The following is a 120,547-nucleotide window of genomic DNA, read 5'->3' as shown; positions in this document are numbered from 1 at the left end:
TCTCGATGAGTAACCTGACCCCCGAACCCGATCCGATTTTTCACAGACCACCTTTTCCAAAATAAGGAGTCACACTTAGGGTTTTTCTTTCTTATTTTGTTTAACCTTTAAAAATAAAACAAAATTAAGTGGCGACTCCAAGTCATTTTTCTTAATCAATAAAATAAATTTTCAAATAAAAATCGAGCTCGCCATCGAATGGGAAATGCATGAGCCGAAATGTGGGGTCCACAAATATTTTTTTTAAATATTAAATAATAATATTCTACTTAAAATATATTACAAAACAAATAAATTAATATAAATCTTTTTTGTTATATTTGGTTCTTAGAGAGTATTCGGAAAAAAAATAAAATAAAATAAGAAATTATTTTTTATATTTGCTTTTATTATAAAAAAAAAAGAGTAAAATATAAGCAAAATTATTAAGAAATTTGTATATATTTAATTTTTATATATATAAAAAAGGTTAATAAAGTCAAACAAAATGTTTGAAATAGTTTACAAAAATAATTTATTATTTTTCTTTATTTTTATTTATTTTTATTTTTTTAAGGTATGTTTGGTTTCTAGAAAATTGAAGGGAAAATGTAAAAAATAAAATAAAATAAAGAAGAAATGTAGAATATAAAAAAATGTAAGAAAATAAAAAATATGTTTAAATTTAACAAATTATTTTTATTATATTTATACGATAAAGTATTTTTAGGCCCGGCTCATTAATTTTTGTTATTAAATTGGTCAATTTTTTAACCATGGAGTGTTCCAACTTTTACTGTTATGTATAAAAGACAAACCATCAAAGTTCTCTTATTGGATTGTGGGATAGCAACTGGTGGGTCTACTCAAATCTTTCAGAATGGCTGCTGCTGCGAGAGTGATGGGGTAGCAGGAGCTCTCTACCATGCCAACACGCGAACTTCGTCGTTTCTCCTCAAACCATTCTCCATCACACACAAAGCTATTCGTCTGAATCGCAATCTCAATGCAGCGCCCAGGAGGCTTTTCGCTTGCAGAGCTCAGTACGAGCCAGAGTATCAGATCCAAGTGGAAGGCGAGCCTGGAACCGTCGATTCCAGGGTTTTTTTTCGTTGACCAATATGGGAGAAATGTTTTCATCGATTGCTATATTCTCATCCGCTAACATTTTAGTTTTAGTGTATGGGAGCCAGACAATTTGTATGCTGAATTATTTCAAATTCTGGATTTCTTTGAATGATTTTGTTCGTGGGTGTTTCTCCAAGTTAAAATCATATGCGAATATAACAAGTTCTGTTGATGATTTGGTTGTTGATGACTTGAACTCCAATGGGCATATCAAAATTATACAAGTTAACCCATTTGTGTTTGTAATTCATTAATCATCAGCAACTTAATTAGTAACTGTAAGATCCTTTTGGAACATCTATTTTATCGAGTTCCTAAAAGAACTCCCTACAATCTGATCGCTAAAACACCTATATCATTTTAAAGTAGAAGAGGGCCAGGGCTTAAATTATTGGTAGAAACAAGTGTTCGTTCTCTCACTTTTTGCAGGTTTCCCCTTGGCATGATGTCCCATTGAGCCTAGGTTATGAAACCTTCCATTTTATTGTTGAGATACCCAAAGAATCAAGTGCGAAAATGGAGGTCGCTACTGATGAGCCACACACTCCTATAAAGCAGGACACAAGGAGGAAAACTTCGTTTCTATCCGTAAGCTTACTATCCATAAGCTTTGCTCTCTTCTAAATTTTTGTGTCATGGGGTTTTTTCGACACATTTGCCACTGCACATAATTACTTATTACCATATATCTTGGCAAAGAAACCTAAGTTTGGGTTTAAGGAAGAATTGAGCTATGAACATTAATGGTTTATGTTCATATATGAACTTCTTGTACGCACTGGTCACTGGATCTTATATGCAGATCTTCTGGGTAAAATTCATCCAGACGAATGTATCCTAATGATTTTTTTTTTTTTTTGATAAGTAAAAGAGAAACTGTATTGAAAAAGCTGCCAAAACAGCAGCTCAAAGTATACAAAGAAGAAACACCCTCCCGCTCCCCAGCTGGAACAAATCAGCTGCCAAGAATGGAGGTGTAAAAAGAACCCCACCCTCAACAAGATCCCACTCAATCAATGAAATCAACTAAACTGTATTGAATGTATCCTAATGATATAGATTAGCATTGTCTTTTCTTCCATCCATATGTTATCAAATAAAAAACAAGGGCCTCCACACACCACTTTTGCCCCATGGTGTTATTGTAAAACACACATCTAGTTTCATCTAATATGTTCATCTTCCATTTTATTCATAAAAATAATTAAATTAGTGAACAAAATCCCAAATCATCTCTATTGAATGTCCAGATATGACATAAATTGGAATTATGGTCTGCTTGCTCAAACTTGGGAAGACCCATCATTTGCAAACTCTGAGGTTGGAGGGGCATTTGGAGATAATGATCCAGGTCTTTCAGTGATTCCTTTGGTTTATTCCTTTGAACTTTGACCCAGTCAATATAATTGTTCTTTCTTTCATCTCTTTAAATTTAGTCGATGTTGTGGAGATTGGTGAAAGACGGGGAAAGACTGGCGGCATCCTCAAGGTCAAGCCACTAGCAGCTTTAGCTATGATTGATGAGGGTGAGCTAGAATGGAAAATTGTTGCAATTTCACTGGATGACCCAAGAGCCTCACTCCTCAATGACGTTGATGATGTTGAAAAACACTTCCCGGTAGTTTTCTTATCTTGTGATGCATCTGCTGATTTCTCTGCATATTCTATATGCTATATTCTGCTGGAAAATGTTGTTAGCATAAAAAGTTGGTAAAGATCATGGCTTCAGAAGTTCTTGCATGGCATCGATGTTTAACTGTATGGAACATAACGCAGTTTTTCCGCATTAATTACTATTCTTATACCATCCATTCCAAAGACAATAAGGACAGCTTATTTAAGCTCATGAATAGAAGTTTTAGGACAGATGCACTTTTGTTGCGACTTAATGTCCTTATTCTTCTGTTTAGTTTTTTTTTCCCTTGCTGCTGTTGTTGTTATTATTTTTTTGATAAGCAAGAGAGTGTATTAATGAATGCAAAACATGCATAAAAGTACATGGATCATATACAAAGTGCACCAAAGAAAGAAGCAAAAAAAGGGGAGATGTAAAAATACTCCCTTCCTCAACAAAGACCCAACCAATCTATGAAGTCCACCAAAGGCTGCCTCCGCCTATGTATACCTTAACCCACATAGAGAAATTTTTAAGGCAGATGTTTTTATTTTTTATTTTTTTTTCACTTCTCAATCTGTTAAGAGAAAGCAATGGGAAGTTTGTCACCAATCAAGTTGCCTTGACTGTTTTATATGATTATTTACTAAACACATACAAATATGTCTAGTTATAATTTGAGTTTCTTACTGCCCCTCCTATTTTACTAGCTTGCTGACTTGAACTTCTAAGCTTATATTATTTAGATGAAGTCTGTGCTATTAGATGTAAGTAGCCGGGGTATATACCCCGTGCATATTAGCTCTTATATGGGAAGTGGGATTTAGAGCTTCATTCTATCACTTTAATTCCAAAGTTTAACTAGGAGTACCACCACCTTTTGAGACCATCAGACCAGTACCTGAGGCTACAGTTTCTGGGAATGAATCCTACCAACAAAGTTCTTCCTCCCATGGAATCAGGTTTAACAAGGCTGGATACTTTGTTGATATTTAGAGGATGGATGATTGATGGATTTTTGTCATTTATCTTATCAAAACAAAATTTATAACTTAATTTAACTATGTTGAGATAACTTTTGCCCAATCAAAAGGGGTTTTTAGCAACAGCTATAGTAGTATAGCAACTTTAGGTGTCATTCACTAGGATGGTGAAGATGTTTGGCAATCAAGAGGGATAAAATTGAAATGGTGATAAAAGAAAATGAAATGGTGGAAAAGTTTGAGATGGAAATTGAGAAAATCTGATTGTAATTGAAGGATTATAGAGAAAAAATCTATTAATGAAAAATTATTTCTCGGGTTCTAGAATCACTAGGAATCGATTTCTATGGTGAAAAGATTAACAAGATTTATTATTCATCTAGTTAGGATGAAGCCTTAAAAATCTCACCTAAACTGATATTTGATTTAGCTTTAAATCTAGATCCAATTTTTTTTTTTCTCAAATTAGGTGATTTAATCAATTAATCCAAAAGTGCAATTCGATTCATATGTATTTCATTTATCTTAAATCATCTTCCAATGATTCATACAATGCAACTATTCAATTTCATTAAATCTAGCTGTAAGAATTTAATGAATTTACTTAGTTTGCATTGTAATAGTTAATTAAGACAATTTGAAGAGAAAACAAATTTCAATTAATTTGAAATTTCAACCTATCAAAAAATTTGAAGAGAAATATTCTCAAATTTCAATTAATTAATCAATTGGATCAAAATATCTTTGCAAATTAAACTCCATTTCTTTAAATCATCATAGATATCGCCTGTAGATCCTCTTTCCTACAAGAAAAATGAGATTTAGCTACTCATACTTGGAGATTTGATCTCACAAGTCATGTTTGGCTAGTGAGAAAATGAGAGAAAATGAAAGAAAATGAAATTTTCTAGTAAGAGAGATGGAGAAAAAAATCTTTGAAATAGCTTTAAATCCAAAAGTGCAAAAAGTTCTTAATGAGAGTGTCAAATTCCTATAGGCCAAGGTCAAGTGGATACTTGGCAACATTTTATTAGTCTTCTAGAATCTTCCAAATTCAAGAATCTTGAATTTGACCCCAAAAATAACATTTTTGCACGAGATCTAGCCATTTCACACGAGCACCAGCAGTTTCACATGGTGGTGCAAGATTTCAAGTTGGTGGGCAGCAACAAGTTGGAATGCTTCTCTGGACCAATTCACAACTACATGCGAACTTTCACATGAGTATGTCAACTCATTCCTTAATCTACTGCATATTTTCTCCTCTGGCCCAATTCACATGGTCATGCCAAATTTTGCATGAACATCTTACATTGCCAAGTTTTGCTTTTTAGTTCTTCTTTGACGTTTCTTCAAACTTCTTCCTTTAATACCAAGTTAGCTACCTCCAATCAATTCAAATCCCAATCCAAACCAGTTTACATTGCTAGGAAGATGGATCAAATACTCTCAAATCTCACACTTTAGGAATTTCAGCTTCATTCACCTTTCGAAATTTCTATATTCCAACAAGTTAAACCACCATTTTCTGGTACATAAAGGTCAGCAGACTTGACTAGGGGAAGTGAGTCAATTGTGTTTTGAAGCTCCTCCGGGGATCAACTATTAGGACATAAACTTCTGATTTTAGTTGGAACCCAGAAATTCCAAATCCTCTGAAGAAATACTGCTATATAAGATTATGGGGTCTTAGTATGTTGCTATGTGCATGTGTAGAAATCTGATTGGCTTGACAATAAGTATGAAAATTCTCTTTTCTTGTGAAGAACTCTTATCTCAATGAAGTTCCTGTGAAGTAAAAGCCTGCCAGCTGAAAGTTGTTTATGCACAACTGACAGGAGTTAAATTTGGTAAATGCTCAACCTACATTCAGGGCATAATTTTAAATTGATTTGTATGCTCATTGAATCAGTTGTGTTGCTAAAATTAATTTTACATGTGGGTTTTTATTCATTCTTTTTCTGCTCAGATTAAATAAAAATTAAAAGAAAAATGCCCTTGAGATGGGTTGAAGTAGCAAGGGGTTGAGGTGGGGATGTGGGAGGTTCTAGGTTCAAGTCCCAATAATGATTAAAAGAAAGGTTACCTGTCAAAGAGAAAAAAAAAATAGTTGTCTTTTGTTCAATCCAAATAAGAGAACGACAAAACAACTCAAAAATGAATGAAAGGGTACAATGAGGTCCAGTTGAATTCAGCTTTCCTTGATACAGATTGTAAAATGATTCCAAACATGAAAGAAAAGGTATGCCTTTTAAGGTTGACCTTGCATTGGCACTGCATATTCTGATGGGTCAATTTGTTGTTGGCTAGCATCAAAATATAACCTAGTCGTTTGTTTTCTATCATTTTATTATATGGTCACACTTTATTCAACAAATTCATCAACTATATTACATTGGCTTCTCACATTATCACTAAAAATAGGAGGGCTTTTTTTGTGTCCTCAGAAAAAAAATTAGTGATAAAAGGTTGCCTTGATGAGGGCCATGCATATCTGCAGCCTGTGATTTAACATTTGGAAGTAGCTGGCAATTTTTCCAGGGAACTCTCACTGCAATCAGGGACTGGTTTAGAGATTACAAGATCCCTGATGGAAAACCTCCTAACAAGTTTGGCCTTGGGAACAAGGCAGCAAATAAGGTAGCTCTGACTTGCTCTTCATGGTTATTTATATCTAATTATTATTTTTAATCGATCCCTGTTTGAGTGGCATGCACGAGCTTCACCGTTCATTCTTTTAGACCCTGAAAGCGGCTTGCTATTGCAACTGGTTTTGTTTCATTTGCTTCCCCCGCCCTGCTGATGCTTGATTCTGTAGACAAATGTTTTTGCCATACTGCCATGAACCGTGCTGGCTTATTCAGGTTCTGTGTTCAAATGAAAAGGCAGAGTGGATTATTTCATGATTCCTGAAGAAATGATTAAAATAAAATCAATTGTTGAAATCCAAATGATACCGTTTTAAATGAACATGAAATAAGCAAATGGATTTTTTTTAGATTGAGTGCTGCTTTAAAGAAAACCACCAAAAGAAGGTCTCATACAGAAATCAAAAACAAATTTCCATACCATGGGCAGATTGTAAATGTCACATGTTGCCATCCTACTAATCACCTTTTATCTACAGTTGCATGAATAAATGGATTGGCACAACTGTGCTTATCTACACCATCCAATTTGTCAGCATGTAGATTAATAGCTTGAATCACCATTATTCTGTTTGCTCCATGTATAATATAAAATGTAATGATTTCTTTCCAGCATCATTATCTTTTACATCTGATTTTAAATGTTAAACTTTATGTTGTCACAAACAGGATTATGCTTTAAAAGAAGTACTCCAGCTGGAGATCTTTCGCTGGTGTAATTTACACAGTTGAACCAAGGTTGTTGCTGCTCAATATTCAATGCGGAAATGAGTTATTTTTTAACCTGCGGGAAAGAAGTACCATAAATTTGTATTAATTTGTGGTTATCTCTATAAAATTAAAATTCTCCTATTCTAGAAACTATATAAAACATATTGTACTGATAGGACTCTATTGAAGAACAGTGCATCTCTAGGTCTCGGATTAATCCTTATGGCTGGGTTTTGATTTGCATATCATGTGTTTGTGTGCTAGTACTGTTACAGAGTTTGGGGCTAGGTCCAGATGCCCCCTTGACAGTATTGCTTTCTTCTGAAAGTAATTCTTTGAGGTGATCAACCCTTTCTCAGTTTTATCTTTATCTGTTAACGGGTTTGACTTAAATCCAACCTTTGGAAGATTATGAAGTTGGTCCTTTGAATTCCCCACACTGCCTCTAGCTTTGATAAAATTCTTAATGTATGAAATGCCTGTACCATACCCCCAATGTTTTATCATCCATTTCTATTTTGGTGGCTAGTGAGCAATTGACAAGAAAAATATGCATTTATTTAGGACGTTACAAGAAAAGCAAGCTGGGATTTATTGCCCTCGAATCTCAACCGGTCCTAAGAAAGTGAAAAAAAAAAAAAAAAACCAACATGTACAAGAACAGCAGAATTGATAATGATAATTAGGAAGACCAGCAGCTCAGTTCAAGGGCTCTGTGAAATCTCCCTGCCAAGGGTTCTGAAGTTGGGGAACCATGTAGCTGAAGTTGTTTGAGGGCAGCTTCTGATCCTTGTAGCAAGCAGGTGCTGGAGATACAGTTCCCAGATACAATATTAGCATGGAAAACTGTCTTGGCGAAGGCTTGAGAAGCAGGATTTACTGATTTAGAGTGGCGTGGTAGTATGATCATTGCTGCTGTTGGCGCCATCTTTAGGTTCTATTGATCAGATAAGAGAAGATTTTCTTAGTGAGCAGGTGAAAGAAAACTCAGAGAGCACATATGGAATGACGGAGAGAGGATGATCCATAGATCATTTATGGACTATTGAAGAAAACCGTGGGAGGGAAGTCTGTGGGACTCTGGGTTTTACAATTCCCACAGGCTACAGCTGGGCAGTAGTTTTGCTGGGTTTGTTTCTGCAGTTTGGTTAGGCGTGGACTGCTCCACATCCCAATACCTCATGTGTGATGTGTTGGGTACCTCTGGTTTGACTCCTTTCCAGGGGAAAGAAAAATACTTAGCTTGCTTTGCTGATTTGCTTCATGGTGCAAACTTTCACACGAATCAAAAGAGTATCTCTGTTATTTTCTATATAACTTAATAAATAGTTTGTGCGATTTCAACTCTCCTAGGGGTTAAAGTAGGCCCCGGTAAAGATTAAAAACCACAACGGCTTTAATTTGAAAACGACTCTAGTTACTAGCTTCAATAATATTATCATATTTTGTTTCCATTATTTTATAGATTTTAATGAATCCCCAAGCTAATACAGTTGTTTACTGTAGACCATCTAAAGGGGTGATCATTGAGTTGGACTAATGATATGGGTTGAGTGAGTGCTCATATCCTCTCATGGTAGATTTTAGTGCTTCTTGTGGATAACCTCTAGAGGAGCAAAGCCGAAAAAGGCATGCCAAGTTGGCATGGCATCTTTAAAAAATGATTCACCAGTTAATTAAGCCAAACCAAAAATTGAAATGCTGACATGTTCATATAATCAAGAGGAGTTCATACATACAAAGTTGTTAAAAACATTTTTCTTGTATCTAACATGGCATATCACACTGGAACATGGATCTTATTCCACTGCTTAATAAAATCCAATTGGGTCTCCCTATGTGAAGGGAGATACAGTATAGCAGATGCTATTCAGCTAATTTATACAAAACCGGAAGTTCAAACCTGAACTGCTAAAAGAATCTGTGACAGTGTTTTAAGTTTCAGTCTCTCAATTTCACATCTTCCCTTTTTTTCTTGTCAGAGAGCTTCAACTGCAAATCCAAGAGAATGATCTGTTACCAAGAGGTTTCATCAGATCATCCCTTCCATTGGACTGATAAATGGGTTTGAAGGATCCTTCAGCATCATCAACCAATATATCTCCTAACCTTCCTGTCGTATTACTCCACCCAACAGCCCTCTGCAAGATCAATTGCTTGTCTTCTCCTGATACACACGGATATAGGCAGCAATTAACAACCACAAAAGAACTCGCACAATGTTTTATTCTTTTACTTCGATCTTGAAAAGAGGAGATGAAAGACGAAAAGGAATATGATGATGTATAATTTGCTGAGCATATAATTATGCTGGAATGCCATGGTCGGAGGGAGTGAGAAACTTATCCATCATGACTCCATGAGTGGATCAATTCAGCCGTGTGCAATAAACTTGCTACAGAAGAGCCATAGGCCCATGGCTCTTTGATTATTGGAACATTACATCAGCCAGATTCTTTGAAACCACACAATCTAACTCCACTAAACTAAAAAACGTGAGTCACAAAATCCACTAGCTAATTTAAGGTCCATTAAAATATTATCAATGTGCACATGATTGTGACCCGGATCCAGTGCCCCCAAGAGTCATTACTGCTGAGAATTAATCTTAAAAGTGGGCCATATTGAGTGAGAATCTAACACCTAAGTGGTAGATAGATTCACGGCAGTGATATCAAAATCATGCGGATGATGGATGAAAAATTACCACATCCAAGATATTGGCATTCCTGAATCAACTGGATGTTGGTGCTGAGTGGGAAGAAAAAGGGCACCTGCTCTTCTATCCTGTCTCTCGTCAATTGGATGTTGGTGCGGAGCAAAAAGAACAGATGAAAAAGGGTCCCTGCTCATCTACACTCTCATCAAGGATGTTGATGTGGAGTGGGGAAAAAGGAAAGGCCCTGACCACAATGCTTAAGAAGTGTGAGCTAATAATAGAATTTAACAAACACAGTTCATGGGTAAACCCCATCAACCAAGCCAGTTTTACTAATTAAAAAGGGCTAAAATTCACTTGTATGTCTGCACTCAAAGCATTAAATCATAGATATCTCTGGTGGGGTTTTCAGAGATGAAGTTCAACTAGAACAGATGATCGGAATTGTAAAAACATTGCTGGCATACCAGATTAACAATCATGTTAAATATCAGCTAAGTTTTTTGGATTCACCAAATTATGATCCAATATTGAACACAACATTGAGAATTTGCTTTGCCTGACAGAAAATGAAGTCAATAAATTAGAAAGAATGATGAGGAAAAGAAAAAGGACAAGCCTGCAGGCCAAGATCCCACCATGATGGTAACTCCAACTTGTCTTCTTGGGATCATATCCCGTTTCAATTTGCCATTGCATCTCATCTTTTGCAGGGTAGCTTATTGTTAAAGGTATTTCTCCCGACAGCACCTCCCAGCATGATTCAATGTGATCCATAACAGCCATTGATTGCTTGAGAGTTGCAAGAGAAGATAAAATAGGAACGCAGGTGCCTAAAGCAAACCATCCTTGCAGGACTGACATCTGTATAAAATCAAATACCCATTCTGGGATTGAATCAGGAATAAAATTAAAGCTTATTTACTGTGGTGTTAGAATCTGTTTTATACTGGTATATGCCATTTAGTTGCCGGAAGTCAAGCCAGAAGTAAGTTTGCATGTCACAATTCAAGGCATGCAAGTGCTTCACTTCCCTATAAATTCCTCTCCTTTTAGTCATGTTTGAGCAAAGCCAGACCACATCTCAATGCCATAAAGACAAGAGCTAGCATTTCTGTTGGATACCCAGAAATACCCTGAGAGATGAATTCATGCAATTACAAAATATGTAAGATTTAGTTTTCAGCTGTTACAAACTTACGACAAAGCATGACTCTAATCAATGGAAAAAAAAAAGAAGACAAAATAGATGACTAAAATTTTATACTTATTATTTAATAATTTAAGTTGATTTTAAGTTTAATTATATTTAAATTATTAATTTAAAATTTATTACTTAATTTTTATTTTAAATATTAAAATTATTTAACAATATTAACTTAAAATTTATATATTTATCTTGATAAATTATAATTAAGTAAAAATGTCCCAATAACAATGAAGGTTACGGAATAGTAAAAAGATTGTGTAGGTGATTATTACAAATAAGAATAAAAAAAAGATAAAATAAAATATGAATTTAAAAATAAATAAATTATTTTTATTTATTACTTAAAATTATTTTTAACTTCAAATTATATTATTAAATTATTATATCAAATATATTTAATCTATTTAATAACTTAAATTAAATTATAATTAATTTTAAGTTTTTAAATTAGTTAACTAAGGCTCGGAAGATGGTTGGAATGCCAAAATGGGATAATTGTGTTTTGCACCCGTTGGACCCACAAATTAATGTTTGGTACATATAAGTTTATCATTTAAGCATAAAACTCAGAGAAAATGTGAAAATTAAAAATAAGAATATAAATTTTTTATTTTTCCAGAAATAACATTTGCTTATTATGAAAAGTAGATAAAACATTAATTTAAATTTTATTCCTTTTATAAATCTTAATAAAATTTAATGTAATTCAAATATTTGGAAAAAAATACACTATTTTTCAAAAAAATAAAAATAAATTATTATTATTATTATTTAAAAATCAAACATCTTGAAAAATATATATATTTAAAATTACATATATAAAAAATATGTAATATTTATTTTTTTAAATAATATATTTTTAAAATATTTAAAAAAAATTAATTTTTTAAAAATAATACATTTTCAGAATAATTATTAAAAAAATATTTAACATCAATAGAAAATGCTTTAAAGGATATATTGATCTCTCGAATTTTATACCTCGGCTTATACGGACCACAGTTTAATTTTTGAGTCTAGGTGAATCCAAAAACACAATTGTCCCTGACATAATTCCGAAAGTACTCTGCATCGGCGGCGAAGAGAAGTGACATCAACGTTAAAATCCGGCAGTGGATTGTCGACGTGGATGGACATTTCATCATCCATTTGCTTCGGGTTCCTTCGCCTCTGTCAAAATGGCTACGCCTGGTCGTTCCCACTGCCAACTGGAAGAGTAATGATAGGTGTTATTTGTTGACAGGTCGTACGATCCAGGCCAGCCAGGAATCCAGCATCATGCAGATGCACCCAATAGCAAGTCTAGTTGTCTGGCTTGACTTGGTGGCAACTGGCAAGGTCAAAATCTAATTTAGAAGTAATGCACATAATCAAATTCTCCCAAATATTTTCTATTGAATTAAAACAGTTCCATTTATTCCCATTAAAAGGTTGCGAAAAAGCCTACCGTGGGGATTCACATGCGAATACAACAACTTGGTGAAATAAAATATAAATTATAGATATTTTGTGAAATTATTATTTAAAATAGTTATTTTATTTTTTTTAATCATATTTTAAAAATACAATTTTTTTATTATTTATAAAAACTTAGAATTTAATTTTTAAATATATATTAAAAATCATAGTTTCGACATTCAACTTTCAAGATATACTTTTTAAATTTGAAATAAATCATAATATGAATTCTAATAAATTTTTTGAAAAAAAAAAAAAACAAAAAAAGAAGGGAAAAACTACGGAGATCCGAGATCTGTACACTATCCACAACAGCCCACCGCGTGTCCCGTGTCTACCGGCGCACTCTAGTCACAACTCCTAACTCACAACTCACAAGACCCACAACCTGCTCTCCCAAACTCCGCCGCCCCTCTTATCTCTCGTAACTTTGCGGAGTCAATTCTTCTGCCTTTTCGATCTTCAGAGTAGATCGCCTGGATTTTGTTTAGGATCCACTAGAATTGGATTCTATCCAAGGGTTTTGTCTCAGTTTCTTCTACGTTGATTAATCTTGGGCGTCCATTTGATGGTTTCAGAAATTTGATGACAGTATGTAGTGGAATATACGGAGTTTCTCTATGATCTGTGATCAGGTTGATGGCGTCAATTAGAAGAACTCAATCGCCTGCCTATCATGACCGTCCGTATCAGAACGGTGGGACTTCGTTTTCGGTGTCATCTCCTTCACAGAAGCTTCTGTCCAACGGTAAATGCTCGTCGCCGTTGCCATTTTTCTCTTCATACGGTGTCGGCATCCGGAGATTCGTCGCCGGAGCTTTTCTTCAGAAGTACTCTCGCAAAGTTTGGCGGCGATCGGCTTATAGGTGTTTGGTGTTCTTTTTGCTCGGTTTCTTGTTAGGTATGTCGCCATTCGGCGAAGTAGAAGATATTAAAAGTCAGGATTTCTCGTTCGAGATCAAGCCGTCACCGGTGAATGTGAAATTGGATCCGGAGAGTGTTGTTAAGCGCGAGGATTTTGTCTTGGATACTGTGAACTTAGGGGTGGAGCGGCAATCGAAGACGAAAGAGAGATTCAATTTTATACCTAAAAAGCAGATAATAGTGGTGACGCCGACCTATAACAGAGCGCTTCAGGCGTTTTACTTGAATAGATTGGGACAGGTGCTTAGGCTGGTGCCTCCGCCAATTTTGTGGATGGTAGTGGAGATGAATGTGGCCTCCATGGAGACTGCTGAGATATTGAGGAAGACGGGGGTTATGTATAGGCATATTGTGTGCACTAAGAATTCTACCAACGTAAAGGACAGGGGAGTTCACCAAAGGAACGCAGCTCTCGAGCACATTGAGCACCATAAGCTTGATGGGATTGTATATTTTGCAGATGATGATAATATCTATTCCCTTGAGTTGTTTAAGGGTTTGAGAGAGATCAGGTATTTTAAGCTTTAATTTGAGTTGATTTGATTTATTAGAGTTTCTATGATATGCTTTTATTTTCATCACAAGTATAACATATTAGTTGGATGTGATGTTTTTTTGTTTGTTGGAATTTGCTTTGTCAAACCTTTGCCTCATCTATGTACCTTATTTATTGAAGTATGGCTTCTTCTGCTCGTCTTATCAATATGCGTATCACCCTTGGTCCCTTAGAATTCCGTTTTCTATGTGGTAATCCTTCATTTTCTTCATTATTTGTATTGGATTTGGTTTACTTGATCTGATTCTTTGTTCATATGATATTACTTGTGATCTTGAGGCTCACATAAAAGGCTAAAACTCCAGCTACATTTTGGCTTTCTGCATTTTTAAGTATTGTATTCTCCCTTTCAGTTTTGAAGTTTTCACTTTTGCATTATGGTTTCTGCATTGCACCCAATATACATTAGTCTTAGTACTTATATTGTATGCATTCGATTTTATGTTTTACATTTTATTGGTTCTCCCATCTGGATTTTTGTTTTTTGGTAGAATCTTAGTGTCAGATGCTTAGACTTCGGTATTCTATTGTGCTTATCACAAGACTGAATCTTCATAAGAGAAGCTCCTTCATATCCCTACCATACCATCATCTTAAAATTGGTCTAAAGTTGTTTTATCTCAAATAAAATGAAGATATACGAGAAGATACTTACTAAATCAGTTCTCAAATCTTTTCAATCCAACTGCTTGAATCTAGTTTTTTCTTAAGTTTGGTTAAAATTCCTGGTGTTATCATCATGAATTTTACCATTTTTTCTTGATTTTCCTCCTATTTCTTGCTAATCCATAATGTTGATCTACTTGTGATTGATAGCCGATTTGGCACATGGCCTGTTGCCATGCTTGCACAAAGCAAAAACAAGGCAATATTAGAAGGTCCTGTCTGCAATGGAAGCCAAGTAATTGGATGGCACACAAATGAGAAAAGTAAGAGACTTCGGAGATTTCATGTTGATATGTCAGGATTTGCATTCAACAGCACCATCTTGTGGGATCCAAAGAAATGGCGACGTCCCACTTCAGCTCCAATTCAACAGTTGGACACAGTGAAGGAGGGTTTCCAAGTATACATCATTTCGTCGCAAATTTTGGTTATGCTTACATAAATCCAGGGTACATTGACATTGTCTTTTCACAGGAAACCACATTTATAGAGCAACTGGTGGAAGATGAAAGTCAAATGGAAGGGACACCTGCTGGTTGTTCAAGGATAATGAACTGGCATCTTCATTTGGAAGCTCGAAATCTTGTTTACCCCAGAGGCTGGCTACTTCAGAAGAACCTAGATGTCGTTCTCCCCATTAAATGATGGAACTTCAACCTGTAATCTTGAAACTTGGAGCTTGAAACAGGTCAGAATTATGAGAAAGCGTTGATACACTTTCAACTCGTGCATATTTGTAAGTTTTAAGCTTGATGGTTGGGGAGATTGACCTGTCAAAGAAAATTTAGAAAAAATAACAATATAAAGATTAAAGTAAAAATAAAAATTAAAAGCTTCTTGCCCGCTCAGAAAATGATGATAAGAGAAAAAGACACCAATAGCTCTTTGATTATCTGGGTGGTGATATTTTCAAGATGCTTTGTTTTTTGCTCAGTTTATTCTTTTAATTACACCATTGAAAACAAAATCATGGTATTCTTTTTAAGGAAATTCCCATATTCTCAATGGATCTACAGTTTTATGTGACTAACAGTATATTCTCAAGTGTCCTTATACCCCTGAATTTTTTTCATGGCAGTTGCTGCTATCATTTTATGTTGGTTGGTACCTCATTCTCAGGCGGATCACAACAACAATTTGCCATCATCATCAGCGGCAGCTGTGCTGGCAAATACCTGATAGGAGCAAACAAATAGAAGATTCATGATTTTTTATTGTATTAGTTTTCCTGCATGATATTCTTTCACAGGAAGAAGATTTGTTTCTCGTTGTAGAGTTGGTGCTTGTTCTATCGGGGGTGTTGGTTGTCTCAAAATTTTCTGAAACAATTCAACCCAAACCCCACTCCCCCAAAATGGCAGAATGGGATGAAGCCAGGACCTGGGAAATATAGTGATTCAGATTTCGAAATCGACTTTTAAGTAGCACTTCTGGTTTGGGGATTGTACTTTGCAACTTGGACTTTCATATTTGGAGGGGATTTAACAGTCTTTACATTGTTTATTTCATGCTAAAATTGCCAAGAAAGGTTTGGCGAGGGGCATTTGACAATTTTATATGCGGATCCTTCTATTTTTGTTCTCTCTGGAAATGGTACCATTTTACAGCCATCAGTTGAAGCAATAATACACTAATTCTGTGCTACCAAAGAACGTCATGGCAAAACAATAGCATTGATACCATATACCTGTTGAGTTGTGGGAAATCGACTAATACTTGGACATGACTACGAAGAAACAGGAATGAATGTTTGATTCTAATATCAGTTGCTCTTAGAATTGCTTTGCTTCCAAGCATCATAGTCTTCTACTTGTATGCTTCACTTCAATTGATGGGAAGGCGTGGACCAGTGTACTCCGAAGTAGCACATCAATCACATGGTACCCCCGTCTTCACCATCATTGTGATAACACCCCCGCTTGCCAAGTCAAGCAAAACAGCTAGCCATGCAGCTGCTTTGGGCATGGTCACCTCTTTTTTTTTTTCCATTTTTTTCCTTCTGTGAATTTTATCGTTCCATCTGTATGTCATTTTCAATGCTTTTTTATTTACCTCAACACAAGGGCATTATATATATAAGAACAGAACAAAGGCTCAAGCGCTTAGAGGCGTGGCCTTTTTCACCAGCAATAACTTTTAGTTTGGACAACAACAGAATTTAATCTTTGCTGCCTAACATGGACCCGCATAAATCACAATATAGTGTCACATGTGAATGTATGTATTTCATTTTCAATCCACTGTTCATGTAGTAATCCTTCCCATGGATGCATTTTCATTCCACAATCCCACCGACATTCTCGTTCTCCCTCCAACAGGAGGAAAATGTCTAAACCCTCTACAAACCCATTGTTCTATTAAAAGGTAAAAAAAAAAAAAAAAAACATCAATAACAATGAACAGCTACATGTCAAATCTTGCATTTAGGTGGCCGAAGGAAAATTGGGAACAATTCAGCCTCTTTACAACTAGGGAAGGGGGCACAATTCAACACAGCCCCAATGCAAAGACATCTTGGTATCAACACAAGCTCTATAATCATTTTTCATTTGGGACCAACGTCCAACAGAGTCAAGAGAACGGTCAATGACTTCAACTATGTTTCTTTTTTTACGCTAACCACCCAACAGAATACACCCTTTCACCTGAACAAGGCCTGGAATGATGAACATAAAAAATTAAAATAATAAAAACAAAATAATAATGAAAGAGAGAACAGAACAAAAAAAATATATATAACTATGATACATTCCCTAGTGCAGCTAGAAAGGGGGAAATTTCTGTTGGACCAATTCTTCACCTCAAGCTTATATACATTCCACAAAAACTCATCCAGGTTCCACTGGTGAGTGGACAAATAATCTGCTTGAGTGACTAGGCGCTGTGTGAGCAGTCTTTTAACTTTCTTTTTCAACAGCTTGAACTTTGGTCTTTTTGACAGCCGCTATGGTGTTATCAGTCAATTTCTGAACTCAACAGGCCCAGTTATCAAGTTAGAGTTGCTCCATGAACAGAAGAACTTGTGTCTGATGAATGCAGAGACGATGGAGGGTGTGATTGCTGCATGTGGGGTTCATTTACCAGACCAAGAACTATGAGAATTGATCTGCCAAAATGCAAACTCAATGAGTTCATCAAAAACAAAAGGTGAGGGCCCAATCCTACCAGAGACAAAAAAACTTAAACAATGGAAATTTTCTTGATTCTGCTAGAATAAACAATGGTAATAGCAATTCCACATTGTCAGTCGGTTGAAAGAGCTATGTTTCTTAAACTCATAATACAACAAAGCCTTGGGAGCTTTAATGCTAAAAAACATTGAAAATGAAGTGAACACAGCAAAATTAACACCCAAAAGCTAAATGACTTAATTCTTTATATTACTGCAACTGACAGAAAAAAATTTAAGCCTCCTAAAATTAATGTTTATGCCAAATACAACATGAAAACTAAAACAGTAAATAAAGACGACTATGTGAATGGATGTTTCTTATCATCATAACCAGATGAATGTATGATAACCATAATAATATCCATATTTGATGAGTTTCATCCTCATCTTTGAACCATAGAAACACATCCCCTTTTCATAAAATGTTCAATGATTTTGCATGAAACTCGTGAAATATATTTAGAACTTCAATCCTCACACTGTGAAACACCCATTTAAATGGAAATTACAAGTTTAATATTCATTGCTTTGTCTTCAATTGATGGAGAGAATATAACCCCAAAATTATACCCAAGAAGGTTTATAACTTAGCCAATTATAATCCTAATCTGTTAACCAATGCCTTCTAAGTAACTTGAATCAAGATTTTTTATCAGAATCTGAATTTTACTGTTTCCTATCTGAGAGGTTGTATATAGTCATGGAAACGACACAGCCAATGCTACCTCTAGGACGAAAAGGCCAATGTGTCAACACAACAAGATGCGAAAGATTAGCATAAGGGGATGGCATCTGTTTAGCATACCATATACATTCGAGAGTTCCACAAGATTCCCACTTGTGAGCGAGTGCAACATTAGATTGAAGCTTAAAACTTGTGTTTCTATAGTTGATGTAAATCCTCTTAATTTAAAACTTGAAATAGCATGTTAGAAGTCTATTCAGAATGATCCAGTGAGGCATTTCCCAATCTTTTCAAACAAAACAGTATGTTATGACATCTCCAAAATAATTCATTATAACTGCCGAAATTTCTAAAATTTACTGAATTTAACAATATGACAATAATCTTCACATTAACAAATAATGCAGTAATATGCAGAAAGGACCTCCAAAACTGTACCTAGGCAATGATGATTTTATACTTGGTTGGCTAGCATAAGCAGAAAGAGGACCTCTGAGGTTAGCATGTTTGTTCAGAGCACTTTCAAGCTGTGGAGCTGGTAGCTGCAAGCAGTAAATGACTTAGACAAAGCTGTAAATCGAAATTACAAAGAAGGCAACCAGAAATTTTTCGTACACAAATAGACCATCAATTACCTGTAACAGTACACGGAAAGAATGTGGCTGTGTCTGAGACACACATTTCAAGAACCCGACCCACAACTTTGGCATTCTCCACACCTGCATTCGACACAAATATACAAATAATCAGTTGTCCCATAGACGCTGATAACTGACTTATAAACCCATACACACATTTTTTCTTTCTTCTTTATTTTTGGATATACACATTTTTTTTCTATTTTTTGTTCCTTATCAGGACTCAAACTTGCAACCTTCCACATTCCTATCCAATGCCTTACCATTTGAGCCAAGCCTCAAGGGCCATGCAAACATAAAATTCAAAAGAGCTTAAGTTCAACTTGAGTTGGCATACCTGTTTACTCACAAGCTTGGAAAGTATCTCCATTACAAAATCAACCTGAACAGAGCAAGCATAAGGGTGATGAACTATTGTTTGATCCCTCTTCATAGAATTTGATTATTTCAGAGACTTAAAGACTACAACCAAACACAAGCACAAGGACACATACAAATACAATAAGATGTTTCTAGGAACAGAGTCTTATGTTTACTTCTCTAAACCTATCCAATAAAGCATTTGTGCACTTATGCAGAGGCAGTTACTCTATGCAATACAAATATGTTGAGAAAAGCCCACAACTTACTCTTAGCATCACATACATGGTCCAACTCATAAGGACAATTCTGAAAAAAAAAATTCCTTTTACATAATCAAATCACAATGGTAAGGGCAAGGTAAAAGTTGCAAGTTTCGGATGGAAAAGTTTATAGTTTCAGAACAGGCTATACATCATATTCATCACATGCATAGTGAGACTAGTGCTCTCAAGGACTTTCTCTCTGGAGTGTGCTTATGCGGTGTATAAATAATTATTGTTTAATGATACGCAAGGTCTTTACCAAAAGGCTTTTGCTATTTCTGTACTGGAAACACAATTCTTCCTCATTATCAGTCTAATAGCTTTACATGAGAAATATTTTTTAATAGCTCATTAGTTATTGTAGCCTATTTGGGGTTTCTCTTTTTTCAGGGATGGGGCCTTTTCCCCTGTGCTTGAATTTTTTTTATTTATTATTATTATTATTTTTTATCAGACTGCTTGAATTTATGTTATTATCTATTAATAGATGATAAGGCGTTCATCCTAAAACCCCACCATCAGTGGTGGGTTTTTTGGAACAAGGTATATCGTGTCTAGTAAAAATGCATACTAGAGAAGTTCCCTTTGCAACGAGATGGGCATGCAGGCATAACCCATAAAAGATATCCTAATACAATCATTGCTCTAGTATCCATTTTATTTCTTTTTTTTCTATTTCAGTTATCACTGGAATAGCATACCACTAGGTAATATGGTTAGTGTCAATAGTTAGGCTTTGCTTGTTTTTTCAGTTACATTTTAGGGTCCTGCATTCTAATCGGTATAACCTGACTGTTCTTGCAAATTTCATGTATTGCTTATACTTTAACCATACCTACTCAACAAAAACAGAATCCAATCTAATGGTACAAATTTTCATCGAATAAGAAGCCATCAAACCAATATGCAGCATGAACTTGCTATGGCTATCAGATATAAGAAAATTATGAATGACAAATAAACAACTCTTTACCAGGGTAGGATAAGCATCAATTGCCTGAATTACTGTTCTCATGAAGAGTAGAGGCAATGGAGTATGATCAACCTGAAAATTGGATAGGTTACTACAAGCAAGATATTAATTTTAAGTCCAATAATTTCAGAATTGCAAATGGACAACTTTCACATACCATCTGGTTCAAGGCCTTTGCCAAAACCTGTGGTGTGAAAACCGTACGTTGCTCAAAACAAGCAGAGCAAGCTTCTGTTATCTGAAATCATGAAACAGCAGCACAAAAAGCATTATAATGAATGCAATGCAACAGGAAATCATGACGGTACCAAGACTTGGAAAGCTGTAACCACCTAGAGAAGGCATGCCCATTGCAAATGTGACATAAGGATATCATTTAACAGGGTTTTAATGGACAATATCATACTGGCTAACTCCAAATAGTCAAAATAAGCCTTTGAATAATCAACTTGTTCAAGGTACGAGAATATTCACCACAAATATTGTCTAACCAATCTAACCTGGAGTCCAGGCTAGGACCACAGAGTGTACTGAATCTGACAGAGACACAAGTCCAACTTGACCAACGGGTAAGGTCGGAGTAAAGCATTTATATTGGAAGAAAACTTAATATATATGGATATATATTTTTGATAGGTTACCAGATTGTAGTTCCTGTCTCCTTAGAACTCAAGGATACAGAGGTAAAACCTATAGAACAGATCCTGTTCAAGTAAGGTCATTTGGGAGAAAACTTAATACATGGTTCATAGTATCAGAAATATGCATATATTACACTGAATGGATGTTATAACATATGTAGGATAAAGTTATAACACTACCGATAATAATAATTAAGTTAAGAAACCCTAGTTTTAACTGGTTTCAAATGTTTCATACCTCATATGATCTTTCCTCATATGATCTTTCCTATATTTACTTATCTATTTATGGACTTTATCCTTCTCTGACAATTTCACAGTTATTACTGATGTTCTATAATTTGTAAAACATGCTCTAAGATTATTAAAGAACCATATGCATATTGAAATAAAAAAAGGATGTCACATTTCACCCAACCTAACTCGTGTTTGGGTTGACCAACAGCACCTCTAATGGAGTTGGTTTAGTAAGCAAGCTACTCAATCAGAACCCTGTGGTAGGTCTTGGGATCTACAGCCTGATGTAAGCTGCCTGAATTTCCATCCTAACCTGGATTATTTTTCATATTCATCAATTAACACAAACATTTTTTTAGACATTTGATAGCTGTAAACTAGGACAGAAATAAAGCATTGGGTGGAACTCTTCTTTGGGATACTCATTTCGGTCAACCGGCTGTGGAAGCTTTTACTCGAGGGGGTGCTCCTGGACCAGTGAATATCTCTTATTCTGGTGTTTATCAGTGGTGGTATACAATCGGTTTGTTTATCAGTGGTGGTATACAATCGGTTTGTTTATCATTGGTGGTATACAATCGGTTTACGCACTAATGGTAATCATTCTATCAGATCAAATGTGGCCACATAACTCCTATACAGTGAACCAGATTTGGAAGGTAGCAGCCACACACGGTGAGTAGATATGGGACCCTGACAAAACTAAAATTTCATCAACCAAAAAAAACAAAAACATCTTTTCAAAGATAGAAGATATGCCTTTTTGAGTGCAATGCCATCTTTCTCAGGACTAATGTCATGGATAGCAACCAACACTTCTGCAGGCGTCAATGCTGGACCTGTATGAGCTGAACCCTGCCATCAAACACATGAACTCTTAGCAATTTTTGTTGACTTCAAAAACTGCCAACTAAATATCTTATCTCATCTAGCATTGAAAATCACACATATCCATGCTAGAAATCATCAAGAACTTAATGCAATGCATATTCTAAAAGACAATTGAAAGAAAACAGTGGGTGATATTCTGGTGGACTATATTGCTTTAGGAGTATGACTGATCAACAACAATAGTTTTCATGGCTCCTATGTGTATGTTCAATATGTGGCAGTGGAGAATCGAAGATCAACTTGCTTTTGCTTCTGCCTTAAGCTGATCAATGAGACAATTTCCTTTCATTCTGTCACATGCTTATTAAAATTTTCAATCCAACAAGATAGTTTACCCTCTATGATCACCAAACAAATACATCTGATATGCTGGCAATAGAGAATTCAAAAGTGAATGAGCTTTTGCCTCCGCTCCACAATCAACTAGGGATAGAAATTCTTCAAAAATTATTCATTCCATCACTTGTTCAGTGAAATCTCAAACCCAACATGAATAGGCATTATTAACATGTTTGCCTTCTAATAAAAATGTTAACAGAACTATATTTTTTCCTTGAGCATGGCAAAGATAGCAAAAGCATAAAAAGCCATTATAAAAAGTTCACAAACAAATGGCAGGGTTCTTAACACAATGCAAGTTGAGAAACAAATGTCAGGCTTCCTAAGACAATGCATCCAAACAGATAAAAGTAGAAGCATTAGTAGCCTTGTTACTCATTGAAAAAGAATGAGACGAGATAATAGTCTTATTACAAGTTATACACGTTTATATCTGGAGCCAATGATTTATACCTGTAGTATATTGGCAAGTGCATCCTGAAATTTGTCCAATGGAAGGTCAATGAGCCGAGGAAAAATAGGTAAAACCTGAGATCGCAATTAAAATCCACACACATAAGAAGATATCTATGTGAAGTTAACGACAATAAAATTTAACCACACAGCTATTTCACAATAGCTATGAAAATTTATAACTATGACCTGAGATTGTTTGAGAAGTAAAATGAGACAAATAGAACATAAATTAACCTGCAATGCCATCATCTTGTGGATCAACATTAACTCAAACAATTTTCCATTTAACTAGGATAGGAGTCTTCACTTTTGTTCTAATCCAAGTTGCATTAATAATATCAGTATTTAAGAATGATCTGCTTTCTTCTTTTCCCTCTATTGAAAGATTCCTCATTCTTCATTAGTATTTTGATGATATTGTTAAGGCTTATGTCTGAAAAAGCTTGATAAACAATGTTGGCCCATTTCCTAACAACTGTAACTTTTATGTCAATTGATAGCTTAACATGGCATTAGAGCCCTATCCTAGTATTTCTTTTTTCTTTTTTCTTTTTTTTTTTTTTATCAGAAACAAACAAATGTCATAATTGAGAATAAATAAAACATGAGAAGGATGAGAAATCATTCCCATGATATACAAACCTGATAAAAAAGATCTAAGTAAACCTCCACTATATATGGAGGGCTATACAAAGGTACAAAAAGCCTATACAAGTATAACAATTCCTGACCCTATAGACCCAACTCTAAGGTGTACATATCAAAAGCCAACTAAGCTGAATTACACTCAAAGGATAGGGTTTAAAAACATTTGCACAATAAAACCAAAAAAAAACATAGAAATGAAACAAATCCCACATCATCTCTAGTGTCTTCCAAGTATCCTAAAAAATCTCAACGTTTCTCTTTCTCCGCACAATCCACAACAAAGAGAGACACACGATCCTCCAAAGAGTCTTACCTCTAATAGAGTTCTCAAAACACTTGAAAGAAATCACCAACATATTGCAAAGATTGTCTGATTGAACCCACTCCATCCTAGCCTGTGAGAATATCCTATGTGACAATCCCAAAGTAAACGGACAATGTAAGAAAAAATGATCAATCACTTCTCTACTCCTACATAAGATGCACCAATCAAGGCTAAGGGCTTTGAAAAACCTTCTTAACTATAACATATCATTGGTATTTACCTTCTTATGTGTCACTACTAAGCAAAGGTCATGACCTTAGAGGGGACTCTTGATTTCCATAAAAAAGTAACTGGATAGAAACGAACGGAATCTAAGAAATTGGATAAGGCTAGAAGAAAAGATTTTACTGAGAATATACTCCTGAACAAGACAACACCCAAGCTTTTGCATCAAGAACAAAAGGAGTCAAAAGAAGATGGGAAAGTAAGGACATTAATCTTTCAAGATCCTCAATCTCCATATTAGTTAGATTGTGGCAGAAAATAAGATCCCAAGACAAAGAAGTGCCACTATCCTAGTATTTCTTGAGCCCACATGTGTAGGGTTGGATTCACTATTTTTTTTTTTGTAATGGTGGTAATGTTTTCAAAATAGACAGAAGTGTTCGATTGGACACAAATATACTTCTTTTATGATTTTAGGAATTTTGGTCCTTATTATTTGAATTGTTTTGGTGGATACTTTTGGTTCAAATTTGTTCCACATGTTCCACTTGGGTCAAGTGATGATTGAAATATTGGTTTATTCCATTTGGAAGTCTATTTTTGGTTTATTGTCGGATCCTATATTGTTTGGGTTAGGAGATGATTGGACTGTTGCTTCATACCATGTGGAAGACTATTATTGTTTGTTTGTAGCTAGTTCATGCGACTTAAGTGGGTTTGCACACTTAGGGTAGAAGATGACTAGCTTGTTGTTCATTTGAATAGATATTTTATATTTTATTTTTGTAATGTTTAGAATTTGAGTTCAATTTTTTCGCGAGGTGTATTTGGATCTTCAAGCTTTGAAATTTCTTTTGGGTGATGATAAATTATACCTACACAAGGATGACGAAACACTAAAATTAGTTAGCATTAATAATCTTGCTTGGCTCATGCTTTTAAAATCTTCTACATGGTATCAAAGAAAAATTTTACATGAGATCATTTGTTTAAAGTTTTCATTTCCCATCTTTATTAAGCCCATATGCAAGCCCAAAAAGAAAGTCACTCACATAGTGGGATGTTAGGAACAAGCCTAAAGAAGCTTGATATATATTGTTTACCTATTACCTAACAATTTAATCTTTTAAGTCAATAAAAAAAGATTGCTTACTGTTGAAATAATGCCAAAGTTAGGACTTTAATTTAGGAATAAAAAAGGAGAGATCATTTAGGATATTTCCTTATGATTTAGTTTCCTAATTTTAGGAGAGAATTAAGCTAGATTGATTTTTTTCTTATTCAGTCATTTGTGTATATATATGTGTATGGTGTGTACCGATTAATATCAATAAAGGAGTTCAGAAATTCTTCATGGTATCAGAGCCAGTTTTCTGAAACCCTAATCCCTTATGGCCACCTCTTATTCAGGCCATCACTCATTCCGGCCAAATCTCTCTGGCCATATCTCAATCCGATCATCTCTCTCTCTCTCTCTCTCATTCCGATCATCAGTCCCTGTTCTCAGAGCCAAGGGAGAAAACGCTTTCCGGACAGTCGAATCGTCGTCAGAAAACACTCACCGCCGGCAACTTTTCCGGCGAACTTTTCCGGCGAACTTTCCGGCGACGATTTTTTTCTACACTGCAAGGAGCGCCTGGAGGAGATCTCCAATTTGTCCCAAAGCACCGGAACCAAAAACCCATCCACGCGCCGCCCACGCGTGTTTTTCCGGCCGGCGACTGCATCTCACGCGCCGGCGCGTGAGGGCGCGTGAGCCACTTTCCGACGACGCGCTTCCTCCTCCAGGCTCGCCTGACGCCGACCAGCCACCCTTCCTACCTGTTTGTGCAATCCGAGCCCTGCACGTGCCTCTTTTGGGGTTCTTTTGCTTCCACGGGTCCTCTGATCAGATTTTCCGGCGTCCTCCGGCTATTTTTTCTCAACTCCAGTCCCTGCACGTGCCTTGAAAAGTGTTCTTCTACCTTTCCGGTCCATGACAAAATACGGAATGGCATCATCACAAGTATCCAGCGTCACGTCACCAGAATCAGGGGGCAGATCTGAAATTCCAAACCTTGGTGGCAATGATTCCTCTCCTATTCTCATCACATGACACAAATTAAATGGCCATAACTATTTACAGTGGTCACAATCTGTGTTGCTGTTCATTTGCGGTAAAGGAAAGGATGAGTACCTCACTGGAGAAGCAGTCATGCCAGAAACTACAGAACCGGGTTTCAGGAAGTGGAAGATTGAAAACAGCATGATCATGTCATGGCTTATCAATTCCATGAACAATGACATAGGCGAAAATTTCTTGCTGTTTGGGACTGCAAAGGACATATGGGATGCAGCCAAAGAAACTTACTCAAGTTCTAAAAATACTTCAGAACTGTTTCAGGTTGAATCAGCTCTACATGACTTCCGCCAAGGAGAGCAGTCAGTTACTCAGTATTACAACACACTCACAAGGTATTGGCAGCAACTTGACTTATTTGAGACTCACTCATGGAAATGTTCGGATGATGCAGCAACATACAGGCAAATTGTGGAACAAAAGAGACTGTTCAAGTTCTTCCTAGGACTAAACAGGGAATTGGATGATGTTAGAGGCCGAATCATGGGCATTAAACCCCTGCCAAGTCTCAGGGAGGCTTTTTCAGAGGTTAGGCGTGAAGAAAGTAGAAAGAAAGTGATGATGGGATCAAAAGAGCAACCTGCCCCAACATTGGATGCCTCTGCCCTTGCTGCTCGGTCATTTAATAGTAGTGGTGGAGATCGTCAGAAACGGGATAGGCCTTGGTGTGATTATTGTAAGAAACCAGGCCATTATAAGGAGACTTGCTGGAAGCTTCATGGCAAACCTGCTGATTGGAAACCAAAGCCACGGTTTGACAGAGATGGCAGAGCACACGTGGCTGCCAACTCTGAGAGCACATCTGTTCCCGAGCCGAGTCCATTCAACAAAGAGCAGATGGAGATGCTACAGAAATTATTAAGCCAAGTTGGCAGTGGCAGTACTACCGGTGTAGCCTTCACTGCTAATCGAGGAGGAATGAGGCCGTGGATAGTAGACACAGGTGCTTCTGATCACATGACAGGAGATGCTGCCATTCTTCAAAATTACAAGCCAAGTAATGGTCATTCATCCGTCCATATTGCTGATGGTTCAAAGTCAAAAATTGTCGGGACAGGTTCTATAAAACTTACTAAAGACTTATATCTTGACTCTGTTCTCCATGTTCCAAACTTGGATTGTAATCTTTTGTCCATTAGCAAATTGGCTCATGATCTCCAATGTGTTACTAAATTCTATCCAAACTTGTGTGTTTTTCAGGACTTGAAATCGGGGAAGATGATTGGCAGTGCTGAACTGTGTTCCGGGCTCTACCTCCTTTCATGTGGCCAATTCTCAAACCAAGTCTCTCAAGCAAGTTGCGTACAGTCTCAGAGTATGTCAGAGTCTTTCAATTCTGTGTCAAATTCTAAGGTCAATAAAGATAGTGAGATTATAATGTTACACTATCGCCTTGGTCATCCTAGCTTTGTTTACCTTGCAAAATTGTTTCCCAGATTATTTATCAATAAAAATCCAGCATCTTATCACTGTGAAATTTGTCAGTTTGCAAAGCATACTCGAACAGTATATCCTCAAATCCCATACAAACCTTCGACTGTTTTCTCTCTAGTACATAGTGATGTGTGGGGTCCCTCCCGGATAAAAAATATTTCTGGCACTCGATGGTTTGTGACATTCGTTGATGATCATACTCGGGTAACATGGGTTTTCCTTATGAAAGAAAAGTCAGAGGTCGGGCACATTTTTCAAACCTTCAATCTTATGGTTCAAAATCAATTCAATTCCAAAATACAAGTCCTCAAGTCAGATAATGCAAAGGAATACTTTACTAGTAGTCTCAGTACTTATCTTCAAAATCATGGCATTATCCACATAAGTTCTTGCGTTGACACCCCACAACAAAATGGGGTGGCCGAACGCAAGAATAGACATCTCTTGGAGGTTCCCCGGTGCCTTATGTTTTCCTCTAATGTTCCAAACTATTTCTGGGGGGAAGCTATTCTCACAGCTACCTATTTGATTAACCGTATGCCATCCAGAGTGCTTACCTTTCAATCCCCACGTCAACTTTTCTTAAAACAGTTTCCTCACACCCATGCCGCCTCTTCTGATTTACCACTCAAAGTATTTGGTTGTACGGCATTCGTTCATGTGTATCCTCAAAATCGTAGCAAATTTGCTCCTCGAGCAAATAAGTGCATTTTTCTAGGGTATTCTCCAACCCAAAAAGGGTACAAATGCTATTCTCCAACCAACAAAAGATTTTACACCACCATGGACGTCTCTTTCTTTGAACATGTCTTCTTCTATCCCAAATCTCATGTTCAGGGGGAGAGCATGAATGAACATCAAGTTTGGGAGTCTTTTCTTGAGGGTGTACCTTCTTTTCACTCAGAGTCACCAAATCCTTCTCAATTCGCGCCCACTGAGTTGTCCACACCCACGCCGCCATCAGTTCAGCCAGCCCAGCACACAAATGTTCCTTCTCCCGTGACCATCCAGTCTCCCATGCCTATTCAACCTATAGCCCCACAACTTGCTAATGAGAACTTACAAGTTTACATCAGGAGGAGGAAAAGACAGGAATTAGAGCACGGATCACAGTCAACATGTGACCAATATATTGACTCCAATTCAAGTCTTCCTGAAGAGAACATAGGTGAGGATAGGGCTAGAGAGGTGTTAATTCCCAGCATTGATGATTCTACTTTGCCAATTGCATTGAGGAAGAGTGTTAGGAGATGTACAGATCATCCAATTGGGAATTATGTTACGTATGAAGGGTTATCACCATCTTACAGAGCATTTGCTACTTCTCTTGATGATACTCAGGTTCCCAACACAATACAAGAGGCATTAAAAATTTCAGAATGGAAGAAGGCAGTACAAGATGAGATTGATGCACTTGAGAAGAATGGGACGTGGACTATCACAGATTTGCCGGTTGGGAAGAGGCCTGTGGGGTGCAAGTGGATTTTCACCATAAAATACAAAGCAGATGGATCAGTCGAAAGATTCAAGGCTCGTTTGGTAGCTAGAGGGTTTACACAATCCTATGGGATAGACTATCAGGAGACTTTTGCTCCTGTTGCAAAACTGAACACTATCAGGATCCTTCTCTCATTGGCTGTCAATCAAGATTGGTGCTTGCAACAACTGGACATAAAAAATGCGTTTCTAAATGGGGACCTAGAAGAGGAAGTCTACATGGAAATACCACCTGGTTTCGAAGAAAGTATGGCAAAGAATCAGGTTTGCAAACTCCAAAAATCATTGTACGGCCTTAAACAATCTCCTCGAGCCTGGTTTGATAGATTCACAAAAGCAGTCCTGAAGCTGGGCTACAAACAAGGTCAGGCTGATCATACTCTATTTGTCAAGAAGTCTCATGCCGGGAAATTGGCCATATTGATAGTCTATGTCGATGATATTATTCTATCTGGAAATGATATGGGGGAGTTACAGAATTTGAAGAAGTATTTGTCAGAAGAGTTTGAAGTTAAAGACCTTGGAAATTTGAAATATTTCCTTGGTATGGAAGTGGCTAGATCAAGGAAGGGAATCGTAGTCTCTCAAAGAAAATACATACTCGATCTTCTTAAGGAGACCGGTATGCTTGGATGCAAACCAATTGATACTCCTATGGATAGTCAGAAGAAACTTGGTATCGAGAAAGAAAGTACACCGGTAGACAGGGGGAGATATCAGCGGCTTGTCGGGCGCTTGATTTATCTCTCACACACTCGGCCAGATATTGGCTTTGCAGTGAGTGCTGTAAGTCAATTCATGCACAGCCCCACTGAGGAACACATGGAAGCAGTCTACAGGATTCTTAGATATTTAAAAATGACACCAGGGAAAGGCCTATTCTTCAGAAAGACAGAGAACCGTGACACTGAAGTATACTCAGATGCGGATTGGGCAGGAAACATCATTGACAGGCGGTCCACTTCCGGATATTGTTCTTTTGTCTGGGGAAATCTTGTTACCTGGAGGAGTAAGAAGCAATCAGTTGTAGCCAGAAGTAGTGCAGAAGCTGAGTACAGAGCTCTTGCACAGGGAATCTGTGAAGGGATTTGGATAAAAAGGGTTCTTAGTGAACTGGGACAAACGGGTTCATCTTCAATTCTGATGATGTGTGATAATCAGGCAGCTATAAGCATAGCAAAGAACCCCGTGCATCATGACAGGACCAAGCATGTTGAGATTGACAGACACTTTATCACAGAGAAGGTGACTAGTGAGACGGTCAAATTAAACTATGTTCCTACCAAGCACCAAACCGCAGACATCCTCACCAAGGCTTTACCTAGGCCTAACTTCGAAGACTTAACTTGCAAGCTGGGATTATATGATATATATTCTCCAGCTTGAGGGGGAGTGTTGAAATAATGCCAAAGTTAGGACTTTAATTTAGGAATAAAAAAGGAGAGATCATTTAGGATATTTCCTTATGATTTAGTTTCCTAATTTTAGGAGAGAATTAAGCTAGATTGATTTTTTTCTTATTCAGTCATTTGTGTATATATATGTGTATGGTGTGTACCGATTAATATCAATAAAGGAGTTCAGAAATTCTTCACTTACAAGGTGGAGTGTTAAGGCTAAGGCTAAAGAAGCTTGATATATATCGTTCACCTATCACCTAACAATTTAAGCTTTTAGGTTAATTGATATTTAACATATAACATTTATTTTCCCAATAAATTTATATTCCAAATATTCCCTCAACCAAGCAACATCTCCACCATTCCTACCCCACCTCCACCCCCAACATAGCAAGGTGATGGAGTTAGACTTCCTAAGTTTTGGAGGTGCAAGCAGTGGGTGATCTTGGTGTGAAAGAGTGATAGAATCATGAATCTAGTCTCTTTTGTGATTTTTTTTTTTTATGATGGTTGTGTTCTCACCTCTAGAGCTTTGCACATTTGGTCTAATGTAGCAGAAATTATATAGAAAATTGTTGTTTTCCCATTAAATATTTCTAAGCAAGAAGAAAATTATGGGTACTTTTTCATAAGACAACTATAAGCACACTGAATGGCTTGCTTTTCCTTAAAGTAGTAATATAAGTCCAAGGATGAAAACGTCCGTTTTGACAAATATTTTGATAACTTGATTTTATGGATATATCGGGAAAATATCGGCTGATATTTTGACACAAAATATCAATGAGACAAAAATTAATCGAAACTCATGAAAATAATGAAAAACCTCAAAAAATGATAAATAATAATAATAATTTTTTAGATAAGTGCGCATATATATAGAACGAGGCAAAAGCCACAAAGCATACAGGAAGTATACATAGCAGCCTGAACAAAAAACAACACTCACCACCCCTTAGGGAACGGCAAGCCATTCCAAAAAACCTAAAAGCGAAGAGAACTCCTCTCTCATATACACCCTAGCCCAACTCCACAAGTTACAAACAAAAGAATTCTTTAAATTCTGAATAGCTAGAGAGCCCCCCCTGAAAGCTAATCTATTTCTCTCCTTCCAAACCGTCCAAAAAATACACAACGGGATGAAAATCCAAATCCTTTTCCTCTTTCTCCCCACAAAAGAGCCCCTCCAACTGACTAACATCTCTTTGACTTTCTCTGGGAACACCCAATTAGCCCCAAATAAGGCCAAGACAATCTCCCAGAGAACCCTTACAACTGTATAGTGTAAAAGAATATAATTTACATTTTCCTCTTCACAACCACACAAAAAACACCGATTTGGAAGATACCAGCCCCGTCTTTGAAGATTGTCCAAAGTTAGGACCTTCTCCCAAGAAGCCTCCCACGCAAAAAAAGCAACTTTGGTTGGGACCTTGTCCACCCAAATGCTCTTTTTCGGGAAGGTAGTGACATTAGAGGCCCTGTCAACAACTTGTAGGCATCTCTAATCCGAAAGCGGCCATGTCCCCCTCCTTTCCATATCACTGAGTCCTCTTCAAGAGAAATCCTCAAATCCCTCAACATATGCAACAGCTCTCCTAAGGCGTCCAGCTCCCAATCATTAGAGTTTCTAGAGAGTCTTATGTTCCACCCTCCTTGACCAAGACTGGAATCCCACATCTCATTTACCGAGGCATTCCTTTGGGCCGCCAAAGCAAACAACTGGGGAAAAGCTTGGGACAACACCTCATTTCCGCACCAATGGTCAGTCCAGAAACTAACCTTAGTCCCCTTTCCCACTTTGAACTCTATATTATCCCAACACCAAGACGACTCCTTCAAGATATCCCTCCAAACCCCCAACCCAAACGTTCCGCGGGCCTCCTTTGTTCTCCAACCAAATCCCACTTGGCCATACTTCACCCCAATCACCTTCCTCCAAAGGAATTCTTCCTCAAAGGCGAACCGCCATATCCATTTACCCAACAAGGCCTTATTCAAGATACCAATTTTCCGAATACCTAGGCCCCCACTCTCCTTTTGGGTACACACCACCTCCCATTTGATTAGATGGATTTTTCTTTCCGTGCTTCCCCCCTCCCCAAAGAAAATCCCTTCGTAATTTTTCGAGCCTTTTTGCAACTAGCTTAGGCATGCGGAAAAGAGACAATTGGTATATAGGCATGCTGGCCAGGGTGCTTTTAATGAGGGTAATCCTCCCGCCCTCTGACAAATATTGTCTTTTCCACAAGGCAAGCCTTCTTCTCATTCTTGCTTCAACCCCATCCCACATAGCCATGGTCTTGTGCTTGGCTCCCAAGGGCAGCCCCAAATAAACAGAAGGAAGGGTCCCCACTTTACACCCTAACTCCACCACCAACACCTCAATGTCTTCTACCTCCCCAACCGGGATTACTTCACTTTTAGCAAGGTTTATTCTAAGACCAGAGGCTGCCTCAAACCACACCAAAATCCAGCTTAGGTAGGTAATGTGATCTTGCCTTGCTTCACAAAAAATAATCGTGTCATCAACAAATAATAAGTGGGAAACATTTATCTCTATTCCCTCCCTCCCTTGAATCCTACAGCCTGAAATGAAGCCCCCATCAACAGCCCTTCTTAACAACGCACTTAGCACTTCCATTCCCAACACAAAGAGGTAGGGAGAAAGTGGATCTCCTTGGCGTAACCCCCTAGAATTGGGGAAATAACCAGCTGGCACCCCATTGACTAGAATAGAGAAACTTGCAGTTGAAATACACCACCAAATCCATTTCATCCACCGGTCCCCAAAGCCCATCTTGTGCATGACCTTCATGAGGAAATTCCAATTAATACTATCATAGGCTTTTTCAATATCCAATTTACATATCAGCGAGGCAGCTAAAATCTGTCTTCCCTTCACAAAGGCATTTTGGTCCGACGAAACCACCTTGTCTAGCACCTCCTTAATTCTATTGGCTAGCACTTTGGCCAAGATCTTATACAGACCCCCAAGCAAACTGATGGGTCTGAAGTCCCCCAAGTCCTCAGCCCCCCCTTTCTTAGGAATGAGGACTAGGAAAGTAGAGTTAAGGCTCTTGGCAAATGACTTTTCTTCAAAAAACTCCTTGAACAAGTCCACAATCTCCTCTTTCGCGAACTCCCAACAAGATTGCCAAAAGGCCACTGTGAACCCATCCGGGCCTGGGGCCTTATCACCATTCATCCCCATCAGAGCCGCATGAATCTCTTCCTCAGTGAATGGCTGTTCCAAACCTTCAGCTTCAGCATGGCTTATAATAATGGGTGGTATTTGAAAGCTCATTTAATACTAAAATGATAATTTATCTATTTTATAATACATATATATATATATATATATATATATATATTTAATTCATGATTTTTATCCTTTCAATAATAAAATAAATGGAATTTTAGAATAAATAATTAAAATCAATATATTTATTAAAATTTATTTTAATATTTTATTTTTTCAAATATATATAAAACTAGGTGTAAATATAGAATGTGTAAAATTAATACCACTTTAAGAAGTAAAGGCATGCTTGCCCTAATGGAGGGCATGCTGCTTTTTAAACCTGGAAAACCAGGTTCGAGTCCACACGCCGCTCATTCTACTTATTTGACCATGCTTTGACCTACGCCGCTCATTTGACCATACTTTGACTGGCCGAAAAATTGGGAAAATGCTGATAAATCACCGAAAAATCGGCTGAAACACAAAGAAATCATGATAAAATGTGAAAAAATCCTGAAATATTGGAACATGGAAGTATCTCTCTGGAAATTTTGTTGACATCCACTGAAAATATCGGGGATATATCAACAATATATCTTTGATTTTTTCAACCATGAATACAACTAGTATTGTGAGTAAGAAAGATAGTGATCACTTTCCTACCTTGAAAAAATGGTAATTAAATAAGCCAGAGAAAAAATGAGCATGAAGTTAATATTGGGGAAAAAAAAAAAAAGAAACAAATTGGAATGATAATCTCAAAGTCAGCAATAAATAAAGCCCATGAAGGAAATGGAACACTGGGTTAGTCACAAACTGACCCAAAGTTAAAGACAAGGATATATAGAAGGATTCATTCTATACACTAGAATAATAAAAGGATATAGGTTTGATTTATTTATTTTTTCATTAGTAGGGTTTTGTTTTCTGGTGCCTCTTGTATAACCCATGGATGCATAGGGTGTGCCCACTTTTGTTAGGGGTCTTCAATATGAATCTTTGTTTGATTATTAAGAGAGAGAGAAAAAATCTATGCAGTAGAATAACGTAATAACCTATTTATTGAAATCATCTTCAACATCCATGGGAAGATCCAGGGATCAAAGATTATTGAATAATATGTATATAAAAGCACCACCTGATGAAGGGGGAATGGGGAAAGCTACAGGCCCAAAACCAAAGATTATTAAATAATATGTATATAAAACCTTTTTTCTGTCCGCATGGAGATGAGAGAAAACATAAACTGATAAACAAATTTATATTTTTTAATGATCTCCTCTTGCTGACTTTGTCCAGAGGTCGATCAGACTACAGGGATCTTTGTTTTTCATGCCCATTTTTTTCCCTAAAAATGTTCTACCCTTCATTTTTCTTGTAAAAAATTATTGTTTTTGGAAGAATAGTTTCTTTCCCACCAGAAAAAAACAAAACAAAACAAAACACAAAAGAGTATCCAATTTCATGTAGCTATAGACACTCTGATAATAATAAATCAACTACGCTGGCAAATCACATCCTTAATTTTTGTATATTTTGATGTTAAGAACATATGCAACCATGTAACTGATGGATGTCTTATGCAGAGACAGGAAGGAAAAGTTTCATGTTAGTGTATGTTTAGTAATTCGTTTGCTCCCTAATCTTAGAAATTTGGACATGGTTAACTAATTTAATTTCCATTTTTCTCCTCCCATACCCTTGGCAAAATTGAAGTGTGTAATTAAAGTAGCATGTCTAACTTAATGGAATAGAAATTTGGTTATTGTATCCTTCTGTTGGACTTGGGTACCATATAGATCAATCAGCATGCAAGAAACAATCTCATAACCAACCCCCTTTTCATGTCATCTCCAACAAGAGCGCTTCGCATACTTTGAAGTATCCATGTAACAGAGATCGATGAGAAAGAAAAGATGAAAATTGTGACAAATACCTCATTTCTTGACAGCAAGGACAGCATTGGGATAAGAATTGTGGCGTCCTGCAAGAATACAATAGCCAAGTAAGAACCAATATGGAAAAGATCAAATATTGATAAAAATCAAAAACTATGAAAGCCTTAAGTTAATAGAACAACCTTTAATTTAGTTTCATACAAATGCTTAACAATTGCAATCAGGTGTGGGGTTGGCGTCTTCTCTTCAGTTAATATTTTCAGCACCTTGTAGTGGATCCATCATCATACAGGTCATTCGAAAAAATCAAACTGAGTGTGAAGGCAAAATAGTTTCCAAGTAGAAATGCATTCCAATGGTAAAAAAAATAGAAAATGAACCTACCTGTGTCAGCAGATTTTCACTTCCTTCTGGTGGATCTGATATTATACTGAGCAATTCGGGATATAATGGCCCTAGAGCCCCTATAATAATTGGGATATGACGATGGATTGCCTGCATCACGTCAAAAAGTAAAATGAAAAGAAAAGATGAAGTAGGGTTCCAGGTGCCAGAAGTAGTCTCTTCTGAGCTTGTAGAGATTAAACACCCCATGTGATGGGGCATCTCTGAATTTGACACTGAAATTCACCTATCTCTATTTTTTTGATAGGAAAATAATGAAATTCACCTATCTCTATACACATCATAAAGCATTTCTATTGTCCAAACAAATGGCTGTCTTTGATAAAGAAAGAAGTTTACAGAAAAGGACAAAGAAGAAACTGATTTGCAGGGATACAAATTTAAGAATGGGAAAATGTTAATAGCTTAAAGTAGCTAGGTTACCAAGAGAATCCATCCCATGATCATGGCAGCTTGATACATTAACTAAACTGGACAATCTTAAACCACAATGGAGGAACAAAGCTACCAGCGACACCAAATAGTCTATAACCCTGATAATGCTCTGACCTAAACTCTGCAACCCACAAACAAAGATGGCCCAAGTTGGAAGATTCCACTCCAGTTTTGATTGTGTTAATTGTAAAACTAACTAGGACGAAATATAATTTAAGTTATATATGTATACATATATGTATGTGTAGGTGTGTGTGAAACACCACTGCATATGATGGATGCCTATAGCTGTCTAGTCTCCAGTTTAGACTTACCTGAAGACTCAACCCAAAACCAACTCGACTTTGGGACTGTTACTTAGATGTAAATCTGGCAGACTAAGGTTGAACAGGGAAGCTGCCCTCAGTTTGAACCAGCCTAAGTTACACTCTTAGTATTTGGCACATAAAGGAGGTCCATGTCACAGAATCAATCAAAGAAAGAAATTGTGAGGCTGTGATACTTCAGTCGCCATCTCAGCTTTTGTGCACAAGATAATTAACCTAAATAAGAAGGGACTGATGCTCACACATTCAGGCTCACCCACACTTTCTATCAACAATTAAATTATGAAAAACATAGTAAACAATAAATAAACCTGCTTAACAGCCTTAGGAGCACGCCCATAAATATTGAATACAAGTTGAAGAAGATTAGGTTTCTGCAAGGAAAGAGTAAAAGTGTCAGCAAAATCACCAAACAACAATACAGAACACATACACACACACAACATTAAAAAAAAATAAAAAATCATAATCCTCCAAGTTAATAATAATTGGTTAAACATGTCCAAACCTTTGTACATAAAGCAAAAAACAAAGAAATAAGGCGTTGAGCTTGATGAAATTCCACTGTCGAGATGTTCTGAACAGATTGTGAACCCTTCATGGGGTCATTTTCAGATGTTCCAGGCTCAGAAATTTGAGAACCACTAACTGATGTCTCCAGGCTTCCAGTCTGAACAGAATTACAAGAGAGAGAGAGAGAGAGAAATTAGTATGACATAATTAAGAGGAAATTGAAGGATTAGTAAAGCCAATTATCAATTAAAGTTTAAGGACACTGAAATATCAAAATCAAATTTTAAGGCCTGCAGGGTCCAGGCAGAAAGAAAGGTGGATTGTATGAGTGATTCAGTTTACTCCAAATGACAATTGTTGTGTAACAAAATCTAAGCAGATGCCAAGATGCATGAACAGAAAGGAGGTGCACCTATTGATTCATATCCTAGCACAAACAAGGTGCAATTAGAGAGGCATCCAGACATGCAATTAGCCACAGGGGCAAAGCATCTGTCTTTCATGCAATTTTTAACTTAAGGTGAAGCTTTAGGCATTGCTAAACGAGATCATGGGTACGTACATAAGTTTGCAATGAGTCATGTGCATGCTTTAAAATTGGAATCCCATTTTGACTCAAAGCCCGCAGCCAAATCAGAATACCAAAAGACTGTACATTTAAAAGTGATATGAGTGATCCTACCCATCACTGTTAAAGGTTCTTGTGGTGGAGTCCTTGAACTTTGTACTCCGGATCTGTGGTTAGGGTTTTGCTTGATTTTTGGTTTTGTGTCTGTATTCCTCTTGAAGGATAACTTGTCCTTCTTCTATTTTTCTTCATGATTCAAAAAATTGTTGTTTCTGACAAAAGATGAAGTATCTATTTCTATGTATGCATCCTATCAGTGTTCTGCCAATGCATCTTATATTATTTCTGCAACATGCAATGAAAAGCATGCTGACAAACTGAGATCAAAAGCTGTCAACAATTTTGGAGAACCCAATGGTTAGAACTACAAGAAATAGTGGAAGCTTGAGATAGGACAACCTTAGGATGGTTCTCTACAATCAAATAGGTGGACTAGGACTTCAATCTTTTACCATTTAAGGAGAAGAACAAGAATAAATTTATAGCAATGGAAAAAAACAATAAAAGGCAGGAAAATATATATATAAAAGAAGAAAGATAGGAAACTTTAGAATCCCATTAAGACCTTGTTGCAGAGTTAATTAGAAGAAAACAATGGAATCTTACAATTGAAACTTGTAAATTATGCAAAAAACTTTTATTTATCATCAATCATTAATCCTGTTTTACAACAATCCAGTTTTTAGGCTTTAGAAAAGCCTAAAAACTGAATAAAACTGAAAAAGTAAGCCTAACTTATACAATAACTTGTTAGGACTCTTATTCTTTTTGAATTAGAAACTTACTTTGTAAAAAAAATTTATATTAGAGGTTTCTAATAAAAAGGATTTCTAGATTCTAAAGACTCAAATAAAAACTATAAACAAAGAGATAGATTTAGATAATGGAAAGTTCAGAAACTTCCTTTGAGAAGAATTTTAAAACTTGCTCAATTCTACATAAAACTCAAATACTAAATATTAACTAATTATGACATGAGAACCTAAAAAAAAGGCAAAATTACCTAAATATCCTTGATAGAGTAACTTAGGATTTCTTTATTTCCTTTCATGCCTTTCTTCAGTAAATTAGGAGATTCATCCCCACCAATTCTATATCTTAATAGTCATTATCATGAACATTACATAAAACTTGGATAACAAATAGCTATCCTAATACTATCAAAAGAGGAAAGTGAATGCAAACTTGTAACAAGAAGCTACGAAATTTCTAAAAGTGAACCTAATCGATCTATTGAAGGAAAACAAAATGCTATGCTCCTCATGGTCTATCATCCTGCACCTTGAATCCACGAGTACAAGTAATTTCAAATCATAGAGTATAACTCTTAACACTTGAGTCCAGTCCTAAAAGGGACAATAGTGCATTTTCTAGTTTCATAATCCACCACTTTGAGATGCACGCATATAACAGCATGTTTTGATTCACAGGGAAAAATATTGACTCTCATGAGTAAATATCCTATCATATATAAAATGAAATAATTAATTAAACTTAAAAGAAAATGCAATATAAGAATATAAGAAGTGTATTGCACTCACCTAAGCCCTACAATTATGGGTCAAACTCCAAAGGTTGGTATGCCAACAATATAGTCAGGTGGTTGCAACGTTACCAGTGGAAAGTCATTTCACAAATCTTCAATCTTTTGTCATACTCATTTTTTTTGCTGGTGATGGTACAAAGATTCAATTGTTGGGAAAATTTGCAGTGAGGGTATCAACTACTTTGCATTCAATTTCCAAACCTCTTCAAAATTAAGAGTTAAGAGGCTTTCCTCTATTTTATCCATTTTAGATTCTTTTTCTTCCTCTTTGAATTGGAACTTCTAGTTTTTATTGCAATGACATTGATCCAGAAATTGAAGAACTTGAACTTCTCATGTCATCTTTTATCCTTCTATAATTATCACTAAGTGAGAGGTTGGTCATCAACTTTCTCAGGCTTATTTTCTCTTGAGCCTTTCTTTTCAATTCTTTTTAAGCCCTCGCTTTCAATCCCTTTCTTACAAATAATTTCACCAAAGTCCTATCTTAGGTTAAGGTTTTTTGCATGACTAGTGGAAAATAGGAGAGTTAACACTAATGATTTGTTACAAGTAAGAACAACTTTCAAGTACCCCATCAGATTACCAAGATGGGAACATCCATGTATATCCACCATTATAATCCCACAATTTAATATGAAAAAAAGGAAGAAATCGGAGGGATTGCCAAAAAAACAAAACAAAAAGAATATTCAGTACCTCCGCTTCTAATCTTTGATCACTGGAACCAGATTGTGAGAGCTCTGGATCTGAAATATGCTGATTAACAGCTGACAACAACATATCTGTTGCATATTGCTGAATATTTTCTGATATATAGCTAAGAAGATAAAGTTTGTTTGCCACCTTTCCAACACAAAACAAAAACAAAAACCGATGCATTATTAACAAATAGATGACATGATATACAATTTTAGCTTCTCCAGAGAGAAGCTTAACATTTGCCTCAACCATAAAATGCTGCTAATGAGTTGTAATATCTCATACCAGTCGGATGGCTTTTGTTCGAATGTCATCTTGTGAATGAACAGCACACTGCCATCAGGAAATGCATGCATGATTTAGAAACACAAGAAAGCAAGAAGCAGAATAAATAAGTGTGGGTAGCCACATGCAAGCTCTTCCCCCACCTCACACACACACACCCAACATTACCATCATTTGTTCAAGGACCTCCCAACATTATGTATAAAATCAAAGGCAAATATATAATCAAGATTTTTTAGGTGTCAGTTGCAGTGATCCTAGCAATGCAACCCATAATAATTGGTAAAACTATGAGGTTGGTCTCAACAGATATAAAACTCACATAAGAAATCATTTTTCACTTACAGACTATTGTTTGCTCACATGGGGCCAATATGTCCACATATCAGCTAAGACTTGAAGACCTTTTGCATAATCTAGACTATTACAGCGGATTGGGGACCTTCTAAATGAATGAGATGATTAAATAGTTTTTAATTTAAAGAAAGTATTCATCTAAGTAATAAACTTCATTTTCGGCCAATTCATTGACAACTGAAATACAAGCAAAGATACATACCATTTGTTGACTTTGAGCGGGGGTGCATTTCAGGACCTTTAAGGAGAAGTAAAATTGGCTTTCTCAAAGTCTAAAGGTTACAGGAATCTTATTAGGGTGGAGGCTCTTGCCCTTTTTTGAGGCCTTAAAGAGGTAGGTAGTTTGAGAAGGTCAGGAAAGTGGAAGAGAACTCTTCTGCAATTTCAGCTAAAACTTGAAGTTTTGGAAGTCAAGTCTATGTGGCAAGAGAGATAAAAGACTTCCTCCAAGGATGAACATCCTTTGTAGTGGGTTCGGTTCTGTTTTTTGAAAATGAAGAGGCCAATTGTTAGGTCAAAATGTTCAATGTCAAAACTGGAAGAATTCAGAAGGAATTGGACCCTCATGTAGTTTAGCCTTGTAGGTGCAAGCAAGAGGGTCTTTGCTTGGGAGCAAGGTGGGCTACCTCCCATCTTCTTTTTGGACTTACTGTACGATGTTCCTTTTGAATCTAGAGCAATACAGAGTCCAAAGGTTGAGAAGATTGCGAATTAGTTCATGGATGAGACAAGATTTGTCTAAGAATGGTAGATTTACTCTAATTCATAGAATCCTTCCATGTTTTCTAGTTTATATTCTTGTCTCCTTTGTGTTATAGGGACAAGAGAGGTTAGCACTTTGATTACTAGGGTTCCGTATGGCAAAGCCTATGGAGACCTATTTGGAGAGTTGGGAAGTTTCCAAGCTGGACTTGCTCTCGTATGAACAATGGTCGGTAGGACTAAACTTTGGTCTGATGTCTGATGTTGGGAGGCTAGCCTAAAAATGCAAACCAACTCTTTTCACTCTGACATTCAATCAGGAAGTGTGAGTAGTTGAAAAAGTACTCTTTTTTTTTTTTTTGATAGGTAAATTTTAAAAAAGTATTCATTTTGATTCTTTTATCAGACTATTCCAAATCTTTGAAAGACCTCTTCTTTCCTTCCACCATGTCCAAAACAAGCATCTAAGAGCAGCCCTCCAAGCTTTTTTCCCCTTTTTCTTCTCACAAAAAATCCATGCAAAATTAAAAGATGATCTCTTACTGTAGAACGCATCACCCAAGCAACACCAAAAAGAGAGAAAACCAAATGTCATAGGATATTAGCTTTAAAGCAATGGAGGAACAGATGATCAACTGATTCTTCCTCATATTTTTTCACATGAATGACGATCAGGCATTTTCCATCCCCTCCTTTTAAGCTGGTCAATCATTAAAATTCTCCCTGAAGTTACATGCCATGCAAAGACACTCACACAAAGACACACAGTTTCACAAGTACCCACAGATTCCAAACCATACTAGTGAGGAAAGGCCCTTTTCTCTCTTGAACTAGGAATGGTAGAAAGATTTCACCAAAAACACACCACTCTTGGACTCATTCCAAACCAATTTGTCCTCTTCCTCACTCCCAATTAAGCAATTTTACAGGGTTTTTAGAAAGGTTATTACTCCTTCAATTTCATAATCATGAAGATGCCTCAACAAGCGGGGGCTCCACCAAGTCCCCTCTCCTCCTTGCTCCCACACCTCTACTGCCCAAGAATCTTTATAATCGGCTAGAGAGAATAGAGATAGAAAGGATCCTTCCAAAGATGAGTCATCATACAATCTACGTCTCTATAACTTGACCCTTCTTCCATTGCCAAGAATAAAGAGCACTAACAAAGGGCTCCCACCCATTTCTAATACCCTTCCACACACCCACCCCATGACCATTCCTTTTCTTCTTCCTCGAATTTTTGTGCAATAACAACTTTCCAAAGGGACTTGCTTTCATATGTGAATCTCCAACATCACATGCAAAATAGCGCCTTGTTAAGAGGAGAGATTCCTAATACCAAGACCTCCATTTTTTTATCCAAGCAAACTATGGACCAATTAACCAAATGAGGCTTTTTCAGTGGCCCAATCACATCCCAAAGGAAATTCCCATGGATCTACTCCAATCTCATGCTCAACTTTTTAGGGATTATGAACAAGGACATGAAATAGATAGGAAGCCTCGACAATGTACTTTTAATCAGTGATTAAAAAATTGGCATTTTTCGCCGAAATATCGGTGAAAAATCGCTTATCGCCGATAGCCAATACAAAATCGACCATCGATAATCGGTCTAGCGATTTTTCACCAGAAAATTGATAAAACATCAGTGAAATTGCCAATATATCGGCATTTTGCCTATTTTTTGGGAAGTTTCCCAATTTTTTCGATCAGTCAACAGTTGACTGACACAACCCTCCCGCACGCTCCACACGCGTCCTACCCTCTCTCCATGAAATTTCAAATTTGTTTTGTTGGCTACAGCAGGGAGATTCGAACCCAAGCCAAAAGGCTTGGGTTCAAGCCTAGTTGCCACTGGACCAGGTTTCCATTTGTTTATATATGGTGATAAAAAATTTGTTAAAGTTCATTATTAAAAAATAAATAAATAAATTTTAATTATTTTATTTTAAATTTTATTTAATTAATTAATAAATGTATAAAAACCATCATTATAATTTTCTTAACAAATATTTTTTAATATCATTTATATGATAATTAAATATTAAAAAGTCATATATGTATCATCATTTATTTTACATTATTGAATGCATTTGAATTTAATAAATTATAGCTTTAATATTAACTGTATCATCATTTATCTCATTAATCCTATTTTAAAAAATTACTATCACTTAACTTTTAAATTTTTTATATTTATCCTTTTAATTTTATTTAATTTTGAATGTTTTTATTTTAAAATATTAAAAATATAAATTTATTCATTAATATAAAATATTAAAAAATAATAATGAAGATCTAATATTTTATAAATTAAAATTAATTTCATTAGATAAATAATAAATTATTAATACCGATATATCTTTGCTTACCAATATTTTTCTCTTTAATCATACCTATGTCAATTACATTTAAAAAATAACTTTAAATTTATTTATTTTATCAATTTTTTTAGTTTCTCCAAGTATTTTCATGAATTTTGAATAATTTTTGTCTTATCGATATTTTTATCAAAATATCCATCGATATTTCTCCGATATTTCCAATATATCTGTAAAATTCAAGTACCGATATATCCATATTTAGCGATATTTTAAACCATGCTTTTAATTAGGGTAAGTTTCTTTCATTTGGAAAGATACTATCTTTTTCACATGGCAAGCCTTTACTGAAATTTTTCTTCCAAACCATCCCACATTGCTTTGAAAGGGACTCCTAAAGGAAAACCTAGATATGTAGAGGGAAGATGCTCCACCTTACATCCCATAGTAACAACCAAGGCCTCTACATCATCAACACCTCCAACTGGAATTAACGCACTTTTCTCCAAATTGATTTTCAAATTAGACATTTTTTTTTTGATACGTAATTTTCAAATTAGACATTGCCTCAAACCACATAAAAGACCAGCTCAAATATGACTGTAAGAGCCTGTAAAATTATAACCCAACCACAACTCCCCATGAGATCCTTTAAACCTTTAATTTTCAATCAAATATTCTCAAATCTGAAAGGGGTCTTACCACTCCTCAAACCATTCCTAATCCTCTAAGACCAAAAAGCAGTCAAGTCTCGACAAAGACTGGTTAGATTATATATATATATCAAAAACAAAAATGTTTCACTAGGATGGTAAAATTGAGAAGGATGAGAAATCCTTCCCTAAATCTAACCACCACACAAGGTGAAAGACTCACCAACCAGGGGGAGATCCTGCACATTCACCTCTTCAATGATCTCTGAGAAGCGTCTCATATCTGAAGATTATCTCAGGCAGTTTATTCTTTCCCCCAAAACCTGACAGAGTTAAAGTCACCTCCTAAACACTAGGGATCATCCCAAAGCCCTCTTATAGCTCCCAACTTATCCAAAAAAATTTCCCTGTCCACCACTTGAATAGGACCGTACACACCTGAAAAATCCAAGTGAAACCGTCTTCACAATTCCTAAACTGACAAGAAATAGAGAAAACACCAACTTCCATGTAAACCAGGTTGAGCACCCTATTGTCTCAGAAAACAAAAATACATCCTGCTAATCCTCTGGCTCCACAGCTCCCTAATCTAGAAATCCAACCATACCCAAACTTCTCACCAATTTTAGAATTCAATTGTTGAAGCTTTGTTTCTTACAGACACATAAGATTGGCCCTATGATATCTAATAAGAGCCCCAATAAAATGAAAAAAATATAAAATATAAAATATAGAAAAAAACATCCTTTGTTTCTCCTTTGTCATTGGCCCTCTCACAGCCCAACATAAAATCCTTAATGGCATGGACAGTCAGAAACAAGTTCCCCACTACTTCTCCAACACCTCCTCTCTTTTCAGTTTGATTTGTAAAATTTTCATATGCCATTTTTAACCCATGTTATTAATTAACACAATGACACAAGAAACCTAGTTACATATCAAGCCTAACATTGCTTCTTCTGACAAGTGATTGCATCATACTTCTTCCAGAAATTATCAGCCTCCAAATAGTGTTCCATGTGTTAAATAAGGAGCATGAATGAAAACATAATACAAGGGATCTGTAAGTGGATTTTAATCTTGTAAGAAAATACCAAATTACCTTCAAAGCAATATTCAAGCAAGCTTGCCTATTAAGTGGGCGGCCCAAAATCAAACTCCATACTGCACCAAGGCCCTGAGTGACACGCTCCCTGTCGCGAAGAACTTTTCCATGCTGATCAGTAACATCAGAAGAGCAGAGATCATCTAACAATTTCAAGGCAGAATCGGGCAAAAGAGGAACTTCACCGAGCAGTTTACTAAAAGACTTGTCTGAAGCAGGTAATTTTTCCAGCAGAGATTTTACCTACATTGGAAGAGAGAAAACCTATCTAGTACTCATAGAAAAAAAATAAGGTTCACCCAACTAAAATGTGCCTACCACTGCAAGAAGAAATTTTTCATATACAACAGCAGCAAATGAAGAGTGTTCAACTGAATCTGAGATCATGAGCGCATGCAGGTGGTACAGGATGTGCAGTACAAGTTCATGCCCCTAGCAAAACAACAGCATATATGATTAGTCAAATCAATAGTTCATTAAAAGAAATGGCAACATAATATGCCAAAGTTCAGCCAAAAGAAAATGACACTTAATTTTGTCAAAGTTCAACCAAAAGGATTTATCTAAGGCTTCACTTCTAACAATTATATTGATTCCAGAGGGTCATCCAGCCAGAGAAATAGCACCAGGACAAAAAATCACTAACTATCATATTAATTTCAAATGAACCCAGTTTTAGGAATAAAGAAATGAGTATGGTACATGTTGACATATAAGCATCATAGAACCAAATTTCATTAATCAAAGGTTGACAACAAACAAAAAAGTATTTGAGTCTCTAGATCGAAGGCACATCATCATTGAAGGCCAATCTATTTCTCGCCTTTCAAACCGTCCAAAAGATGTATAGAGGAGCTACTCTCCACACCTTACACTTTTTGCCCACAAAAGAACCATGCCAACTAAGGAGAGTCTCTAACTGAAGAAGGTATCACCCATGACACCCCAATCAATGTAAAGAACAAAAAACCATGTTTTCGTCTCACCGCACACTTTATTCCCATGCAGCCGCCCCAAGAAGCATTCTGCCTCCTCCACCTCCCAATCATTAAAGGACCTTAAGAAACAAGGGTTTCATCCCCCTTGAACCCCCTTAGCCAAGGGGTTCCAAATATCCACGACCCACGCCTCCTTATCAATAGTTAAAGCAAGGACACACTCAAAGGAGAATCCCCAACCACCTATCCCTCCAAAATCTCACCCTCCGTCCATTACCAACAGAAAAGGAAATCCTAGTACCCACAATGTCCCAGTCCATCCTTATCCCTTTCCATAACCCAACACCATACACCTCTCTCACTTGCCAAGAACACCAACCCCCTCTCTCTTGCTCATACTTCCCTCTAATTACTTGATTCTACAGAGTCTCTCTCATTCACAAACTGCTAATTCCATTTACAAAGAAGAGCCTTATTGAGAGTGGAAAGGCTCCTTCTTGTCCATGGGAAAGAGCCTTATCCCATCAAAGCTCCTTCTTGTTCCCTGAGTAGTCTGAGGTTCAGTCCATGTAGCTGGGATTAAGTCTTTGTTGAGTTGAAATCAGTCTATGCCATTGTGCAGATTGAACAGTAAATCTCACTCATCTAACATGTGCTTTCAGATGTTTTCACATTATCGACAAATATGAAAAGGTTTAAATGCCAGAGGAAATGGGCAATCTGAGATGATTCTGCAGCATTGTGAGGAAGAAGTTCGAGTTGCCCATTAATAGAGAAAAATAAAGGGCTGGGACACAGATCACATACTGCAGCAGATAAGGGACCATAATATTGAAACAAGAGTGATCTGGCTGGTCTCTTCTGAAGCAGGCAAGCCATCTGAATCAAGATTCAAGCTCACAAAAAATTTAGTATATACAGCAGAAATTGGATATTCAACATATCCATCAACAGCTTTGGCAGGTCTGCAGAAGCAGTGATTTTTGGAAGAGGCAAAATCCAAGTTAGCATTATCCTAGAGGGATGTGCAACATGGGATAGTTTAGCTTCAAGTTCATTTTCAGATCCTCGTTGGCTTAGTCATTCCCTAAAGACATGTTTTGCAGCTTGCAAAAGTAAAGGAGTTTCAGGTGAAGTGGTGAAAACAATAGGAATTCAAAATCATACACCATTACAGTGACATTGAGTTCTTTGTTTAGAATGGTGTACAAGAAACCAATCCCAGGAACCAATTGGAGTGTGACTACAAGAAAACCGGTTCTGATTGTAGGTTTCAAGGTAGTGGAGGCCATAATCCCTTTTCTTCAATGAGAGCAGTCCCTTTTTGAGGAATCTGATTATCTTTTCCATATTGCGCAGCATGCATGAGGTCCATGCTCCTAGGGGAGACACGATTCATCCACATTGGTCGGTCACCATTGTGAATAATTTCACGGTTTTCACCTACCATCTGAACATCCAAAAGGGGTAGATAGACTCTTCACCTCAGGAATTCACATATATTCCCTAAGCTTAAAGATAGTTGGGTTAAGCTCCTCAAAACCAGAGGAACCCAAAGCTCATTGATCATTTTAGGGCCACACCTGAAGGTTGAAGTTGCGGCTGGTAATCAAATTCCCAGGATAATGAAAAGATAGAGGATTTCGTTCAGCATGCAAACTAAAGCATGCTCAGGTCTGAACCAGCTCACCGATGACAACTCTGGCACTCAAGAGTTGAACCAACTCAGCTTGCTATTCTCAAAAAACATGAGACATATAACAGTGAAGGGAGCAGGAAGGTTAATCAAATGGCTAACACAGCCCTTTTTGTGCCGCACTAGCACAGGAATATGGTGCACAGCCCAACAACCCAGATTTATGAAAATTCTTTGTTGGCTGTGAATCTCCTAATATCACTTCAACAAGCACACATATGTCCTTTTAAGGCTTCTGAACCTCCTCTTTCAAAGCAACAGGGGTTCTCCATTAACAATTTTAATTTGCCTTTTGGATTGCATTAAGCTGACTACTGAATGGGGAAGGAAGCTGATAACAGCAGTCCTTTCCTCCCTCCCTTGCCTCAACCTGTGAATTTACTCTACATTCTGCAGAGTCCATTTAGGGTGATTCTAGAAAGATTAAAAATGCTTCCTAATACTAAGAAACACTTTCGGTGCAAAAATTAGATGTTTGATGCAAACTTTTAAAAATCTAAAAAATCACTACAAGTGATTCTTGAACTAGCACTTGATATGTGCTTCTTAAAAAAATCACTTTTTTGTTATGTAACATCTTATAAAAAACATTACTAAAATTATTTTTTTGGTTTATATCCAAATGCTAACTAATTCTACATAGAAATGTTTCTGATAGCAGTGCTACTGACAGAATGATACAACATAAAAACACTTTTACCAAATAGCCCTCCATTTAATTTGCAAGACTTGATTTTTTGGTGGTGTCTTCTTCTAGATGCAGACATGTGCCACATAGAACTCTTATAATTTTGATGAATTGTATCCCCATGCGTCCAAAATGTGGTACCCACCATCTGCCTAATTTAAATTTGTTTAGTTCGGTAGTGACTTGTCAGAGTTTGGAGATTGACAATTAATTTAGTAGTGATTTGGGAACACCATAATTTTGGTGCCTACTATATCATGTTTAACAGAACTTTTATCCACCGAAAAACTGCATAGCAATTATTGAAAATTCCAGTAACAAACAGAAGAGATAGAAAGGAAGGGGAAAAAAGATGTTATTACCTTTTGGCCCTGGTAATCCAAAAGAACATGTTTTTGCAGCATCACAACCACATCCTCATCACCATCAATCTTCAAGAAAGCATTAAGGATATCAGTATGCCAGTGCAATGCTTTTTAGAGAGCATATAAAGAAGAACTAAATGATAATCCTACCATCCAAGCCTTGATTAACCACTGGGGAAATTAATATAATCTATACTACTAGCTTAATGCCATGTTCTGCAAAATACTTCAGTTGCAGTTAAGTGATAGAAGGCCGTACAGACCCAACTCGTTCATCTAGCTACTTATAGAGGGACAGCTCCTCATTCAGTAGTCAAAATATAATCCAGACAAGGTAATCTGTTAAGTAAAGTTTTGTTGCAAAAGAGAAAAAGGCTGCAGCCGAAGTATGTGTAAGGTAACTAAGAGAAGAGGAGGCAAAAGAATTTAAGACATTATAATTCAACAGAGAAAAAAAAAAAATTTTAAAAAATACAAAGTTTGATGTGGAGTCCATTGAATAGAGAATAACACTTGAAACATCAACAGCACCCGTGCCACATCAAGTGGGGTTGCTTGGATTCATGTTAGTAGCAAGTCTTTACTTGAGTCCTATTGAGATTTTTTTTTTTTGATTGGAAACGATACAAATATATATTAATATAGAAAAGGAGTACAAGAAGAAGGATGAGAAATCCTCCAACCAAAGACAACTAAATTACATGAAAAAACACAAAAAACAAACGAACACCCACTAAGGACCAATCCCTATGGAGTACACACCGCTATCCAATCCAGTTGAATCACATTAAGGGGAATCCCCTTAAATGCCTTGGAACAAAAGGCCCAAAGGGAAGCAAGGAAAACTATAGAGTCCCAAAGGTACTCTGAATTCCTTGCTTTATCCTCAAAAATCCTTGCGTTTCTTTCCCACCACACAACCCGAATTAGAGCTATGCTCGCAGCTTGCCACAAAACTATCCCTCTCTTAGAATTACCGAAGCCTTTAAATTTGATGGACATCATGTCATATATGCTCCTTGGGGAAACCCAGTCCTATTGAGATTTTTAGAAGTCTTTTTTACTGGAATTTACTTACTATGAGAAATCCATATTTTTAGACTTTCAATTTCATAGAATTTTCCATTTTCCATGACTTCCTATTGAGATCCAGCTGAAGCAATGGAATGCTGAATTTCAGAAAAGTTAGCTGCATTTATTATTTGACTGGGTGGTTTATACATGAAAAATAGAATAGAGAAAAGTGCAAAAAATCAATCGGGGACTGATGGAAATTTCTCATTATAAGAAATTTTTTTACTCCTAAAAATTTCTATTTTCTAAAAGTTTTTATTTTATTTTAATTTGTAATCTAATTCCTTTAGAAGTGTTATTTATGTTTTAGCTTCATTATTAGAAAAGTTTTGAATTATGAGATCTAGGGAAAAAAAATCAGTCCATTAGACTATCACATAGGTTATATTTATCTTCCAATGCTTATAAATATGGTTGATTGTTATAAAATGGAAATATTAACTTTTGCACACTTTGCAGTTCCTAAAGGGAACTTCCTTATTTTCTTTTCTACATGAAATTTCCAGAAGCCTTATTGTAATCTAAGGTTACTTCTAATGGTGAAATTACCTTATTTTTTTCCCCCAGCTAAGATTCTTAGAAATCTTTAGTGAGATAAGGTTTTTCTATTTCTTTCTTCTGTTTCTTTTTCTTGCACTTTACTTTCTTTGCTGCCCCCATACACTGTTATTCAAATTCCCCACCTTAAATTCTAAGAGGAGAAGCTCTATCCCCATCATTAGTTGAGCAAAGGTAGCTGCCTCAAGGTTGTCCTACATCGATACTGCTCCAGAAATATCACTCAACAGAACCACCAACAACAGACCCCCACCCCCCAACCCTCCCTTCTTTTGTAGGTATTGATCCAAAGAGACTCCAATCTCTTATTACCAATTTCTACAAAGCCCAAATTAGAACCATCATCTTACTCTCCAGATAACCTTGCCTTCACTTTCCATTCCATCTTTCTTATGTACTTTCATTCATTTTTAATACAATTCCGTTTCTGATAAAATAAAATAAAAATACACATTGATAGAGATCATCCTCAAAAGCTCCCTTTGACGATAGAGAACCAGAAACAATTGAGACAGATTAACTGCCCCATGTCTGCATCAACAACTGCTGCAGACTTAGACTACAATACAAATAGCATGTTTCTGAATGTACATATTCTGTCTAATTAAATCTCATCACAAAAAACAAAATATTTAAATCTTCATTCTTCATTTGAACGAAAAATATGCAACAGCTTTGCATCATCAATGGGTTCTAGTAGTAGTAGTAAACTTTTATTACTGAATTTATATGGAAATGAATGGCAACAACCCCAAAGAGAAGGATAAGTTTAACTTAAAAAATGGTCAGTCAATTAAAGATGGTTTCTTCCTACCTGAGCAACCAATCGAGCAAGTAATGCCATGCGTGTATGGCTACAATCTGTTTCCCGTGAATACACGTACGAATCGATAATCCGTTCAAGTGCCAACTTTTTCAATCTAATTTTCTGATCTTCAGTCAGCTCAACATATGGTGGAGGCAAAGGTAAATCAATGCTGGTCTCTTCAGACACATAAGTATTTGACCGTGCTGGAGAATGTTGATCAGTTTCTATCAAAGGCGATGTATCAGCTCCATCTGCCACTGCAATATCCAATGACTCTGGTGCAGCCGAGTCTTCATCAATTGTGCGAGCAGGAGAAAGGGCAGCATCTGAAGTAGCACCAATCTCTGGAATATGATCAACTTCCTTGGCTCCATCCAGAAGCTCCTCTCTGGAAATTGGTTGATCAGTTTCAGAAATCAATGCATTTTTTAAAATTTTATCATCACCTTCAGTTTTGGACACCAAAGATGTGGAAGTATTTTCTACACTTGTGACAACAGGAAGTGAAGGCGGCTTGCTCAAAGAAATAGAACCATCAAACTCAGCTTGAATAGCTCCAGTATCCTCCACCATATGTACAGATTGTAGTCCAACCGGCACTCCAACACGCCGTGGATCCAGCCGACGAGGATCCTGAAAATTTTTCTAGTGACATTTTGGACCAAGCACACAAAGATCCTAAGTTTATAACATACAGAAATTAATTAAATTAACACACACAATAATGGTAATTACAGACTGTAAGTTTACCCTCCGTGGATCGCGCTTAGAATCTGGAGGGAGATTAATGACAGTAGACATTTCAGAATGTGCCATGCTTGTTGCAGCTGCTGTAGAAAAAGGCACTTGTGCTGGGAGAACTGAAGACTGCATTGTAATTGTTGGAGCAGCAGTAGCTGGACTGCTTGAAGAACCAGTTTGTCCAGACACTGGCAAGTTCCCAAATCCTATAGGTGATGACAGGACCTTAGAGAACTGCTTCATATTTGTTACGATAATATCGGCCAACAGATCAGGGTGGATTTGGGATATAAGGATTTCAAGTGATTCAGCACCTCTTTCTCCTTCTGCAACTAGAGCACAAATCATGGCAATCATTTGTTCAACAGGAGTCAAATCATTATCCAACAGAGGCACCTTCGGAGAGACACCATTAGCAGAAGCACAGTCCTGCCCAGAATCACTCATTTGAACATGTGAAGCTGAGTGCATGTTGTGACCATAACGAATTCGTTTGGAAGTCATCCCATGACCATTAGTTGGCTCTTCATTATCCTGATGCATAGACCTCTTCCTAAACAGATCTCCAGGAACAGACAGCTGACTTGATGGTGGATCATCCTTATTGTCAGAAATTGGAATTATGTGAGGCAACTAAAGTTCATTAAAATAATGGAAATAGCATTATTATAATTATTGATAAGCTGCACTTCCAAAGGGTACTTACCCTGCCCAACCGAGCATCACGTGAAGCACGCTCATTATTCTTCATCATTTTATCAACTTGCCGAATAACTTGATCGGCTGCATCCCCAGCATTCATTGAACGTAGTGCTCTAAGTAATCTATCTCTTGACTGAAAATGAAATAAGACTTGTTAGGCATATGATGACCAGATATGAAATAAGCCTGGAGAAAAAAAATCATAAATGTTTGCCTATAAAAAAACAAAATCATAAATATTTGTTGGAGCTTCTCAGCTCAAAGACATTTTGCTCCTTAAAAGTGATAACCTGTCATCAAAATGTCTGTAGTTGTACAGCTTTCTTTTTTTTGCCTCTTCTGGCTTCTTTCACATCTATCAAACTATTTATGCAAGTAAAGAAAATGATCCACCCAACTAAAAGGAAGGATCATCAAGGAAAAACTGCTTTTTTGACCAGCTTCCGCAAGCAAATAATGGCATGAGAAAAAACTGCACCCTTATTAAGGAATTAAGATGGTGATATAAATAATCAACCAAACAGAAGGTAGAAACACCATTGAGATAATTTAATAACAATTTTCTTTTATTTAATAACATGGAAACCCACTAGCTCCACTTTCCAGGACAATAATAATAACAAAATTTAACTATGATGTTGCAATATGGACAGAAATTGCAATGTCCAACCCATACTACTGCAACTGCTAATTCAGAATATTTAAGAAACACAAAATGTCACCTGTTAAATTATGAGTTCTAGTGACCCAGAAATAAATAAACAAGAAACTTCGCATTTGAAGACCATGCCTAAGCAACAAATGTTTATTAAATTTTCCTTCCAATGGATTTTTCACTGATTTATCAAAATTAAGAATCATTCCAGCAATGATTGAGGAAACCTTCCTACAAATTGCAGATTGACGGCGAACTATCTAATTTGAAGTTCAGCCAGCCAAGACGAAGCAAGAAAACAGAAGCAGCATAAAGTTTTTTTTTATATATAGATAGATAGATAGATAGATAGATAAATATATTAAAGAGCAACAATTTTTACCTCCATTATAGTTGGACAAGTACACCTTAGGAATCCTAAAAAGGCAGTCCTCAGGGAATACTGGACGCTAGCAGAATGACCTTTCACCATCTCAATGCTTGAATCAAAATCAAGCAATGCAGAAAGAACCGTGTTGTAGTGGTGAGGCCTCTTCCTTGCTATGGCCGCAAGACTGTCAAATTAATTGAATTGCAGGTTAAAAAAGGAATAAAAGTGAAACTAACATTACAAGAAGTAGACTAGAAAGAGCTAAATGACAACACAAGACATATTAAAAAAAAATGAAAATAGACCAAATTTAAATTAAATAAAAAAAATAAAAACCTTTAAAAGTCAATCTTATAACACTAGGAACCAAATTTCACTAAACATCTCCAACAGCTAAAAATATACATGTAAAATGTAATAAGACCCACAAAAATGTCAGTGACTCAGAAGATGGATTGGCATCTAATATGCTTTACCATTCAGCTATCCCAAAATTTCCTTGTCCTTGTGTTCTTTCAAGTTTTGTTTTTTAGGACACTGTAATTTTTTTCTTAGGAATCATCACCAAGTTTTCTGGTTATTTCAGCACCTTATAGGAGCGGATTCCTAACCCCGGCCTATTTCAGGAAACAAGCCCATAGCATTTGAAGAAACAAACCATCCCCAAAAATTGAAAATATAACACAAAATTTCCCAGAAAAAAATGTATATGGAGAGCAATAAGGAAAAACCTATATAGAGAACCTACTAATAAAATGTCACCAGGCACTTTTATATCGAACAAATCGACTTCCAAAAATTTACCAAAATGGAAATGGAGACTTTCTTGGAAGCAAATCATAAGTGGGAAATATAAGGAAGATGACAAGGGGTGGCATTCTCAAGAAGTGAGAGATAGGTACAAGGTTGGATTATGCAAAGCCCAAGAAGAATTGGGAGATTGTTAACAATAGAGTCTCCTTTTCAATAGGTAATGGGAGGAGGGTAAAATTTTGGAAAAATAAATGTTGCGGAGATGAGCCTTTGTTTGTATCTTTCCCCTCCTTATATGCCATAACAGCTTCAAAAAAGGCATGGTTGGTTGATTTTTGGAATCAGTCCAATTAAGGGGGGTTTTGGAATCCTTACTTGTCTAGGCATCTAAACAATTGGGAGATCGAGAATGAGGAGCAGTAATTTTGAGCCTCCAAGGAAAAGCAACAGATAGGGGAGGAGAAGATAAAGTGATTTGGTTAGAGGCAAAGAGCGAAAGTCCTAGAGTTAGGAAGATCAATGCCTTTTCTAGTGGGTGTTGTTTGGAATTTGGTTTTGCCCGAGGCAAGTTTCTTTGCTTGGGAGGCTTAACTTGTGGAAAATTTTTGATCTTGGATCAGCTTTAGAAGAAGTTAGACTTTGGCTAATAGATGACTCCTTTGACATATCCAAGAGGAATTGATTGACCACATCCTTTTGCATTATGGCAAGACGTGGGTTTTGTGGTTGCTATTGTTCTCTCTATTTGCAGTGTCTTAGGTGTCATCTTCCTCTGTTAACAGGACCCTTTTACGATGTTGTGGCTCCTTTATTAAGAAGAAATGAAAAAAAAAAAAGCGTGGAGAACAGCCCCTTTGTGATTTTTTTTAGACAACTTGGAAGGAAAGGGATGGAAGGTTGTTTGAAAAGGAGTTTTCTGACCAAATATTGAAAAGCATTTTTCTTTGTAATTTGTTGTATTGGACCAATTTATATATAGATGAAGGCTCAATGTCCTTAATTAGCTTCATTGATTGGTTGGGTTCTCATTGAGGGAAAGAATAATATTTTGTTGTCTCTCTTCCTTTGCTTGCATCTTTTAGTTGTTGTTATTTACATCCTATGTACTTTTGTGCGCTTGTTTTGGCACTCTTTTTATATAATACTCTATTTAGCTATTTAAAAAAACATATATATTTCCTATTGATGATTAAACTGGTCACCACTCAACTACATTACATGGGTTTGAGTATGGGTGTTAAGTGTGGGTGTGTGTCTAGGTTTCTAATCCTTCACATACAATTTTTAAGATATAAGGACTTCACTAAAAAATGATCTAAAATGTTACTTGGATATAACATAATAAAAGGGATCCCCATTTCTAAAACAGAAAAAAAAAAAAAAAAAATATATATATATATATATATATATTAAAATAGTCAATATCCAAAGCAAAAAAGGAGCATCCACCAAGAATCTCACTATCACACCCTTGTTATGTCATGTTGACATGGGCACATTGGATGAAACTAAAGAGTCTAGATAACACAGCCATAAGACGGTAAAACTACCCTAGAATCAAGTCCATCCACAACAATAGTTTTCTGGTTATGATTTTAAACAAAAACAGAAGAAAATAAAAAGAAACCAAATATATCCAAGAACTTAATGGTGGAATCAGGAAGAAAGTTCTTAAGATGAAGTCATAGATTTGATTCTGAAGAGCAATGAGGGAGCGATGATGTGCAAGTTTGATATAGAAAAGGTGTATGATCATGTGAACTAGTCCTTTTTGCTTTCAGTTTTGGGTATGATGGGATTCGGGGAGAAATGGCTTTGATGGATGCAATGGTGTATTTCCACAACTAGCTTTTTTGTTTTAGTTAATGGGACTTCTTCAAGTTTTTTCCAAAGTTCTAGGGATTTAAGGCAGGGGGACCCTCTCTCTCCGTGCTTATTTGTGATTGCTATGGAGGCTCTTCGTTGCCTTCTAAGGAAAGCTATTAGTGGGGGTTTTTTGTTAGCTTGCAAGGCGAGGGGTAAAGGTGGTGAAAGGGCTCAGGTGTCTCACTTATTGTTCATTGATGATACTTTGGTTTTCTGTGGGGCTTCTCAAGATCAAGTGACATATTTAAGTTGGATTCTAATGTGGTTTGAGGCCATTTCGGGGTTAAGAATTAATTTGGATAAAAATGAGTTAATCCCGGTGGGTAGTGTGGAAAACACGGAGGCTTTGGCTATAGAAATTGGGTGCAAGGTTGGGAGTCTCCCATCCTCTACTTGGGATTGCCGTTGGGTGCTTCTCATAGATTCGTGGTTGTTTGGGATGAAGTGGAGGAGAGATTTCAAAAGAAATTGAAAGAGCCAATACATCTCCAAAGAAAGGAGGATCACCTTAATTCAGAGCACTTTGGGCAGCATGTCCATTTATTTCATGTCTATGTTTTCTTTGCCTAGAAAGGTCGGATTGAGAATAGAGCAGATTCAGAGGAATTTTTTATGGGAAGGTAGGGCTCTTGAGCGAAAACCTCATCTTGTACGGTGGGGGGCTTGGTTTGCCCAAACAAAAGCAAAGGAGAGTCGGGGGTAAAGTGACTTTCTACTCTTAATAAAGCGTTTTTAAGCAAATGGAGCTAGAGGTTTGCTAATGAGATAGGGGCTTTTTGGAATCAAGTGATAAGGGGAAAGTTTGGGGAGGAGCAAGAGGGTTGGTGTTCCAAGGAAGTGAGGGGTGGGTATGGTGTGGGGTTGTGGAAAGCAATAGGGGGGAGTGGCATGTTGTAAATAGTAGGCACTATTTTGTGGTGGGTAAAGAACGAAGAGTGGAATTTTGGAAAGATAGATGGTGTGGTGATTCACCTATTTGTGTTCCTTTTCCCACTTTATTTGCTTTAACTGTCTCCAAGAACTATTGGGTCAAAGATGTGTAGAGTTCCACTGAGGGAGGGGGGAGTTGGAGCCCACACTTCTCTAAACCTTTCAATGATTGGTAGGTGGATGAGGTGCACAGGTTTTTATTGGGCCTTAATGGGAAGAGAATTCAGTAGGATGTGGAAGATAGGGCCGCTTTGGAGAGAGACTAAATGTGTGAAGTTTATCATTAAGTCTCTCTACAAAGCATTAGCTTCAGGCCCTCCAATCTCTTTCCCTTTTGACTGTCATTTGGAAAGCCTGCATGCAGCCTAAAGTGAGCTTTTTTGGGTGGGAAGCAACGTGGGGAAAAACTCTTATTTTGGACCAACTTTAGAAGAGAGGATGGGCTCTAGCAAATAGATGCTACCTTTGCCAAATGTACGAAAAATCAATAGATCGCATCCTTCTCCATTGTGCCAAGGCAAGGAGCCTTTGGGCGACGTTTTTCTCTCTTTTTGGGATGCAGTGGGTGCTGCCAGCCATAATTAAGGCGACATTTTTGGGCTGGGACAAGTCTTTTGTAGGAAGAAAGAGAAAGGAAGTTTGGAGAGCAGGCCCATTATGTATTTTTTTAGACAGTTTGAAAGGCAAGGAACAAAATTGCATTTGAGGATGATGTGTTGTCAATTCAAAGCCTTAAGAGTTCTTTTGTTTATTTTCTTTGGTCAGAGACGAAATTGTTCATAAAAAATGGTCTTTTGACTTTAGTTGATTTCATTGATTGGGTGGGATCTTGTTGAGGGTGGGGTTCTTTCTGCATCTCTGTTATTGGCAACAGATTTGTTCCAGCTGGGGAGCAAGGGATGTTTCTTCTTTGTATACTTTGAGCCCCTGTTTTGGCAGCTTTTTCAATACAGTTTTTCTCTTTTACTTATCCAAAAAAAAAAAAAAAGTGAAGCATTTTCATTGAACAAAGAAAGTGGAAATGGAAGAACTCAAGCCAGGTGGGAGATAAAAGAATCTAGAATCAAATGGTATTCCATTTGAAGCTCTAGAAAGCTAAAAGGAACTAGTATGATCTAGAGTAATTTTCATCACAAGATTCAGAGTCTAAAAAAAAAAATTGAATGCATGCCTTATTAAAATAAAAATAAATATTAAATAAAATAACTTGAACATACGGAGTAGATGCATTCTGCAATCAATTTGCAAAAATATAGATGGAGAAAGACAAAAAAATTTCACAGGACAAGACTCACAAACAAAAGGTGCAAAAATTTACATAAGTGCTTCAGTTATTTGTATACTAACCCAAGAGCCAAGATGAGGTGGCAAGAGGTTGGAGGTGGAAAGGAGAGGTTCTAGTTTTGATTCCATGTAAAAGGAGGCAAAAACCATCCAAGAAACATTACACAAAAATACAGCCATAATGGCAAGGTGCGCACAATTGAAGCTTTCCCCATAATAGACTCTGATTTTAAAAAATCTAAATGGAGTGAAAAGACTAAAGATAACACTCAAAAAGGAAAAAGCAGATAAGATTTGGGAATAATAAAACAAAGGATATAAAAATGAGTTCATTTGAGGAAGTTAAAAAGAAAAATCAAAAGAATGCACCAATGATGGAACTCAAACAAGAAGGATGAAGAAGAAAAGAAAAGAACAAAAGAACAGGAAGGAAATCTAGGTTGTCCCAAATTTGAAAAGACACTAATGAACCCAATTAAGCTTCTTAATTTAGGTGAAGTAGGAAGAGTGATGTCAACATTGGACATCAGGAGGATACCTTGCTGTCATTGACAAGCATATAAATGGCAAAGTAACTTTATATTTACCTCAAAAAAGATCAGATAGTTGCATTATAGACATTGTTTAATCATCTTACTGGCTCTAGATGCCACTAATTCCCCCAGACAAAAAATAATAATTTTAGCTGTACAGAATGCAGACTCCAAGTAATCCCATGATTTGCAAACTCCAAAGTAATCCCATGATTTGCAAATTCGAAACTCCAACGGATTTTTTTTAGCTAAAACACGAGATTTTTATAAATTGTGAATCCAAAAAATCATGTTTCTGTCATAATTTTATTTCATTTTTAAAACAGGCAAGTTTTGTTAGGGCTTCAACCCGATTGATATGATATACATCACCATTACCTAACAACTTAAGCTTTTAGATTAAATCGATAGCTTAACATGACAGCGCAAAGCCTTAACTTATAGGAGGTCATAGATTCCAATCTCACAATGTCTATTCCCCTCATTTATCAAGCTTGTGCAAGCCCAAAGAAAGCTGCCAGTGAGACAGAGTGTTAAGCTTCGACTTTAACCAACTTCACGGTCAATGTCATTCTTTTACCTAATAGATTAAATTTCTGAAATAGTTTCAACTGGAAAAAAGATGAAAGTAACATATTAAGGAACATCTAAATGCAAGAATCAATTGAAGGAGGCAAAATAAAATAAAATAAAATTTCTAGCCCATACACTTCATTAACCTTTTTATCTTTGAACTTTCTTTCAAATAACTTGTTAAGGTACCAATTGACCTAAAAGTTTAAGCTGTTAGGAGAATGTGGAGCTGGTTTAGGCTAAAGCCCTAACATCTTCTTTGAACTTGCACATGAGCTCAATAAATGAAAGTAAACAAGTGGTGAGGCTCTAACTCATAACCTCCTGTGAAAAGAAGGCTCTAACACCATGTTAAGTTACCAATTGACAAAAAAGCTTAAGTTGTTAGATAGAGAACCAACAATCCCTATAAAGCTAATTCAGGCTAAGGCCTTAACCAAGATTGGCAGCATTTGAAAAATAAAAATTAGCAAGTTCAAAGAGCAAGTGCTTCAAATAAATTGGTAAATGACTGATAATTAGTTTGGTCCCATGGTGAATGGGTAGTTTACGCATTATCAAGCTTTGACAGAATATATGTTAAAATATTATATCATCCCAGCAGAAGACCAATTGTGGTTAAAAGAAGCATCAATCCTGGAAGCTGTTCTAGAACCGACAAAAAAAAAAAAAAACAAACCAACAAACAACCAAAGCTTGATTACGAATCCTTGTATGTAAGGCGCCTTAATATATACTGGAGATAACCAATGGAAAGGAATGGTAAGATGTTGGTAGGACAACCAAGAAACCAACACAAAAATAGTTTGCAAACAAAGACACAAAGCAAAATGCTAGTAAGACAAAAATTAAGAACTAGAACACTTTATGAGAAAAGTCAGGCTGCAAAAAGAAAGAAAGCTATAGCAACCACAGCTTTTAGAAAGGAACATGCAATTTATTATCTTCCTTGGTAAAAGAAATAATGCCTAGGCAGCAAGAACAAGAAAACATCAAGTCAGGAAAAACTGGGGAAAATGCCACTCCTCCCAAATCAGTTGTTTTAAGAAGGGAAACTTCACACACATTATACAATTTCTGACATAGAACAAAGCCATAATGAACACACAGAAAGAACAAGTACGTCAACCCTTGAATAAGTAAGTAACAAAATAGGTTACTTCCTACCTTTTTTTTTTTTTCTTTTGATGAGAAACAACAATGCAATTGGTTAATTAGGATTTAAGATGTACAATAGAAGGATGAGGAATCCTCCTACAAACAAAAGCTAAACAAATAGAACCTCCAAAGTGGTAAGTAAACTAAACACCTATGGTATACCATAAACCATATTGTAAATACAAACAACATCTCCTAACTAACCCACACCCTTGGAACTAGACACCGATAACCAATCAAGTTGAACCACAATAAGGGGAATGCCCTTAAAAGTTGTGGTGCAATACGCCCAGAAAGAAGCAAGGAAACGAATAGTATCCTAAAGAACCTCTGAAGTCCTTGCCTTATCTTAAAAAATCCTAGCATTTCTTTCCCACCACACAACCCAAATCAAAGCAAGACAAACGGTTTACTACAATACTAGGCCTCTCTTAAAGCTTCCTAATTCCTTGTATGAGATGGTCATCATGTCACAAATACTCCTCGAAGAAGCCCAATCCATCTTAGTCAATCTTAATAATTTGTACCACAACCCTAAATTCGAAGGACAATGTAAAAAGAGATGATCTACCGATTTTCCATGTTTCATATACAACTTACAAACATCAAGACTGAAGGCTTTGTAGGGTTTTCTCAACTATAACATGTCATTGATGTTTACCTTCTTGTGTGCCACTAACCAAGCAAAGGACTTTACCTTAAAGAGGACTTGAGATTTCCAAACAAAATTAGTAGGGAAAAAGGAATTAGATCAAAATGGTTGGACAAGACCAAACAAAAACATTTTACTGTAAATAAACCCAATGAATATAAAGACCAAGCTCTCACGGGAACGAATCAAGATAAGTGCAAACAAGTAAAAGAGGGCATAAGTCTTTCTAGATCTTCCATCTCAAAATCAAAAGGTTATGGCTGAAGTTAAAGTTCCAAGAAAAAGGATAAGTAGACCCAAGAATTGATGAAATAGGAAGGTTTTAGGTTCTTTCCTGCATGTAGTAGTTGCTTTGCATGAGGAACCTCCTACTAATAATTAGATTGCCTCCTACTAATAATTAGATTGTTTCAATAATACCCAACAGACACCTAAGGCATTATCCATGTTAATAAAGGTGAAACGAGGAACTTCACTTTGTCATGTGAAGTTGCCCTACCAATTCCATCCCATGGAAGATTCAATAATACCCAAAGACACCTGAGGCATTATCCATGCTAATAAAGGTGAAGAGAGGAACTTCATTTTGTCATGTGAAGTTGCCCTACCAATTCCACCTCATGCAAGACAATTTATTATTTTCTTTCTCCTTAAAAAAATGCCACAAGAACCCCTTTAGACCTCAAAACATTTTTAGACTTCTCCAAGTGGTGCGTAAACACCTTATCTACAAAGAGAGTGTGTAGTACCTATGCATACATTCAAAAGGGATAAAGCTCTACTTTGACAAGGCAAGCAGCCTCACTGGATCTCCAATGGGAGCACCCCAAACTCTAGAAAGATCTGCTAGCCCTCTCCTCCAAATCTAGCCCAAGATATTGACACTGAATCACATTCTACCAGCATATTAGAGACACCCAAGTCAATTGGCTCTTAGACCCCACAGTAACACTAGGATCTCCACCTCAGAGAAGAACCCACACCAATTAGCTTCAAGAAGGCCCTTCAAATTATCCCTCTCATCTCTAATAAGGCAATCATTGCTCATTCAATCTGGATTACCCAAAGCACAACCATCAATATCGAGTTTCAGGGACCTGGATACTCAAATAATCCACTTGACTCGAAACATCAATCCTCCTCTTTGAGAAAAGAGGAAAGATCTCCAATCCAACAACAGAATGCTGAATGCTGAAATGTGTGCTTCAAATTCCCTGGGTGATAGATATCCACAGAGTTGTGAGGAAGCATACAGTTGCATAAATATTTCATCAATTTTCTCCTGTTCAAAAAACTTTTGCATTCCTTTCCAAATCAAATTATTCAGTCACAATGAAAACCCTTCCAAACCAACAACCTGAAATCACTGACAAGTTTGCAAAACCTCTCTGTCCTACCCATGCAATCTCAGCTAAAGAAAACAATCTTTGCCAAACTTTAAAATAATGTGGGAAATGAAGGAAAATGTGATGATAATTAAAAATACCCAATATCATCACCAATTTCCATGTCAAAATGCATACATGAACACAAGCTTGGAATCTCCAATTAACAGTGTCTGGATCTTAGTGTAGTCCGCCAGCAAGCTTTGATGAAGTAGCTTCACAGAAGCATATTCACAAGTCACAAATATTTCTACCACATTCACACTTTATTTATAATTCGTAATATTTGAAAAATTACTATTACAATCTACTAGATCAGCATTATAATGTTTTTAAGTTCTTATTCATCCACTAAACCTCATCCATGAGTACACAATTCAATTTACAAAGCACAAATTTTTCAAAACTAAACTATTATATTTGCCCAACTTTTTCAAACTGTATCATGCAATGCTTTGCCCAGAAATCCCAAATTTTGATTTTGACCAATCTTACATATGCAGCACCTGATAATGCAACATAAACCAGTAGCACACCAGATAAATTTATGAACAACTGATATTCTATTGAATAACAAATTCAGAGAAGACATTACACCTAATAAAATCAATCCCAAGTTAATGAGTACATATTCGATAGGTAAAGAGAAAAGAACCGGGGAAGAAGGCGTTGCAGTTCATTTAACATAAAAATCTGGGAAAAAACCTTTTTGTCCAAAACCACATTCTTTAGAATATCAAATTTAGTCACATACAACAAAAACTACTCAATTCAAAATAATAACATTAACCAACAAAAGCAACATCACCAAGCATTATTATTGACTTATTTTCTCATTTCTTTCAATAAAAACAAACTACAAAATAAGGTGTTCCTTTTCCTTTTTTCCCCCTTAATCAGAAGCAAGATAATGCATGGCATTGAACTTGATAAGTACAATTAAAGATGAGAAATCCTTCCACCCCCACACAAAACAAAAAAGAAAAAAAGAACAAAAAAAAACCTGGCCAAAAAGGCAAAGCATGCATATACTACAAATGCAAGCAAAACAAATTGAACATCTTATATTAGAACTGAACATAGTACAACCCAAGACCACACTACACATTTCAAGGGGTAAAAAGTCCTCAACAAAGACACCAAGTGTCTCCTTGCTGGGTAAAATAATCAGCATGTTGGGTTAGCGATATGTAGCATCCAAGAGGAAAAACATCTCAAGTCCCTCACAACATCAATAATTTGATGAATCCACCCCCCCCACCCACCCACCCCCTACTACACATTTCAAGGGGTAAAAAGTCCTCAACAAAGATACCAAGTGTCTCCTTGCTGGGTAAAATAATCAGCATGTTGGGTTAGCCATATGTAGCATCCAAGAGGAAAAACATCTCAAGTCCCTCACAACATCAATAATTTGATGAATCCAACACCCCCCCCCCCCCAATACATTGTATTCATGAACCTCTTTCCCTATTGGACACCCATGAAATGGCCATAGTGAGATCTCCTCCCTCCAGACAGTGGAAAATTCCAAATCTATAGCTTGCAATAAACCCTCTCAAAAAGCTTGAATCCATGTCTCAATAATTATACTTTCTCCATCAAGTAAAATGCTCTTAAGTACCATACGACATTGATCTCGAAACACTCTCCTAATCTCAAGCTATCATGGACTAACCAAGGAACAACAATCAAAATTCAACTTTACAGAGCACACTAGAGGCAGAAACCAAGTAGGATGAGTCTCCTCAGGAAACTCAAAAGAGGTAACTGCAAATGCATATTTGGTGGAGGTCCAGACATAAGCGTAAATATGAACCAAGTCGCAAAGAGTATCCATAGATGTCCATCCATCCTCAAAAATCCCAGCATGCCTTTTTCACCAAATAGTCCAAATCACAACAAGACTAGGATACACCACAGAAACAAACATCTCAAAAGACCATCAAAAGTCTCTGAAGGATATAACCATCCTCCTTGTCACACTTCTGAGGGGTACACATCCCAACAAATATGAATAGCTTATGTCAGAATCTCAAAGCCAGTGGGCAATGTTAAAAAGATGGTCAACTGTTTCACCAATAACTAAGAATGCAAAACCACAATTAGGACAAAAGGCTTTAAAAGGCCTTCTTCTGAATCATATCATTGATATTGATTTTCTTATCAATCACAAGCTATGAGAGGCCTTAACTTTAAGAAAGGCTTTTGAGTTTCAAATGAAACTGGCTGGAAGGAAAGGAATCAAATTAACATACATAGACAAAGCTCTGAAAAAGGAACTGACTTTAAAACACCTGGGTAATCAAAGACCAAACTTTCATATTTGGAAAGGTAGCAGAAAAATATTGTAGTAAGGACATGAGACATACTGGTTCCTCAAATTCCTGATCAAAAAGGTTGTGGTGAAAATTAAACTCCCATGAAGGAGATGAAGAAAAAAAGGTCTTTAGATAGAAGAAACAAAAGAATCTATGATTCTCACAGGCCTAAAACCATTTGGAAATTAACACCAAGAGGTTGCTCACCCAACCAAATATCTTTCTAAAAACCTTAAGAGGTTGCTTTTAAGGCTTGGCATGGTGAGAGTTGTGGGGAGCTTCCAGTTCTAGTCACTTTGTTCCACAATTTCAAATTTTCTCCAATCCTTTGCAACCTTTGCATGAACTATGTTGTTTCCAACCTTCAATATGACAGTCTCTCCACCAAGAATTAAAAGCATACTTAAAGTTAGGATCCAACAAGCTCATATTTCAAATCCAGAAGAAGCCAGTCCCCACTTAAAATGATTGGAGCCTAGAGCAATAGAACAATGATAAGAGATAAATCAAGATAAGGATTCTTGAATGCTATGGGGGAAACTCACTTTCCAATCCTGTTACAAACAGAGATCACTTGCAAGTTTAACTAAGTAAAGGCAGCTTTCCCAAGAGGAGGATCAACCAACTCACAATCCAAACTAAGAGTCTTGAAACAATCATGAGGGGAATTCATTAGCAAAGCACGGAGTTTGACATTTGGTTTCATTTGAAGAATATTTTATACCTTTGAGAATTATTGTTAACCTTGTCCTAACCATTTATTGTATCCAAATAGATTTTCCATTTTAAACTAGTATACACTAATCCACATTTTCTATCAAATTTTGTACGGAATATTTTGTCCTTCTTAGAAGGGTTTCTCGTCCTTCTTTGCACTTACTATTTCAATGCAATGAAATGGATATTTTTTATTAAAAAGGAAAATACTAAGTTAATAATAATAACAGTCTTGAACCACCTAGCTTTTTTGAGCCCCTTTTGATAACATTTTTTGATAAATAAAGAATAAAATTGAATTTCAAAAGAGCCGCCAAAAAAGCGACTCAAGGTATACAAGGAATAAACCCACCATCACTACCAAGGCTCAAATAGGAGAAAAATACCCAAAAAAAATAGAGCCTTAACAAGTGCCCAACTATTCAAAAAACTTACTAAAGTCAAAGGACAATCATCTATAAACAGCTTAGACTTTGACCAAAGAAAGCAAACAAAATCCATTTTCAGCCTTTGGGAAGAAAACACCTTGTTGTCGAATTCTTTGCCTTCCAAAACATCCAAAACAAACATAAAAGGCTTGCACTCCAAACCTTCTTACGTTTTTGCCCACAAAAGAACCATGTCACCCCAACAAAGTCTCTCTAACTGATAAAAAAAACCCAAGACACCCCAAAAAGTGTAAAAAGCAACTCCCATAAAACCCTTGTCGTTTCACAATGGAGAAGTAAGTGATTATGGATTCTTCATACAAAAGACAAAAGTAACACCTATTTGCTAAAGACCATCCTTGGCTTTGAACTTGATCCAAAGTGAAACCCTTACCCCATGCTGCCTCCCAAGCATAAAGGCTAACTCTAGGTTGGACCTAGGAAAGCAAAATCCCTTTTATTGGAAAAGACCCCCAATTGTTTGGTTCCAAAGTGTTGTAAAGAGATTTAATTGTAAACTTGTCATTCTTTGTCATTGACCAAAGCAAAGAATCTTCCACATCCCAACACACTCTCTTTCCATGCAAACAAGCCAAGAAACCTCCCAATCATTAAAAGGTCTAAAGAAACAAGGATTCCATCCCCCCTCCCTGAATAATGCCAAACATACTCCACTCACACATCCTTAGAAATGGCTAAAGTAAATAAAGAATGAAAGACACAATCAACAAATTATCCTCACACCACTTATCTTTCCCAAAAAGCACCCTCCACCCATTACCCACAAAAAAAGGAACACTTATTTCTTACAAAATCTCAATTCTTCCTTATCGTTTTCCACAACCCAACCCCATACCCCTCTCTCACCTCCTGAGTGACCCACCCCCCCTCTTTCTTCTCCATACTTTTCAACGATAACATGATACCAAAATGCCCCTCTCTTACTCACAAAATGCCAACTCCACTTGCAAAGAAGAGCCTTTTTAAGAATTAAAAGACTTTTAACATCCAAACCCCCTTTCCTCTTGCCACAACAAACAACAGCCACTTAACAAGATAAGGTTTATGCTCTAACACCCCACCTCCCCACAAAAAGTTCCTCTGAATTTGTTCTAGTCTTAATCAAATAGCCCTTAGTATACAGAACAAAGACAAATAATATATGAGCAAGCTAAATAAAGCACTTTGAATTAAAGTAATTCTTCCTTCTTTGAGAATATATTGTTGTTTCGACATTGACAACCTCTTGCAAAACCACTCTTCTACTCCATCTCAAGATACAATAGACTTAAACAAAGCACCCAAAGGAGACCCAAATAAGAGGATGGGAGACTACCCACCTTGCACCCAAGCTCAACAATTAGGTCATCTAAATTCTCCACCTTCTTCATAAGAATTAACTCACTTTTCTCTAGATTAATCCTTAACCCTAAAATCACCTCAAACCACATGAGCAACTAACATAAATAAGTTATCTAATCCTACCCTCTAGAGTAGCCTAATAGGTTAAGGCGAACACTGGGAAGTGTGGTCCCAATAAGTAGCACATAGTTCCGGGTTTGAATCCTGTCATACCCTGAATTTACCCAATTGCGAGGTGGTCAGCACCCCAAGGTTTGGATCTCCATGGAGAGTCTTAAGGGCTTGGTCATGGAAGATTCCTCGGTTATCAAAAAAAATAAATAAATAAGTTACCTGATCCTGAGAAGTCTTAGAGAAAACAAGAGTATCAATACACCATCTTGAATATAATAATCCAAGGAGGATGCTAACTCGACCCATAACTCCTTTCTTAAATTATAAGCATTAGGGTTATAAACAAAAAACAACTAAAAAACCCCTTCACTATTTAATGAAAGGTTGATCGACAGTACAAGAGCCTATAACCAACCAGAAAAACTAAGAAGCCTATGTCCCACATAATGTGAATACCTCCCAAAGCCCCACAAGATGAAATTTACATACATTTCCTATTCTTTTTTCTTTCATTTTTCTTTTTGGTGATAAGTTGTGGTCATTTCCTATTCTTAGCAACCACACACAAACTACTATGCAATTTTCTATCACATAGTTCCTTTTTTTTTCTGGTCTCCTAAAGCATAACCACCTTAGGAGCTTCATTACACAAAAATTCCTTAAGCGCCTATCTCTTCCTTTGGGACCCCAAACCTCAAAAATTCTAACTAATCTTCATGAAAAACCAATGAAGATCCAAACAATCAAAAACAAAGATCCTTAAGACTCTAATTCATCAACTTTATTTTTTTTATAGATGAAAAGCAATAGTAGTGGAAAGCACCAAAAAAATGGTGCACCAAAGTACACACAATATAAACAACGGCCTTCAAAAAGCACCCAAAAAAAGGGCAGAAAAACAAAAAATTCTCCCCCCCTCAAACCAAACTCATCCAATCAATCAAGTCAAATAAGGACAACGATCTTTCTCCTATAAACAACTAGGACCAAGAAAACAAATCATACATAGACATAGAACTTTTAGTCTATGATCAAAGAGCTCTACATTCTCAAACGATCTTCTAATTCATCATACTTCATATAGAGGATTCTAATAAGTTGAAAAATAATGAAGGGGAAAAGAAGAGCAATAGCAACACCATAAACACCTCTTCCCTAACTCCAAACAAGTGCCCACATCCCCCCCCCCCCCCCCTCTTTGCCCTCGTCCACAAAAGAAAAATAAATTAAATTAAAACCAACAACATGATCACACTAAAATAGTTATTCTTATAATATTTTCAAAAGTTCATGTAAATAATCTAGAAGAGTACAAATACCTATGCTATCTCTATAAGGTTCAAAACCAACCTAAATAGAGGATTTTTATTCCTTTTCTATTTTGTACCATCATGGAATGGATAAAACCAACAACTAATTACATGGCGACCTACAGTTGCACTTTGCATGGAAGCTTTGGAATGTTGTTCCTTCTATGTAAATAGAATTTCATTGTAACATTTCTTAATTTGGATAAAAATTCACATTTCCCTAATTCTTTTTTGCAGTTTTAACAATTTTTTACCACTTTCACTTCTCTATTGTGATAATAGTTTAGATTTCAATGCGCACGCTTGTTTGTTCAAGGTTTCTTGGAGTTGAATTGTAAGAACTATCAGTTCTACGAATTTCCATTTCCCCTTGTATAGCTATATCCAACAAATCCCATTACATTAAGCCGCTACATATTCCATGGCAATGATATTCAAAATCCTGGTCCCATGGCAATGATATTCAAAATCCTGGTCCTCAATTTAAAGGCATTTAGAGGATTGTTGCAGGTGAACAGAAAAGCCCCAGCAGAAGTAAATTGATAACTCTCATAATCATTTGGACATGCTCAACATTACTCTCAGAGCAATGACTTTGGATGACAAACATTTGGTTAAAGATTTGCAGTCAGTTCAGCAACTTTCTTTATGCACATATAAATTGCTTGATATATACAAAGAAAGGCATTGGTCAAGTTTTCTATTAGTGACCATGGCCGACACCACACATGATATGCTTTACTGTTAAAGAAAAGAATTTATAGATCATAATTTTGAGATGGGGATTCTTATTTTCCGCCTCAACTCATTTGTCATAATAATATTTTTCTTTTCTTTAGACAGAAAATATAAGATCATAACATTAATCAACCTAAATGATGAAGGAACTCAACAAAAGATGATGTTTTTCAAAAATTTAGGGGAGCCAAAGATCTAAAAGGGAAGAGTCACAGAGCCTGTCAACTAAAAAGATAATACTGACAATAGTAGACAAATAAATAATCAACTGAACGCCACCAAAAAAAAAAATCAACAATAAAATGAATTCATACATAGACAACCAGTAGAACGGAAACATGAAACTGAACACCATAACAAAAAGAAGCAGAGCACGATCCACAAGTGATTACAAAATTAAGGAAAAAATTATTATTAAATATGTTAAATGTGTGCCAGCAGTTATAAAAATATTAATACATTTTCAAATAGCACCTCGCACATTATTAGCTGTATGCACACAGCTGGAGATGAACAATGCTAAATGGTCTCTCAAACAGTTTACAAAACATAAACTGCAGCACTTGACCACCAAATTTCTCTCAGCACATGTAGTGACCATTTTATCCATCGATTAACAATCCTATCATTGGCCAGTGGTGTTGACATCAGCTAACTCCATGATACTCAAACAAGGTGCAGTCTAACATTGTCTAGCCCTGTGATTCCCATTATCTGAACCCCCAATGCAGCAGTATCCAATGCCATTTAACTCCAAATTAGAGAGCTGATCAGCATGCTGTAATAATACCACAAACAAGCAGTAGAATTTGTACTACAACCTGCTTCCAAGCTTCAGTAATCCCTCCAAAAATTTCCAAAGATGGTAAAAAGGAAAAAAAACTGAGGGGAAAATGCAGTTTACTGCCCACATAAAATTTAAGGGCTTCATTAACCTGAAGATATTTAATAGCAGGTGAAGGCATAATAATATCATGTAGAAAGCAATCAAATACTCCTCACACATTTAAGTACTTCAATTACTACTGACCGGTTCATTTCCTGCAGAGCACCAAGCAGGATGATAACTACAACATTTCAAATCCAACAAGGAAACTATGCATTCTAGTCCAGGAAATATTTAGGAAAGAGGTATTATTAGGGCTATAAACTCTGCACAGTGAATCACATAAAAAAGAACTGTATATGGGCAAATCAGAATTCAAGACTTTTCAGCATGGTTTTTCTTATAAAAGAACCTATGCATGAAATCATACAAACATCCAAGCATGTAACGACCAATTACACCTAAGCATAAATGCATATGGAACACACATTTGCACATGCATATCCCACAAGACAGAAATAAAACTCACATACGAATTTTCTTATATAAAAACTTTGCATGTGATGTAACGATCTTGACTGACCTAGACTGGCCAAAGATAGTGAAAGTCATAGACGAAATATGCATCTTGGCGCCACACTCCCCGTATTTTTTTAAATTAACTTGTTTCATTCTTAGCAATATATCTAATATTGATCAAAACATGATAAAAAGTGGTGGTCAACCATTGTTGCTATCAAGTTGATTCTCCATTGCTTAGACACCTATAGCAAATAACACATTAAGCAGTTCCTCCCAAAAACGGTGTTTACTTCATCCTACATGGCACTTTACAGAAAATTAAACCTTGCAGTTAAGCAGCGAATATCCACATTCATGGCCCCTCCACAACTCATAACCTAGGTCAACTTCATCCAACAGAGGGCATGACCATAAAACCTAACAACTACCAGATGCTAGCACCCATACTGAACATCACTGTTTGTACCATGCTGATAAACAAGATAGAAATACCTAATTTAAACAGTCAAGATTGAGAGAAGCTAAAAATAAGGAAACGCCAACAGAACACCCCCAAAGTACTCAAAAATAAGCTAGGAATGAGAGGTTCCTGAAAAAATGAAAGCTGTCATATCTGACTTTTGCACACAACACTCCTAAAAAGAAATGTCTGAGAGTAAATTTTCCAAGGATAAAAGCTGCTCTTCACACTCCCAAAAAGAAATATCCAAGGGATAAAATTTCCAAGAATAACCATCAGCAAAGGATAACAGAAAACTTGGCATAATTAGTATGATATTTTAGGCCACATGATAAGATGGAATCAGTCAGCAGGCTGGTATAAGATTTTAGGCAAAACAAAAAAATGGAAACCACTTCTATCAACAACAATCACCAAAATATAACCATCACCAACAATACTGCACCGACTAAAACTAGTCAGCAACCCAAATTTGATGGCACAGTTGTAGCTTACTAAACACCACAGGCCATCTACCCTCCAAACCCAACTCAAACGAATGCCCAAGATTCCAGAACCAAGGACATCCCCAAGACTATGCCATGCCAGAACCAGCAAGCTATACAGGTGACAGTTAAAAGGCATAATTTCAGTTTATTATTACCGATCAAATTTCTAAACCAACTGAAGGAAGTGCATGGTTAAACATGTGGAGTATCACTAAGTTAGATAACAAATTTTCAAGTACTTGGAAAAAAGTTAGATCGGTTGCCTCTTCTCCATTGGCAGGGAAGAGGATGAAACAAGGTCAACCAAAAATTAGTCAAACCAATGGAGTCAAAATAGCACTTTCTAGCATTTCACCCAACCTTGTCAATCTTTATTTTTCTTCTGACACTAGTTCAATTTCAATGCCAATCGACTTTGCTTGCTTTGTTAAAAAATTTTACGCATGCTTTACAAGATTTAATTTCATAACTAATTTATCATACAAGAAATAACTTATTGTCTATGAGCTAGAAAATTGCATAAAGGATCACATAGAAACAGAGAAAAAAATTAAAAACACAACAAAGTATATGAGCAAAGAGATAGATAAAGTGAAAACTCACCAATTGACAACAGTAATTGTCAAACAGCCAGAAAGACTACTAGCCGATTGCAACAACGTTAGTAGAACTCCAATAATCCTATTTGCATCTGACATGAGTGAAGCTGGATCTAGAACTGGGTGACCACCAACCACCCAAGAAATATTAAAAGCCCGTCCACTTCCTGTATGGGACAGCCAAACGACACCTCAAAAACAAAAATAGATAAACAAATAGTAACAAACAAATAAACAGACAAACTTACTTTTCAAAGAGTTCAAAATTCAAAGCCTTGAAATGACCAGCAAAGAAATAACGTCAAAAAGCTAAACAGAATTGTGTAACCTTTCAGGCCCACACAAATGAACAAACAAATTACCTTCTATAGAAGATTTTTCAAAATCATTAGCATCAGATGTAAAATGTAGCACATATGTTTCCAAAAACTTCATCGCCAGTATCTTCACCCCAAAAGGACCAGGCTACATATCAAGTTCAACTTCAGATTAGCCGTAAATTTCAGGTCACAGAAGCTAGGAAATGACAAAAATATTTTATTTTAATGTTCAATATTTTTTAATATCTAAATGTAACAATTCACTGATAGTTTTACAAATGAGACAAGAATAAGGTGAAAAATAAATTAGAATATCTGATCATATTTCAGCACAATCCAACATAAACAGCTAAACCACAAACACAACCTAAGAAGTTAAACCAACATATCACAGACCAAATGTGACAGAATGTCCCTAATGAATATTTTTTTGATAAGTAGAACGTCCCTAATGAATATGAGAAGCGTATAAAATCTCCTTCAGGGGAAGGAGAAGCTTATAACATGAGTGCATATTAAACTAACTGAAGTGTCAACCAGAGCTGTTAGCATGAGCAACCTGGGGGAAAATAGCACAAAAGTAAAGACAGGAGATGTTTAAACCCCTCTCCTCCCAAACAGACCCAAAACAATAAAAGTGAAAATGTAGACATCAACCACTGAAAATGGAAATAGAGCTTTTGTAAGTGATGTGTCATCAATCAAGACTAGGTTTGGCAATTTATTGTATGTCAAACAACATAAATGAAGTTTGAAAATCTATTAGCAATAACTAACAAATGAAAGAGACAACTAAAGATGATTCATACCCCCAACGCAATGGCAAGGACCGCATCCTTCAACTTAACCATCCACACCCAAAGCTCTTCAAGCCACCTCTCAACTTTACCATGCCGATGGAACTACAATTTTTCAAAATAAGTATAACATCTTCACATGTGATAAAGAAAAATTACATTGCAAAAACCATGGATTAAGGAGTATGCAAAATGAATTTAGAACAGCAGAAAATTGAAGTGAAACTCATTATGAAATGCTTAGAATAACCTGTGATGATCATTCTCAAAATTCTTTAAAAGTTGTCTCAAAATGTTCGTCACGATTTTTCCCAATGGTTAGGCATGGGCAATCTATGGTCTTTAGAATATCATGAATCCAAAACCGACAGCAAGACTTTATAATTTGAAGCAGAAAATGCTCTTAATAACCACAAATGATCCTAAACAGATTTTTAAAATGTGCATAAAATAAAGAACAAAAAAAATAACCATGTATTTTTCAATATAGAGGTAAGATGAGAGAGAGAGTAAAAGAGTGACCTGCAGGGCCAACTCCTCTAGAACACTGCAAAAGAAATTTGTCCCACTAACAATAGATTGCTTTGCAATAATAGAATCGCCATCTCTCAAAAATACTAATAAGACTGATACTAATATAGAAGAATGCTCCATTGCTTTCAAACCAATCTCTTCTATTGCCCTGCCACCACATAGAATGAAATTAGAACAAAAATTAAGAACCACACAATCAGCCCCTGGCAGTTACATGATAAACCAGGTGGTGGCCTTCAAACAAAAATTTGAACTGACATGTAAATATTCAGTCTCAAAAATTCTTAGACACCCAAATAGATAATCAAACCTTATAGAAAAATAGTAAATAACCAAGTCTCGGAAGCTTGAATCAAATTTAAAAAAATAAATAAAGAAAATGCACGCCCAAGCTTTGAAAATGTGCTGAAAAATGAAGTTCAAACAACTTATGTCTGGAACTACCAAGTGAAACACAAATTGATTAGCACTGGCCTCCATGTTCTCTCTCATTTCTAGGAAACAGAACTCTGAACTGCATTGTTGATCTATTGAATTCTAGGATACTACAGGATCAATGGTTTACTCAGTTAACTCAATAACCAAAGCCCATCAGTCCAAGACCATGTGATGAAGTACATGAGCTCATTGATAATCCGAATCATCCGATATCACTGATAAAAAACCAGATGTGATGTTTCTTTCATGATTGGTGCCATGCACAATATGTGGGATGCTATGACAAAGGGGGAACCCCCACGTCTCTAGAAATTTTGAGAAATAAAAATGCATCTTCCACCACTCTGACCCCCAGAGTCTGACCAACAGTCTGCTTATAAATTTCAATACAAAAACAGAAGAATTGTGGTTTTTGGCCTTCTTTAACAAAACAATAATCAATAATCTAAATGGGACAGAAAAACAATAATGAATTATCAATCACCGAAGAGAACAGCTTACGAGAATCAGCCGATGATACAGTTGAAGAGAATTGTTCATTCTCCGCATCTTTTCCAAGAAAAAAGAAAAAAGAAAAAGAAAAATGTTTACGACAATCCCATAACACGAGGCAGATGGAAACTTGGGACGAATGGAAATTAGGGTTTGGAACTCACTCTATGAGAGATTTTCGAACTAGGGTTTCGGGAGAAGACTGAAGCTCGACTAAGTAGGGAAAAAGCTCGGCTGCAAATGAGGGGTGAACGGCTAGTAAGATATCTTTGGCCTGTCTAAGAGAAGAGAGCTTTACGGCCAAATCTCCATGGTTGTTGGCAGCGGCGAGGAGAGCCAGTGCTTGGTCTCGGGAAGCTCCGGCCATATCTTGCCCTAGAATCCAATTTTGAATTTCTAGGGTTTTGAAATCAGGGGTGTTGCCAAGGTTTAAATGGCTACTTTCACAAACAAGACAGCGGGCTTGATTCGATTATTTGGTGTGGACACTCGGCATGTCAACTTATGGTAATACATTACACACTCACACGTGCACGGGCTGAGCGGTTGAGGATGAACGGACGGTCCCAGCTGCAATTCATCATAATCCATGGTCTTTTTGGTAATTAAAACGATCAAAAAAAATTCAAAAATTCAAAAAAAAAATTCAAAAATTCAAAAAAAAAATCTTCAAATCCTATTTTATAAAAATACGCTTTATCCATGAAAGTATAAAACCAATGCGAAGATTCTTGAAAACCAAGGGGAAAAGGTAGTAAATTCACTGGATTCACCTCCACCTCTTCTCTTAATTAATTAAAGTCATTATACTTTTCGTTGTTCTTCTTTTATTTGAATTCCTTCAATATAAGTTCTTTACGTGGAATGCACCAAAATGTAATTACCCCTTTTTCTGCGTTATTTTCCATATAAATAATCATCCCCCAAATACACACACCAACTCCATTAACGTCTTTTTCTATTTAACTATTAATCCTCCATCCTAATGCAAACAAAAAATGTCATTTTACTCTTTATTATTAACAATTATTAAAATTTTGTCAAAGATTTCTTTATCATAATATTCAATAATTAACAAAAAATTCAACATAAATGATTATTTTTTTAATAATCATTTTTTTTTTTTTTATTCGCACGCAAATACCAAAACAACAGTCCTTTAAAACATTTTCAATGCAAGCAAAACACTTTAAAAGTGTTCTTACCGGATATGTTCACATGTTTTCTTGTGTCATTCCATATTTAAAATCAAATTCAAACATGTTATGAATTAATTTTATATTTTCAAGTATATATATGTGTATATACAACTCAAGTTATAACTCGCCTTAATCATTGTTGTCACTTTCTTTCATATTTTGCCTTCATAGATTTATTACTTAATATATGTGAGACACTCACCATTGTCTGTCATGGCTCTCGAACACAGTTTGGCCCAAGGTATATTAGCACAGGAGCCATATAATTTCTTCATCAATTCCAAAGTGCCAATTCATCGGGGCACTATGCATTCCTACCCGTCAAACATTAATTGCAATAGTGCATTAATGCATTAATTGACGCAATTGTTACGAGGTTAAAACGTCAATCTTTAAGGCTTAGCAAGACACAACAACCATTATGATCTAACAATCATTGGTATCAAATACAGTAATGCGCAATGAAATGTTCAATTGAAATATTTAAAAAGACGTTGGGTAACGATAAATAACCATTATTGACCATATAAGAAATGTAGGTTATTATTTTTTCCATAAAAACATTTGTTAAAATATTTAATATTTGACTTAAGTTTTAGAGGGATATGCCCAAAAAACACATATAAACATTCCTTTGTGTAAATGCAATTGTTATCTACATCATACGGAAGCTAACCATATACTTTATTTGTTGGCGGTGCACCAACAATATCAATGAGAATAATATATTCATTTAATAGTTTTAAAAATTTGTAAGTGAATTTTATCAAATAATTTTTACATTTTGAGTAAAAATTAATTAATAAGATTTAAAGTCAATAATTTAAATTAATTTTAAATTGTTAAGTGTTAATATTCAAAGTAATAAAATGGATTTTGAATATTTGTTGCGTTTAATTTTTTTTTATTTAATTTAATTTCAAAATTTGTTGCATTAGTTTATTGTTTATTTAATTTATAAATCTGATGGAAACAAGTTGAGTTCATATCATCCGAAGGAGGGTAACGCTGTCATTTAAAAACTAAGTTAATTTACAAATATACCCTCCACTTACGGTGTATCGCGGAAGTCTGAAAAGAGAAGGGCGAGAGGGAACTCCAGGGTTAGGGTTTGCAGCAATGGAGGGTTGGGACCCAAACACGAAATCGGCACTGACGCAGATCCCTCTTCTATCCATAAAAGCAGGTCCACGCGACGGAGCAGCATGGACGCAGAGGCTGAAAGAGGAGTACAAGGCATTGATAGCCTACACAGGGATGAACAAGTCCAACGACAACGATTGGTTCAGAATATCGGCGGCCAACTCTGAAGGAACCAGGTGGACCGGAAAGTGCTGGTATGTTCATAATCTCCTCAAATACGAGTTCGACCTGCAATTTGACATCCCTGTCACATATCCCTTAACTGCCCCCGAGATCGAGCTTCCTCAACTCGATGGCAAGACACATAAGGTTCTTTTATTTTTATTTTTCGCAGCATTGCCTTTTTCGGCAATTAATTTTCGCAGGTTTTATTTTTTATTTTTTATTTATTTTGGTGGTATTGGGTTTCAGATGTACCGAGGAGGGAAAATTTGTTTGACCGTGCATTTCAAGCCTCTCTGGGCCAAGAACTGGTACGTGTTTTCTTTGAAATGTTAATGAAGTTCATGTGTCTATTTCTTGTGATCTTTTGACCCATTTGGCTGAATAAAGGACCGAGGGAAACAAAAGGAGAAAGGAAATTTATAAACTTTATGCTGGTGTTGATTTGGTATCTGTGAGATATATAGTGTCAAGAATTTTTTTTCCTGACCAATGTGAGATATCATAATCACCTTCATGTAGGCATAATGTTCTCATGAAATCTTAGGGCCATAATTACCTATTCATGGCAAGATTCAAAACAATAAAAAGGAACATGAAAAGGTTAGATCTAATGTTAACTCAATTATTAAAAGAAACTGAACTTTATAACTGAAAACGGTCATCACACTTGATCTAATCCAACCCCCACTAAACTAAGAAGTCTATGGGACCATTTCCCATACGACTATATCTCTAATAACATTTTGTAACACCTCGAACTCGGAGGCTAAGGGTTGCATGTTAATTAACATGTTAATCTCAAACAACCAAAAGGAGAATGTCTTTGACAAGCTAAATCAAATAGCAACATGATGCTTTCTAAAATTATTTAGAATAACAATATGGCTAAAATAAAATATCTTCCAACATAATGATTTAAGTCTCTAAATTTGAGTTAACATTCTCCCAAAACAAGAATATCAACTAATTGCTAATATTAAGAAATCAAATATCAAATTAGTAATTCCTAAAATCCATAAAATGAGCATGGGCTAGAGAACTAATGCAAAATCCCTTCCTAATCTACACTAATCTTGGCTATTATTTGGAGTACCTAAAAAGGTTTAGAAAAGGGTTAGTTGGACAACCCAACAAGGAATAACTTTTTTGATAGGTAAATAAGAAAATATATTAAAAGTGGAAAGAAAAGGTGCACCAAGTACACATGGAGTATACAAAGAGTGCCAAAAAGTAGGCAAAAGGAGAAAACATCAAATTGTTTTTTTGATAGATGGGAAAACATCAAACCATTACCCAAACCCAAAGGGCTTCAAAACCGACATAACCAAGCCCTAATATCCTAAGAATACAAGACTAACAAACCAACCATGAAAAACGAGCAACAAGAGCCTACCTCACCAAAAACCACACCCCTAAGCCACTACTTGACTCACAAACCCACAAACCCAAAAAAAACAAAGAAACCAATGACTATGAAAACCTAACACAAAAAGAGAAGATGATAAACAACCTTTTCCTCTCCACCTCCTGTCCCCACACTTGACCTATCCTAGGCACTTAGAAATCAAATCCAACTTATACTTCCTACTTCTTCTTCCTTTATCGCTTGATGGATTGTAGTTAACAGAGCAATCCAACTTTCGAAGTTTCATTTCAAATTGAGAAGCAGGGGAAAGCCTTCTCTTACGTCTTGATCTTGTTGCTTTACGACCCTTTTGGGCTTCCGATTTTCACAATAGGGAGTCAACTTCCTTCTTAAAGCCTTCCATAGGCAAACCTAAGTTCTTACTGAAGGAGAGAAAATTCCTGTAAGCCAAATTTGCAAAGTTTTCCCCGAACACCACATTATTCCCTCCCATCGAGTCTTCCCTCGGGCAATCCTATCGTAAAACAACCTTTTTGAGTTCGCACTCATGTCAGTGGAAGGAAGAGTTATTGGGAAATTCAGATCCAAACCCTTTATGGAAAGCAAAAGCAAAGGCCTGAACTCCTCAACCTTGCTTTCAACCAAAGACCCCTCATTCAACTCCTTCCATGGGATAAGGCTATTATCCCTTGCCAACGAAGCACCCCCGTCTTTGAGAGAAGAAGAAGAAGGAGATGGGGCAAGAGACCTTCCTCCCCAAGAACAAAGCAGCACACATACCCAAACCCGCAAAGCCATTGGCTTCAACAAAGACGGTGATATTAGCAAACGACAAACCAATCCGAGGACATAGGGTCATTGACAAGATGTAGGGATCAGGAGGAAGCATTTGGGTCCTCAAATCTTCACTAGTAAGCATGAGGGGTCTCTTAAGCGAACCATTGGGTCTGCTAGTGCAAGGGCCCTTAGCATAAAAGGCTTGGCCCAAAGCAGGGAAGTCAAAATCCAAAGTGGGTCAACCCAAAGAGCAATAGGCCAAGGCAGTAGGAGGAAGGCTAGGCATAATGTACTCAAAGCTTGCCTCTTCCCAGCTTGATGGAGACAAAGGGCTTGAACCTCTGCTTGTTGACCCAAGATGGGCAAAAAAAGGTAGGTTCATTGGCCGACACCTCACCAACCCTGCAACCACCAAATCATTGCTGCAAGCAGAGGGCCTTGTACCTTTCAAGGCTAGGTTAACACGCAAAATCCCTATTGACGTTGGTCGATAACGTGCAAGATTCTCAAAGTCTACCCTCACTCTCTTTGCTGCGTGTGGCTTACCCTTGCAAGCGTCCCTAACTTCTAGCACCATGCAACCCTCCTTCGATGGAGCCGTTGACAAACTTGGTGGAGCCTCTCACCATAACTAAACAATGTAGGTTGAAGACCCTACCTCCACATGTAAGAGCCTAAGCATCCTCTTCTCATTGGAGCAAACTAGAATTATGCCTTATTGTAAATGTCGTTTCTCCTCTATCTCCACATCCACAAGCATAAAACCTCTGCAAACATCAACCACTCTCTTAAAGAACTCCATTCCCCTCAAGTGCGCAAGAAGCCTAATAGCTCTTACCCAAGTTTCTTTAGCAAGGGTCCCTTCCTTGAGACAACCCGCTTTTGTGTTCCACCAATCTATTTTCATACTTTTTCCTTTTACAATACAACACCCTTAGCTCTGCAACTCTTTAGAGTCCTTAGCGTTATCAAAAACTAACAAAATCAAAGCACTATCGAGCCACTTTAGATGAAGATTCCCAACTTGACTCTAGTTTCTTCTGACCCACGAACTAAGTGAACCCAAGTTCGGTGCCTCACTAGCACAACCATCCCAACTACCCATAAGACAAAGCTTCAAGCGCTCCAAATTACTCTCTATAACCTCTTGCCCGTACCATTAGTAACTACATCTATGCAAGAAACATCTTTGCATTTCTTCTACACTCATCCTTCTTTGTCTAACAAACTCTGTTGTCAATTGTGAGGAGTTGTTTGCTGGCACATCACCAATGCTCCTTAACTTGCTTGCTAGGGTCTTCCACCCCCCTCCAATACTCCTCCCTTTTAGAAAGATCAAGGAAAATCTTTTTCCCTCGGATGACAAAATCGAACATTGTAAGAATCTTCATGCGTTATTACTTTGGAGTTCCAACTTAAAAACCCTTCCTCCTTCCTTCCACTCCGATTTAATAGGCAAATTTTCGTAGTTGTCGCAACAAAGTTTAACCCCCTCCAATAGCTAAACAAAGCCTCTCTCACCAAATTTGATCCATGAGGAAAAACCCCGTCCCCTCTTTGTAATCAGGTCAACTACCTTTCCTTTAACCATCTCCTTTGAGATCTCAAAGGATTTCGAATCCACCCTAAACAAACACTTCTCCCCCATTCTTGTAGAGAACTACATTATAGCAAACCCCTTGGGTACAAAAACATATATATATGAACCCTAATCAAGTATATGTTATCAAATAAAAAAATGAAGTTATCATGTCATAACATTTGAATCATGTGTATAGGTATCAAAATTTTAAAATATATGTGCTAACTTAGAGACCTTTTCTTAATAGGTAAACAAGAATAATTCATAATAAAAACCATTTTATACAAATAATCATGAAACTCTGGTGCTAATGGAAAATGTCCAACATAATGGGACTTACAGAAGTGGCTAGCTTCAAATGTTCCTTGACGTGATGGTCAAAACCGTAGTCAATATGATGGTATGCAGTAGGTGAGTAACTATCCTACTGATTAGGTTACATAACAAATTATCACTACTCTCACCAAGGGTAGTAAAGGTCAACAATTTATTCCTTGCTGACTAGAGGTTGGATAACTAGAGTATATGAACTTTAAATAAATGCTGCACTTGTATGGGTAAGAAAAAATATTAAAATATCCCAGTTGCAGAATTCAAAAGTTAGACAAATCATATTTCAGAATGTTATTTAATGTACTTGATCGCTCTAGAAAAATATTTTAATTAATAAAAATAAGACTCATACCCTTACTTGAGATTTAAGTGCAACAATGGAGGTGAATGGATGCCTTGGAAATTTCAGAATACTTGAACAGAATTTAGAAAGGTCCTATTAGACAAATTTATATTTGTCTCTTTATTTAATAACTTGAATTTTACTTGAAGTCTCCTAATAAACCTATCTTGAATTTGATAAAAAAAAAAACCTAACTTGAAGGGCTAATGTATTTATCAACTCTAATTGCTACTTTAATATGAATAAAATTTAAAATCTAGTTACCCTTTCAATTTAGGGCTAATTCCCTTACGGGTGTTCATGAATGTTTAAGATAATCATGGATATTCATGAATATTTAAACCTTCCAAGCATCTCCCTAAATGTTCCAATAATATTTTAGGCTTATGATTTCATGCCAAATATGTCCCTAGATGTTCCAAGCTAGAATTCCATTATCAGAAGGAATGAAGAATTTTTTTAATTTTTTTTTCAAAAGGAAAAGCATTGATATGACTCAAACCCTCACCTTTAAGCCAAGCAATATCAAGCCCTACACTGCTAGGTTATGTCCAAAATTGGCAATTTATACCACCAAGATGAAACCTTAATGGTTCCAAAATGCAGGAAACTAAACCTCTGTAGAGCTTGAACTTGGGACCATACAAAACAAGGATTTTGGAGATCACAGTACCACAAAACTGCATGCTTGTGTATGGTGGGTTGATCATTTATATATATAGATCCCTTCATGCAAATCTTTTGTGTCAAGATTAAAACTAAAATCGAATATTGTAAACCTTGATTTATGTTTTCAACTTTCTTTCTCTATTTTTTTTCTTCAAGATTTAATCAAATTCCATAAAGGTTCAAAATCTTTTGCTACAAACTAAAATCAAAGATCATAATCTCAAACTTAGAGAATCCTTGGAGAATCAATGATAAGAATTTACTTACCTTTAAAAGATGAAATTGAGAGAAGAATCCTTGACGGTTTAGATGTGGAAGCCATAGTATTTCTTCTTGCTCATGTATGACTAATCATAATAGGGATATAATTATCCGGGGCTTCTATTCTATCTATAATTTTATTTATTTATTTTGCAAAAGAAATCTTTTGTTTTATGCGTTTATACCTTTCCCCTATCATTATTTTTTTCATAAATATTTATGAGCAAACCTCCTTCTCCTTGACATTAGATTTGGAGTTTTACATCTTTACCCATTAAGGAATGCCAAGGGTATTTGACTTGGGTCTAGGTAGTGGTAGAGATTTGAATGCCAATACTAGCTTAAAATCTATTATTATAAGCAAACTCCACTAAAGGCATCTAATTCTCCCTATTGCCTCCTAGATCTAAGACACATGCAACATATCTTTCAAAATTTGAGTCTCCCCTTTAGATTAACCATCTATTTGAGTGTGAAATGCAGTACTAAAGCTCAATTGGTCACATTGCATAAACATTGCTACACTTTTTGATTAGGTTTTTTAAATTTATATTTGTTATTTGCTTATCAAAAACAAAAGGAGCTCTATTAGGTCTTCAAAGTTTTTTGCAAACTTGTCCAAAATCTAGAAGTAAAGTGAGTATCTCCATTGGAAACGATGGATATAGGTACCCTATTGTCTCAATATTCTTAACATAAAAAGAGGCCAATCTATTGAGAGTAAAGGTGGTTTGCATAGATAAGAAGTGGGCTGATATCGCTAGTCTATCAACAATCACCCACACTTCATTGCTACCTCCACATGACCTAGGTAACCCAGAAACAAAATCCATGGTAACATGCTCCAACTTTCATTCAGGGATAGAAAGGAATTGTAATTGTCCTCTAGGTTGCTAATGTTCGACCTTAATTTGTTAACAAACCAAACACTGTGCTACAAATTGGGCAATATCATGCTTTAACCTAGGTCATTGGTAGGACTGTTTCATGTTTCTATTCATCATAGTTCCCCAGAATGAATTGCAAATCTAGAATGATAGGTTTCAACCCTATTACTTGGGAAACCCATTGTCTACTTCTGAACTTTAGAATCCCATCATATGAAAGTATAAAATCGGGGGCAGCTTGGCACCTTTTCTTGTTTCATTCATGATCTGTACCAATTCTAGATCATCTCCCTATAAAGACTTAATCCTGTTAATGAGATTTGGCCGCATACTAACACTAGCCAACAATGCTCTAGATTCCAGAATTCCAAACTTCTTGTAAACCTTTCAAATTAGATAACTGATGGGGTTGCCTCACTCTCAAAGTTTCCAAGGAACTTGATGACTTCTGACTTAAGGCATTCACAACCACATTTGGCTTGCCGAGATGATACAAAATAGTGCAAATCATAATCCTTAAGGAGCTTAAGCCACCTTTTCCATTTTTTTTTTTGATAGGTAAATGGAAATTGTATTAATGGAAAAAGAAAGTATACATGACGAATACAAAGCAACCAAAGACCCAAAAAAGTGTGAAGAAGCAAAAAACTAGCAATTGTGCTTTATGAAGAGCCTAACCAGTCCACGAAATCTAACAATGACAAAGAATCATCCCTATTGTACATTCTAACCCAATCCAGAAAAAGATACAAAACAAAACTTTTAATTGTTTGGTTCAAGCTTAAGCCACCTTCTTTGACTCATTTAATTCTTTCTAGGAAGATAAATACTTTAAATTGCTTTGGTTTGTATAGATATCATAGGCCTCATCATATATGTAATGTCTCCAAATCTTAAGAGCAAAGACCATAACTACCAACTCCAAGTCGTGAGTGGGATAGTTCTGCTCATATAGTTTCAATTGCATGCCACCACTTTCCCATGTTGCATCAACACACAACCCGAACTTTGATGAAACGCATCACTATAAACTACATATCCTCCTCTGTGTGTGAGGGGGGGGAACTTGGAGGGGAAAATTCATCTAGTTAAATGGGAGGTGGTTTGTACAGACAAGAACAAGGGTGGGCTAGGCCTAAAGAAGATAGTCATGTTGAACAAAGCCTTGCTTGGTAAGTGGATATGGAGGTATGCTTGCGAAAAAGATAATCTTTGGAAACAAGTGATCACAACGAAGTATGGGCAAGAGGATCTTGGATGGAGGTCAAAGAAGGCAAATGGGGAGGTTGGAGTAGGGGTTTGGAAGGAGATCTTGAAAGAATTTGATTGGTGCTGAGATAACATGGTGTTTCTACAAAGCCCTTAGTCCTTAGTTTTGATATTTGTATTCTGTGCATGAAGCATGGGGAATCAACAGATCATCTTTTTCTTCATTGTTCCTTGACGATTGGGTTGTGGCACAGGTTATTTCAGTTAGCTAAGATGGATTAGGTTCCCCCAAGGAGCATCTTTGACATGATGTCCATCAAATTTAATGGTTTTGGTTCTTCTAAGAGGGGGATAGTTTTGTGGCAAGCTACGAGCATCGCTCTAATTCGGGTTGTGTGGTGGGAGAGGAACGCGAGGATTTTTGAGAATAAAGTAAAGAATTCAGAGTATCTTTGGGACTCTATTGTTTTCCTTGCTTCTCTTTGGGCTTTTTGTTCCAAGGTTTTTAAGGGGACTCCCTTTAATGTGCTATAACCTGATTGGTTAGCGGTGTGTACACCATAAGGAATGGTCCTTTATAGACTGTTTGCTTGTTTTACAGTGTAATTTCCTGTAGTTTAGTTTTCTTTGGCGGGAGGATTTCTCATCCTTCTATTTGTACTTTTTTTTATCTATCAATATATCTTTGTGTCGTTTCCAATAAATAAATAAAAACATGGTGTTTCTAGCTAGGAAGGGCACCAAAATCAGATTTTGGATAGATATTTGGTGTACTGATACACCGCTGTCCCATTGCTTCCCTCACCTCTTTGTCATGGCTGTTCATAGGAATGCAACGGTTGAGGAAATGTGGGACCAAAATTCTGGTCAAGGAGGCTGGAACCTAAATTTTTTGAGGGACTTTAATGATTGGGAGTTGGATATAGTTGGGGATTTGCTACATGTTTTGAGGGGTCATAGGCCTTCTTTGGAGGAAGATTTAGTTCTTTGGAGGCGAGGTAGAAATGGCCAGTTCAAGGTCAAGGAAGCTTATAGTTTGCTGGCCAATCCTAATGACACTGTTTTTCCTTCAAGGAGTATTTGGGTGGATAGGGTGCCAACTAAAGTCGCTTTCTTTGCTTGGGAGGCGACGTGGAGGAAGGTGCTCACTCTGGATAGGCTCCAAATAAGGGGGTTGCAACTTCCTAATTGCTGTTTTTTATGTGGTTGTGAAGAAGAAAATGTAAATCATATTCTTATACACTGTATAGTGGTTTGAGCTTTGTGGGATATTGTTCTTGGGTTAGTAGATGTTAAATGAGTTTTTCCATAAACTGTAAAGCTTAACTAGCTGGAGGAGCCCCTTTGTGGGGAAGAAAAGGAAAAAGGTTTGGAAATTCATCCCGTTGTGTATTTTTTGGACGGTTTGAAAGGAGAGGAATAAATTAGCTTTTAGAGAGAGTGTGTTAAATATCTAGAAATTAAATAATTTTTTTGTCTATAATTTATGGAGCTGGGCCAAATTGTATTTAGGTGAGGAGTCTCTCTCCCTTATAGACTTTTTGAAGTGGGTAACATCCACTTAAAGGGAGGTGAATCTTTTATAGTTTTGTTGTTTTTTTGAGGTCTTAGCTGCCTTGTATACCCCCTGTATGCTTTGTGGCTTTTTGCCTCTTTCTTAATGCATTTCTTATTTACTTATCAAAAAAAAAAAAACTACATATCCTCCTAAGCATAAAGGAATAGTTAATGCCAGGTTAGACATGAACCTATTCTTCAATTTTCAATTATAGGGGATTCTGGTATCCATTGTTTTAGATATACTTGCTTCTTGATTTTAGAGAAGCTTGCAGAAAGTTTTGGAGACTCAATTGAGCTTTAGTACTCCATTTCATCCTTAGATAGATGGTCAATTTGAAAAGATGATTCAAATTTTATAGGATATGTTGCGAGCATGTATCGTAGATTTGGGAGCCAATTGGGAGGATCATATTCTTTTAGTGGAGTTCACTTATAATAATAGCTTCAAGCTATTGTTGACATTCAAATCACAATTGCAATCCATAACATAAGCCAAATACCCTTGACATCCTTTTCTAAGTATAGATGTTATACCCTAAATCTAATCGGGGAGAAGAATGTCTTTTCAGGAACATTTATGGAAAAAATGATGGGAAAAAGGTATGAATTGGAATAAAACAGAGGACTTCTTTTGCAAAATAACACACAAACACACACACTAGAAACATTAGATAATTGTAACCCTATTTTGATTAGTCATAAATGAGCAGAAAGAAAGACCTAAGGCTTCCAAATATAAAATGCTTAAGAGTTCTTCCAAGTTCATCTTTTAGAGGTAAGTAAATTCTTACAATTGATTTTCGAAGGATTCTAAGTTTGAGACTTGGATCTTTGATTTTAGTTTATACGAAAATATTTTGAACCTTAAAGGAATTTGATTTAATCTTGGAAAAAAAAATAAAGAGAAATTAGTTGAAACCCAAGACATTGTTGAAAACATAAATCATGGTTTACAATATTGGATTTTAGCTTTAATCCGAATTGACCATGTCACCTTTGGCTTCTGGGTTTTTGAAACCCAATACAAGTCATTCTCATATTGGGTTTTTGAGTGTATCATCTGAATTGACCATGTCACCTTTGGCTTCTGGGTTTGGGGTTTTATAGAATTAGTATAAAATGTTTATGATTATCTTGACTTGGTGTTCCAGCAAATGAAAGTTTTGCCTATTACTAGGCCTTTCATGGCAAAGGATTGAGCTCCTGATGTAAAATACTCCAACACTTTTTGATATGTTTCAAATTCTCAGTGGCTAGTCACTGAGAATTTTGCCTGGTTATCACACATAAAGGACCATGGCTGAAATTTTGCACAGAGAGGAAGCCAATAGTGCTAAACATGTCTTAGAAAGGAAGGACTTTTGTTGTTGTTTTATTTATTTCTATATTATTTTTTTTTGACTTTTTTTTAGCTTCCTATCATTTCCTTTTTTAGAATCAAATGGAGCTTTAGGGTTCATTTCAAAAGTGTAATTAGGCTAGGATAGTTGTGATTTAAAAGTTTCCCCATTTTACAGGTTTGTTTTCCTCTTTATGCTTTGAAATAATTTGCGATATTATTTATTTACTTGTTTGTTTGTTTGTTCTTAAAGAAGGCATTCGATAAGGTTTTGAGTATTAAGGGGAGAAAACAAGACCAAGAATTGATTTGCATCATCATTGAAATGGTCAAATTACTTTAAGGGTGGAAAACAAGACCAAGAATTGGCTTGCATCATCATTGAACTGGTGAAATTACTTAGCTATGTTTTTAGGCAAGTTTTGCAAAATAATGGTTAGTAATGAAGAGGAAGCCATGTTCCATCATTTTGATAGAGTTGGAATACATTGTTTTGTTCCTAAAATGACAACAAATGAGGGTGTTTACAATACAATAATGAGGATCTACGATCTAAAATGCCAAGGGGGGAAGCATGAAAGATTTTTTATTTTTTCCTGCCAGAGAACCATATAATCATCTCATATTTAGTTTACTCTATTATCTTCCGTCACCATGCATGCATGGCATCTGCTTGCAACATGCTTTATTTTTATTTCTAGAAGCATTTATTTTCTTGTCCTTTCCTCCTGAGATTGATATTGGTTTTCATTTCAACAGCCCTAGATTTGGCATAGCTCATGCACTTTGTTTGGGTCTTGCACCATGGCTCGCAGCAGAAATTCCGATACTCGTGGATTCTGGAATGATTAAGCACAAAGATGATTCAGCTTCATCCAGCGAGTCTTAGCAATTGTTTGTATTGTTAAGGCTGTAAAAGTGTTAGTCATCAAAGCTTGGTGAAAGAAAATAAATGCTGGGGTATGATTTTGCAATTTTCGAGATGGTCCCTGAGGTGTACAATTTATCAACAGAGATTATGAACTCAAAATCTATATGATTAGAAAATTGCTCTCCAAGTGCTTCTTGCTTTCTTCAAGTCTAATTCAGTCATGTCTGATATTATTAGTGTTAACTGCTGGTTCTAATTGGATTTCCAAGTTATAGACGCAGGAAAACGACACGGGAAGTCTATAAAAAAAAATTAATTAATTTTTTGTGAAAGTCAAAACGAAACAACAATTTATAAATTTCGAGTCTGTTTGGTAATGATTTTAAAATACGTTTGTAATTTTTGTAGCACTTAAATTTTTTTATTTTTTAAATATTAAAAGGGATAGGAACATTTTTTAGAATCATTCATCTTTCTTTAATCTTCTAAATCAGTTGGACTTTATGTTTTTTTATAAGATGTTTTTAATTCAAATTTTAAGCATTAAAATGTTTAGACAGCGTATTTTTGGAAAAAAAAAAAGGAAATTATTATTTAAATTATAATTTTGTCCATAATTTTCTATTTAAGAGAATTTTACGTGTATATATATATTATCAGTTTTCTAATCTTTTGAAAATTTTCTATTAATATTAAAATTTAATATTTGGTCTTCCAATATTTTCCTCAGTGCCTTCATTAATGACGTGTGTGAAACTGTAATTTTTTTTAGGTTGGACCTACCACACTGAAGCTAATATTAACGTTTATTAAGCACGTTTGTAGATTCAAATGTGGACTAACCACCAAAACATTCATTGAGCTGAAGAAGCTAGGGTCCAACTTTTCCATGGAAACAAACATGTGATGGGATTTTGATAAGCGTTTCTTTTACACCAAACACAATATCCTGATTATTTGCAAAGCAAAGTTGATGCACTAAAACCAAGCAATCCTGTTTCTTGAATACTAAAGAAAAGGAATGGGAGGCGGTGGGAGCGGGGTTGGCAAAAAAGTTGCAGAGCTATCTTGAGATGCACCCTCATTTTGTACTAAAATGAAAATAAGTTCAATTGAAGCCAAAGGATACCCCATTTGGAAACCTCAATCTTCCTAAGCTAGCAAAAGGGCAAGTGGGCAACTTGTATCATCAACAAAGCTCGGTGTTAACTGTTAAGAGTAATGAATATGATGGAAGATGTGTCCAAAAGCAGGCAGCGAATAATGAATATCTCCCAGAGATATATGTGATGTAGGCTGTAAAATATTTAAAACCGTGGAAGGGCCCATGGCCCCATATCCTGAAATGTGAGTACGCATCGTCTCCACGACCTTTTGTGAAGAAAGTTGTGGCAACTGGAGACCTGAAATCCTAGGGGCCAATCCCCATCACATATCCTCGCTTGCCCTTCTTCCCACCTTATCCCTTTCCTCAAGGCTCAACAACAAACAACCCGCACCTCCAACTCTGACGCTATATTTTGATGATTTTAGTGGCAGCTAATGTCACTTCTCCATTTCCTAACTACACAAATTTGTTTCACAATTCCACCTAATTATTTTTCAAAACTAATAATGATTAAAATTCTAACATAAAAAAAAAAAAAGATTAAAATTTATGCATATAAATCTGAGTGATGGCTATTGATTAGAAGCGAGAGAGGGCATTTGGTCGGAGAGATGGCCCAGTAAAGGGGAGTGTGGATAAAACGTGCGTTCCACCCGCCAATCAGAAAACAGAGAAATCACAATCCCTTGCGATTGCCTGATTGGGGCTTGGTCAATATTCTCCACTGCTCCCACCCAACTCCTCCTCCTCACTCCTAACTCAATCACCCCAATCTTTCTTTTTCTCTCACCCAGAATTAACAACAATTCCATTAACACATTTCACGAGCTCTAAACCTCCATCTCTCTCCCTCTCTCTCCCCCTGATTTCTAGGGTTAGGGTTTTGGGAGCAGTGCAGAGCGCCATGGCTGTGTCCAGCAGTCTCGCTGCCTCATTTACGGGGGCCAAATTGGAGACTCCTCCATTCTTGAATTCGGTCTCATCCTCGAGGTCTTCTTCTCAATATCGCATTTTCTGCAAGCCCGCCCGCACTCGGCGATCCCTAATTCAGAGAGGGGCTTCCTTAAATTCTAGGTGTGAGGTTGCGTCTGACGCCTTGGTTGACACCGATTCCACCAGGTCTTCCAGCGTCTCTGCTCTTGAACAGCTCAAGACCTCTGCTGCTGACAGTGAGTTCTCTTTTCCCTTTTCGTTCTTGTTTCTTTATTTCTGGAAGTTAATTTGTGCTTTCGGGTGTTTTTCTTTTGAATGTGATTGTGATTTGTTAGTTTGTTGGGTTTTCATAACTCTTTTGATGAATTCTAAATCAGTAATTTTCTTTAACTCTAATGGCCTATCTTACTTTGAATGCGCATGTCTTGTTCTATTTTGTTAGTTTGAGCTTATTTCTTGGGAGAAATGTTTGACTGGTTTGGTTCATTGTATGAGTTTCTCATAGTTACATCAATAAGTAAGAAAATTCTCATTAGCTGATGGGTAGTATTTATTCGAAGGAAAGAAATGATCAAGGCAAAACAGAAAGGAAACAGTGATCATATCATAGTAGTCATTTCCATATTTAATGCACAGATGGTGAATGTAGTGAGCATTATTATCTTTGCAATGCTGCAATTCATAAATGTTGGAAGTTTTATGAGTTCCGCAATTGTTTAGCATGAATCTGAAAGGTTGTAATTTGGATCCTGAATCTCAAATTACGAATGGTTATCTCCTCTTTACTTCGCAAGTGTCACCCTGTGATTTCTTAGGTAAGTGTTGGTTGTACACACTGCAGTTTCATTTCATTACCATTCTTTTGTTCTACTTTTCCCTTCTCTTTGAAAATTCACATCTTTTGTGGATATTTATGTCCTTTATGCCTGAATATTTGCAATTATCAAAGAACAAATTGTCATATATTTGCTTCAGTGGGTGAAGGACTGTGGCTTCTGTTCTTCAACAGAGAATTTGTTGCCCTACATTTTAGATTCTGCTTTATAACAAAAATCTGTTCTTTATAAAATATTCAAATAAAATCATAGTTTTACTAAGCTTTGGATTATCCTATGTATTGAATCATGAAACCATGTACTTTACGCCAGATTTTATTACATGGTGTTTTTTGCTGCAGAAAGAGCAATGTTCACTTCTTTTTCTACTAGTGATTTTTTCACTCTGTCAGCCCATATCTTCTGAACTTTCTGATATTTTGGACTCTTTTACTGGTTTTTAGCAAATAATATGAGCTAACTTGCTTTTAGCATATAACATGAGATAAATTATTCTTTTCCCTTTTTATGGAGGTTGTCTGATACTCTTCACAAAATATTGGTGATTGTTTCCTGGAGTACTGGTGTTCTTTTTTCTTATTTTATTTTTTGGATACAATCTCATGATTGACGTTTATCAGGGTATACAAAGGAAAGGAGCAGCATTGTGGTCATTGGCCTTAGTATTCATACTACACCTGTTGAAATGCGTGAAAAGCTTGCAATTCCAGAGGCTGAGTGGCCACGAGCCATTGGTGAGCTGTGTAACTTGAATCATATAGAAGAAGCTGCTGTTCTCAGTACCTGCAACAGGATGGAGATATATGTTGTAGCTCTATCCCAGCATCGCGGGGTTAAAGAAGTGACTGAATGGATGTCAAAGGTGCCTACTTTCTCTCCATCTATATTGTGTTTGTTTAGGCTTCCAGTAAGATCCTTTTGTCAACAATTTTTATTATGGGAAAACGATAATTTGTGGTTAATGGGGAAGTTGGAATACATTGACCTTTACTATATAACTTGGGTGCTCTTCAGGATAAGGTAGCATGTATGCTTAGTGATTGAGATCCAACATGCTATGGCTTCTAGCTTCTAAGATGTAGTTTACTTTGAACATAAGTTGACCTTGGGAACAATAAATCCAAACTGTCCCAGGTGGTTCCTGCTATCCATCCATTTCCCTTTTCTCCATTAAGTTTGACCCAACTTGTCTGCCTACATCGTACCTGATCTTCGCTTACTCACCCAGATCACGGGAAGCAACAACATTTTGTAGCGTAGTCTGAAACCATCATCATCCAAAAAAAGGCTGACTTTTTTTCTGGGTTAAAGTGAAGTGTCAGATGTTCTACAAATGTAAATGTGCTTACAGTTTGCTAAAAATCATTGTGCTTCTGGCAGACTAGTGGGGTTCCTGTTTCAGAGCTTTGTCATCACCGGTTTTTGCTGTATAACAAGGATGCTACACAGCACCTGTTTGAGGTATCTGCTGGGCTAGACTCTCTTGTCCTAGGAGAAGGTCAAATCCTTGCTCAAGTTAAACAGGTTGTAAAAGTTGGGCAAGGTGTTGTTGGCTTCGGGAGGAACATTAGTGGGCTGTTCAAGCATGCAATCACTGTTGGAAAGCGGGTTAGAACTGAGACAAACATTGCTGCTGGTGCAGTTTCTGTAAGCTCAGCTGCTGTGGAACTGGCCCTCATGAAGCTTCCTGAATCCTCACATGCTACCGCCAGAATGTTGGTGATTGGAGCGGGCAAAATGGGGAAGCTTGTAATCAAACACTTGGTGGCAAAAGGATGCACAAAGATGGTCATTGTGAATCGAGGTGAGGAAAGAGTTGCCGCAATCCGAGAGGAGATGAAGGATGTTGAAATAATCTACAGACCTCTTACAGAAATGCTAGCCTGTGCTGCTGAAGCAGATGTGGTTTTCACTAGCACTGCATCAGAAACCCCTTTGTTTTTGAAAGAGCATGTTAAGGATCTCCCTGCTGTTGGTCAGGATGTTGGGGGTTTGAGGCTGTTTGTTGATATCTCCGTTCCTAGAAATGTCGGTGCATGTGTCTCAGACCTTGAAACTGCACGAGTTTACAATGTTGATGACCTGAAGGAGGTTGTGGCTGCTAATAAAGAGGATCGACTCCGAAAAGCAATGGAAGCTCAGGCAATTATCACAGAGGAATCGAAACAATTTGAAGCTTGGAGAGATTCGCTGGAAACTGTTCCCACTATCAAGAAATTAAGGGCCTATGCTGAAAGAATCAGAGTCGCAGAGCTGGAGAAATGCTTGTCAAAGATGGGTGATGATATCTCAAAGAAAACAAGGAGAGCTGTGGATGATCTTAGCAGAGGTATAGTGAACAAGCTCTTACATGGTCCAATGCAGCACCTGAGATGTGATGGCAGCGACAGCCGGACCCTGAGTGAGACCCTTGAAAATATGCATGCTCTCAATCGAATGTTCAGCCTTGAGACAGAGATATCTTTGTTGGAACAGAAGATTCGAGCCAAGGTGGAACAAACACAGAAGTAAGCTCCTGTCTCAAATGTCTCCAATAACACATCTTTCACTTCCTCAAATTTGAATAAGGGGAAAACTTCCTCACCTGTCAGTAGTAGTATTATTACTGTTGTAATCTTCATTCAAATAGATAAACAGTAAAGGTCCCTGTGGGGAAAAATTCATTTGTTGGTAGTACCCTTTTGCTTAACTCTCATTCGGGTTTCCTTCACGTCCAAGTGTGTTCTTTGGTTGCCATTCGGCCTCGTAGGATACAAATGAGGATTTATAAGGTCAGCGTTATCCATGTACCGGATGTTGTGTCCCAACTCTATGGTCTGTATCTGGAATTCTATCATTCCATGTAATTAATCTACTGATTATTTCAATTCTGAGATTTACATGCTATTTTGCGAAGCTTTCATTAGGATTTTTTCTTTTTTTAATTTCTGAATGTTATTTTAAGGTGAAAATTTACAACTCTGAATGGAAAGATTTTTTCTGAAAATCATATGCTCTCAAGTGATTTCCCAGTTTCATCCGCTGCTGCAGACTCAAACAGAAAATCATAGAGCTACAATGCCATTTTGTGGGTGTACTGCCAGCAGAAACTTGAGGTTCTACCTCCCGTAGTTTGAGCTGTCAATTTAGCAAGTTTGGATGGTCTTGGCAATTGGTTTGGACTGGCAGTTATGCGCGGCCCATTTTCTGGGACAAGCTTGTAGCTGAGTCACCTTGGCCCAAAAATATGCATCCCACTCTGAATTGACAAAAAAAAAAGAAAAAAAAGAAAAAAAAAAACCAAATAAACTGCTTGAATCTACGACCACAAAATTATAGTACCAGTTCTCTTCATCTATCTAAAAGTAACTTTAAGCTTTCCGAATAGAAAATAAATACTTAAACTGCATATAGAAGGCATTGTATAGGTGGAGCTTTGGGCCATGAACCTTAAAACTAATATAACTTAAACCAAATTGTACTTAAAGAAGCATAATATTGGTTTGATTCACTATCTAGGAGGGTGATGAATTAAATTTAAAAAAAAAAAAAAGATTAGTTGGGTTTCAATTACTTTAAATTGAAGAATAAATGGATGGATGAAGATTTCCCATGGTGGAATCAAACCCATTTAAAGACAAAAACCTCAATTAAATAGGATCATGTTTACAATAGATTAAAAATGCGAAAAATAGAAGTAATTAAAAAAAAAAAAAAATTCTTCTTAGGAAGAAGTAAAAGTGACGAACAGGTAAAGTGAAGAGTAAGAGGGAGAGCGAGAGGCTGAAAAGGGAATTTACAGGAAGTGGGTGTTGAGGTACAGAAAAACAGAGAGAAAGGTTGAGAGTGATGGAGGTTGGCTCTTGGCAAGCACCAACAACCTTGAGAGAGGCGAATGGCGGTCCCCACATCTTCACATGATGCCATCTACATCTCTGCAATTCATGCATCTCAATTTCAACGTAGATATCAGCTGGTGTTTGGAGAGCGAAACAACAGGAATTGCCAGATTGGGCAGCAGAGCCAGGACAGTGCGACAGGAACGCGTCGAAGTGGGAGATGCTGATTGATTTTGACTCCTGAGTTTCCCTGGGCCCCTAACCAAACCATCATTGCTGTTGCCTTTTTCTTTTTCCCTTGAATTTTGTTATATGGCGCGAGGTAATCTCACGGTCAGCAATCGGTGTGGGAATAATTGTGTGAGATGAATATTATTTGTCTTTTTGGAAGATTAGCATTTCATCTAATTATTTCAAATGATTTAGTATCATTCGGCTTTCCACCCCCCTTTTTATCTTGTTCATTTCTTGAGATTGACTTATATCATGGGGCTTTATGGTTGAATTATATGCTCTATTATTTTGATGATGCATTGTATATATTTGAATTTTTGAATTTTTATTAATTGCATTCTAAAAAAGGTTTGAATTCAAATTGAAGCGATAGCAATGAAATGACCCTATATGAAGCAATTCTCTCTTGTGTTTAATTTACAAATGGAAATATACATAAGATATTTTTTCTATTATATGTGTAGAACAATGTCATCATTTATAAATATTGTACAAGTGTTTTGCTTAAGGTTTTTGTTTTAAGAATGTCTTATGAACACTATTGACTAATTGTTAAGTAGAATCATAATCTTGTTTTTTTTTTTGAGTTTTTTTTTTCAAATATAATTTGAGATTACCTTAGGATACCCCGTCCCCCTTCTTTAGCCTTGTTTTTAAAAAAATTGTGTTTTTTTTCCTTTTTTCTTGTGATAAAGGAGAGATGATTTAAGGTTTCCTAATATCATCACTTGATAATAATGACCAACAAGAGTTGTAAATAGAAAATTAAATATGGCAACTAAAGCAAATAGTGTAGCTCACTAGCTTCTATGACTAGCCCACTTGCCTCAACCTAACTTTAACAAGCCAACTCCATTCAAGGTTTCATTACCCTTTTGTAGCTTAACAATAAACTCGTGATTCTATTGAACCTCTGATTAGCCACATCATTTTAAGTTTGTTTTTCCTTTATTTAGCTTACTATATAGTCTTTTTTCTTCTTGTTAGTGATTTAAGCAAGCTTGGATCAACAAATGAGCCAACATGCGAAGCTATGACTATTAGAGAAAAATGTCCATGTCTATAAAACAAACAAGCTTAGCCTTTTGTACTTGGGTTTAGATTATGTGTTTTGTGGGAGAAGTGTAAGATTGATTTGTTTAAGTACTTAGGGTAAACAAGTTAGGTAGTCTGCTTCCTCTTTGAGTTAAATATAGGCTTTCAAGTAGTATTTCATATAAGAGTACAAACAAGTAAGTAAACTAGCTAGTCATATTCACAATGACTTAGTACCTATAGCTATCTAAGACACTCAAGGCTTGTGTAAATACCGTTGGAACACTTTTCTTAATATGCTATGCATGTTAAAAAGTGAAGATTGGTTACATATCATATCATGGTTATATTCTTGATAAAGGTTTTCACGTGCACCATAAAAAAGGAAAGGCATATGAACATTGATACTCTTTCTTTATCAATGTCATTTAAGAATATTGTTATATGAAAACTTGATAGAATTCCTTATAGTTTTGGATCGTACCTATAGGAGGTATTTAGTGGAACTATAACAAAGTTGTATCTTAAAAGCTAGAGTGATAAAGGTGTTCAATACGATTTCTCGCATCATTATATAAACTAAACTTTGGTATTATGAATTGAAATATATAGATGATTCTTCTTTTATGAAATCAGTGGAAGAGGAGATTTGAAGAATTCCTCCCAAGCTTCGCAATATTAGATGTTGTATTTTGGAGGTCAACTCTTCATATTTCTTTTTGAGCGTCTAAGCTATTGGAATAAGATTTGACTATTGGTGGGTTTGTTGGTCCTTGGATGACAATTCTCCCTTCAAGTGGCGTTCACACTCCTCTTACACCAGATGAGGCTACAAAAAGGTGTGTTTGGAGTCTTTGGACATACCCATTTGGTGGCTAAGTTAGCTTAAGAGGATTTTTTTGGTAGAGTTTCCTCAATGATCAAATTGCATACCTTTGCTTCTAATATTGAGATGGCTTTTATAGGAGGAAATTTATAACATTCCTCTTACTTTTATGGCTACACCTTTACTGTACATTTAATGCTTAACGTTCAATCATTGATTGTTTGTAACAATTGTTTTTTTTTTTTATGTGAATAACGACTACCAAGTTGTTCATTGAAGACACATAATGAATTTATTTATGATGGTTAGTTGCTTGGGTAGATAAGGTTGTTCGATAATACTACTTGAGGTGGTTTACTCTTCTAGGTGCCATACTACTCAGGGTTGTTCATCTGAATAGCTCCCCACATGGTTGATGCTTTGTGCTTCTTGAATTGTTAGTTGATCATAGTAATTGAAGGATTCACCTAGTCCCAAATCTTAATTACACTAGGTTGTAGGTTGCATGACTCTTCCTAAGGTGAAAACCTAATTTCAAATTCAAAAAGCTCTACTTGCTAAATAACAAAACTTCGATTTGATATTAGTATGTTATTTACTAGTATTCCATTTCATGCCTTCAATTAAGAGAGTTGATTATGTATTGTTATGTGGCTTGCATTTACTTCTTTCTAGATTGATTCATCTATTGTTGAAATCATTTGTCTTTTTGTTCTTGCTAGATTCATGAAAAATCTAGTGTTTCCCATGGATGATGCTAATTGAAAAAGCACAATTTCTTCAATGATCAATTCATTTAGGATCAACTCTATTTTGTATTTGAGGCTATATATATCTTTTCTAGTACAAGTGCTAGTTATAGGAGGTTTGTTTAGGTTTCTCATTTTGAAAATACCTTTTGGCAAGTATCGACTTATTGGGTCAAATTATAATCTTTACTTATTTTTTATCAAGCTATGTTTTAGATATGATTTGAGATTTGGTAGGCCATCACACCATTTTTAAAGTTGCTTGAACTCTTTTTAGGTTATACTTTGATTCAAGTATGTTTACTTACTATTTTATTATCCTTAACATTGCATCAATAATTTTATATTTCCACTCTCTACTCTGTGGCATATCGAAGTTTTACCAACTTTTCAAGGAATCATGATTCTTGGTTAGTGTATTTTGTCTTGTCATTGCAAGTTATGCTTCACTAAGTGTAGAGGCAATGCGGTGTTAAAGTGGTTTCCAAATGAGATGTTAAGGGTCACTTCTTTTTATTCCCCATCTACTATTAATCTAAAATGAGGTCACTCATTTTTATTCCCTATCTATTATTATTATTATTACTAATATAAATGTATGACCTCTTCATAAAACTTTTCTACCCAAATTACTCGTATATAAGTCAAACTTTTCTATCGAAAAGCCCTTATAAAAATGATTAATTTCTTTTTATATAAAATAAGTAGCATGTATTTTCATTTCCATTTCCATTATTTTTGTTTGTCCACCATATAATGGTCATTATTATGCCTTGATTTTTCAAACTTTTCTTTGAAAAAAAAAACCCTATAAAAAATTTAATTTTCTTTTATATTGTGGAGTCCAAAATCTAACCATTCTTCAAAAAACCTCGATAAAAATATTAATTCTCTTTTAAATAAAACCCTTGTAAGAAATAGCATTTGAAATTTAATCAATAATATATTAATTCCTTTTTAAATAATATCTTAAAAGCCCTTGTAAGAAATTTAATTCCCTTTGACAAAAGTTTATTGAAAATGAAAGAAGATGCTTTCCCAATTCCTGCCTTCTAAAATCATTCTTCCAATAGCCTATAAATGTAAAAATTATTTTATACCTTTTTTTCTTCCCAAAATACCCCTATTTATTTATTTAATATCATAAAACTATTCCATTTGTAATTTTTTTTATAAGTTGCTATCAAATTATTCTAAATTATCATAATATAATTTCCCCTTATTATTTATTATAAATGATTAAACTATCTTATAAAATAAATTATTTTTTCATTATTTAATTGTGAAAGTGTATTTTAAATTTACACCTTTTAATTTTTATTATTATTTAAGTTTAGTTATTATGATTCTCATTGTTGTGTTTGTTCTCTTTCCATATGAACTATAAAAGAAAAAAAAAATTCTTAGTTGTTATTGTTAAATAATCAAAGATTTTAGAATGAAACAAAGATATCATAATAATGAAAAAAAAGAAAGCCAAAAATATAATGTGTATACCAAAGGTGTGAATACTATTAAAGAAAAGTGAAAGTTAAAAAAAAGTGAGAATTATTAGTTTTTAACTCATAGGTTTCAACTAGTACAAATGAATATTTGAGAATCAATCAATGGAAACAACAAAATTTGTTAAAAAAAAAAAAAAAAAAAACCATAGAAAGGGAGTTTAGCTAAGTGACAACAATCCAACAAGGGAAACATTGATTTGATAATTTCAATCAAATAATTTATGTTTATCCAAGGCCATGGCTAACATGACATCAATATTCATTGAGTTTGTAGACTCAACCCCTTTGATTGAATAAAAATTGAACCTTTCTGTACCCTTCCATTTTTAACTAGAAAGAATTGACAGGGGTATATACCACATAAATGTGTTGATCATGGGGGAATATGGTAAGATGCTTTCTCATAATTTGAGAAGAGAGAGTGGAGAGAGTATACTACTTTTGCCGAAATGATTATCTTGAGATGTTGAGGGTGTATAATGGTAAAAGGAGAGATAAGATGGTATCTGCATGGACCATGGTCCCATTATTCCTAAAAAATCAACTCAAGGGGGCTCCACACCCAAATCATACATTTGATATAATAAAGGGAGATGAAGGTATTTAAAAAAGGAAACGCCACCATATTATTCTTCTTATCCACCAATTTACAAGTTTGTCACCATCATTATCTCCTTGTGAAATACAAATGAAGACTCCTCCCCGCCGAGATTAAAAGAGTGGTTTACCAAGCAAAACTCCCTCCCATATGTACAATATACATCTCTCTCAATTATCATTTCAGGTGTTTGGGATGGGGTCTCACAAAGGCCCGTCCCGACTCCCGTCTCCTACCCACTTGTCTCCATTCGTCGCCCGCCCCACGGATCAGTTTATGCATTTTGCTTTTTTCCTTTTTTCTTTTTTTCTTTTTAAAAATAAACCCATAAAAAGGAAAAATAAAAAGAAAAGGAAAAGGAAAAAGAAAATCAGAATCTAGCGTTTTCGAAGCCGTGCAAGTCGCTCACTTTATTCATCGACTTCCTCATCATGGCTACTTTAGCCAGCTTCTCAGCCGCTCTCCACGCCGATGTCGGCGTAAGCGGCTCCCCATTCTCATCCACCAACGTCACTTCCCTAGTCTCGCTGCTTCTTCTCCTGTGTTGTTGGTCCAGTTGCTGCTGTCGCCTCCAATGTAGCTCCGCCATCTCCGTCTCCAAACCCCGAATGTACTCTTCGGCTGATATGGAGTTGAACTGCATCAACAAAGCTCGAGCCGATGACAGCAAGTGATGCCCGCTCGACATATCACCATGCTCCACCAATCTCCTAGTCTCAGCTATGGCTCGCGTCGTGATGAATAGATTTCTTAGTCTTTCGATCTTGGGCCCAGATCTGATGGTGTGGGGTTGAGGTACAAGGAGTGCCTGTTCATTACCGTACACCATCTCTTTAGTGGCTGAGTCTTTGTAACAGCAGCGTACTGACATCACGTGATGCGTACCCACCGCCGATGCTGGTGCTCTCAGCTCCACCAGCAATTCCCTCTCCTCCTCCGCGTACAGATCCCCCAGTCGAATTGAACCGGCGTTCAAAGCCGTAGGCCGTCCGTTGCACAGATAAACACCCGTTATCTCCGCCCGGGTAGAGCCGCCAACGAAGCTCAGCTGAATGCGTAGATCTTGAACCACCACGCTCAGTAACCCGCCCACGCACTTGGCGAAGGCGTCCTCAGCTGGCTCCTGGCTGTAGCCGCCGCTTTCCCCGAATCCAAACGAATGAACGGGAATCTCTATGTGAGAGAAGCGGGTGCTGGAGACGTGGGCAGGCACATGGCGTTGATTTGGGGCTTTGGAGTGAACCCGATCGTCTTGACCGTCCGATAGTAGCATGATGCTGGCAACGGGGTTTCTCTCCCGTCTATCCTCGAGCACTTTAGTGGCTTTCCTCAGCGCCTCCCCCACGCTAGATCCTTGGCTACATACAAGCCGATCGATGATGCGGCGAGCTGATCGCTGGCCATGAGCCGTCATTCTTCTCAAGGGTAACAATCGCCTAGGACTAGCTGAGAAGGCAACAATGGCAAGACGATCAGAGGGGCCGAGAGAGGAGATAACCAAGCGCATGGCCCTTTTAAGCATTTGGAGCTTGGAGCCGGTCATGCTCGCGCTCACATCGAGAACAGTGACTAAATCAATGGGGGCGCGCCGCGCCGGGTCTAGAAACGGTGCCGTTCTGGCATAGTGATGAGGTGGTGGTGGAGCCTTGATCCTAAGAGCCACGGCGTATGTCTCGTGACTCCGGCCCACTGAAACAACCGCAGCCTCCTGCAGCATCCTTACTTCCACATTCCTCCTCGAATCTCCACTGTTGTTTATCACAGTTTCATCGCATGAGTTCACCGAACATGAAGGATTAGGATTGACAAAGAATCCCTGAAACTCCTCGATCTCCTCTTCATCGTCTCCCCCATTCTCGTCCGCCTCCGGTATCGGAATGAAACGACCACCAGAGGTAGGAGACAGCAAAGGTTCATCGTCGTCATAGGTCCTAAAATCAGCAGCTTTAATTTGCTGCTGTTGTTCGAGCTTGGTTTTGACATCCCTGATCAAGGATTCCTTCTTCCTCTTATCGTTTTCATTTTGGGACTTGATGACATATCTGTCCGCGATTACCTCGTCTTCTTCTGGCTTTCGGTTCTTATGGATCATGAGTAAAGGCTCGTCTTTCCAGGTGGTGTTGCAGACTGGGCACACGAGGCTTCCTTGCTTTCTAACGTGAGCTGCTATGCAGGAGAAGTGAAAGGCGTGCGAGCACTCTGCTGTGTAAATGGCCGTTCCTTGACCAGTCTTCACGCTTTGCAAGCAGATTCCACAGCTATTCTGGGAAAAGGAAACACAACCAACCAAAAGAAAATATGTCAAGACTTTTTCATCATTTCAACAATCTATCACTCCCTAACCTACTAGCCTATGCTACTCTCTGCCAGCTACTCACCCGAAGCTTGAAACTGTTTCTGAAGATGGATAACTTTAGAGGGGATCTAGGAGAAGACGGGTTCGAGCCCAGTAGCGATCTCGGGGTTTTGGCGGTGCCGGTGGGCGTAGTGGTTTTGGCTTGGAGTTTGGGACTCTCGTCGATGGAAGGTGTTTGAGCCGCTGCTACAGTGGTTCGGCAGCGCAAGCTGGGACTGGAAACAGGTTGAGACTGCAGCCTAGGCGTGGAGGTGTTGCTACCGCTGGAAAACAACCCCAACTTCGTACCGCTTCTAGGGCTGGGACTGGGGCTAGGAGTGGTATGCCGCTGCTTATCCCCATGAGTGGCCTGAGAGTCTCGATGGATGGTAGTGCAAAAGGCTCTTCGCCAACCAGTACCCATATTCAGACACCAGAGAAAAGGCTACCTCTCTCTGTTGTATGTGGATTTTGTAGATGCAGAGAAAAAATGGTTTTGCTTGAGATGGATCTGATGCTGACACAGAAGACAAAAGGGTGGAATCGAGTTAAGCGAGAAGAGCATGGGATCAAATGAAATAAAGAAGAAAAGAAATGAAAAGGCACGAAAGAGACAAAGAATTAGGATTAAAGATAGAGAAGAAGCAGCAGAGGGAGAGCAGAGGAAGGCAGACCTCCTTTTTCCTCTTTTACTTTCTCTTTCCTTTTCTCGCTCTCAGTCTTTCCCCTTTCTCTTTCCTGGTTTCTTTATAAGCCCCAAAAGATCTCCTTCTCTCTCTGCAACCAAAAAGACTTAGAGATCTACCTCTTCCTTCTCTGGGGCATTTGAGTGAGCTTCTTCTTAGCTTTCCATATTTATATTCATTGGAAATCGTAATTTCCATATCAACCTTACCTCGTAGCCGCCACGTGCCCAAACCACAATTTGCTTAAGATGATGGGATCTCAAGAATCACAACCGTTGATTTCCACTAATCATAATCCAAGTGATGAGAATAGATGGTAGGGGCGTCTCTTGGTATTTGTACTCGTACACCCTCATAATTCACATATCCATTCACAGTAAAAATAGGCCACTTACGTTCAAAGATGGAATGGTAAACATATATATAGAAAACCGAGAAGTTTGGCTCCAGCTGGCATATCTTACTGCCCCAGTTAACTAAAAGGTCACTCTGTCAGTATCCCTTCAAATCCGAATGGATTCACCACCCATTCTACCTGCCTACCTATCTATCTTATCTAGGCCTCTCCTCCTTCCCAATCCGCCCACCACTTCTCAAATTTACCCACATCCACAGATCCACCAATTTTTTTCTTCCCTATTTCTATAGATAGAATAGGATGTTTTGGAAAAAAAATCCTACCAAATCTGCTCCTTTCTTTCCTTTTTTTTCTCCGTTCCCAAACACAAAATGGGATGTTTAGGAGCAAATAGATAAAGAAGACAGAACGAGAGAGATCTTGGGAAGAAGGCATTTAAATAACAACATGAGATTGAGCAAATGATTGATTCCAATTTGATGTGGTTTGATTTTGAAAACAACACCCCATTACTTTTCAAGGTAGAACTTTAATTCTTTTCAAGCAGGTGAAGTGGTAAAGATCCCTGGGGATTATATTAAACAATATATAAGATTAAAAATGACGTTGATAGGCCTTTGCAAGCTTGTTGGAACAAGATCTCCCTGGAAGGCTTTCCTTTGAAAATCATCAAAAGATGGAAATTGTGTCTACTACGCTCGTTGGCCTCAACTGGTAGGCTATGCGCTGGTGCTGGGCTCCAACATCACTGAAAGTCTCGATACTAATTAAAGGAAAAAGGGCTCGCCACTTTTTCCAATACAATCAATCAATCCACAATGATGTTTTGTAGAAGTACGTACGGAATGATGATGATGATCATCTCATCTGTATTCAAATGCCAAAAGTTGTGAAAAGTGGACGCTCCTGCCCATTAGGATTACGATCTTTACTGGGAGTGTCTGAGTCCAATATTCAAAGACTGAAATCATGAGATGAGCAAAGCTTTAAAAGCTTTGGAGGGAGATGGTCCAGTCGGAGGAGAAAGAAGAGAGTGGTGTGATGAATAGTCAATTATTCCGACAGTCAAGGTTGGGTATTTCGAAGCTCTTACGCCGTTTCTGCCTCTTGCTGACGTCTCTTCCAAACTCTCTCTACCTCCCTTGGGAACCCCCCATAACTATCAATTTCTAGACTCCACTCTTCTTAATTTCCCCCCCTGCGTCTTCCTATCGTATCTCTAACCACTCTTCTTACTCACGTTATTTCGATTTTAATATCGAATATATACGAGATATATTAATAGATATTAAAAAAAATTAATTATCTAAAATTAATAAAAAATTATAAAAATATTGATAAAAACTTTAAAAATAATATAATAAATTTTAAAATTATTTTATAAAAATTAATATATATATATATATATATATATGATAATAATATCGTATGTCTATAAAAAAATATAAATTTATTAAATTATATCAAATATATGTTATTCGATAATAGTATTATGATATTTAATTATAATATATTTTATTTTAAAATTATAATTTATTTAATTTTAATTGTATTAATAATATAAAATAAATGATGATATATATATAAAAAAATTTAATACCTATATTTTTATATTTAATTAATATATAAATGATATTAAAAACAGTTAAAAAAAATTGTAATAATAGATGTTTTATTTTTAGTGATTAATTAAATAAAATTTAAAAATAAAATAATTAAAATTATTTTTCTATGTTTTTTTTTTTATGATATTTTTACTATATATATTTATTTGATGCTTAATATTTAACAAGTGCCCAATTCACCTCAATGATTGAGGACATGTTTGTTTTGGGGTTGGGTGGGGTTTGAGTGCCACCGCGCCAACACAATTTCATATTTTTGAACCTTTGATCCAAAATTTTACCGGCCTATTTTATATTGTCGATCTCAGTACACAAAATTTCAGTTAAATTTTCATCCATGCTAACAAGTACCCATGAAAGATTCCTTCACATTATTTGAAAAAAAAAATTTATGTTCCGATCGTGAACTTCTAGAAATTCTTTTCCAGGGGAATATCTTTGTTTGAAAATTTTCTTTCTATACAATTGGCCCTACTGGCGAAATGCCATGTCATGATCAACGTGTCTGGGTATGTGACTCATCATTCATCAATCTATTCCTTAATTTTCATCCATTTTTGTACAGAAGCCTTCCATTCATTAATGGGTTTGTTCCATTGATAGTATTTATACAAGTGAAAAATTAATTGATTTTATTAAAAAAAATTATGGATTAATTCATTAAAAGGGATAAAAACATTCCAAATTTATAAAACTAACTTTTTTCATTTTTGAACTTGAAGAATAACTTATTTTTGACATAAATATCCATTCTTCAATATTTTCATTATTTATATATTTATTTTAAAAGAAAGAATTACTTTTACAAAAAAAGACGAAGACATTTTTGTCAAAAATGAATATTTTTTAGATTGAAAAAAAGTGAAGGATTAAATTTTCAAAGGGAGGAAGATTTCATCATTTTTAATCGGTTATCCAAAAATTATTTACATATTATTTTTTAAAAATGAGAATAATAAATGAATTTTTAATGAAATTAATAATAATAGTGTGGAGGTAAAAAAAATAAAAAAAAATGAAGTGAAAACTGTAAATAATAAAATTAATATAAATGAGACTTAAATGATTTGTTGAAAGGAAAAGGGGAGAAAAATGTTTCCAAAAATACAAAAAAAAAAAAGAAAGAAAAAGGGATAAATGGGAAGAGATGTTGCGCGTGGACTCCGGATTCTGGAAAGCAGACCATGTGGGGTGTCCAGGTCATCATCATATCGCCATGTCCCTACCTCCACGTCGCATCTGGTCAAAGGTTTTTGACCAACATCTCCTTGTATTCTTTTTATATTTTTCCAAATAAATGGAGCAAATGACCCACTAGAAGATGGGCTTGTTTTTTCTATGAGAAACTTCTATACACATGAGGATACCCCTTTTCCTCCCCCCATCTCCTCCTATCTGGTCCTACCAACAGTTTCTTATTAGCTTACAATCACAACAAACAACTTCATCCTATTTTCGTCAAACCAAAAATAATTATAATCTTTTAATATAATTTATTTATTTTCATTTCTTTGGTAATTTAAAAATTCGAAATTAATATTATTAAAAAATTTTAAATAGTCATATGAGTGAGAACTAGTGTATATCCAGAGGATTTTAGGGACCATGAAGAGTGAATTAAACATTTTGGGAAGAGTGAAATCCAAAAGCTATATTACAAATAAGATATTTGAGAAAGGAAGGGGGGAGGGGAGGGGGCCTTGGGAAGCATGAGAATCAATAATGGACTGGGCTAATGATGGGCCCAGTAGATGACGTCACTGAAAAACTGCCCTTCTGATTGGGTTTGGACCCCCATCTCCCTAGGCTTCCCACCTTCCCACCCTTCAACCACCTATTCCTCATCTTTCTTCTTTCCTAACTTCAATTTTTTTTTTTTTTGGTATTGGATCTCTATCATTTTTATATTTTAATATTTCATGGGTATTAAAATAATCAAACAAAGCAAGGCTAAATGATTGATCCTAGCCTTTTTTTAAAAAACAAAGCCCATGTTAGCATTGGGTGTGCTTTTCAAGTGTACATTCACCTCACTTGCACACCCATTGGATGGTCCGTTGGATTGAAGGGTAAAGGGAGCACATACACATGAGAAACATGCAGGGCATTACAGCCCTTTCTGATTATTTTATGGTTAGAGCTAGGGAAGGAACAAATACACTGATTTTGGCCACCATCCATCTCATCCCATAGTTTAAAGTGGGTGGTGTGGTGGGCTTTGAAAGTTGAAATATTTCAAAGAAATCCCAATGTTATGGCTTTTATAAGTTCACAATATTATACTAATACACTTTTATAATAATGAATGTACTTACAAAGACCAAACCCCACACACCCTTTTGACCAGCCCAAATAGAAAATTTGGCTTTAGGATCAAAGGATCAATCACCTAGCTGCTTGGCCAAGGACAAATCACAAGCACCTTTTATAAGCTAACCTTCTTTCCTTTTTAACTCCTTTTGACGGTAATATAATATTATTACACTTTTTACACTACCATTCAATTTAGAACAAAGAAGAGATAAAAATGACTTGAAATTTTAGGGGACCATACTAGCATGGTGATCATGACATTAAAAAGGGAGAGAACCCTCTCTTCTTAACGAACCAGATTTGGAATTTAGGAAATGTACAGAGAGCACATGACATAATGGGACAACCCCATATGCTAGAGATCCCCATCACTCTGCAGACTACTCCAAGTTGATTTCTGTTTGTTGTGCAATTGGACTGCTTAAATCTAAGTTGTATCAACCACCCACCCCACCCCACCCCACACCACAATGCCCTTCATTTGGGTCTTCACACTTCACCCCTACCAAGTGACTGCCAAAATCATTTACATTAAAATAGCCACTCTAGTCTGTGATCACCATGTGTGATAGAATGCTGCATATGGGGGGTGTGGGTGGTGGGTGGTGGGCAGCACCATGATCCAATCTTCCACTTTATTTTTATAGCTGCAGAGTTTGTACTTAAATAAATGAAAATTACTCATTGTAAATAAATAAGTTTCATTATTGTATAGAGAATTGGGATTGTGGGGATCCAAAATCAAGATTACTGAGATTTGGTTTGTATAAATATAAGATTTGAATGGAGGGAGACATTCCCCTTTCTCCACTGCGTTGGCAGCGGCGTGGCCTTGTCATAAAAACAACCACAAGAAGTTCAAAATTCGATTAAAAATTCTTTTCTTTGTATTATGCAGGGCATTTTCCCGGATTAATCGAAACCAAATAAAGTAGAAATCATAAATGCAAGTGGGAAAAGGAAGGAAGGAAGGAAGGAAGGAAGGAAGGAAGAGTTGGTTAAGGTTGAGAATGGAGATGAATGAGTTGGTGAAGTCACATGGACGGATGAAAGCATGAAAAAGGGAAAGGGAAAGGGAAAGGGAAATGGTTGACGAAATGATAAAATATAATTGGAAGAAGATATAACTTTAATGAGTTGGACAACGAAAGTTTTCCTTCCGGCTGGTTGTTAGAGGCATTGCCATTATTAGAGGCACATGTTAGGAGACGATAACCGTAAGAATCATTAACACCCCATGTATTAAAATAATGGCATCATCAAGATCCCCATTATTGTCGTTATTATTAACAAGGTTTCATTATTGTGGGTGCTCCTTTATAAACCCATGCCCACTTGCCTATTCTACTTTAGCAATTCCATTATTCCATTAAACTGATTTCTTGTTTACACCCAATTTATTATGAATTTAAATCATTCCTTTCTTCACATGTTATGCCTTTTAATATGATGGGTCGAAATTTTGAGAAAATTTTCATTGAATCAAAATCTACTCCAATCATGACAATGTTTTCATCCTAAGCTTTAGAAAACTCCAAGTTTTTATTCCAATTAAGTTCCAAATCAGTTGATCCTGTTAAAAGAAGCAATGACACATGCAAAATGTTTGAGGCTCACACACACACATATATATATATATTTGAAAAGTAAAGTTGAATTAGCCCATTTTCTTTAACTGGGCTACGCTATATTAATGATAGTATGACAACTTTGGTTAGGAAGGAAACAAGCAGTTGGGGCACTGAAAATCAGTGACATAAAACTAAAAACGATTCTGGTAATAGAATAGTGGTGGCATCTGCAGTAGAGGCATGGATCTTACAATCACAACCTGTCATGCATTTAAGTTAAGTGAGTTGAGACCCAAATCATTTGGATTTGCAGTGGTCCAATGTGGTTTAGTAGATGGGACCCTCATGCTAACATACTTTTAATCTCTCAATTAATATGAAATGGGGCCTACATTCACCTCTCTTTATTCTATGGCCAACATACTAATTTGACCCGTCACTTGTAGGAAATGACCAAATTATTAAGCATAATCCAAAAGTGATAGAGATGATAGTCATACTATAGGATTGGCATTGCAACAATTGCTTGCAGGGGAGTGGAGGAGGGTCTTGAGGAAGATTCCCTGATCAGCAATAGGCCCCAAAAACTTGTACTGGGGAGATGTGACCGCTTGTTGAGTGAGTCCTGGGATGTGGTTGTGAGGTTGACAAGCTAACACGTCTAAGCAACATGTGTACTACACCTAAACCAACTTGTGGTTCAAAGGCTGTAGGAGATGTGATGACTGATGAGTCTCCATTCCAAGATCCAAAGCCACACAACCTTCTACTGCTAAAAGGGATAGACACACTTCCATATAACAAGCTCAAAGCCTCCACTCATTATTGTACTGTCTTCGCTATTTATTCCCAATCAAACTGCGGGAGCCATGGGCTCCAGGGCAATGGGGGCCGAACTCGAGCCAAACGAAGGGTAACATGCATGGGCGGAAATGGGTGGGCAGTGTTTTGCAATTATATGGCCCGAGGCCTTGGGTAATTCATCATGGGAAGGAACAAAGATATGTGTAGCGGGTTTTAGATCTTGAGAACGATTGAAAGGGGTTCCAACTTAAAATGTTTGAGACGCCAGGTTCCGAGGTCATCCAGTGGCATGCCTCGGATTGTTGTATAATGTAGGTAACTGAATTTACAGGTGAAATGGTATGTTCCCTGATACAACTGCAAGGGCACATTCCTTTTCCTGATAATCAGTTTCTTTAAAACAAATAGAGCCTTTAAGACACTTCTCTCCTCCATCTAACTTTGATGATGACCAAGGCACCCACATGTGGTCCATTAGTTTCGCAAAACCTGGGATGAGAAATTTTTAACATGAGATTTGTCGCGCTTAATGACAATGCTCTTTTGCAATGGGGACTAGTCTCTTGCACAATAGACAATAGAAACAAAGAGCCATTCACAAAACCGCTTTCTCCAGGAAATCACTTGTCACAAGAAATGTTTCTCCACTTTTTATCACCTTTCTTTATCTTCTATCAATTTTCCATCACTTCACTTCACTTCTTGTATCGCTTTTCCAATAGCAAAATGCTGCGCGCATTGTGCTCCTAATATCAATGTTCCACGGTCTATTCATATGCTTGGCTCGGTGCAGAATTTTTTTGTGGGGCTTGGCATATATGTGAGAACAGGTCATGTGTAATGTACCCTTTAACGCTTAGAATTTCAAACATGTGACAGAGACAACCCATCACCCGCGTTAGGGCGTGACTGATGATGACTTGCATGGTTATGTTCATGTATATTTTTGTGATTTGAACCGCCATTTTCCCCTAAACGGCTAGGCTGATGCTCACTCCTTGGTGTGTCTCTAGCCTAGCCTCCGTGTCCATCTCTGCACTCTGCCTGCTTAAGTTCTACAAACTCACCTATTCTTCTAGGGGGATCATCCGGAGAAAATTGTAATTTTGAATCACTTCCTTCTCCATCCAAATGAATGGAGGATGTAAATGGAATAAGCTTGAGTGGGCAAGATGACAATGAAGTGCTTTCTGAATCATGAAAAGCCCATAAAATTGTAGAATTTCGCAGTCAGGATGTCTTGCCTGTGTGACCCAAAACAAAGGATGAAAGTTTAGCAGCCATGCTTTTCTGAAATCCCCATTTCTAAAAAGATCCTTAAAAGACCAGAGTTAAAGATCCAAAAGCAAAATCTGATTTCTGCTGTCGGATATGGGAACATTTGCTTTAGCATTTTCTGGTAAAGACAAGATCAACACATTGTTTTTTACTGCAGATACAAATGCACAAAATGCTTTCAATTCCAAGAGGGTGTTTTATTATTAGCACTGACTGATTGCGCATATTTTTAAAATCGTCTTAGTATTTTATTGGCAACGATCACAAAATAAAGTCAAATCCCACATTATGCAAGTATATGGTTGGAATTTAAAAATCATCATCCCACCAAGAATTTCTCTAACCAATCCTCATTTAATGAAATGTTAAATCAAACTAACATCACAAACCACTCCAACTTCCTTCAAAGTATATAGTTTTGTTGGAAAACCAATACCCCCACATGCTGCCCTCTCATCTGTATTTGTTTTATGGGAGAACTCTATTTCACATTTTCAAGCTAGAAGTATGAGGGAATGATGAGATCAGATGCTTCCTCCTCTATTGTTTAAGTCTCTTTTTCCAACATTAATTTCTTCAGTTGATCCACCAAATGGACTTAAAAAATGTTGAAGTGGATCCCCATTTGGGAGCAGACAATTTTGCACATTGATAGTTCCAAAACTTGTTATCATCTCCTCCACTCCCCAACCAATACGTTGAACCGACACTACTGCATTTTCCCTTCATGTTGTAGACTTCTTTCCCAGCACCAAATGGGTGTTCTGGCATCCCCTGCTTGCTAGATTGGATGCAAGCTCTCATCACTGCTCTTACCTTGCAGGATGATGGTGCTTTTCTTGGATTTTGAGATAAGTAATAGAAGGAGTGGGCATAGATTTGGAGGCAGGCCATGGGCTTTGATCCCAGTAGATGCCTGCAGAGTAAATGTCTGCACACATGCATGGACCTTCCCATATGTAAAACTATGAACCTTTACACTCCAGAATGAATACTGAAACTGATAAACATCAAGTTCAATGTTGAGAGAGAGAAATTTGGAGTGAGATTTCATAAGATAACGGAATCTACATAACAGGCTGCCAAAAGAACTGTGCATGTGTCCTGAATGCATTTATTCCTCTCCCAGAGGTAATTCATGCCATAACAAATTTTAATAGCAGAGTCTCTAATAGAAGGAGCTGAGCATCTATACCAGCAAGTAGCTTAAATTGGTATTGTTTGGCAGATGGAAGTTGGAACTCAGACTGCTTTGGGATTGGGTGGTTGATGGGTCAATTACTAGATGAGAAGATGACAAGGAGAAAAAGAAAAGGTCAAACTGAGCAGTAAATTTCAAAAGCCATTGTCCTGACAAAGTAGTCACTTTATCTATCTAGCAAATATAGTATGAAATAATGGAGTCAATTCAAATGATGTGGAAACGAACGACATTAGATGCTGTGTCCTTCTATCAGTCCGGTTGGTTGACTGGACATCTTGTTAAGAGGTCAAATAAAACAAAACACCCATGCATGCATGTGATCCAAATGCAATGTAATTTGAACCACACCAAGTTGATTTTCATAAGATTAGAATCTGATTAGCTCACTTGGAAAAAGAGAATCCGAAAGCTCAAAACATACTTTGCATCAGGAAAGTTAGCTTCCTCGCAATAGCTTTCAATCCACAAGCTACCTAATTAGCAGTTTTGTTTAGAACAGATAAAGAAATTTCTACAGTTCTTGGATAATCTTGAGCTTATGCGTAAAATGGTGAGCCACAAATGCACGGAGTGTCATATGAAGATATCATGCCTGGGCTGGGTCTTCCTAAACCCCAACCACACCTGAATATCCACTAATTCACTTGAGTGATTCACTAGTTCTCTTTCTCCAGTTTTTCACACCTTCTTCCCTTAACCAACCCAAACATGGACCTGTCCAGTCTAGATGCCAGGAAGAAGGGGAAAGTCTCATGGCAATGATCAACATCAATCAAACCTTCATGATAGCTTAGTTGTTTAAATTGTCATCTCTTTCTACCTCCTGGCTCCTCCATGTATTTCTCATTTGAGCACTACTTCCCATGAGTCAAATTCTACATCACTTCATTTGAGCTTGATTCTGGGGTCCATGTGAAGATAGCTTTCCACAGAGCTACGCTGAAACATCAACAATCTTAATTAAGGTTTCGTCTCTTTCCTGTTCATAGGCTTAGCCGTAAGAGTGGAGATGCCCAACTCCCACGTTTACTACTTAATTAATGTTGTTGGGATTGTAGCTTAATAAGCAGGTCTTTTATATATTTTTTTTGCCGACTAAAGTTTTCAGTTTTAAGGTTTAGAACTGATATATCAAGGATTGATCAGCTACTAATATTCGATCATTCAAAGGATGGAGTTGGATTTTGGACAAAGCTATTGTCACTAACAATGCTGGCAAAAGAAAGAGAAAAAACAAAGCCTATACATATTCTATTCATCTCAAACTTACAAGTTACAACACAAAATTGTAGATAAATGATTGTCTAGGCCTCAAAAGGAGAAATAGTTCCCACCCTTTTTTGAATCTTTGATCCTATCACCACCAGTACTGGAACTAAAGCAGATTGTCGTGCATTCTTTTTTATGTCTAGCCCTTCCCAACTGTCAGAACCAAAAAGCAAAAGAGTTGATCATCCAATTCCAATTTGTCTCCTCCCTCACTCTCCACCGAAGCCATCCATTTCCACCGTTTCGCACCGCAAAACTTGGGCCCGAAGGGACATCTAATTTCCAAAAGTCACGAAATCTTGGCCCATGACCGCTGGATTAAGCTTACTAATTAAGAGCAGTGCTTTGTCGGCCCACCCAACAGTTGCGCACATAATTCAACTATTTCTACTTCCGGCCCACACAACCTGTCTCTTTTAAAGCCCTTGAACGGGCTAATTCTACGTGTTTCCTAGGAGTTGGTCAGGCCAAATTTCAAAGGGTATATATATATAGTAATTTTTTTTTCTTTAAAAAAAATATCTTACTTTTTTCTTTTCTCCCCCTTTTTCTTCTTTTGCCTCATAATTCAAATGGAGCAATTGTCCTCAAAGGCTTCCAATAACATATAATAGATTTAAAGCATTTGAAAGATATACAATTAGATTCAAAACCTAGAAATTAGTATATAATTGATTTAAAAGATATTTGATCTATTAGCTATCTAATAATATCCAAAATATCCTTAATACATAGATAAGTTTTAAAGAAAAACATATTTACATAAAAAGTATATATATCAAAAAGTAAAAATTTAAAATTTATAGTCAACTATTAGTCTCTTGACTGGAACGACATGACCCCAACGGGCTCATGGGCTGGTGCCTTTTATTCACGATGGCCTAAGGAGTGAGGTGGAAATTGAGACTTATTATGAGCGGGCTTGGTGGTGATGGGTGGTACAACATGCATTACTAACATAGTGTGGTGGCATACTGACTCTAACACATATCATAACATATTGTCATTTGTGATGTAGTATATGACATAGTTTGACTTAGCTGAAATTCAAGTGTTGAATTTTGGAATGCTAGTATTTTTGTCTTGAAGAGGAAGCTTTAAAAAACAATTTCCAAGTAGAATTTTGATTTTTTGAAATTTTTATAATTAATGAAAAATCACTATGTCTCCTCGCGCACCTTTCATGCATCTCTAGAGACACTTTGGAAATGGCCTAAAGTAGGTAATCGACATGGATTGATCTTGGACATGCCAAGATGACAGGATACAAGGCCTTGAATATGGGCAAGACACATAGATGAGCTTTGCTAGCACCCACATATGGGAGTAATGACATATGGTGGTGTGTAGCCCATAGCCACAATGACAGAGCGTGTTGACGACACCCCCCAAATAGCTGAGTACAAGGGCAAAATGCCTTGTGCAACATGTGGGGACTTGACACAAGGGCACAATGCCTTGTGTAAGGAGGTGGCTGGTCATGGACGCAAGGTCATCATCACTCATGGCTGCGTTGAAGTGCTGATTTAGATGAGACTTGGTGTTGCAATAAGGTAAGAAAACTCAAACATAGGGGTGCATGGGTAATGTGGGACAAGAGTGTGGGGCATGACATGTTGACTCTTGTCACATACAAGGCATGGCAAGGCCTTGCAAGGGGCTATGCCATGGAAGCCTAGGCATGGGCAACAACACTAACGTGCTAGGGGCACAAGAATATTGGCTTGATGCATGTGCATCATGTTGTGGGTTGAGGCATATTAATGCATTAGAAAGGGCTGACATGCATGGGAGGGCTGACTTGCAACATGGTGGGTTGGACATAGCTCATGGGTTGACTCCATTAGAGGGGGTGTTTGATTGGTTGCATAGTAGCTCTTAGGAAGAGATGCCATTATTGGGAGCCAAAGGTTCAGAGAAGGCATCAGATGTGTGTGTGGTTGTGTGAGGCATGAAGAAGTACCTCAAAGCTTAAGGTATGTGTTCAATTGGGTGGTTATATAACTATCAATTACTAATTTGAATTCAAACTCGTTGGTGTTTGAATTCAAAATAAAACAAAGGGAAGCAGCCTTTTTGGATATAAAAGGGTTCTCTCATTGTTTCGAAGGATTATGGGGTTTAAGATTGGTGGGATCTCAATTCACTGACTTAGGTAGAAAAATCGAAGTGTTGGGACACTTAAAGAAAATTGAGTAATAAAATAATTAGTTGTAAAGTCTTTCTTGTATTTGTTATGTGTGCTTTCATGGTTTTTACATGATCATTGTGGGACTAAGGTTGGCTAAGTAGGGACTTAGCGCCACACATTTCACACACAAAAATATTGTGGGAGATTTTGTGTATGACATCAACCATACCCCTAAGAACCATTATTATGCTCAAGGATGAAACTGGGAAAGTGGTTTGAGGCGGAGCAATATATGGAAGTTATTTTGGTGGGAGGGCATTTGCCCGTCGCGAGCACTACCTGGCTCTATCACTGGATATGCTTCCCCTTATAATTGGTGATAAATGATGGTAATTAATATTGTATAGATTCTCCATTGTAATTGGTTGGGCAAGGCCAAAATCTAAACAAATATGTTGCTACTTTAGCTCTTTTTTATGTGTGAATTGAGTTTTGATTATCAAGAAAACTAGTTTTTTTGTTTGTTTTTTAATTTAATTTCTTTGATTTTTTTAAAAAGAAAGATATGAGCAACAAGAGAGTTTTTGTTTCTTAATTTTTTCTAAATAAAAATTGAATATTATGTTTTTTTCAAGCTTTTTTTTTTAATAAATATTTTGTGACTGGTTTTACATTCTTAATTGATTAGTTCAACCATGGAAGATGATACCCACATGATAGGAGGTAAGAAAAGAGAAAAACAGAAAACAAAGGAAAAAGAAGAAAAAAAAAATGAAATCTATTTACATAAATTTGTTTTGTGAAAGAATATTCATCCTTATTTAAACACACTTATTCTAACTTAAGTAAAAAAAAAAAAACAAAACAGAGAAAGTATTTTTGTTTATATATATATTATTTGGGTATATGGTCAAACTTGGAATTTAGACACAGATCCAAATTCTTGAATCAATGACACCTTTCCACAATGAATGAAGCAGATGGAGTAAGCAGCGTTTTCAGATGATTCGGGATCGTGTCCTACGGAAAGAGACAATGGATTGCCCATATCCTCATGTTTCCATGCGGGTCTATTCTATTGGCCCCAATCTTCATCGATCTAGATGGGGCCCTAACCCAATAACGTCGCATAACAAAAACAGCTCAGTCTTCCACCGAGGCAATGGGGGAGGGGGGCCCAACATTCGAGTTAATACTCCCCCATAAAGGGAAATTCGTCTACCCATCCTTCTTATCCTCCTGCAAATCTTGTTGAGTTGGGTCGCTCTCAATCCAACTTCATTTGTCCGTCTTACGATTGAAAACGGTTGAAAATTGTCAAGGTTTCGTGTATAAACGCATAGGATGCATACCTGGATAGGGCTTCCACATAGGACACGTAGTCTTGGCAGAAAAGGGTGGGAGCAACAGAGCAGGACAATGCGTTTTATGTGCCCGATGACTGTCTGTAACGTCAGTACTGCGCGGAAGAAGCACCATTCTCAAGGTCAATATCTGACGTGGTGGTGCCCTCACTCTTCTAAACCCATCCCATCTCATTCTCATACACGGATACACCCATACCCCACTGCCTTTGTACATGTATTTTATTCTGGACACTCACATCAATAATGCAGCCTATCTACAGAGTATCCCCATATTCACATGCTTGGCATGACTCCTCACAGACAAGCGTATCCCAGCAATATCTCAATAATTTAAGTACGATTATTGGATCCCACACCCCTCTTGCCTGGTAAGATAATGTTGTAGCCTAATGTAATTATAGCATCTCAACACTCTTTTCACAAAAACCTGACATTCAAAGGCAAATACCCATTGCCTCGTATAAAAACCATTGCACCAACTGCTGGCAAACCTGAATGCCGGTGGTTGACAGAATTAATGATTCCAAATATATGTTAAATCCCATTAGAGGTCAATAAGGCAGATATAAATTCACCTGGACGCTGGATAGCTTCAATTTGCTTGTTTGATCCAACAGACAGCAGAGTGATTTCACGTAACACAACTCACACCTTCATAACAATCAATTATTTAGGGGAAGGATAACTTTCAATAGGTCTTTAATTTATCAAACACACATAACAAAGAAGTTTGACAAACAATGCACTTTACAAGCTTAAAAAAGGATAGTGTATAGAAACAAGAACTCGCCAAACACAGATCAAACACTTGCTTTAAGTACTCCCATGTAAGGGTCTTAGGAGTTCTATAATCATCTTAGACTACAGACACAGCTTGGAGAACATGAATTCCCAGAAAATGAAAACATAATAGTAACATGATAAAGGCATCTACCCATGATCTGCTGTCCAGTCTCAGCATCCATTAGTTCCTACACTTCCACCAAAATCTGGCTTTTGCATTTCCACCCTCCCCTAGGCCTGCTGGATGGATGGCAACAACCATGTGTAGAGGCAAGCTAGTTCCTGTTCTTGCATTTCTCCACAGCCCTGGGAGCTGCTCACAAAAACCATAAGGCAAGTGAAAGTGCAGCTTAGAGAAACATATGTAGAAAAACCAAGATAACACTCATTGACAAACCAAGCAACATCTGAATCTGTAGGAACCGAGATACTGATGTGTCATGGCAGCAGAATGAAACATAAGCTTTCCTACAAATGATTCATTTGAAAGATTGACTACTGTTTGATTTTTGGATAGGAAATGAAAAAAATAAATTAAATTGAATTATAGACTACCATTCACTTCAAAACTTTTAAATACCAAAAAGATACCTAACTTTGTAGAATAGGAAAATGTATGCAGGTGAAGCAGTTATATGATTGCTGCTTTGAATGGAAATGGCTAATCTTTGGATAGAAACTCTTGCCAGATTACAACTTTGACCTTATTCATGTTTCATACATAATTGAATTTGAATGCAAGATTATTATAAGTTACAGTTCACTGTTACCATAACTTGCATGCCCAAACCAATAGCACCTTACCTTGCCAGCTAAATTCAAAACTATTTCAAGTTATATATTAAAGTTCAATGCTACTAAACTAAAATGTGCATGCCCAATAGTATCTGACCTTTTGTCTTTTTTTTTTTTTTGATAGGCATGCATGCCAAATAGTATCTGACCTTGCCAACTAAATTCATTGCACCTTTCCATTTTTTTTCTTCAACCCTTCTTCTAAGATCTTCTAGTTCCTAGTGCCCAAACAATGTGGCATTTCTTAAGCTTCTGCATTTTTTCCAACAATTTCCAGAGGTTCTTAAATTTTCCTTGATAATGAAGCAATATTTTCTTCTCACTTATTCTAGATGCATATTCTCTTCATAATATTTTGAGTTTCCACCTATAACCAACTGAAATTGTCCCAATTCTACCTTATCCTTCCCCCACAAATTCCTTTCTATTTGCACAGTGTATTCCAAGTTTAAGGAGCAGCAGGTTAAATGCTCAGTTGGGGTATAACAAGCAGATTTGTGTTAAGAATTCTCTAACTTTTTGTAATCAATAAAAAATGAGTACATAGCCATAAAAGACAAAGCACTATCAAGTTCCATCCA

General features: G+C 36.6%; 6 protein-coding genes, 1 non-coding gene and 2 pseudogenes across 15 annotated transcripts in view; 4 read left to right on the top strand and 5 right to left on the bottom strand.

The window, feature by feature from the left end:
* Window positions 1–780: 780 nt before the first annotated feature.
* Window positions 781–7,305, top strand: LOC100259149 (soluble inorganic pyrophosphatase 6, chloroplastic-like; annotated as a pseudogene).
* A 2,708-nt stretch (window positions 7,306–10,013) lies between these two features.
* Window positions 10,014–12,082, bottom strand: LOC132253073 (probable alkaline/neutral invertase F; annotated as a pseudogene).
* Window positions 12,083–12,579: 497 nt separating this feature from the next.
* LOC100248926 (probable beta-1,4-xylosyltransferase IRX9H) lies at window positions 12,580–16,147 on the top strand. Of its 3 annotated transcripts, none has more exons than XM_002283589.5 (4): window positions 12,580–13,827; window positions 14,688–14,937; window positions 15,012–15,225; window positions 15,616–16,147. In XM_002283589.5, exons 1-3 carry the CDS (start codon window positions 13,031–13,033, stop codon window positions 15,180–15,182), a joined length of 1,218 nt encoding a protein of 405 aa, XP_002283625.1. In that variant the 5' UTR covers window positions 12,580–13,030; the 3' UTR covers window positions 15,183–15,225; window positions 15,616–16,147. The 3 variants fall into 3 exon arrangements, 2 of the variants coding, with proteins under 2 accessions (XP_002283625.1, XP_059590860.1); XR_788234.3 differs by having other exon boundaries at window positions 12,683–13,827; window positions 15,012–15,273; XM_059734877.1 differs by lacking the exon at window positions 15,616–16,147 and having other exon boundaries at window positions 12,683–13,827; window positions 15,012–15,569.
* Window positions 16,148–17,057: 910 nt separating this feature from the next.
* LOC100266091 (uncharacterized) lies at window positions 17,058–76,814 on the bottom strand. Of its 4 annotated transcripts, none has more exons than XR_788233.3 (28): window positions 76,266–76,814; window positions 75,160–75,319; window positions 74,650–74,742; window positions 73,883–73,985; window positions 73,525–73,687; window positions 54,514–54,685; window positions 53,481–53,609; window positions 52,784–53,374; window positions 52,040–52,678; window positions 49,591–49,659; window positions 46,225–46,338; window positions 45,904–46,149; window positions 40,766–40,813; window positions 40,478–40,624; window positions 37,600–37,761; window positions 37,403–37,465; window positions 36,310–36,420; window positions 36,108–36,191; window positions 35,964–36,011; window positions 23,193–23,267; window positions 22,269–22,364; window positions 20,789–20,869; window positions 20,632–20,703; window positions 19,370–19,414; window positions 19,030–19,113; window positions 18,833–18,936; window positions 17,338–17,643; window positions 17,058–17,193 (listed from the first exon to the last, which is right to left on the bottom strand). XR_788233.3 is itself a non-coding variant. In XM_010666152.3 (28 exons), the coding sequence occupies exons 3-28, from the start codon at window positions 75,289–75,291 to the stop codon at window positions 17,526–17,528; spliced, it is 3,789 nt and encodes a 1,262-aa protein (XP_010664454.1). In that variant the 5' UTR covers window positions 75,292–75,319; window positions 76,111–76,158; window positions 76,266–76,375; the 3' UTR covers window positions 17,058–17,525. The 4 variants fall into 4 exon arrangements, 3 of the variants coding, with proteins under 3 accessions (XP_010664454.1, XP_010664451.1, XP_010664453.1); XM_010666152.3 differs by adding an exon at window positions 76,111–76,158 and having other exon boundaries at window positions 17,058–17,643; window positions 76,266–76,375; XM_010666149.3 differs by having other exon boundaries at window positions 17,058–17,643.
* Window positions 21,165–21,353, bottom strand: LOC132253319 (small nucleolar RNA U3). The gene has a single exon (XR_009465194.1). It is a non-coding gene; the product is annotated as a small nucleolar RNA U3 (small nucleolar RNA).
* Window positions 76,815–78,279: 1,465 nt separating the features above from the next.
* On the top strand, window positions 78,280–89,992 carry LOC100264226 (ubiquitin-fold modifier-conjugating enzyme 1). The gene is made up of 3 exons (XM_002285545.5): window positions 78,280–78,752; window positions 78,855–78,916; window positions 89,694–89,992. Exons 1-3 carry the CDS (start codon window positions 78,420–78,422, stop codon window positions 89,821–89,823), a joined length of 525 nt encoding a protein of 174 aa, XP_002285581.1. The 5' UTR covers window positions 78,280–78,419; the 3' UTR covers window positions 89,824–89,992.
* A 1,155-nt stretch (window positions 89,993–91,147) lies between these two features.
* On the top strand, window positions 91,148–95,561 carry LOC100259052 (glutamyl-tRNA reductase 1, chloroplastic-like). Its single transcript, XM_002285547.4, has 3 exons — window positions 91,148–92,082; window positions 93,303–93,544; window positions 94,063–95,561. The coding sequence occupies exons 1-3, from the start codon at window positions 91,818–91,820 to the stop codon at window positions 95,191–95,193; spliced, it is 1,638 nt and encodes a 545-aa protein (XP_002285583.1). The 5' UTR covers window positions 91,148–91,817; the 3' UTR covers window positions 95,194–95,561.
* A 5,890-nt stretch (window positions 95,562–101,451) lies between these two features.
* LOC100253915 (E3 ubiquitin-protein ligase WAV3) lies at window positions 101,452–104,628 on the bottom strand. 2 transcript variants are annotated; one of them, XM_010666148.3, is made up of 3 exons: window positions 104,457–104,628; window positions 103,826–104,299; window positions 101,452–103,710 (listed from the first exon to the last, which is right to left on the bottom strand). In XM_010666148.3, exons 2-3 carry the CDS (start codon window positions 104,204–104,206, stop codon window positions 101,818–101,820), a joined length of 2,274 nt encoding a protein of 757 aa, XP_010664450.1. In that variant the 5' UTR covers window positions 104,207–104,299; window positions 104,457–104,628; the 3' UTR covers window positions 101,452–101,817. The 2 variants fall into 2 exon arrangements, with proteins under 2 accessions (XP_010664450.1, XP_059591012.1); XM_059735029.1 differs by having other exon boundaries at window positions 103,826–104,628.
* Window positions 104,629–119,070: 14,442 nt separating this feature from the next.
* Window positions 119,071–120,547, bottom strand: part of LOC100232909 (Aux/IAA protein) — a 5,599-nt gene continuing 4,122 nt past the window's right edge. For 2 of the 3 annotated variants that reach the window (XM_010665764.3, XM_010665766.3), the window contains exon 7: window positions 119,071–119,484. In XM_010665764.3, coding sequence (XP_010664066.1) covers window positions 119,447–119,484 — 38 coding nt within the window. In that variant the 3' untranslated portion in view covers window positions 119,071–119,446. 3 annotated transcript variants of the gene reach the window in all.

The sequence above is a fragment of the Vitis vinifera genome, chromosome 18, assembly GCF_030704535.1.
Source record: "Vitis vinifera cultivar Pinot Noir 40024 chromosome 18, ASM3070453v1".
NCBI lineage: Eukaryota > Viridiplantae > Streptophyta > Magnoliopsida > Vitales > Vitaceae > Vitis > Vitis vinifera.
The sequence above is the reverse complement of the archived record's forward strand: the minus strand, read 5'-3'. Positions and strand labels throughout refer to the sequence as shown.

Excerpts from the sequence above, each read along its gene's own strand:
- LOC100259052 (XM_002285547.4), top strand. The coding sequence starts at position 91,818 with ATGGCTGTGTCCAGCAGTCTCGCTGCCTCATTTACGGGGGCCAAATTG. Across the intron at positions 92,083-93,302 it reads CAAGACCTCTGCTGCTGACA|GGTATACAAAGGAAAGGAGC; the intron begins GTGAGTTCTCTT and ends GACGTTTATCAG. Across the intron at positions 93,545-94,062 it reads TGACTGAATGGATGTCAAAG|ACTAGTGGGGTTCCTGTTTC; the intron begins GTGCCTACTTTC and ends TGCTTCTGGCAG.
- LOC100253915 (XM_059735029.1), bottom strand. The coding sequence starts at position 104,206 with ATGGGTACTGGTTGGCGAAGAGCCTTTTGCACTACCATCCATCGAGAC. Across the intron at positions 103,711-103,825 it reads GAAACAGTTTCAAGCTTCGG|AATAGCTGTGGAATCTGCTT; the intron begins GTGAGTAGCTGG and ends TCCTTTTCCCAG.
- LOC100264226 (XM_002285545.5), top strand. The coding sequence starts at position 78,420 with ATGGAGGGTTGGGACCCAAACACGAAATCGGCACTGACGCAGATCCCT. Across the intron at positions 78,753-78,854 it reads TCGATGGCAAGACACATAAG|ATGTACCGAGGAGGGAAAAT; the intron begins GTTCTTTTATTT and ends ATTGGGTTTCAG. Across the intron at positions 78,917-89,693 it reads CCTCTCTGGGCCAAGAACTG|CCCTAGATTTGGCATAGCTC; the intron begins GTACGTGTTTTC and ends TCATTTCAACAG.
- LOC100248926 (XM_002283589.5), top strand. The coding sequence starts at position 13,031 with ATGGCGTCAATTAGAAGAACTCAATCGCCTGCCTATCATGACCGTCCG. Across the intron at positions 13,828-14,687 it reads AAGGGTTTGAGAGAGATCAG|CCGATTTGGCACATGGCCTG; the intron begins GTATTTTAAGCT and ends TGTGATTGATAG. Across the intron at positions 14,938-15,011 it reads CAGTGAAGGAGGGTTTCCAA|GAAACCACATTTATAGAGCA; the intron begins GTATACATCATT and ends GTCTTTTCACAG.
- LOC100266091 (XM_010666149.3), bottom strand. The coding sequence starts at position 76,468 with ATGGCCGGAGCTTCCCGAGACCAAGCACTGGCTCTCCTCGCCGCTGCC. Across the intron at positions 46,150-46,224 it reads AAAAATTTCTTCTTGCAGTG|GTAAAATCTCTGCTGGAAAA; the intron begins GTAGGCACATTT and ends CTTCCAATGTAG. Across the intron at positions 37,762-40,477 it reads ATCAAAGATTAGAAGCGGAG|ACTGGAAGCCTGGAGACATC; the intron begins GTACTGAATATT and ends AATTCTGTTCAG.